The sequence below is a fragment of the Sander lucioperca genome, chromosome 11 (assembly GCF_008315115.2).
Source record: "Sander lucioperca isolate FBNREF2018 chromosome 11, SLUC_FBN_1.2, whole genome shotgun sequence".
Taxonomy (NCBI): Eukaryota; Metazoa; Chordata; class Actinopteri; order Perciformes; family Percidae; genus Sander; species Sander lucioperca.
In genome coordinates, this window is record NC_050183.1 from 13,177,238 (window position 1) to 13,321,416 (window position 144,179).

The 144,179-nt window shown below is 39.5% G+C and overlaps 5 protein-coding genes across 11 annotated transcripts in view; 3 read left to right on the forward strand and 2 right to left on the reverse strand.

Annotated features, from left to right (window-relative positions):
• Positions 1–204: 204 nt before the first annotated feature.
• Positions 205–67,882, reverse strand: LOC116053034 (E3 ubiquitin-protein ligase rnf213-alpha-like). The gene is made up of 68 exons (XM_036007228.1): positions 67,790–67,882; positions 67,113–67,219; positions 64,445–64,563; positions 60,392–61,092; positions 59,743–60,184; positions 58,277–58,473; positions 57,887–58,036; positions 57,342–57,538; positions 56,436–56,707; positions 56,084–56,337; positions 55,133–55,339; positions 53,193–53,373; positions 52,488–52,543; positions 52,205–52,364; positions 51,649–51,783; positions 51,347–51,445; positions 51,118–51,240; positions 50,112–50,301; positions 49,701–49,874; positions 48,672–48,824; positions 46,536–47,155; positions 45,915–46,074; positions 44,923–45,140; positions 43,242–43,379; positions 42,829–42,984; positions 41,433–42,699; positions 40,708–40,892; positions 40,396–40,551; positions 36,449–40,021; positions 36,123–36,253; positions 35,844–35,939; positions 35,611–35,732; positions 32,919–33,032; positions 32,782–32,831; positions 32,058–32,208; positions 31,797–31,932; positions 31,326–31,511; positions 29,682–29,806; positions 29,383–29,543; positions 27,046–27,249; positions 26,045–26,232; positions 21,650–21,770; positions 21,342–21,442; positions 21,052–21,231; positions 20,352–20,497; positions 19,982–20,084; positions 19,630–19,744; positions 18,451–18,658; positions 18,172–18,362; positions 17,741–17,863; positions 17,139–17,249; positions 16,558–16,800; positions 16,181–16,268; positions 15,900–15,934; positions 15,681–15,784; positions 14,985–15,138; positions 14,565–14,739; positions 13,956–14,044; positions 13,372–13,623; positions 10,480–10,609; positions 9,830–9,907; positions 9,060–9,240; positions 7,887–8,091; positions 7,372–7,449; positions 3,423–3,620; positions 2,777–2,866; positions 2,403–2,581; positions 205–414 (listed from the first exon to the last, which is right to left on the reverse strand). Exons 2-68 carry the CDS (start codon positions 67,210–67,212, stop codon positions 258–260), a joined length of 15,882 nt encoding a protein of 5,293 aa, XP_035863121.1. The 5' UTR covers positions 67,213–67,219; positions 67,790–67,882; the 3' UTR covers positions 205–257.
• A 13,624-nt stretch (positions 67,883–81,506) lies between these two features.
• Positions 81,507–83,670, forward strand: jund (JunD proto-oncogene, AP-1 transcription factor subunit). Its single transcript, XM_031303969.2, has one exon. It carries the CDS (start codon positions 81,790–81,792, stop codon positions 82,603–82,605), a length of 816 nt encoding a protein of 271 aa, XP_031159829.1. The 5' UTR covers positions 81,507–81,789; the 3' UTR covers positions 82,606–83,670.
• A 4,600-nt stretch (positions 83,671–88,270) lies between these two features.
• On the reverse strand, positions 88,271–109,569 carry rab3ab (RAB3A, member RAS oncogene family, b). Its single transcript, XM_031303936.2, has 5 exons — positions 109,472–109,569; positions 94,110–94,334; positions 90,309–90,427; positions 89,373–89,497; positions 88,271–88,709 (listed from the first exon to the last, which is right to left on the reverse strand). The coding sequence occupies exons 2-5, from the start codon at positions 94,332–94,334 to the stop codon at positions 88,519–88,521; spliced, it is 660 nt and encodes a 219-aa protein (XP_031159796.1). The 5' UTR covers positions 109,472–109,569; the 3' UTR covers positions 88,271–88,518.
• Positions 109,570–112,770: 3,201 nt separating this feature from the next.
• Positions 112,771–124,049, forward strand: mpv17l2 (MPV17 mitochondrial inner membrane protein like 2). 6 transcript variants are annotated; one of them, XM_036007330.1, is made up of 7 exons: positions 112,771–112,876; positions 113,535–113,570; positions 114,558–114,787; positions 114,934–115,095; positions 117,117–117,193; positions 117,433–117,561; positions 123,014–124,049. In XM_036007330.1, the coding sequence occupies exons 3-7, from the start codon at positions 114,598–114,600 to the stop codon at positions 123,110–123,112; spliced, it is 657 nt and encodes a 218-aa protein (XP_035863223.1). In that variant the 5' UTR covers positions 112,771–112,876; positions 113,535–113,570; positions 114,558–114,597; the 3' UTR covers positions 123,113–124,049. The 6 variants fall into 6 exon arrangements, with proteins under 6 accessions (XP_035863223.1, XP_031159783.1, XP_031159782.1 ...); XM_031303923.2 differs by having other exon boundaries at positions 112,774–112,876; positions 113,466–113,573; positions 114,554–114,787; XM_031303922.2 differs by having other exon boundaries at positions 112,775–112,876; positions 113,466–113,627; positions 114,525–114,787.
• A 10,919-nt stretch (positions 124,050–134,968) lies between these two features.
• Positions 134,969–144,179, forward strand: part of LOC116053055 (integumentary mucin A.1-like) — a 10,806-nt gene continuing 1,595 nt past the window's right edge. For both annotated transcript variants that reach the window (XR_004105731.2, XM_031303927.2), the window contains exons 1-3: positions 134,969–135,125; positions 139,104–139,469; positions 140,365–140,522. Coding sequence is in view for 1 of the 2 variants with exons in the window: in XM_031303927.2 (XP_031159787.1) it covers positions 135,065–135,125; positions 139,104–139,469; positions 140,365–140,522 (585 nt within the window). In the remaining variant the exon portion in view is untranslated. The remainder of the gene's footprint in view (positions 135,126–139,103; positions 139,470–140,364; positions 140,523–144,179) is intronic.

Consider the following 144,179-nt stretch of genomic DNA (forward strand, 5'->3'; position numbering starts at 1 on the left):
TCTAATATAATAACAAAAAGCATTAAATGAGCAGCTGGCTGAAGACAACACTAAAACTGTCAGGCAGCATTTACTCTAGTACAATCAGGTTTGGTATACTTTATCGTTTTTAAGGTCTTTCATACATAATTATCACAGAAAGATCGATACAAAAAAGAAACAAATAAAAGACAAAGTAAAATCAAACTTTTTTGGTTTCGAGAATGTATGATCAGCAATTAACCTGATAAACTCAAATCTCTCCAAAGTCATCCAGTTTATCCCTCCATCATCCAGTCGTGTTTGGCTGTGGTGGCGCATTTCCAAGTCTCCACAATCTGGGACAGCAGCAGAGTTTCAGGAAACTTTTCCTCCACGTAAAGAGGCACCTCCACTTCTTTACGGTCCATATAGGCACACACCGTCTCTTTCACACTGAGAAGGAGGAAAAGTTGTAGATAATAAGGACCATGTTTGCATACAGGAAAGCTAAAAACAGAAAATTATACCAACTACATAAACAACATGAAACTTCAATGCTGATGTCGTGGTAGTTTTTCCTACATTTACTGTCGACTGGCCAGGCTTGTGATTGACAGGAGCCAACCACAGAGAACATATTACAAACAATCCAATTGTTTTCTCTCTTGTCTATAGCAGTCATAATTTATAAATATTAATTGAACAAATTACATTTTGAATTGTTGAAAGAGTGCCATGCCCCCTCGAGTTTAAATGATTATTGGAAGTCCCTAATAACTTAAATCTTCAACTGACTTGACTGAGTAAATGATGACCACATTTTGAGGGGCTTATTTCTTTTATTTATTAATGTTTGGTTTTACAAGGTGTTACCCTGGTAACATATGGTAATATGTGTATCAAGCCTCATGACAAATGCCGGCTGGGACAGGCTCCTTTCACAATAAGTACTTTAGAAAATGGATGGGATGTTTCTCAAAGTGTACATACAATTTTATCAGCTTGTTGCAGAGGTGGGACAAAGTCATTGTTATGCAAGTCACAAGTAAGTCTCAAGTCTTTGCCCTCGAGTCCCGAGTCAAGTCGAGTCAAAGATGAGGCAAGTCCCGAGTCGAGTCACAAGTCAAAGCCAACAAGTCTCAAGTCGAGTCCAAAGTCCTACCATTTTAGTTTCGAGTCATTTCAAGTCCTCTTACCACAGAAATAAAATGTATACAAATCATGTATGTCTGTAAGATTTGTATTTATTTAAACCTCTTTTTATACAGTGACATTAATCAAATAAGGGCCCGCATGTTTTGCAAATTGCAACTCTTTTTTTGTCGACTACCTCGTAATTTTTATAGCCAAACGAAACTATCTTCGGTATCATTTTGCCAACTGGCGCGTTGTTGCTTGTGCTTCATTGGTTGTCTTGCAATGTGCCTGCTTAGATGCTGTCGAATCAAAACAACGTGGGACTACAGTGATTGGATGTCGTGCAGGCAGCGCGCGTGCTCTCTGCATGCATACAGGTGGTGCACATTTTTTTCACAGATGCAGATAAACTGAGAGAGGCGTGGCCGTGTGAACATTTTCTTCCCCAGTTTTCATGGGAAGTAGCAAGTCTTCTCGAGTCAAAAGGCGCAAGTCCAAGTGAAGTCACGAGTCATTGATGTTAAAGTCCAAGTCGAGTTGCAAGTCTTTGTACATTTTGTCGAGTCGAGTCTGAAGTCATCAAATTCATGACTCGAGTCTGACTCGAGTCCAAGTCACATGACTCGAGTCCACACCTCTGGTTTGTTGCAGTCTATAGTAAATAGTCAAAAGTCGCTGTCCTGATCAGTTCACACAGCCTGCTTCAAGTTAGAAACACATGTCTATATTTTTAAGGAGGTATGTCTGACATCACCACATCCACTGCAGATATCACACTGTGCGTTATATTATAAAACTGCTCAGATATTTGATAAAATGCAGACACAAGGTCATCACAAGCAACGGGACACAGTCCAAATTCTTGTCTTAAACAACGGAGAAACAAAACAACAGTCTCAGCACTTTATTGTTGCTGAAACACATTTTGTAAATATGATGTTTAGGATTCGAGCTATCCAAACAATGGCCTCTTTAAACTGTTGTGGTCAGGGAAGCGCTACCGCACTCATAGGGCCAGAAGGGTCATATAGTATGTGACAAATAAAAACTTAAACACATACATGTTTTTATGCTGCATCATTCCAAAAAATAAGGAGATATTTTAGATGTCTTCTGCACAAAATGTAGCCTGACAGAGGGCATTGGGAGCTCCAATAAGATAATAAGTGAGTTTGAACAAAGTTTAGCTACACAGTACGAGTTTGTATTGACAGTGAGGTTTAGGGGGTAATCCACATCTCTATTCAGGTCTACTGTGGGGAACAATTGCATTAACAAGGAAATATTTTGTTTAACAGGTTTACCTCCAGGATGGTTTGTAGTTGTCGGTGGCCCTCGGACGTCCCAGACTCAACAGGAGGAACTCGTGCATCTCAAGCAGCCATTGGTCCATGTTTCCCCTGGACATGAACCCTTTTAGCTCAGTCTTGTCTTCCTCTGTCAGCGGTATCAGGTACTCAGCTGGATACCCCGAAAAGGGCTCCTTTTTTATAGAAACATGGAGTGAGGTATTTTATGTGTGAAACATTGTATATTATGTGTAAAATGTTTTGTTGAAGTATACACTGAAATTAGCCAAAAAAATAAACAATCGGTCATAAAAGCATAAGTCATGATCCTAATGCCCAGTTTTTTTTTATTTTCTATTGTTGTGATTCTACTTGTTTAACCAGCTTACCCTCTTGAGACACAGCATGCTTTCAGATTTGAGGGAGGAGAGGAGTTGCCACAAAGAAACACAGTGTCTGAGCTTGCATCTGCCCAGAGCCTAAGGAAATAACACAGCAGAGTAAAGAGTCTGTTCCATACAGTCTAAAAGCACACAACAGGGATTTAAAAAAATATTACTTTATACCTACAGTTTATTTTCTTTAGTTTTGGGGTTTAGAGGATATAATTAAGATGGGATTTATTATTAGGAAGCTTTATTTTTGTAGATTAACTTATTTCACTTGTGTTTTTTTGATGCTGATCTGACATAATTTAATTAATGGTAATTAAAATATTCGTAATATATATTAGTTTTAAATGTCCCTATTTTGTGTAGATGGGGAACTACATAACATTTACTGTAAGACAGTGAAGTGATGTATTAAGCTTGTTTTCAGAGTTGTTTTGTCCAACTGTGGTGGTAATTAATTACTTTACTCACGACCTGAAAGTAGTTATGATGTATGAAATTATAGCTTCACAATTTTTCAAGTCTGTCTTAAAACAATAATTGGGTGCCCGCATGAACACTGAAGCAGGTTTTGCTGACATAGCTCTCCTTTAGCTTTAACCTTAAAATATACAACAAACAAAGAGGCTGCACACGCATTAACCTGCAATATGTGACGATCGATGTGGTCGGCCATCTTCAGGATGTCCTGGAGGTAATTGACCAGCGACATCATGGGATCACCCCCAGTCATTGAGAGGAAACCCAGGAGCAGCTCCGCGATCTTGAGCGCCTCACACACCTCGCTGTAGGAGTCCAGCTCTCTGGACAAGGCGTTCCGGGTCAAAGAGGGCAGAGTGTCCTGAAGGAACAACAAAGTATGAATAAAGCCTGAAGCCATAATGTCTGTTGTGCATTAATATGTGCACATTACAATTGTCAAATGTCATAGTTAAAATTGACTGACAGTCAAACTATCTATGTATGAATTACCTTCTGGATGAGATACCATTAACCGTTAAACAAAATGTTGACCCACAATGTAATAAAATAATTAACAGGTGAACTCAATGATTTGTACTGTTTTAAATACAACAAGAAGCCATTTAAAAGAATATAATAGTTTGATTAATGAGCATTAGGTAATACATCTGTCAAAAATAAAACCCTGCATGTTGGACTATAACCTTGTAGAATGCAATCCTGAATAAAATGAATCAGCAACAATTGTAACAGATTAATACTTTAAGGTCATTCATCAAGCAAACATACCAAATATTCTCTGGTTTCAGCAGGTCACATAGAGCATTTGCTGCCCTTCTGTTTTATATAATTGTAAATTGAATAACTGTGGGTTTTGGACTCAAAACAAGACATTTAAGGAACCCTGGGCTGTGGTAACTCGTGATAGACATTTTCACTATTTTCTGATGCTTTACAGACAAGAAAATTACCAAAACATTAATTGTTAATGAAAACCATCTTTTGTTGCAACCCTAGTAAATGTCTTTCCTTAAATGTCATCATCATCATCATCATCATCATCTTCTTCCGCTTATCCGGTAACGGGTCGCGGGGGTAGCAGCTCCAGCAGGGGACCCCAAACTTCCCTTTCCCGAGCCACATTAACCAGCTCCGACTGGGGGATCCCGAGGCGTTCCCAGGCCAGGTTGGAGATATAATCCCTCCACCTAGTCCTGGGTCTTCCCCGAGGCCTCCTCCCAGCTGGACGTGCCTGGAAAACCTCCCTAGGGAGGCGCCCAGGGGGCATCCTTACCAGATGCCCGAACCACCTCAACTGGCTCCTTTCGACGCGAAGGAGCAGCGGCTCTACTCCGAGCTCCTCACGGATGACTGAGCTTCTCACCCTATCTCTAAGGGAGACGCCAGCCACCCTCCTGAGGAAACCCATTTCGGCCGCTTGTACCCTGGATCTCGTTCTTTCGGTCATGACCCAGCCTTCATGACCATAGGTGAGGGTAGGAACGAAAACTGACCGGTAGATTGAGAGCTTTGCCTTCTGGCTCAGCTCTCTTTTCGTCACAACGGTGCGATAAATTGAGTGTAATACCGCACCCACTGCGCCGATTCTCCGACCAATCTCCCGCTCCATTGTTCCCTCACTCGCGAACAAGACTCCAAGGTACTTGAACTCCTTCACTTGGGGTAAAGACTCATTCCCTACCTGGAGAAGGCACTCCATCGGTTTCCTGCTGAGAACCATGGCCTCAGATTTAGAGGTGCTGATCCTCATCCCAGCCGCTTCACACTCGGCTGCGAACCGATCCAGTGAGTGCTGAAGGTCACAGGCCGACGATGCCATCAGGACCACATCATCTGCAAAAAGCAGCGATGAGATCCCCAGCTCACCAAACTGCAACCCCTCTCCACCCCGACTACGCCTCGATATCCTGTCCATAAATACTACAAACAGGATTGGTGACAAAGCGCAGCCCTGGTGGAGGCCAACTCTCACCTGAAACGAGTCCGACTTACTGCCGAGAACCCGGACACAGCTCTCACTTTGGTCGTACAGAGATTGGATGGCCCTGAGAAGGGACCCCCTCACCCCATACTCCCGCAGCACCTCCCACAGTGTCTCCCGGGGGACCCGGTCATACGCCTTCTCCAGATCCACAAAGCACATGTAGACCGGTTGGGCATACTCCCAGGCTCCCTCCAGGATCCTTGCGAGAGTAAAGATCTGGTCCGTTGTTCCACGACCAGGACGGAATCCGCATTGTTCCTTTTCAACCTGAGGTTCGACTATCGACCGAACCCTCCTTTCCAGCACCTTGGAGTAGACTTTACCGGGGAGGCTGAGAAGTGTGATACCCCTGTAATTGGCACACACCCTCTGGTCCCCCTTTTTGAAAAGGGGAACCACCACCCCGGTCTGCCACTCCTTAGGCACCGTCCCCGACTTCCACGCAATGTTGAAGAGGCGTGTCAACCAAGACAACCCCTCCACACCCAGAGCTTTAAGCATTTCTGGACGGATCTCATCAATCCCTGGGGCTTTGCCACTGTGGAGTTGTTTAACTACCTCAGCAACTTCCACCAGGGAAATTGACGACAATCCCCCATCATCCTCCAGCTCTGCCTCTACCATAGAGGGCGTATTAGTCGGATTTAGGAGTTCCTCAAAGTGCTCCTTCCACCGCCCTATTACCTCCTCAGTTGAGGTCAGCAGCGTCCCATCCTTACTGTACACAGCTTGGATGGTTCCCCGCTTCCCCCTCCTGAGGTGGCGAACGGTTTTCCAGAAGCACCTTGGTGCCGACCGAAAGTCCTTCTCCATGTCTTCTCCGAACTTCTCCCACACCCGCTGCTTTGCCTCTTTCACGGCAGAGGCTGCAGCCCTTCGGGCCCTTCGGTACCTTGCAACTGCCTCCGGAGTCCCCTGGGATAACATATCCCAGAAAGACTCCTTCTTCAGTCGGACGGCTTCCCTGACCACCGGTGTCCACCACGGTGTTCGTGGGTTGCCGCCCCTTGAGGCACCTAAGACCCTAAGACCACAGCTCCCCGCCGCAGCTTCAGCAATGGAAACTTTGAACATTGTCCACTCGGGTTCAATGCCCCCAGCCTCCACAGGGATGCACGAAAAGCTCCGCCGGAGGTGTGAGTTGAAAGTCTGTCGGACAGGGGCCTCCTCCAGACGTTCCCAGTTCACCCGCACTACCCGTTTGGGTTTACCAGGTCTGTCCAGAGTCTTCCCCCACCCTCTGACCCAACTCACCACCAGATGGTGATCAGTTGACAGCTCTGCCCCTCTCTTCACCCGAGTGTCCAAAACATACGGCCTCAGATCAGATGAAACGATTATAAAATCGATCATTGACCTTTGGCCTAGGGTGCTCTGGTACCAAGTACACTTATGAGCATCCCTATGTTCGAACATGGTGTTCGTTATAGACAATCCATGACTAGCACAGAAGTCCAACAACAAACAACCACTCTGGTTTAGATCAGGGAGTCCGTTCCTCCCAATCACGCCTCTCCATGTGTCTCCATCATTGCCCACGTGCGCGTTGAAGTCCCCCAGCAGAACTATGGAGTCCCCTACTGGAGCCCCATACAGGACTCCATTCAAGGTCTCCAAGAAGGCCGAATACTCCGAGCTCTTGTTTGGTGCATACGCACAAACAACAGTCAGAGTTTTCCCCCCCACAACCCGCAGGCGTAGGGAGGCGACCCTCTCGTCCACCGGGGTAAACTCCAACGTAGCGGCGCTCAGCCGGGGGCTTGTGAGTATCCCCACACCCGCCCGGCGCCTCACACCCTGGGCAACTCCGGAGAAGAAAAGAGTCCAACCCCTATCCAGGAGTATGGTTCCAGAACCAAGACTGTGCGTAGAGGTAAGCCCCACCAGATCCAACTGGTAGCGCTCCACCTCCCGCACAAGTTCCGGTTCCTTCCCCCACAGAGAGGTGACGTTCCACGTCCCCAGAGCCAGCGTCTGCTGCCCGGGTCTGGTCCGTCGAGGCCCCTGACCTTCACTGCCACCCATGTGGTACATATTAAATGTATGTAATATATATTTGTGTTTTGACTAGGTAGATGTAAGATGAAATCTAATTGTATAATGTAATATGTCATCATTAATTTACCTGATGTACTTTTCCTTTAACAGCTTTGAAAATGGTTTCATAGTCCCTCTCTTGTGTGTTGACCAGAGTAGGAATTCCCTACAATAAAGCATAAAAGAAAGTGAGTTTAGTAAAACACGGAAATATTACTGTTAAATAAGTAAGACATCAGAGCAGATAAAATACTGACAAATAAAAGTCAAACACAATGTTACAATTTGCTTGGTGAAAATGTCTTACTGTGTTGTTAACTAACACAATGAAAACCATCTGGTTTGCTAGTACAAAACGATATGACAGCCCAAAACAAACCAAGTCAAACAAAATGTGTCTGTTCCATATGGTTTTAGTTGGCTGTAGCCACTGTTTTAAGATGATCGGTATCGCTACATGTAGCGCAAGGCATAATGGAGGTTCCTTGCCAAGGGGGTGCACAATCCAGGCAACAATAGACTGTAAAGAGCTGGTTAAGCTTGTGTGAGTCCATTTAATGTCTTGTCATTTTTCTTTAACCAAACCAGGCTGTGTGGACTCACTGTGCGTGTGATGAGGGGTTTTCCCTGTAGGAAACGGATGAGGATCTGCTGCTGGATCCTGGGCAGGTCATATTGTGAGATCGTTTCATGGCCATGTTCCAAGCTGTACTGGCAGTTGGATAAAACTAGAGGAAGCAGGTCCTTCTCCAGCTCATAGTGGATCACATGCTGCTCCGTTAGCGCTGCCACACTCACCTTGTAAGTGCTGTAGACATCACAAAGCAAATATACACTTTTTAGTCCTGGAATGACATTTATTAATCCCAACCAAAAATGCATAAACTTTCATTATTCCACATTTTTTGTTTAAAAGTAAGATTTTTGGAATACAGCAAACATGTTTGGTTTTCAGCAGACGTGAATGTTCCATAATATATCTATCTTGGTGCTATTACAAAATTCATACATTTTTCACCCAACACACAGTGTGTGTTTGCATGTTTAGCTTGTTCACTACAGTCGTTGAAAAGTCTGCATGTGCATTATGCTTTTACCAAATTCACATTAGGCCTTTTTCAAGGATAGGCATAAGCCTAGTATCTGTCATACTACTTACACTAAACAAGGATTGCATTAGAAAGGGTTAGTGTAATGCCAAGTATGAACAGGAATAATCACAGCAAGAAAAAGCCCTTTCAATGTTCATTTTGGTTTTAGACAGACAAAATTGTGAACCTCACCTTTACGGTACAATGACAAAGCAGCATTGCTGAAAAAAGCATTTCGCATCATGGACCCTTAGACAACGGACCTCCCGCTGGAGGACGCGGGAGATTGTTGTTTACATGATCCTATGATCCTTATGAAGTGTTAAGAAATATTTGTTCATGTTTCTACATCTAGAAATCGTTTGGATCTATATGTTTTGTGTGTGTTTATTTAGTAAAATTCGTTGAAAACCGATGTCCGGTGTTTGTATTTGTTTACAATTTCAATACTTTTATTAATTATTTAGTTTTTATTGACACAATTTTTTTTATTTAGATTTTACTGATTTTAGGGATAAGAAGCATTTGAAGATACTCCAGGAAATGACATCACAATAAGCAAAAATGCCAATGTAAGCACTGACGGGCCAGTTCTATTGCAGAGTTCAAAGGGTTAAACTGAAACATTCTCCCCAGCTCGTTGTTGGTCAACAAATTTGTTTTTGTAGCTCCATGTATGTTTTACCTGCTGTCCTCTCCAGTGTGGCTATCCACAGCGTTCACCAGCTCATTGTGTAGCGCCACCAAGTAGCTGACCAGCCCTGTGGCACACAGGCCTGGACCCTGCCGCCGGGGCAGGAGGTACTGCAGATCACTGTTCAGGTCCAAATCCTCGCTGCAAAATTCATCTGGAATTTTCAACTCACCTGTAAGTTGGAAAGGACAAATACATAAAACATTATGTCCAACACAACAATATGTTAGCATGTACTCATTATGATATTTTATTCAATCACTGTTGCACCAAAGAAACAACTTTTTTTTTAACCACATGTAGCCATTACAGCTCTTTTTCCAAAGACATAATTTTGAAACCAGTGACGTTTGTAGAGTGTGGGCAGAATCACAACACTAAATGTTAACCAACAATTCTGTTAACTTGACTAGAGATAGTTAAATGATTGAGTATCTAAGCTCTAATAATGGAGTTACAGTAGCTGTACTCCGATTACAGTGTAAATGTAAACAACATAACTTGTGTTAAAGTGTTTACTGGATACGTGAAACAATTGCAGAATTGCTTTGCTCTAGTTACAAATCCATTATTAAGATACATTTAAACTAAACTCAACCTAATTTATACAGCATTTTAACATGACAAAGTTGACCCAAAGTGTTTTACAATACAGACAAAAACAGAACAAAATAAAGGAGAGGACTAGTAAAGTTGTCATTGCGACTGTCTCGATCAATGCATTTTTAAGAAGACAAAGGGAAGATGGGTGTTTTACTTACTGCTAGTTACAGACACTCTGAGCAGATTCCATGTTTGTAGGAAGATGACAATGTGTTTCTCATACCACTTCCTCATTTCTGAAAGAAGAAATGTTAAAATATTTACATAGTTCCTATGACAAAAAGTGGAACAATCAATTAAATGTTTGTCTCGCATTGCCAGACCTTCCTCCACAGCGCTGCGTAGGAGGTTCTGGCTAGACCACAAAGCATTCTGGGATGAGAGAAAAACGTGCTCTGGTGTATTGGCATTACTTTAAACCAATCACAATCGTCTCCGGCGGCACTAAGTGCTGGACACAATGACAGTGCCTCTGCAAAATAGCCTCAGGAAAGAACTTGTTTTGGTAGACCGTGTACGTTCAAAGATTGTTTTAGTCGTGCAACAGAAAACTCAGATTGGACAGATAGTCTAGCTAGCTGTCTGGATTTACCCTGCAGTGATCTGAGGAGCAGTTAACCCTAGTCATCAAAAATAGACCGCAGTTTAAAATGCCAACACAAAGAGAAAATGAGGGACATCCGGCCGAATTTCCAGAGGAACCAGAGCAATCACCTAAATGAATCGTCGTCGATATAATTACATGCTAACACTTTGAGAACAAACCAGGCTTAGGTCTAGTTATTGCTCAAAGATTTCACAGCTGTACCTGTTTGTTTCTCAATGAACTCTCCGATGGAGCCCACTATCTGGTCAGTTGCGTTCTGGAACTTTCTCACCAATCGTTTCTGCAGGATTAGGATGTCTGGAAGGAGCTTAATCTGCCGAAATTCTCTCTCCTGAAAAAGAAAAGACACAAATTCATCATATGCTCATAACCATATGCAACATATATTAAGTCATTAAGATAAATGACCATAATGTATCTCTGGCCCATTTATAATATTGCTGATCAAAACGAATAACTATTTGTCAAAATAAAAAAATAATTTTTCATTTTATTGAATATAGAGGTTTTTATTCTGATTTCTTTTTTGAAAGATTACTGGGACAATAAGGGAAAAAAAATTCACTCAAACATTTCAATTACACAGATAATAAAATAATTATAAATGTATTGTGCATGACTTCCTCAAATTGTTTTGGAAAATAAAAGTATTATGAGTAATGGGGCTAAAAAAAGAAAAAAAAAGTTATCCTGACGGTGGTGATTGGGGATCGGCTACACAGCTATCCCCAAGAAATTAGAAGGGTGTATCCCCTCAGAAGCAAGACTGTATTCATCACTCATGTAATGGCAAATTATTACTTTTAGAATATTAATGCAGTGCCCGTTTGGAGTGCGTGCCTGTTCAGAAGGATTGCTTGGTTCCCAGTTTTTTTTTTTCACAACTTTTTCTAACTATAAGCGCAGTTCAGTCGCGGCTCGGCTGCGGCTTATTTAGAGATTCGGCGTGTCACCTTATTTTCATCTAGCCGTCACACATCCAGGTACCGATACCGGTACCTTAATTTCGTTCCGGTACCCAACGGTACCTTTTTTGACACTTTCCCTCCGTAATGACAAAAAATTTATTTCAGTTGTAAAAATGATTTCAAACCTATTTATTCTATGTACTTTAGAATTTTTTTTTTTAGTTATTTATTTAGAACATTTAATACTCCACACAACATAAAACCCCTCTCTCTCCCCTCCCAACTCCGTACCTACAACCTATCAGATCAGATAATTATTGATTTCTTACACTGGAACTTTTATTCTTGTATTTGTATCGTATTCTATTTTAGCCTTTTTTTATTTCCTATCTCCTTTTAATTGCTCTTAGATGTTTTATGTAAACTACTTTGAATTGCATGTTGCTGAAATTTGCTATAGAAATAAAGTTGCCTTTCCCTACAACCTCCAGCCTGTCAGTCAGTCACCAGGGCATAGAGAGCACTGTTGTGCCTGCCTGTCACAAAGGAAGGGTAACCGTGCTGTGGCCGCTTTCAGCTCGCAATTATATTATATTGCAGCAAACGCTATCTGCGTGGAATTTTGAAAAGTGTAACCACACTTGCAACCACTTTACCGGCATTGCCGTGACTCACTTTGACTTAAAGTGGAACTATTATGCTTTTCCCTATTTTCTGTCATATCTATGTTATAATAGATTTTTTTATGTTAAACATGGCCAGAGCTTCAAATAATGAGGTAAACATATTTCAGAGAAATCACCATGAGCTAAAACGTTCAGATTTTCAACCTTTAACAGTTTTTTCTACTCTCGGCTAGGTGTTACGCAACTCCAAGCCGGCCATCTATGATTGGTCATCTGCTCCAGGCAGCAACTACTGGAGTGTTTTTTTAAGCTACTGTATCTATCATCTAAGACGTAATCTTGGATGCCTGCCGATGTTGTTAATTCTCCCTAATTCCAGGTCACATTACTCTTGAAACATTTCCGATTATGCAGTATTTGGTTTAAAAGCCTTTATTTAGATTTTTGATGGTAGAAAGTGTTGCTATATTGTGTTAGTGTCCATTGCTAACTACAGTAGCTGCATGGTAACGCTAGATAGCTGTAATCTTGGCGGCCAATGTTGGTAATTTCTCCCCAATTTTGGGTCACATTAATGCCGGAACATGTCCGGTTGTGTAGTATTTGGTTTAGAAGCCTTTATTGGTGATTTTTCAGGGTACAAAGTCCTGCTATATAGGCTACTCCATTGCAGTCAGTCTCAGTGTTTTTTGAACATTAAAGCATGTAAACATGTTCTAGTAGAATCACAAAATACAAGTATGAACCTGAAAATGCTATATAATAGGTCCGCTTTAAACAAACTGCCAAGGTGTTGCACTTCGCTCCATCTATGTTGGAGCGGAGCCCCGCTCTCTGTCAACATGCAGAGAGGACAGATATGCTCGCAGTTCTCTCAGGCACCGTTTGATTTAACATGAATCGGTCATTGTTAGTAGGCTACCAACATAATTTGGTTGTTACCTAACCCTATGGGCAAGGGAGCGTACAGTGATGTGCCCCGCCCCGGGCGAGAGAAGGAGGGAGCCGGGCTCAGCCTAAACAGCATGCAGAACGGCCGTTCTGCATGCACAAAACAACGTGCTAGAGAGCCCAAGAGCCCTGCCGTTCATCTAACGTGTCTGTGTAGGATTGTATTTGCATGTAAGGTAGACAACATTAGATTTTTGGCGGATAACCACTTTTTGGCATATGACACCCCCCCCCACCCTGCTGTACCACTCATGTGTGGTAGGGACACACAGAGATATCCAAATTTTATAGAGAGATGAGATATCTTGTGGACATGGTTGACATTTGGTCTAAAGCTGTCCAAAATGCAAATAGTTCATTCTCTGAATGTGCAATTACTAAAATGAATCCACCATTAGATTTTAATGTTGTGTAGAAGTGGAATCTTTGAATTGCTGGTGGCCCTAGATCAAAGGTCAGGAGGTCAAAGATATCATCCCTTGAAAATGAATATCTACAACAAATTTCATAACCATCTGGCTAGTAGTTGTCAAGACTTCTTGCTCTTGACCAAACTGATGAATTTAAAGTCATTTAGTCACAAAGGTTTACATCTCACAGACATTCACCTTCTGCAGAAACCTCCAGAGAAGAGGCAGCTCCTCCTTTTGGTCATACTGCTCCACAATGTGTGTGAGGCTGAGCAATGAGAACCTCTCCCTGCAGCTCCACACCGCTGAGCTGTGGACCGGAGAGCCCTGCGGCAGCGACGTCAGGAAGCTACAATCATCACCAAAGGTCGTCCTCATGATGAAGTTGGAGGATACACGGGAGTCATTCCTGATGCTGCCCTTTGCTTCTTGCAGGAGTTGATCAAGATCCTATAGGCACAAAATATTAGCAGTAGTAGGAGAGTTTAATGCAGCAATGGAAAAAAAAATATTGTGCAAAAGAAACCATAAAAATATCAGCATCCATCTGCAATACATATAAGAATATGAGGAGAAGCATTTATTAAAATTAAACATAATTCAATAATTATAATAAAATTAGCTTATAATAAAAGTATTCTGATATTGACATTGATAACTGAGTATATGGTCATACATTATAACTATCTGTCAAACTGGCCATTTTCAAATATCATAAAAGCTTCATCGTCACTAAAAAAAGGAAAAGAAAAATGTAAAATGGTAAAAAGGTAAAAGGTTACCCTCAACAGAGGTGCCATCATATCTGCAGCCACAGTAGTCTCCCACGTGTTTCTGGATGCTTTGGTTGTTAGGTAAGGATCAATATCAGCTAAAAAAAAGTCAAACGGAAGGTATTTTTGTAAAATGTACTGTTATGCATGTATGTATGTATGTAAAAATAAACAAACATTCAGAAATAGTAAGATCCTTTATACAAATACAGGTTTCTATGCCTATCCTACAGATTTAGAAAAATCCAATGCTAAAAAATCTTGTAATTTGTGTAGGTTGTGTGTCCGTCTTTTAGTTTAGGAGACAGAATCAATATTTTTTCACTGTGCATGACAAATATTTACATATTGACAGAGGACAATAATCCTGGAACTGAACAAGCAAAAATGCCTCAGATGGTGAATTGGCAAGAATGAATATTATATGACTGACATAACGTGCAAACACTTTAGTTTTATCGACAACAGTTTATAGCACACAGTACTAGGTGGAATTGCTATTGGAGGTATTGTTTGTTCTCTATAAATTAGAGTGTGGTCTAGACCTACTCTACCTCTGAAGTGTCCTGAATTATCGTGCAACTAACAAACAATTATTACAGTTGGTGACTGACTTACAGGGACTGGCCTGCAATAGCTCTTGAAAGGATTTGAGCACCAAGTGGACAGTTGTAACAGTGTCGTCCGCTCCTCTTCCCAGTGTCTGTGACAGCTGATTCAGATCCTTTATTATGTGTAGACTGAGAAACAAACAAACATCCTCCACAGGTGGCTGGATGATGTGCTGGACAAACTAAAGATATAGAGATTGGGGGACAATGTCATAGATTCAAAAGAACAGCCATAATTAATAGTTCTTTATATCTATTTTGCGGAGAGATTAGTATCTGGATAGAATCATTTGATACCCCTGCTACACACAATGTCAACTCTGAAATATTGTTGGCACTTACAATCCAAGAAAGTTACCTACGGCTCAGAAAGTGCAACACTTAGGGGTTGATATCTAATTTTAAGAGCAAGTCTTCATCTGCTCACCTGGGACTTCTCTGAGGCTCCCAACAACATGGCCAAATGTGTAACCAGCCTGACCAGAGTGAAGGGACTCAGAGATATGTTTTTGGTGTCCAAGGCATCTGGGTTGTTTCTCCGGTCAGGGTCTCCTAGGATGTGGCCAGGCCTTGTGTTATCCCTAAAACAGATTACAATATCATTAAGTAAGTAGTTTGGGGGAGTTGTATAAATGTAACGGTACCGGACATATATTACAACTACATTTAATATCAGTTTAAAAAAAGGAGTCACAAATTATCATCCTAGTCTTGCTAGTCTCACATTAATGATACTAATTTGATTTTGTTTAATATAAAACAGTTTTCTTAATATCTGAGTCAGTAGAATTGGAGTAATCATGTGACACTGGAAATGTCACATGATGTTCCCATTAATCGCCATAATATGGGAAGCTGGAAATATACTAGATGTTTTTGTATTTAAACACCATGAATATAAAAATACTGAACCTCTATTGCTGTGGGTGGTCATTTATCTTGTGTTCACCAAAACAATCTTTTTAAATTTAAAATCGTTGCTAATGCTTTAAAAACTATACAGCAAAACTGAAACTGTGTCTTTGTGGCCTTGCTTTTTTCCACCGACAAACTATACTTAATACTTTTGCATGATCCCTTGCTATATTATGTCCCATGCAAAATCCTGTTTAATGATACTCACTGCTGAAGCTGAATTTGTCTGAATCCCTCCAAGGCCCAATGATTTTCTCCTCCAACCTCCTGGCCACACTCCAGACATCGGCCTCGCTGCATGGGCAGGCCGCACTGCAGAGGAGCACAGCAGATCAGATCATTTTCTTATCTACTCTATGTATTTATAACTTCATGTCTGTAAACACTGTGCAAATAAATTAACTGGTACTGCAAAAAAATTGCTTACCTCATCAACAAAGCATGGATGATTATTTGGACAAACTGTGAAAAAACAATCAACCAATTAAAATAGGCTTAAATCACCTGAATTATTGAGACAGTTTATGTGACTCCTTTAGCATTTGATATGATGACGCAAATTCTAGAGCAATACAGATTATCAGAGGACTTTCAGACATCTGTTATAGAAAATTGTTTATTCAAGATAATTATTTGAGAAAACTAAGCTGCAAAAATGAATGAAATTAAATTAAAATGGTGGTTTATTTATGAATGAATGATACTTACCATACCAAGTGAGCTGCCCATAGTCTTGTTGTATAGCTGCTTGGGCAACAGCTAACATGTCATCAGGCATTGTGGGGATAAATGCCGCCTGTTAGGTAAAATAAAATGAAAATGTTCAAAAGTTCTCATAAAACTAACATGAAAATAATCATTAGTTTTTATTAAAGCTATGAGTATGTTAAAGAGCTTTTCCTTACAACTGTTCTGTTCTTCTTCAATCTGTCTTGGAATACAAATACCCATCCACTTAAGTTTAAAAACATCCCTAGCACTAGATTATGCAAGGCACCTTAAAGTTGTAAAATTGACAGCCTTCTGTCATGTAACACCAAGGAGAGTTGCAATGATCTAAAAAGTCCAATATGACACACGTGTACCTGCATATTTTCAGGAGACAGACCAAGTTGCTTGAGTGGCATCACCAGAGGATGAGTCCCAGTGAGCAGCACAGCTGCCAGATGCATGATCAGCTCGATGATAGTGTTGTCCACAATAGTATGACCAGGGTACATGGCCAGGGCTCCCAACCTGTTGTGAACCAAGGCTGAGGCAAAATCCCTTACTTCTCTTTGATGTAAATACCTTGAGCCCTGGATGAGCTCTCCAAAAGCCTGGCATCGCTACAGGGAAGATATAAGAAGACATACAGTGGCAATTTTTTTATATCAATATTAAACAATTTTCACTCAACATACGTTTTTGAAATTACTTTACAGGCTGCAAACAACAATGGTTGACATGCTTTAAGTAGCAAATGAGGCAGTATCTTTCATGAGGGATTAATTGATACCCTGATTGTTCTTTACTCATAGTCACTTTTTCAATTTGTAAATTAATAATCTAATCCAATTTTCTGAATGATATCACCAGATGTTTAACTCTCAGCGGAATACTATTGTTTAAGACGTTTAATATATTATTCAATTTCTACAATGGTGTATCTTATCCCTCTACGTACCTCAGGGGTTGGATGAATGCTTGTATTTGCAGATCTATACAGAGTAGTAACCTCTCGGAAAAGCGCCAGGAGGATGAACATTGTTCGATTTCTTGGTGGCGCGGTGCATTTCTAAATCAATGTAAAACAAACAATAATTAATGAGTGAGCAGCTACTATTCAGACTGAATGGATATTTGGTCCCAGTAACAACTATGGTAATGAAATCGATCTCAAGGAACAGTCAAAGTGTTTTCAAGTTTTAGCCCTTTAACTGCATAGTTTTAGACTTTTAAATCTATATTTTCTTCATTCCAGGTAATAAAGTAAATTTCCTAATATACAGCGGCAGTGTTTGATTGATAAAAATGATTACCTGGGATGTAAAGTAGATTTGATTTGTAGTAAAAAGGCTAAAAGATTCAAACTCATTGACATGTTATGTATTATATACATTGTATAACTGAAAAGAAACAGCTTTCTCATACACTACCCATATAGACTGCTGGTTGGAAAAAAAAAAGATATTCTGTCCCTTGTGTCAAAACAATGTACCATTTACAGGAATGGGTCAAAAGTATTACTTGTAGCAGCAAAGAGTTTGGTAAATTAAATTTAAATACCTCGCAGACGTCTTCTATCTGCTCAATATCACCGTCCACTACTGCCTTGGCAACTGCATCCCTTACTGCCTTGTATTCCTCTCCATAGGCAAGAAACTGGTCCATATGGCCTCCATCTTCATTCTGGTCACACCATAAAATGAGTTAGAGGAGCAAAAACAATAATAATGTAATATATCCAAATATATGGATATTAAATAGATATGAGATGTCCTGTTGGCTCCCTGGTCCCAAAATAATCTAATAACTGGGATACATTTGACTGATCTGGTTTGTTTCCATGTTTAAGTAAGTAACAACCTGCAAATAATAATATCAAATGATAGTGCCTTGCTGATGATTGGCCCTACTGGCTGCATCATGTAATAATTGTGAGATGTTTACATATACATTTTGTTTTATAGTAGATATGCTCATGAATGGTGGTGTACCTGCTGATGGATCTCTGTAGGGAAAAGCCAGCTGAACTGTGGTTGTTTCACCAGCGTCTGGACGGATTCAACACCCTCCCATTCGCTCAGTTTGCGAATCAAATAAACGCGGTACCAATCATTTCCACTGTCCTCACAGAACTTAATCACCATGTTCAGGAAATCTTCTGCTCCATCTGGGACATTGTTGTCTGCAACAGTAACACAGTCCAATAAACTCTTAATTTTTGTTATTGCTAACCAATGCAAACTGTCAGCAGTAGTGAAGTTATCTCTTACCAGACAGACTGTCACTGATAAGCTGGGCAGCCATGGTGAGTGACAGGCGCAATCGTGCGATGTGCTGCAGATGTTGAATAGACACTGTTGCTGAAACAGAAGTACCATCAGCCAAAAAGTTGTGCAGGAATTGTGTTTCATCATTGTAAAATGGCTTCAGCTCTTCAGCCGTGTCAGATTCTTGAGGCATTTTTTCCCACATGGAGTCCTGCAAAGAAAAGATATTAAACTGTCATTTCAACTGACTCGTGTCAGCAATGAGCAGAAACTGAAACAACAGTTTGTGATACAGCTGCCATCCAAACTCCTCCTGAACCCTTCCTTTCACATTCAGATACTGTAGGGGTAGACAAATAGCAGCCTGTGGGCCAAATCCAGCCCTCTAGCAAACGTATCTGCCCCCCTGACAAAACAGAACCTTTCACTTTCAAAGCTTACATCAAAACTTGTGCATGCTTTTGCACATATGCAAATCCCAAATATGACCTTTTAAAGGTCCAATATGTAATATATTTACTGTAATAAATCCAACAATGACCCCAATGCATCATCAGATATTAAGGATATTAAGGGCTGTAAATTGGGAAGAGAGGACCGTGAGTTTGCAGTGTGTTTAGTGATTGTTGCCGTAATTCTAAGCCAATAAAGTGTGTTCAGTCGGGTGGAGAGGACAGCAAGGTAGTGTTATTTTTAGCGTATCCTACCGTAATTCTAAGCCAAAAAGTGTGTCTGTCAGTTGGGTACAGAGCTCCGCGTGAGCACGGGCTTCTATGACTGTCAATATAACTGGGGGGCGGGGGGGGGACGTCTCTCTCCAGTATTTTGAATTTGTACTGCAGTAACTATTTAAACACTAGCTGTCAGTATTACATATTTCACCTTTAACATCTAATACTGCAACCCCATGATGAGAGCAATCAATATATCAATACATTTTATTCTTAAATGCATCAAAAGAAATAAAAAAAAACATTTACACCTACACTCAAACACTCTGTAAAAAGCAAATAGTAATAATTTGGATGTCTAATGTCCTGCTAGAAAAATAATTTGGTTTTGGGAGATCACACTTAGTATAGAGTGTGAACTCTTCTTTCTACTGTATCTATCTGATACATTTCTACACTATTCAACATAATAAAACAGTACTGTTATATATTTGTTTAAAAGATGTTTTACCTCCAAGCAGTTGATGTACAAAGCATAAAGCTCTGCTTTATCACCCTCATCCACAAATATGCTTTCTTCAACAGATGACAAATGCTGCTGCAAATATTCCTGGACTTCATCAAAGCTGAAACACAGTTAGGTTCATCATACACTTGATACAATGCAGAGGAGCCTTAAAATGTGCAGAAGAGTAGATTAAATCTATTCCAACATTTTCTCACAACCAAATCCTTCAATGTGATTAAAACAGCAATGCTGTCAAACTCTTTTGCACTGTTGCTGACAGAGCTGCCATTTATATCTAACAGACAGCATCATTTACATTCAGATGGGTAGTTTTGACAGCATTTAGTTTACCAACCTGAACTTCAGAAGCAGTTTGAGGATCACAGATCGCACGACTGGGTTTTTATCAGGTGACTCGTCAAAAGGCGACAGATCTTTGGTGTGAATCTGTTTATGTTCTAGTTTGAAATATGATTAAGAGTATATATTAGTAACATATTAAAATTGAGGGGATAAAAGAAATTAAGATAAAAGATAAAGAAAGATAAATAATTAGTGTAAAAAAAATAATTCCATAATAGGAATGTACTGTATGTACTGTACAAAATGGTCAAAGCTGTCACATAGTATCAGAAAAATCAAGGTTCATTAGAAAATAAGAAAATAAAGAGGACACATGCGGTATATATGATACATGATGTTTCTTTGAGCTCTACCTGTGGTACCTGTCTCAACCATCAGGTAGGACAACAGGTGGGTGATGACACGTGTTTCTGGTGGCGTGTTGTCCTTGAAGCACACAGTGGAGAGCAGATCAATGAAGAAACCATTGCAACGCCGCCTAAATTCTGCATTTTTCTTGATAGAAACACTGCAGAGTCACAAAAATCAAATGCAACATAAAAATTAAAAATCAAGGTGAGGAAGTTATATCTGTGTTTATAAGAAAATCTCCAAATGTGGCTAAGCTAAGTCTACTGATTCCCCAAATATCAAACTCTGTCAGGGGACTTTCTTGCTTGAATGTACATGCCACTGTATGTCTTCTTAGTGATACTGTCTTTCACGGTGACATCTACTGAATCACATATGTTCACACCCACTACATAATAAGCAAGTCTATTATATACTACGACTGCACACATATATACAGGATAGGTGAATGCACAATAGAAAATCACTGAGTGATATTTGTCTCACTGCTCAATGTCTGAGTGTACATATTTCTTACATGACGGGTGGCTCATTAAACAAAGCTGCTAAGCACTGTACAGTGCAAAAAAGGCTCCTGTGTACTTAATAACCACAGTGGTGCATTGAGTAAAAGTCAATAATTAAGTTCATACTAGCTTTCATCACCTTAATAGTCTAACTCTAAAAGCTCTCCAGTTGCTATTCTTTACATGAAATATAAAAAAACCTCACCTGATATCTTCAGAGACATGTGGTTGAAAGTCATCTGGTAACTGCTGCCTGCAATTGGGACAGGAAGTCTGTCCTGCATCAAGGCTCTCCCTGATGCATGTTGAGCAGTGGATGTGATGGCATGGCAGCTCTACAGGGTCCTGAGGCTCCCTCATGCACACCCCACACTGAAGTCCAAACCTTGGTGAAAATAAAAACCAAGGTCAACCAGATTCACTGAAGTGCAGCGAAAGAACATTCTTCACTATTTCATTTAAAATAACTTAACTGTCAAATTAACAAGCCCTTACCGAAACAACTGATCACTTGCCCCCTGCTTACAGGATTTCAGTACTTTAATCACAGCTTGAAAAGCCTTCATTGATTTTACATCAGAGTTTCCCTCCAGAACCTTTGAAATAGGTGAGAAACATTGGACATAAATAAAACAAAAGCCATAATGGTAATTGTTCACTTTTTTCAGTTGGCTGACATTATGTAAAATATAATAGTATGAAGACCATTATGAGAATTAGATGAAATTAGATGGGTTAAAAAATTAACCTGGGTCACATTGGATGAAGGCCACACTGATTATGTCTGTTAAAAATCGACTCACCTTGCTTAAGGTTTTAGTGTGATTCAGGACCAATGTTCTGAGCTGATTCTCGTCATTACGGAAACCCAGCAGCATGTGTTCCACAAACAATGAAAGGATGTAGATGCGCTTCCAGCCATTACTATAATATATAACAGATCATAATCACATTTAGTGTGTTGTAGAAATATATGCAGATTCACTATCCTCCAAGGCAGTATTTTATATCAGTGCTGGGTTTTTCCAGGAAATTGGTAAGCAGAAATACATGGCCTTTGCAATGAGAAAGAGCACCACTGCTTGATTTGCCTGAAGCTTAATAAGTTTAATATTGTATTATGCATAAAAATCTTTATTTTAGGTGTGGTGGGCCGCATCCACTACAAAAGCTGTCACAAAGTGTTTTTAAGTCCTGCTTTTCCATTCTGCCTGTTCCTCCCATCTGCCACATTCTCCATCCATCCACCAGATGCCTTCAGACTTTCCCACCTGTTAGTCTCTAGTAGCTACTATAGTAACGTAGCAAATTTAGTTTTTGTGCACTGCAAAAAACTGGGGGCTTGAAAAATACTTTCTCTGAGCTATTCACAGTGTACTTGATCAATTGTAAGGATTTTTGACTTTGGCATTTTTTCACTATGCGAAATATGCATCCATACAGTTTCAAAATAGCTCATGGTGTTAGTGATAGATCACCAGTCTATCAAAGGACTTATAGACACACATAAAGAGCAGTTTTGGGAGTAACACATTACAAAAGTAACACAATTACAGTAATGTAGTGCTTTTTGGTGTAATGTAGTAATATAATGCATTACTAATATAATTTCGGTAATTTTATACACGTTACAATCTTAGTAATGCGAGTTACAACGCATTGTACCCGAAATTAAGTGGTGTTTAATTTTTTAAGAATTCACCAACACCGCAAAACATTTCGGCACCAAAGGAAAAAGATCAGAGTAAAAGAGCCAAGTTATTTCCTGTTGCTGGAATTCGATATATATAAACATGTCAAGATTAATGTTTAGGCTTGTGTTAAGATGTCAGTTTAGTGTATCTTGAGTAGTGAGCTGATAGTGAAAATACTGACATGTGACATGAGGGGTGATGCATGTTTGTGTGATGCTGATATAACCCAAATCAGACTGATAAAGAGACATAAAACCAGAGGTGGGGGACTGGAGTCGCACGACTCGACTTGAGTCAGACTCAAGTCGCAAATTTGAGACTTGCTTGACTTACATTGATAAACAACTCGACTTGGTATTAAAGACTTAAGACTTGAGAAAGATGACTCGAAAGGACTTTATTACTTCTGTCAGTTGGTTACAGAGCTCCGTGTGAGCACAGGCTTCTATGATTGCCAATATAGCCAGCATCTAACGTTAGCTACTCCGCTGTGCTGTGAAGTAATGTCTGGCTATGTGAGACAAGCGTCTAGCAACATTGTTGTGGATGCTCTACTATACTTTTTATTAATGGAATCAGGGGCGGAGTGGGACCAAAAAATGTACCGGGAAATTTCGTAGACCACCGGCCCAATTTCTAGATGTTAGTTACGGTAGATGGCACCAACTAATCATAACTGGCCTGGCAACCCAAAGGCCAAGGTTTTGTTTTCAGATCTGTGTGGCGACTTATGATGCGGGGGTTCTGGGGGTCCTCCCCCAGAAAATTTTGAGCGTTAAACACTTAATTTCCTGCATTCAGGTGAATTTTTGTGGGACCTATTTCTAACTTTTTCTGAATAAATTTATGCTGGAAATATCTTTATGTAAAGGGAAACATAGGGGATAATTAAAAAAATAAAAACATAATGGAATATATTGCAGTAAGGCTCTTAGGTATTCTGTATTGCTTTCAACTATTTATTCTCCTGTAGATCGACTTTTCTAATTATATCTGAGTCAGCATACATGTAGCCTAGGCATAATTTACTCTTCCCTCCTCTTTTGCGTATTTTATTGGGGAAGTAACCTCCTTAAATGTGCATATGACAATTATTCACCTTAATGATACATTAATTAATTTGAATGAATTAATAAACACCTGGACTGTAATATTTCAGATGTATTTGAGCAAAATTTTTGCTCATGTCCAAAACTTTGTGCACATTCAAAAATATATCTGTGTTCTCTGTAATTTGGAGGATCCGTGATATTTTGAGAAATATAAAGTGATAATAGGCTATTACAAGAATACAGTCACTATATTTCAGAAAATAATCTACCTGCACCGTAGTCTGCTGTGTATTACGTGATCGTTTAGCTGGGGAAGTGGCTGTACGCTGCTCTACATCGAAGGTGGAAAACCGAAACTACTGCAGAAATACACAGAGCACAAACGTGTCACATCTGCTGCAGCATGTCAACAGCAGAGCGCGTACTTCTTAAACCTTAGACTCACAGACTGTGACTTCCAAACGTGACGAGGAAAAAAAGAGGTGTTATACGTTATAAACCGACCAGGGCTATGCCATTTGGGGAGGGTCCGCTCACTTATCCCCCTATATTTCTGAAAATCCTAGACATGGTTGTGACCTGCATTTCGTTAGTGCTTTCTGATTAGCCTGTGTTTGTATTGAAATAAGAGGCTGCTGTGGCCCGGCGTACGGGTTGAGCAGAGGCTGCACAGTTTGACCAGAGGGCAGCGGCCGCACACCAGGCCGCCGGATGGTGTTGTTAAGAACTTGCAATGTATAACTATTATCAGACCGGCCCTCACGGCCTCGAAACACTACCGGCCCACTGGGAAAAGTCCCAACTCTCCCGATTGCCACTCCGCCTCTGAATGTAATACAAAGTAAAATTTGCTTTTTTGAAGACATTGAGCAGTTGGCCCAATGTTGAATGATTAAGGAAAATTACCACTGAAGACCAGCCGATAGACTGATCGGTCATCTTAAATTTTTACAAAGAGAGTGGACACAAAGTGAAGCTGTGCTTCATTGGCTGAACACATTTTCTTAACTTTTGATTGGGTGGGCAAGACACACGTTTGAGTGGGCTGAGCCCTCCCCTGCCCCTAGCAACCTCCGGCCCTGGAGGCAACCGTCATGGAGAGGGCTATGCCAAAAATAATAAAATTTGGATTCAAGGATTATTTATATTATGTAGTCGATAACCGTAGTAAGAAGAGAACAGCAGTGAGCAAGGTCTGCAGCTCAAACATCCAGGACACTACCACCACATCTAACTTTATCCATCCCTACAAAACCCACAAAGAGAGGTACGTAAATGTGTCTTGTTAAAGCTAGCTAACCTGGCTTGTATAACAATGACACACAGCTACTAAAGGCTAGCCTAGAGCCTAGCCTACCTAAGAGGAGTTGTGCTGTGTTGAATGACTCACCCAGCTACCGTGTCATTTCAATTTGCGTTCTGGAGCCAGGCCTGCTGGCATCGGTCATCGGAAGTGTTGCTTAATTAGCAGTTTGTTGATGTTATGATATTAATTTTGTGTCTTTTGATTGGATAGCTGATGGGTTTTTCAGGAAGTAGGCAGGGTCAGTATGAAGTGCACATATGAGGGGGCGTGTTGGTTGATCTGATGTGGCCTAGTGCGGCAGGAGCATTGAGGTGATTAATTTGAGGAATTGTTTGAAGAAGCGAAGGGGGACACTGCAAGCTAGCCCGACACTGAAAGCCACACACGCTGGAGAAAAACATTTTGGAATAGTGACTCTATAAAGCGCTATAAATCGGACGCGCCGGCAGGATATGACATCATTTTGACGTCACGATGTCTTTTATAATTATACTGGATGCGTCCAGTATAATTCACCTATTAGTCCCACCTCTGCAAAAAAACTTTCACACATATGGGCAATTTAGAATTCCCAAATAACCTGCTGTGACCAGACTGTGGGAGGGAACAAATGGTCAAGCACCATCATATCTTTAAGAGCTCATAGTACCTTATTGTCCCACTAGAGCACTGTGCTCCCAGAATGCAGAGTTACTTGTGGTTCCTAGAGTCTCTAAAAGTAGAATGGGAGCCAGAGCCTTCAGCTATCAGGCTCCTCTCCTGTAGAACCAGCTCCCGGTCTGGGTTCGGGAGGCAGACACCGTCATCACATTTAAAAGTAAACTTAAAACTCTCCTCTTTGATAAAGCTTATAGGTAGGGAAAAGGAAGTTTTCCTCACCACCCGAGGTTTCTTTCTAAAAGGAGTTTTTCCTCGCCACTGTCGCACTAACTGCTTGCTCTTGGGGGAATTACTGGAATTGTTGGGTCTTTGTAAATTATAGTGTGGTCTAGACCTACTCTATCTGTAAAGTGTCCTGAGATAACTCTTGTTATGATTTGATACTATAAATAAAATTGAATTGAATTGAACAAGAGCATCCAGACAACATTCATGCCCACATGTAATTTAGTACTTTACTTCCATTTCAGTGCATCAGTATCTTACCTGACATCATTGAGTCTTTCTTTGCATCGCTCTCCATATTGTTTGGTGTTATGTTGAGAGCAAATCAACTCCAAAGAGGCTTGAAGCCTCTTCACCTGCTTCAGCCATTGCTGGCATAGGGCATCAGTATCTAAATTAGCAGACTCCAGGCATTCAACACACGCCTTAGCTGCATGGACATCCAAAACCTACAGGACAGCAAAAGTTTGGAATTGATTCAGTAATTTTGAAAAGCTCCTGTGAAAAAAGCCCAATAATGTAAAAAAAAAAACATCTTAATAAAAGCCTTTCAAAGATGACAGAATTAAAGGGTTGTCAATATTGGATTTTTGGGTACAAAAAGCATTTACTGTAGGTCCTCTCTGGTCTGGGATTTCTTTATTAATACATTTCTGTGGCATTCTTACAACTCTAGTGAATTTTGGAAGCAAATCTACTTTTTACCATATATGTTAGTATTCTGTACCCAGCAGACCACCATATCAGACAATCATTTTTAATCTCTGTGACAACATACTTTGCATGATTTACTTTTTTGGGTGTACAGTTGTAGTATAATGCATGAATGTTTCTTGAAATTACTCAATGATAAATGAAAGCATTAAATGCCTTAAAGTGGGATTTGGCAGGTGAGGGAACCCTAAGATTCCATTCTCAAATTTGAATTTAACACTACTACTTTAATAAAGTCTCTATCCACTACACAGCACTTGAAGCAAACTCACTTTTATGGCTGGTTCACCTGTTACTCTCGTTATTTACTTCTACCAAAACAGTCAGTTTGTAACCATTAGGCTACCGGCAACATGATCTTTACCTGTTCAACTGACTTTACCAGATAGTAGGCAACTGTCATGTTATTTTTACAGACATGTGAACTGACCACAGACTGGAATGGATGTTTGGTGTTATTTGTAAAAGAACAGGAAAAACTGATGGATGAAACTGCCAATTAGATTACATTTTAAATGCAAAAGAATTTTGAATTGAAATGCATTTACCATCTCTGGACTACGTCTAAGGTGGTTGTTTCTTCGCAAAGGAGAAACAACATCAGGCTGAAGAGATATCATCCGTGAGAGGTTCTGAAGACGACTTTGGTAGAAATGATAGGCAATGTGGACGTGAGGAAGAGAAAGCTCATCTTTATCTCTTTTTCGTGTCCGTACTTCATCAACACAGCTGGCCAGGGCCTGACACAAGAGCTGAGGAGTAAATGAATAAGTAGATTAATAATACAGTATTTGTTTTAATTACAGCAATGTGAACGAGGAAACACATTCACGTAAGATTGACTGAAGCATTAAAAAGGTTTGCCAAACTAATTTCTCCAATACACCCAAGTGTAGAAAAAGTAATGCTTGTTTATGCACAAATGTAGTTAAATTTCCTTAGTGTAGGATCAAACCACAAATGCAGTGACTGGATTAATCCCTTAATCTGTAGAACTGAATTATTAGTATATCTAATCTGTCACCAAGGGACATACAGAATTTACTAAGGCACAGATGTGAGACATTCTGGGGCACAAAAGTGCTATATTTTTTAAAAACAAGCACCAGGTTAGAATCGCAGATTGCGTGGCATTTGTGCGAGTGGTTGCAAGTGTCACCTCTCCTAATTGCATATGCATTTAGGGGAGGTCCACACCAATAATTGAAGACATGTTGACAGAGGTTTATTTGTATTTCACCATGCAATTTGCTTCGATCAGTTTTAAGGGGAAAAATGTCTCTGAAAAGCAGACGTCAAAGTACAATTCCGGCGCAAAATGAACCTAGGGGTTAATAACATATTTGTACCGAGTCGACCGTTCTCAGGGATATGTTTTCATGCTAATCGAATGTGTCTGTAGCTTGAAACAAGCTACCGCAAACCGGTGATTAGCTTGTAACGCTAGTTAGTCGGGGCAGAGGGTAAATCGCTATTTCTACACCACTAACAATGCTCAAAATAGCACCACACTTCAACGGTAGTTGTGTAATGAGGGTCCCTACATGTAAACTGAAGCATTGAGAACTTTGTAAGTGTACAGACAGTTTATTAAAAAGATAATAATGAAAATCTCTTCAAAAGGTATTGATATAGATGATAGCCTTAAAAAACTTGCAAATGAGAGGGGAATGGTATCAGGCGTTTACAAACTCCTTTCCTTCTCGAATAGCAAATTTACTCAGACACAGGAAAGATGGGACAAGACTTGGGTATATCACCACCCCACTTGAGTGGGACAGAAATTGGAAGCACTTGGCAGCAATATCCAAATGTGTAATACTTAGAGTAATACAACTGAAAATACTGAATAGAGCATGCATCACCCCCTCAAGACTAAAAAAATGGATCCAAGTTCAATCATTGGCATGGTTGCAGGGTGGTGGGTACCCTTGTGCACTCTTTATGGACCTGTCCAGAAGTTACTGCCCTTTGGGATGGAGTCAGAGACACACTTTCCAAAGTCCTAAACATAAATGTACCCCTAGATCCAGCCACATGCTTGTTGGGTATTGAGCCCCAAGGCATAAATTGTAAATCGGCACAAAACATTGTCACACTAGCATGCCTTGCAACAAAAAGCTTAATCCTTATGAACTGGAAAGTCAGTAAGGCAAATTGTTTCGACATGTATAATTGGCTTGATGAGTTCCTGAACCTTAGAAGTATGGAAGAAACAGCTTCCTTATTGGTATATCGAGATGGGGATGGCAATGGATTACGAGCCATAATAAGGTAATTCCTTGACTCACAACCCACCTTCCTCCCTTCGTAATTATAAAAATGTATTTGCTGGACCTAGTACCCCAGTCTTGGTCCCATCATATCCCTTTCCATTTAAGAATATTCTACTTAGAAAGAAGAATGTATCTGCATTGGAACAATGTATGCGTGTATGTGTTGATGTCAAACCACCTCCACGTATGTGTTCCTGTGGCCACATGGTTGTGTCATACGGAAACACGGGCATGAAATAATCTAAAAAATGTAATCCCACACCCCCTCCCACCCTTGTATTTCATATGTTTGTCCTGTCACTAATTTGTAGGTATGTTGTTATGTATTTGTACTGTGTGTTTGCCTGTGTGTTTGTTTGTCATGGAAAATCAGTAAAGTAAATCAGAAGCTGAATACACAAAGATTGCGACCACAAATTCGATAAAACCATAATTGCATTGGGATTTGGAGCAGTGGTATCTTAAATTTGATTGTTGTATTTGACCGCACTGGATTGAATTCTTGAATCAATATCAAATACAATATATACAGTAAAATGTTTTGAGGAAGTGACAGTAGTGGTATTGCAGCTAATGGATGCATTCATTAAGCACTTTATTCACCCTCACCTGCAATTCTTCATCTGATGTCCCTTTCATGGTCATGGAAACAAAATCCTGCAGGTACCTTTCGAAAAATTCTTTCTTCATTTTTTCATCCACATTTTTAGCCATGTAACTGCCAAGTGGAGTGTTCAAGAACAACTCTTGGAAATGACTAGGTGAATGTGCTGCAAAGAAAAGTTGAGAATGTCACTGATAAGTGAGTATTCAATCTTTCAGTTACAAAGCTTGTACTTTACTGTAAATATATAGCACAATTCAAGAACAGAAGGCATTTGGATATGTTACTTATACAGTATATTTACTTTCATGTCTGGATGTTTGCATCATGAGCCCATCCAGGAAGTCTTTGATCCACCAACTGAAGGGCATGCGACAGTGCATGGTGTTGCCACCTGTGCTATGGCTTTGTACCATTAAGACACTAGAGCTGGAGAGGCAGGAGGCAAATGGTATGAATGTCATTTTGCAAGATAGAGGAATCACATTATTTATGTTCTAGCCAAAGTAGCTTCTAGCTAGTGCTGTAATTCACTTGAATTTGGGTATTCAGTACTTCATCTCTGTAAGGTATCTACCGAAATAACCCAGTACCAAGTAGTGTCAAAACTTCTTCAATCAAGCAATACCTGCATTTGATCCCTTTTGTACGCAGATCTAGGAAAAAAAACTATTTGTATACTTTTGCTCGCAGCTAATCACAGCTAATATTCTTCGATTTAATGTGACGTCATTGGTTCATTTCATCAGCAGCTATAAGCCATACAGTCAGGGCCTGAAATTAACACCCGACCACGCGCCAAATGCGGGTGAATTTTGCCATTGGCGGGTAAAACTGTCAATCTACCTGCCACCTTGGCAGCCATTGAGAATTGAGTGATTCAGAGGTTTTTTTTTGCCATTGTTGTTCCTTCACATTTCAACCAAGTCTGCCATTTGCTTGGATTTGAGCTAAAAATGTGGTGGCGCATCACTGGGGTGAAGAGGCCAGCTGAAACAAGCAACCAACAAAAAGATGAGGATGATTCAAAGAAAAGTAAAAGAAGACGTTTTATTACCAAGTGGACAGTTGGCGACAACGGCAAGGTTCGCGAGGTGCTGATTTACGACAGCAGTAAAGAACAAATGTACTGCTGTGACGGTCGTGTGTATGGCTCAGAGAAAGAGGTGGAGGAAGAGGAGTGTGTCTGCTCCTTTTTTGTGGACTCAGAGGAGCACTCAGTATATGATAACTGTCTCTGACAGGGGAAATCATTGAATAAAACGATAAAAAATATGTTTGATAAGAGTCATTAATTATATTGCTTTCGTTAATAACTTGACAGCACTTAAATGTGTATTCTTAACAAGTTCAAGAACGATGCTTGTGCATTTCCTGTATTTCACCTTTATGAGGCAAAAAAAATTGGCTGGTAAAAAGCCTGTGTGGCTAGTGGAAATCCAACTGCCACAGTGGCTGGTGGCCAAAAAAGTTAACTTCAATCCCTGCATACAGTCTGTGGTGTGGTAAAGTCCAGCATGGGGTATTTGACGGAGCTGGCAGTTCAGCATGTAATGTATTTATGTAGCCTATCATTTATTATTGTATCATATGGATGAGGTGGTGGCATTTTACGCAATTGAAAGCTTCCATACACATGATGGGTAATGAACGAAGTAGAAAAAAATGTAATAAACACAGTACTCTCTTGGTATCGTCATCACTTTAAATGTACAGTATTGGTACTGGTATTGTAATTTGTTAAATGATACCCAGCCCTAGTTACAAGTTAAAATGCTTCTTTTTTTAAACTATAGTACATGTACAACAAACTAAACAGACTAAAGCAACATCATGGTAGTATGTTGTCAACATTACCTTGAGTGTTCAGACCAAAGATGTAAATCAATCTCAAATGGATGCACTGTGCTAAATAGATACCATGATAATACATCCAAAAGATACTTACTCGCTTTCCACCCTTACATAAGGTACATGGAGCATCTCTTTGCTCCCAAATATCTCAAGCCAAAGGTTTGTGATGTCATCACACTCATTCAGCAGGAGGTCCAAATTGCAATCTCGGTCAATGACTAAGACCAAGTTGGCTAGAAGTGGAGTGACAACTGCTTGGATTTTCCTCCATAGTGTGTGTCTGTGAAAAAAAAAAAAAAAATAAAATATATATATATATAAAAATATCTTAAAATCATGCTGACATTTGCATTTCTATTGAAAAATGATAGTTGAGAGAGTGATAAACTGGCAGTGATAAACAGCTGAATAGCGTGGTTAGCTGAAGTTTGCAGTAGTACATTTTACATCACAAGCAGTTTTGAAATAAGTGATGAATACATTACAGAGAAAGATTGTTTGCAAATATAGCAAAGAAAATGGTCACATAGACTGCTAAGGTAAGGGATGTCAAGGAGAGACCTACAGGAACGTTCCTCCCTCTTGAAGAGCGTTGAAATTAGACGCCTCTGTTAGAACCCAGCTTTTTGGATTAGGGATGTTGGCTTCATAGTCCTTTAACAGCGAGTGGAGACGCTTTCGCACAATGCTTGCAAACAGACCTTAAAAACAAAATTTATTTACATAAACTTTTTTTCAGTGAGATGCATTTTCACTGCACACAGAGTAGATGTGTATAACAATGGCCTGATATGAAAAGATGACCCAGAATGACTAATTTTCTAACCGTGTGTCTGACTTCCATCCAGTAGTGTGAGCAGGTTCACAACTCTCTTAGTGCTGAGTTCTCCATTGTCTGCTGCATCTCTGAGCATGCTCACTGCACTCTGCACACAGCTCCTTGTCAGATCTGTTATATCAAACAAATCTTCCGAAACCTGAAAAAAACAGAAGACAAAACAAATACAGCAGCCAAGCATCTGAAAAAGGAAAATGTCCTAAAAGGGAATCATCCAAAACAGTGCAGAGGTGAAATAGTGAAAATAGTAAAATCATGGTGAAGCCACAATTTCTATGCCAAATGATAAAAAATAATCTGTGAATACATGCTTCCCATTTCCAAGACTGAGTCAGTGTGCCTCCTCACAATGACTTCCAGAATTCAGAACATTTCAAAATGTAATTGAAAGCCATTCCTGGTTTGGTACCCGGTTACATTACTGTTCACATTCCTGAACTGTATATCTTCTATATCACTCATTGGCCCTTCCCTTACTGTAGCTGACTAGCTCTATTAAATTACTTGTTATGCTGGTTATGTCTTGCGTCACCAATTAAAAATAATACACAAGTAGATAACTAAAGTAAAAGAAAAAATGTAGTAGTAAACTTGTTTGTAGTCAACCATGTATCAGAGATTAGTAAATTGTATTTTGGTTATGTTGCCTGATTGGTAATCAGGATTGTCTTGTTCTTCCAGGTTTATAATTGTAAGTGGTAAATACACTTACATTGGAGTCATCATTCTGTGGCACACCAGTGCGGTCTTCTGTCTCCATGGCTTGAAAAGAAAGAATTATATTTGAATTTATATATTTACTTAAAATATATAACATTATTTAGAAAAACAAGATGTTTAATGAGTTACCCTCAGGTGGATCTTCAAAAAGTTCACTTATACATAGCTTTTTCAAGGAATGAACATCAGACACAAACTCTTTTGATCTTCTGAGATCATCAATGTGAACAGACCTCCATGGACCTGAAAAAGGAGTAAACAATCAGCAATAAAATGATTACTTCACCCTTAAAAGAACCATTGGTATATCAATTACTTACCAAGTGGAATTTGTGAAGAAAATTCATCAAGTATTTACTTTGTTTTGGGATTCTCTGTTTATCATTGAGGCACTTAACAACAACAAACTTTTCTTCACAAATTCATGGCAACATCTTTAGTAATTGATATACAAATGGTAATTTTAAGGGTGAAGTATTCCTATAATGAAGACACAATATAAGTTTTAACAGTTGTTAAAAGGGGCTGTATATCCATAATCAGCAAACTAATATAGCACCATGTAAGTATGGTGTCCTGAGCAGTGTGTCATAATCTGAGCTTCTTGGTTCTTTGTTTTGATAGCCGGTCTGGCCGCATGTGCATGTTAGTGCTGTGACTATGAAAAAACGTAGGTATTTCATGTATTAGGGATTGGTCTGTGAAAGCTGTGTGGAATCCCAGCCCGCTGTTTTTTCAGTATTTCCAGTACAGCCCCTTTAAATTGCCCCATTTTTATTACTCTTAATGTGTAATACTTTGCACTGCATTTATGTGTATGAAAGAGGCTATATAGTGAACGTCATGGATATAGACTAGGACTGCAGTAACCATTTTAAATGCTAGCTGTCAGTATTACATATTGCAGCTTTAATGTCCCAGACAACCTCTGTAATCTCATTTAGCCAATTGTTAGCAACCACATTTTTTAAGACACTTAAAAGCTTAAAACCTTAGAGTATTTACTGATGTATTTTATGTCCTAGAAAAAGCGTGAACATCTCTTAGGCTTGTGTTAACCACATACCTTATTTCAGGCTTCTAGACAACTCAAAAACCCACTCAAAAAACCCTTTGACTTCAAGACGAAGAAACTGAACAGAGATGGGAAGTAACGAAGTACAAATACTTCGTTACTGTACTCAAGTAGATTTTTCAGATATTTTTACTTTACTATATTTTTTTGTGGCGACTTTTAACTTTTACTCCTTACATTTTAACATGAATATCGGTACTTTCTACTCCTTACATTTTACAAAATTGGCTCGTTACTTTAGTTTTGTACAAGAGGTCGTCATGTCGGAGAATAGCACAGACACGCGCCTCACCGCGAGCGGGCGCGCGCGACACACGGAGCAAAAAGAAAAAGAGACTAGCTGTCCGGAGGATAATCAGTTGAGATCGTGTGTGTGCGTCCTTAAGAACTGTCGTATAACTTATGTTGTCAGTTCATTTAAGCCTGTTGTTGTATTGGTCTATAGTTCTTGCACATTTAAAGTAAGTTAGCTGGTGATTTTGTTGTTTGTGTTCTTCACCTGTTACCTAGGTTGCACGTTGCTTGATCTTAATAAAGCATCAAAAGAGAGAAGTTGTCTCCGTCCGTGTTTTAACAGACACACCTGGGGCGAAGTTGGAAACCAGAATCAGCTTTAAATACAGTCCAAATTAAGTCCTTACTAACAAGTTTCAAATAATTTCACTGGAGTTACCGTTATTTTCGCGTCATCAATACCGAATTCAATCTAATTGGATGGGAATATACTGTACGTTGCACTTGACACACCACTACAAGACGACAAATTCAGCGGCATTCTGCATTCATTCGCGGCAAATCATTGCGGCTTGATGGTGGTAACGTTAGCACATAGTAGGATGGATGGCGACATGATTGAAAATGAAGAAATCAGCAGACAAGCAGCAAGACATCCTTGGCCTTATCTGAGAGAGATGTTTGAGATAGTAGGCATCAAGAATGATTCCTGGCCAATGTGCTGCGCAACTCTTAAAGTATGGGGAACTTCTTAATTAATGTCTGTTTAGTAATTCATATTTTGTCCTTTATTTTCTTTCCAGAAGCCATATTTGAGCACACACACACACACACATACATGTAGATTCCTTTAAATGTTAAGGGGAAGATTAAAAAGAAAGAGAAACTGGATCTGTGAATTCTCACAGAATCACAACTGAATTCATAAATAGCTACTCAGTCAGAATCTTTTAACCTGGAGTCCCAGTCTCTGTCACAATAATCATATATGTGATGTTTTAGGCATATTGGCAGACATCCATTTAAAATGTAGGCAATGGCATATAAAGAGCCTTTTTTCCATGTCCACTGAAGTTTCTCAGCTTGCACTCTAGTAACATTTTTGTGGTCCAGGTAGCTTTGCATAAAAAATGCTTGTCATTCGCAAAGCTACTTTTACTTTTATACTTTAAGTACATTTCCAAACCTGTACTTTGTTACTTTTACTTGAGTAAATAAGTTAAATCAGTACTTCTACTTTTACCGGAGTATTTTTTAACACAAGTATCTGTACTTCTACTTGAGTACGGGAAGTGAGTACTTTTGCCATCTCTGAAACTGAAAGTGCAAAAATGCTAACTCATTTCCGGGTTGTAGAACTCATTCCTGCAGCACTCTAATACCATTACTATCGTTTTTGGTTTTGTTGTTGATGTTATGCTAATTAAACATATTATGACACAAATGAGTTGCTAACATGACACATCAATTTGCTACTCATTTTGCGTGTGCGTGTGTAACAGCAGGACTAACCGCCTTGAAAGCCAATATAGGAGGTCCCGCCCTCGATTCGAGGAAGTTTGGTGACAAAGTACACAAATGTCTTTGTGTTGTCAGTAGTGGCCCACTTGTTTATTTCGTTGATGCATGAATACCTGAGAAATCCATGGAATAAGCATAAGTAGAAGAAAAAAGTAAACAAATGTGAGCAAATATGTTAGACAAAGATGTACAGAAAAGTAATATGTGATGATCTTCAGACTCACTTGGCTGAGGAAAGAATATTCCTCCTGCGGGAATCTTCATCATAGTCTGTTTGGATAATGAGCACTTTGTCTGCAAGTGTTGAGTCAAGAAATTCCCTAATACCAGGACATAGGCATGAATTACATTTGAATAGACAGAGTGATCACTTGACAGTCATTTGCAGGCCCATATATCTACTCAACAAAATAAGCACAAGGGTGTGGGAAAAGCCTGTTCTTTAGTAAGACTAAAATGAGCACCTAAGCAGATGTGACCTGCTCTTTATTGTATTTACACACCTGATCTTCTTGAGGAAAGAGTACTCTGTGTCAAACTGTTGCAGTGATAGCAGCTTGATATCATCAAGCTTTATCACATTCTGCAGTTGTTGAGTGTCTGCTGCAGTCAGTAGCCTGGAAAATGTTGTGACCTTCAAAAAAGGAAAACAAAAAATTAGAAGATATAAAACAATACACTTCTCACATGCTATTGCTAACAGAAAAAGGCCAACCACATAGAGTATACAGTACTCAACATTGTTGTATGTCATTAGTCTGTGATTTACAATGCATACCACAAGTTTGTTTTCTGTAACATTTGAAAGAATAGTAAAAAAGAGATTTACCTCAGTGAAGATGAAATGGGACTGTTCCAACTGCTGTGTGTGATAGATAATGTAGTCTCCCAATGAGCTGTGCATCTCCTCTTGAACATATTTTTTCATTAAATGTTCTCTTTCCTCATCAGGCAGTCTGGATTTGTCCAAACGGACAACGGAGTCTGGAGTGGCACAGTTGAGGAGAATGTCTTTGGCTTTTTTCAGAATGGTCTGAGCATCTGTTTCAAGACTTTGATTATCTGTTACTTGCAGGAGCACAGAGGAGCATGTGTCTGAGTGGTAGCCAATGAAGATATCTCTTGGAACATATCGCTTTTTTGAGGGTTGACCACTCAAGGAGAGAAAATCATCGACCCACTTCTGTAGTTGTCTGGCAATGTCCTTCTGCTCATTTTTAAGAACAGTGTTGATGTCAAGGTAGTGTTTCTCCAATCTGTTGATCAGTGGGATTGGAAACTGCTCGTAGACCACCTCTTTCTCTTCAATGACAATGAGCCTGAAGTTTTTGTGAACCCTGCATTTTACACGATGTGTTCCTAATCCAAGATCAACGTACTTTTGACCCCCTAGGGTCACATAGTATTGGTTGAGAGCATCATACAGACTTTCGTACAGATTCTGAAGGTTCAGAAGCACAACTGTCTGTCCGGTCTCCATGCAAACCTTGACACGGTTGATGTTCCTACAAATCTGCGTGTACTCCTGATCTTTTGGGAAACTAGACCCAAAGATGATCTCTGGATGGACTTTGTGACAGAAGAATATCTGTTCGAGAATCTGAAGAGCTGCATAGTTTGTTGTGAGGATCAAAAGGTAACGACTTTCTTCCACTTGGCAAGGTGGAAAGATGCTTTTCTCGACCAAATCAATGGCGGTGACGCTGGCCTTGGCAAAGTCATCTTTGAGTTCTTCGCTGAATATGCTCATCACAGCCATGTTATCTTTTCCGCTGAAGTTTCTCAGGACTGCTTCAGTGATTTGATCTGCGTTGGGACTCTCATTACTGATTTTAGTAATTGAAAATATCATCTTGATCAGACTGTAGAAATCCCGCAGACCAAAAAAACCCCTGACTTTTTCGCATACTGTCATATATGCTTTTGCAAAAGGGTTAAAAAGGTGTTTGATCTTTTTAAGAACTCTTTCTTCAGACGAGCATATCCCTTGAGCGCTTTTGCGGAGCTCCTTCTGGTCTGGATCTCCACGGGACACAAATATTCCACGATTCATTTTGGCAGGGTCAAGTGCCCAGTTGGAAATTCCAATGAACCCAACCCTTTTATAAGGTTGTGGCTCATCATCGACACAGCCCTCTTCCAGTAATGGGTGCAGTGTTTTCAGTGGCATTTTAGGGGAATCTTCAGCCAATCCAATCTCGTCAAGAACAACTACTGAGATGTATTCATCCAAGTTTTTGCTTTCCTGAAAGCGGGCACACTGTTTGAATGTGTTGATGATTCCTTCAGGGGTTGAATGAGGGCTGCACTGGAAAGACACCAGATGTATCTGCTTCAGCCTCTTGTAGAGTTCAGAATGTGATGCAGGGCCCTGCATTGCATCTGCAATTAGGGTTTTGGACAGTGATTTGGAGCTCCCTGGTTTCCCAACAATAAACAAGGGAATTCTTAGCTCAACACAAATCACCATCATGAAGAAGTTTTCTTTCAAAGCCTCATTTCTGGCTATTGTCTCACCCATGGGTACACCATTGAGTAGGAGGTCCTGCATGAGTTGGATTTCTTTCTGTATGTTGTATTCACGACGAAGCAACTGGCTGATAGTTTTCTGATATTGCCTTTTGTCCTCCAAGCAGGACTGATAGCACACTCCAGTGGCCATCAACAGTGACCAGATTACTCTGTCACGAGCAGGTGAAAATGATAACATCTTTGTGTTTTTTTTCCTCAGATATGCCTCTTGAAGGAATGCGCTCAGTTCCAACGCAAAAGTGGGGTGATTTTTGTGGAACCACACAAACACGTGCATGCAACGTTCAACATCCCTCAAACTTACAAAGCTGCATTCATCTTTCCTCTCCCTCATGAACTTTTGTGATGACGACAACACCTGAGTTATAGTTGGAATATAATGCTTCTCAATCAAGTTGGCCTTAGCCTGTCTTTGCACTATTTGTTCAATGTACATTTCCTCTGTTGAGTCATTGAGTTGCCCAAAGTCCCAAACAAGAGGAATCATGCTGGGGGGTAACACATGAACACGATACACAAGCTGGCGAAGAGGGATGGAGCCAAGTCTGTCGTCAGTCTCCTCAGCTCTGACCCGGTAGCCCAATCCAGAAGCCTCTAGCCTTTCAATCATCTTGTCTGTATGCTTCCTGTAAGGATTGCATGCAGCAACAATCTGTAGTCCTGACTGAGAGCTAAGTTGTTGTCCCTGCACAGAGTTATCACAAATGATCTCCTTGATGCTGCTGATGGCTTCTGTGGTGTTTGCCTCATCAAAGAAGAGAACTGAGTCAAATTCATGATTCTCTTTATTGGTCTTTGCAATAGTTTCTGCTTCCCTCACTTTTTCATATATCATTTCTGATGTTGTTCCTCCATGAACCTTGACCAGTTTCATGTTTTCTGCCGCTGCTCCACACCTTCTCAATTCACACATAAACTTTATGAGCCTCGTCTTACCACATCCTGTTTCACCCATTATGATGACCGGGATGCCACACCTAAATCTCATATGAATTGCCATCATTTTGAGAATATTATCGGTGGTCAGTTCGTATGTCTCATCAGGATCTGTTGGCCACTTGATGCCAAGAACACTGCACAAATGCTCAATTTTGTCAGCTCGAGGCAGCTGATCAAAGTCCCTATTGAAAGGGACTCTCTGAAGTCTTAAGCCAGTGTACAGCTTACGAGTCATGATGTTTCTCTTTATCACTTCTCCTGTCAAGGGATTTATGGCATCAACCCCATTCTGGTCATTGAGCTCCAGGTGAAACCCAATAAAAGTCATGGATATGTGGTCATCATTAAAAAAGATGTATGGATGTGGCTCAGACTCCCACCTTTTTCTAATGAGGAATGGAGCTAAGTCTCTTTCATTCAGCCCACTGATGGTAATTTGTTGTCTCCCTGGGCTCTGGTCAGTGATGCATAGTGATGGGGTTGCAAAGTCTTTGGACATCAAGATCATGAACTCAACCACAAAGTTTTTAAACCCTTGAAGAGTGTCTCCAACAAACTCAAATTTGCAGAAGTCTGAATTCTCACAGTCTTTCAACTGAAGATTAAGAAACCAGACAAAGTTACGTAGCTCTGCCCATGATGGATCTATTATGCCACAGTAGATTAAGAGTATCTGAAGACATTTTGTGTGAGTCCCTTCAATGCCCATGTAAGTGAAGTTGTCAAGATTGTTATTGTTGTAAAAACGTGTGAGGTACTGGTATGGTCTTTGATAAGCTTCACTCCTGAAACATTCGTCATCCATAAGGGGGTCGTCACTCTCCATGTCAGTGTTTTCCTCTCTCCTCATTTCTAAAGCCATAACCTCCTTTGGTGGACGACAAAACACCTTCGGGAAAACGTCCAAGAATGCAAAGTTTTCCTTTCGACCCTAAAAAATATACAAATAAATATATTCAAGTTTATAATCAATCAATCAAGCCTATCCTCGCATTCAAAGATCCTCAGAAAATGTCACTAAAATGATATACCTAACTCTCCTAACTACTAATTTCAGTTACTGCAATTACCTTTGTACCCTATCTAGACAATCATCCTTGTTCTGCAGTCAACTGAAACAACGTGCTAGGATTCTGACAGGATGTGATTGTATGTATCTACATTGCGTAGCATACAGGTCAACTTTAGTTATTTGATAATCTGTTATCAAAACATTTCACTGAAAAATAATGAAAGGAAACCAAGAGAATAGTGTGGTTTGATTTCATAAGATGAACAATGCACAAACAGTAGATCTCAACTTACAGATCCAGGGGCATATCTGGCCTGATGATTTGTGGTTTCCAGTAACTCGATGATGTACAAGTGTTTGTTGCTGCAGCGCCACATCAGTCCATCTGAATCCATCAGGTACCGCAAGAAGAAAAGCTTGAATAGGAATTCATTCAAGCCTTTTTGTACCTGGATATAAAAATGTGCAAAATTAGAAAATGTCCTAATGTTATTGGATACATTACAATTTGACCATCTTAAGGATTCTCTGAGAACCACACTGTTAAAATGATCTGTTTTAACAGATAACTGTTTCATTATCATGGTAATATAAATATTGCTTACCGATGATGTGACATCAAAGTGAAACACCTTGATATCTTTTTGTTTTGGTGCGTTATACAAAGACTGGAGAACCTTGTGGTCATCAACCTCATGTTCAGTTAGTCGGATGCACTTCTTAAATGCAGTTTCTTGATCAACACTTCCCTCCAGCTTTTCATACAATCTTTGGACATACAATGACTTGCCTAAAATGGTGGAACAACCATACATCATTTGGCTGACTGAAATCATGGCATCAATAATAATTGAGTGGAATATGTTACAGATGTATCTCTAGGAAGCAAAAATATTATTCCCAGAAAACAAAACCTGATCAGTTTGATTCTGCACCTTGTTTTCTATAATAAACACCATATAGCTGGTTTCAGTCAAAGGATAAATGTATAATAATAATAATAATAATAGTTTAACAAATTGTGCTGAAATGTTCTAAATAATGCTGTAAACAAAAGGCAAGCATCATTTAGTACAATAATTGCTTTAACAATGTACAGTAAGTGCTCATACATAACCCATTTTTTTAAGGGACACACCAAAAAATATCCCCATGGGTGATCTCTCTCAGGTTCAGATTCTCAATATGTACTGTATAATGCACAAGATAAGGCATTATTTCTTTGGTTGGTTTTGTTGATGATCTATCTACATAATTCCCTTACATAACACTGGCACAGAGAGTAAATTAGTGATATGAGAAGAAAAACTACTGTACATGTAGGACTCACCTACTCCAGCACGTTGGGAAGCAACAATGCCAACAGAATGGCCACCTTTGAACACAGCGTTCTTGTGATTGGAGGGGACAGTGTAATGCCTAGATAAGTACTTCTGAATCCTTTCCAATGGCTCTTGTGGGACAAAGTCTCTTTTGAACTGACTGAATGCAGTAGGAATGTAAGTGTGCTCCCTGTCAGAGCTGCAAAAGATCACTAGAGTGTAATCATGTGGGGAATGCAGTTTTTGAAAACACTTCTCCATTGCACAGCTAACATCATAGGTTAGTTGGTCTGCCCAAAGCATTGTGTAAATCTTCTGGCCAATGTCACCTGGTGTGAGACATCTCCTCAGGAAAAGCTCTACTTGCTCATAAGATGTTGCAGGGGTACACAAGAGAACCTCATCATAACTTGGCAGTGGCTCATACTCACTGGTCATGTACAAGCAGATACTTGAAGTCAGGACCTCATCGTGTGGGCAAATTATGAGATTAGGTTGGTTTAAGAAGAGGCCTTTTGGGAGAATTCTTCTGAGTGAATTGTCTTTTGACTCTGATAGCACTGGTTCTTCCCATTCATTTTCACTTTGGTTTTCTGTGATAGTCATCATTTTCAACAGAGCCCCTAAACTCCTTATGTCCAAAAGGTCATGGAAAAATATTCCCTCATTCTTCATGTAGCCATTCCACAACTCTTCCAGTTCTTTCAAACCAACAGTCTGGTCTGCTGGATTATCGGCTGTAAAATGACTTACATCGGCTAAAGACATATTGCTGTCTTCCTGGTAAAGAAAGTGACTTTGAAAGTGAGTATCTTCATTCATCCTTTTTCCAGGCTCAAAATGGTTGTGAAACCTTCCCCATGTGCTCCAGACATCTGATGTTGTGCAGTTTGGTTTGATAAAAGAGAGCATCATCAAAGCTTTGTCCTCTATTTCTGCATTCACATTTGACGGAGTCACAACACTGCACAGGTAGAATATTTGTTCTGCTGTGAAGTAGTTTAAGTAGTAGTAATCAGATCTCTGTTTGTCCATGAAGTTTTGCCAGTCATCAAGCAACACCTCCATCTTCTTGGACAGTGCTGGTAGTTGTTCAACTAGACTTCCACATATTTGGATATGATGCAGGGTCTTGCAGAAGTTGATTTCCATAATGATACATGGGTCACTCTGAGTTTTGCAATTAATCTTAGCTTCCCAACACCTGAAGAGTGGGTTCCCTGCAGAATAAAGGTCTACAAAGGCTTTGGCAAGTCTTTGGACATTGTCAAACACCTAAATATGAAGAAGATAAAGTGAGATTACAGTGAACACAGTTACAATGTGAAAAACATACATCAATTATTTAAAACATTCCATTAATTTACAGGAAAGCAAATCTCTTATCACAAAAATATATAACACCTCAGCAAAGTATTCCACTTCACTCTGTTTTTGTTCCCCTCTTCCAGACATGAGCATAAGCTTATTCTGCAAGTCTTTCAGGTCCTCATAGGTGCATGCCATGTTTTTCTCATGTCCGTCCTGAATTTGCAGCATCAGGGAAGTCTCTAAAGTGAGCTATAAAGGGAAACACCAATATGATATGGACTAGATTAGTGTGTTTATTTTGCATCACATGCACAAGAGCTAATTGTCATGGTTCATATATACATCACAACTGTTAAAAATGTGTATGTCTGTAAAAAATTATACTCAAAAGGTAATTATCTGAGCAGTAAGTATTCATTACATAAAAATCATCAGTCATGTTGTTTATTTTTTCCAAATAGTCCTGCAAATTTAAGCATTAATGTCATGTAGTCCATTTAGCATACTTTTTTCTGGTTTTGGGCCTTGATGGTGTATACCCCTTTCTCATTGATGGATGTAGCCAGGGACAGGGATGAAAATTCAACAGATCCATGGCTTTCCTTTACAGTCTTTAACCATTCCAGATGACGTGCCGTATCCCGCTGAAATGAAACACAAAAAAAGAGAATATTTCTATATGTAATTCTAAATTAAATTAAAATGATTTAAAAAAAAAATGTTTTCTATAAATGGCTATTAAAATAGTAGCCATGTATTTATTTTATGGAATTGGATAAAATAGGACTTGCATGCAATTAGATAGATAGATATCTCCCCTCAGAGGATATACCTTTTCAAAAGGAATTGTGTAAAGTATTGTGGAGGTGCACTAATTAAAGATGTATTTATTTTTTAACAACAAGGGTGTTATTTCATATTTAATTTGACTATTGGTTAAAATAAAATTGTACTGGCCAACCTAATTGCTGAAGAGGACACATTGCTAGAAACTACTTAACAATGGGTTAGGGTTATAGCATGCACCACACTGATCCTACAGGTCCCGAGTGTAAAGGCCCAAACGCACTGAAAGCGTCTGATGCGTGTACACCCATTGTTTGAAATGGCCGTACACACACCAACAGCATTTTGACGTGCGTTAAACTGCTTTCTACGCCGACCTTGTTTTGATTTTGGAGCGTCAAAATGAGGGCCCAGTGCGACCAAAGCTGTTTTTTCTGCAGCCCACTACATGTTTGGAGTTACTGTAATGTATGAAATGATGTGATCCGAATCAAAATTTATATTAATTAATGTATATTCAGGCCCCTTACAGCCCAAAACTGCTGTGCACTCTCACTGCACATCCGTCTCTCTGTCTCTCCTCGCTGTCTCACTGACTGACTGAGATCAGTGTTCATTGTTAATAAGTGAAATTGTCCACACCAGGCGTGAGAGCAGCGCGATAGTGGTGGAAATTCGCTCTACAAACTGTCTTCTATTCATATATTTTTAACAGTGAAACACGAGAGCAGAGACTAATGATCGTGTGAATCACACTCATAATTCGTTGCGCCAACACCATTGCAAACTATCACGGCAACTGAGTGTGTGAAAGTTTCTTTAAAAAGCCCAATAGGCTAATAATTGTGATGGCATTAATAAATGAGTTAAAATAATGAGCGATTAATGTGGTGGAGGATGAAGAACAAGCACTATAACTACATATGTATAATGTTTTAGTGACCTGCGCTGTCACTGCAAAAATAAAAATAAATCAATTATCTGTTTCGTGATGAAAAGTGACTGCAGGGTTGACACAGGTTTACAACCCTGTACGTCAAGGGAGAAAGTCTAATGCACCACTGATAGGGGTATCTGTAACATACAAAACATTTGCCTAAATAGCGACCTTTTCTAAAATACTGCTGGTTCTGTGGTGTTGGCACTTCAAATCTGATGCCTGCAGTGCGCCATAGAAGCATCAAATGAGGTGCGTCAATTATCGCTTTCAATGCGTTTGGGCCTTTAACCTACCAAACTTTCCGTAGCTGTGCATGTACTGAGTCACATTGGATATAGCTAATTTATTAATCTTCATTTTCACTTTCAATTCAATTCAATTTGGTTTAGACAATATGAAAACTTAGTTATAATATTGAAATTATTTAGAGAATGGTGTTAACATAAAGGGTGGAATCTCACCAGCTTCGTTGGTATATTTCTGTCATTTTCAAGTGCCTTCCACAATTTTGACAATGACTCTTTGAAGGCCTCAAAATCAGAGTCCTGCTTCAGTCCATACAATATTGAAGAGTAACCGAGGACTGCATCATGAAAACAGGCCACTCGATCCACATCCAGGTCATTTTCTCCAGCAGAGATGGACGCCAGGTCAACGAAAACTTTCAGCTCATTGATATCTGCAATTATAAATTTCCTTAAGCAGATACAAAACTTGTTTAACACTTGGGGCCCTATTTTAACGATCTAAGCGCACGGCATGAAGCGCCTAGCACAGGTGCATTGAGGGTGTGTACGAATCCACTTTTGCTAGTTTAACAGTGGAAAAAAGGGTCCATGCGCCAGGCACATGGTTCAAAAGGGTTGTACTTAATGTCTTAATTAATCATAGGTCTGTTTTGGGCGTAACATGCAATAAACCAATCAGAGTGTCATCTTCCATTCCCTGTAAAAGCCAGGCATTGCTATTATTTGCTAAAAAGGAGGGAGAGATTTTCAGGAGAAGAAACTGATCTGCTCGTGCGTGAAATGAAAGCGCGCTAGCAGATCATATCATAATTCTATTTGTAATTTGTAATATTTTTTATTTTTAATCTTTTGCGTGTTTGTGTGCTGCTGCGCGCTTCTGTGTGTGTAACAAGCATAGTGTGCGCACGCTGTGCACGAGCCTAGGCGCATTTTACTAATGCGCTGTTAAAATAACAATGAAATGCTGCGTTATTGACTTTAGACCAGGTTTTGTTGGTCAATGGCGCGATCACTTTCCGCTGCCTCAAGATAGCTATACGCCAAGATGCACCTGAACACACCTCCCTGTAAGACCAGCACGCCCATGGGCGCACAGATGGGCGCAGGTGCATTTGCTATTTAAACGACGTGGGCACTGGACGGGAAATTGACAACTGCGTCAGTAAGATAGGGCCCTTAGTAACAAAAACTGGTATCTACTGTACCTTCGAGCACTTCTTTAACCCACAGGACAAACTCTTGGCTCTGACTGAGTTTCTGAAGACATTCCCTGCGATCATTTGTAATGTCCATCAGGATTTTTTTGGCCTTTATGAAAGTGTCATCTATGCAATTCAGGCTGTTTTTCTTGAAGTCAGCTTGACTCTGAAAAAATAAATTCACAGTATCAAATTGTTGAGTGTATGATTTCTGATTCCAGTTTAGAGTGTTATTTGACACACAAGTTTACAACTACAGGAAGTTCATTTTCTCAAACTAATCTAAATGATCTAGGACAGTGGGTGAATGTACAATTAAGTTAATTATTTAAATTTTCATTTCTACACACCACATAAATGTATACAATGGAAAAGCGAATTACTTACTGACAGCAATATACTCTAATATGTCTATAATCACGTGCATCTGGAAAATACATTTTCCACAGCTGAATACAACTACATATTCTTCTATATCCACCAAAAGTATCCCTCAAAGATTATCCCTTATGAATGAAGCCATATTAGTAGGTCTACTGTCTTACAGGTAAGGGCTGGTGTTTCTTTAAAAGACATTTTTTAAGGACAGAGCTTCTCTTCCTGACTTTAAATTGTTGAATAATGTACCATTTGCAGCAATTTCTCCAGTACTTTGAAGTCTCCTTCTGGACATATTGTGTTCCTGATATCCATGATGATTTTGGCAGATTCCATTGCAAGATGAAGATCATGGTACTGTCTAATTTGCTGAATCCTTCCTCGGATCCATTTTCCATCATCAGATGGATTTGTTCTGCACATGATGTCTAAATCTTTCTGCAGGTCTTCGTCATTTCCTTTATAGTCCTCAAAGATGCTGTCTATTTCCTCCAGTAACAGTTCCCCACTCTTCAGACCATCATAGAGCCCTTTGTACTTGCTGTAGCAGCTCTGGAATATTTTGCCGTAGACCAGGTCAAGAGTGTAGATTTCTTCATTTCCATCGAGATTTTCAGTGTCATCTGTATCAGGTTGGTCTCTTGACAGCTCTTCCACTTGGTTCATCCAGCACATTTTAAAGAGTGCGCTGTCTTTAATGGCATGCAGTTCTGTAGCCATTTGACGGGTGATATCACAAAGGTTGAAATACGTGACTTGCCCAATTATAGGAGAGGTCTGTCCATCAAGAGTATGAACCTTCATAAATGTATTCAGATTCATCATCTCAATGTTCTGATGAAGTTTTTTGTCCAACCCCTTGAAGTCAACTGTGAATTCAAAATATATTATTAAGAATGTATGATATACAGGTCTTTCAAATGTCCTTTCAGTCCTAAATCCTCAATATCATAATCCAAGATCTGAATCCTTTCAATGGAAAGGAGTAACAACTTGATAATAAAGCCCTGTCAGATCAACTGAATCACACAGAATAAGGGCCAGCAGACCCTGCAGAGAAACCACAGACTCGGAGTTGGGCACCTGTACAGTATGATTCTTTTTCACATGATAAAAAGTGCCATGTGGTTCTAAGAATCACCTTATTGTCAAGTGAGGTGAGTCTATTGGTAGCTTTGGTCAACGTTTCCACACCGCTGCTGAGAAACACCTCAGCAATTTTCTTCTAACCTCAAAGAGCAAAGCACTGACAAAACTGACTGATGATCACCTCATGACGCCTCACATTGCCTCACATGTTCACATCATAAAAATTCACCCCTAACATGCATGTAAATTGCCCACCTGCATGAGAGGCAATAACAAGTCAATTGTCTGCATCTGTATTCCTAATCCAAAAAAAAACATAATGAAAATCAAAACAAACAAACCAACCATTTGCATGGCTAATAAACAACAAAAACGATAGGAGGATGTGTCAGTAAATTATTCTGGAAAGAAAACACACCTTGTGCTTTAACACAAAGTTCAATATGGACAACTGGACCCGACATGAATTAGCTGGTATCTTTTGACATGTTCGTTATTACTTTGCCTAGTTAAGCTATGGGTTTCCCTCGATCCTTTGATTCTTGCTGCATCAGTAAAATACATCTCTCTAGTCCAAATCAGCAACAACAGAACATGGCTGTGGCATCAGCTTAGAACTGGCCTTGGTCTTTTTAGCACCATCCCTAAATAACGGTTAAAATCATTAATAGGTCTGGACCCGAATATTTGATTATTCGTTTGTTGGGTAGGTATTCGGTTTTTAATTTAGGGATTCGGATATATACATTTTTTGTAGGCCTACAATCTGTCCATGATAAGAAAAAAATGTCTCAAGCTGTTATGTCACAAAAAGTGCATACGTAGTGTTTCTCATACATTGATTAATTTGTGGTGACACGCCACATTGACTGGCACATATTGATTTTCTATTTTTTTACTATGTAAAATCTTATTCCATAGTAGAGCTGGGGGCAACCCATTGATTAGCTCAGCCCCTCCTTTTCCCACTCTCGCTTTCTCTGTTTATCAAACCACAAATGCAACAAGAGCTATATAGAGCAGAAGGCAACTCCAGAGACGGACCTTTAGTTAATGGCTATAGAAACTCAAATTCAACCAGCGCTGGGTCTAATCTGTGTAACGACAGCAACAAAAACTTTGCTGATCTGGCGGGAGGTATGAGCGTCCAAGAACAGACCCCTGGCAGTGGGGTTCGCACTCTTTGACCTTTTTCAACCAAACCCCTTTGGGATTACAAACATGCATAACATAACTTAACTTGACTTAACTTAAACCTTAAACAATATTTTTGCTCTGTGTGCCAGTGCTGCTTACCTTTGACATGTTGTGGAAGTTCCTGGCAGATTTGTAAAAGACCCCTGACCAGCTCCTTGTCACTATGGACAGCTTCTGCTTCCTCTTTTCTTTGTCTCAGTAATGTTCTCATTTTTCTGTCATCTTTACAACGACGATCATCGCAGAGGCCATCTAGAGGAACACAAACACAAAAGTAGACTTACAACTGTTCAAGCTCAATCCAATCAATACAGGGACTAACATGAGATCTGTTACAGTGTGTTAAAAGACAGGGAAATGAAACTAAATAAAACAACCTGAAGAAAACAAACCACAGCCAACATGTTCTAAAATAAGTTAAATTAATTAATTAATGACACTTTTCCCTTAATGCACTAGAATACCTGTAATTATTGCACTTTTATGAATGTAATTATGTGCTAAAACGTAATTTCGCTACTTATTACTGACAGGTATGCATATCTTTATTAACACTACACAGTAAAATAACTAGTTTCCCTGTGGGTGGGGAGAAGACACAAAATCAATGGTCAATCTATTGACTGTCAATCTAATGTTTGCGGTGCGGGCGGGACCCGACACACACAGGAACAGGCAAGAGCAGAACACGGTCAGAAATTCCCCAGGAGGGGGCAGGAGCAGGATTAAGAAGCAATAGTTCCCAATCTGGGGTTTGTGCAGACAGGCATGGTTTAAAGCAGTTAGTCTGTCGTTGTAGGGAGTTTTTAATCATTATTACCTTTGTTAGAAAATGAGTAATTCCTACTGAAAACTTTGCAGTTGTTAAAATTAAATTTTGCTTTCAAGAAGTACTTTATGGCCATGACTACTGCATAGTATACCTCCCAAAGCCCAGAAATTAATAAGCATATAAACATTTCAGGATAAATGTGTTGTGAAATTTGAATTTCCAATACAATCTCAGGCTCAGCCAAAGGGTGTACAAATGTACAACTTGAAGTAAAAAGTAGAAGTAAAAGCAAACAGGAGAACAAAGAGAAGCCAAAGGAAGAGGAATTTAAGCAGAAAAAGACAGATCCTACTCACCTATCTTCAGCAAGTCAACAAATTCACGTTCTTTCTGGAGGATTTGGTTTAAAGTATTCATTCGGATCTCTCCACTTAAGAACTTCTCTGACACAGATTTGAATGCTGAACTCGCCAATGTCATCATGATTTGCGCTTCATCTGACAAGTTGTTGATCAGTCTACCGCCTACACCTGTAAAACAAGCGTGCAAACATAACCTACAACAGTTGATTACAAAAACATTTTGCTATGAGACAATAATTAACAACACAATGCTAGCCAGCCTTTACCTTCTTTCTTTATAAATTAGGCATTACTATTTTCTTTCTCACACACAATTTATGCAAGAGAGTGACCATACGCTAGACATTAGTAAAGAGCAGATTCCTAAGTCATTATCTTAACATCATGTTACATTTAGGCATTTACCTGTCATTTGGAAAAGAGTTTTGGCCATGGGCCAATTTACAAGGTACTCAAATATCAAGTCCTCGCCCTCAGTGTAATCTCCACTCGCATCTGTGGGCCATGTCTTCAGCACAACAACAGACATCAGCTTCCCAAACTTTGTGATATCATGTTTCTTAAATAGAGCTGAAACAGCTCTGCCAGAGCGATCCTAAACAGAAATAAATTACAGGGAAAATTCAATCATGCAGTACTCCAAGTGGCATCACACGCTTGTAAATTTACACCAGTGAAATTGGTTGTCCTCGCATGTTTTGGTAAGAAGATTGAGAAAAAAGCATGCACATCCAGGATTTGTCATGCAGGTGCATTGGAGAAAAGCTCAAAATCTCAAAGAAAAAAGGGATGTACTAATTTAATTGTTTTTTTGTTTGTTTTAGGGCTATTTCCTTTATTTAGAACATCTGGAGTAATACAGGAAATAGAAGAGAAAGAGGGGGATGACATGCAGTAAAGGGCCTCGGGTTGGATGCGAGCCCAGGCCGCTGGCAAGGACTGAGACTACACTTTAACAAATTGTTGTAGTTTCTACAGTAAAATTTTACAGTTACTTCTTGTTCTGACATTTTACAAAGTTTAGCTGTATATCACAATGCATTGTGGGTCCAAAATAATTACACTAGCTGACATACACAGCATACATGGGGCATACACTCTCCCAGATGAGCTAGAGGTCGCCCCTTAATTGATGTTTTAACTGCAAGAGCAGTGCGTGAGACCATATTTTTTTTCTTCCTCTACAAGATTAAGTGTCTGTGGGAGTCATTTATTACAGGTATTCCTAATTACAGTGTTTAATAGTAGTTATAAGCTGTTAAAAGAATTATTATTATAACACCTTAAATGGTTTACACCATCCTTGCTGCTTCATACAAGTTACAAATGTTTATAAATAAATTATATTTACATTATATTATATCAAACAAAGTATTGATGAACTGCTTTTCACCACTTATCCAAATCATACCTGACAAATAGCCGCAACTGCCTCCAATGCACATTTCTCCATCGTGCTGCATAACGATGGACTTGTCTTGCTCAGTTCTTCCATCTTGTTAGAGTATATTCCAATTTGATCCACTGGGTGTTCCTAGCACACAAGCAGACATCTTGATCTTTGTTTCTCAATTGAACAAGTAAAGCATATAAATATCAGAATCCAAGATCTGTAAACACAAACACAAATCCAGTCTTACTTGTTTTAGTTTTCCTTCAAAATCCTTCATGAAGGTGGTTTTCCAGAATAAAGTATGTTCCTTATGACTGAAGGATAGTGAGAGTAACTTGTCCCATACCTAGAAAGAGAGAAATATGGATTATAATAGTTCAGTTACATCACAAGTACTATACAATATCAGATTTCTATCGCACTGAAAAAAATTTTTATATTACTATTCCCATCATATCTACACATATCTATACACGGCAGCCTTAATACTATTTAAATGTAAAACCATAACAGAGAACAAGATATACATTATCACATATTTCTGCTTACCTTAATTTCACGGGGTACAGAAAACTGCGTACCATTCCAGTCATTAAGCAGTTTGTTTCTGAAGGTATTTCTCCGCCATTCCCTCATTGTTTCTAATGTCTCACCGATTGACTCTTCATGAATTCTCTCTCTTGCCTGGAATAGCAGTTAGAAGTTACTATGGATATCTATATGTTTTCATTTTATTCTGCATAATACAAAAATTCTGCTTGCATTTAAGCATACAAACTTAGCTAGTCTGATTTTTTTTAGCTTTGCTGTGTACCTTGCTTTTACGAGAAACAACAAAATAAGACTTTTTTCAAACACATGGAACACGAATGTAGATGCATCTCACAAAACGGGTCAAATGTTTGATAGAGGAAAAACAACAATTAACTTATTCACAATATTTAATATTCCACATTGAGTTGAATTTTTTACTCTATACAAGATAGAAAAATAAAAGAATAAAGCTGTTGCTGTAAACTGCTCCAGGCATTTCAAGGCAAGACTATGGCTTGGTATGGAGACATAAAAGTGTGGCATGTCCAACAGATTGACTGTTGGGTCTCACCTGGGAATCTGTGTGGTCGTATGCCTTGGCAATCAGACAGACCAGATCAAGGAAGTAAATAGGAACATCACAGAGGCCTGGATCTGTTGTGTGGCGGCAGATAGAACAGAGAAGCCTTACTGCAGTTTTCAGGCAGCACTCTCCATATTTGTCATCAAAGCTGTGGGGACATTTTTTTAATTATTGTTGTGCATAAAGATTGCTAGCAATATAAATACTGAAATCCATAGTCATTACTACAGATATACTGTATTACAGTGATAGGTACATGTTTTTATTTTACCGTTTATTGCGATGGCTTTCTTTGTTGATGAGTTGAGAAGCCAAATTTTCCAAAGCCTGTAAATCAATTAACAGAACACAGAATTTGAAGACAGACAGTAGTTCAACAGTGATGAAGTAATTCAAGCAAGTGGTAGCTTTTATATAAATCTGCAATAACTGCTTTTTTATGGCCACTTGGGGGCAGCAGAAACAGGTTGTGAACACAACACTGATATATTATTACCTTTCTGGTTGATACGGCATATTTGCTTATTTACACATCAAGCAGTTACAGAACAACATTATCATTCATCTGGAATCATGTTTCTGACACCTGATGAATATTAGCCTTTGCATTTAGCTCTATTTTTGGGTCTCTACCAACTCCTCAAGGGGAAATATTTGTCTTTTTAAAAGTAGTGGAGCTAAATGCTCTATGTTCCACGTTTGTCTGAAGTTTGGTGCTGAGCAGGTACTGTAGTGTACAGTAGACTGCCCGCCAAAAACAAAGCAATGAGATTAAACCAAAGCAGTAAAAATGCAGCTAACTATGAGCTTAATTAATTGTAAAGATCAGTGAAGCCAATGGGAGTTGCGATTCAGGTGATAATTTTCAGTAGGTTCATCACTACGAGCAACTTTTTTCAAATATTTTACAATTTTCATTTGATGGGTTGTTTGATGGTTAAAAATATAGAAAATAGTAACTTTTGTGGATACATACCATGCAGTCTGAGTGAGTTATTCCAGATTTCACACTGAAGTGTATGCAATGAAGAATGTCTAGAAGCTCCACTTGCACACAGGATATGAAGCTTGTTAGATCCTCCACATGCAGCAGAGGCATCCAAGTGCGCACAAGAAGCCGATCAATGTTCACCAGGTACGCATGGTCTTTCATGATCCTAAAGTCAGAGTTGATAATGGTGACTATGTGGTGAGGGGAAAAAAATGTAGGACACCCCGGGGATAAGGGGTGGGAACCAACAAAGACATGATGTCATCAAAAAAAATGCCTATTATACAAACTACAAATGCCTATTTCTTGACCCAGAGCACTGATTTTGTTGGGTTCTCTGCTGGTTGCCTTGCAATATATATTATAGAGTTTGGTATTATGAAAAAAACGAGGATAAAACGCCCCTGGTTTGGAATTTCTGGGTATTAAAGAGGCGCTATGCAGTTTTGGCCATTTCTTCGCTGGTTTCTCTATAGAGCTCCCCCTACAGCTTCAGAATAGATATTTGGCAGCTCCTATGTTAACTTGTGTCTGACTCCTTGCTCAGTCAGTCTGCCGTTTCCTCTTTCTCTGTTCCTCCGACAATGCTTTCCTAGCTTTCTGCTTCTTTTTAGCTGGTTCAGCCATGGCGATAGTTTGAAAAACTCCATCGCTACCTTGTTAGCCGGTTCCTGAATGGGCGTATGTGTGCAGTGCCGTGAAGCAATTCGTTACATTGCAGGACCTGATATCACGCGATACTTCCTTGTGCTGAAGCCAGTGGCTCGCCGGCCCAAAGTTGCAAGGGTGGTTTTCTGCTCACAGGCGCTAGGGAGAAGTGAGACGACCACCATTCAACTCGAAAAAAGTCATATAACCATTCCAATGACTCCGAAGCTGTTCAGTTGAGGTGAATTAAGCTAAAAAAACTGCATAGTTCCCCTTTAAAGTGATATGCAATATTGTTTCTGTTAAATACTGTAAAAGTTTTGGTTGAACTTCATTTTAGGGTACACTAATAAGATGTAATATGCAATAATTTGTATGAAATTAGACCAAAACTAGATATAATGTGGTCTTTATTAGACAGTAAAGGGTTATACCCTAATTGAACACCATATTCCTAAATTATGCTGTAATTGGAAACCGCATGTCATGCCGTATTAGATCTAAAATATACTATACTTAGAGACTAATTATTAATTATGAAGAATTTACATTATGTTCTGAGACTGTTATTTAGCAATCGCTGATGGTAATACTACTGCTATAACGTTCATGCAGCACAATAACCAGATTCTCTGTATTTCATGACGTTGCAATGTTTAGCCGATGTTAAGCGTATTCATCTGTTCCTTGGTATTAATGGTAAAGACTTATTTCAGTAATTAGCCTGTTCGGAAACTAGCCTCGCTGGGTACTAAGCTAACGGTAACAGTACCTGGCTAGCCTAGGTAGCTTGCTCTGTATTTTATTTCTACTGTGAACATTTCATCCAGTGGGAATGCAGATGTCATTTAGTCATTAACCCTCTGCTTTTATTAATGCTGTAATGCTGTGACAACTCACAGATATTCATGTATTTGTATTATTTGTGATTTATTTCAGAAACTGTAACAATATTCACCACTATGCTGTCCCGTTTGTAACATTAACGTTACTGTTTGTAACGTTACTAATGTTACTTTGTGAGAAATACATATTTTAGATTGAAGATTGTAGTTATGTTAGTCTGAGGGATTTTAGCTGAGAGACAGAAGATCAAAACTGCCCTATCATTAAAGGGTCATGTTTTCCATAAAAATGGTCAGGAGACAGCATCAGTGGTGTATGGTGTTTACTGTAATTAGGGTGAATGAAATAAAGTGTGACCAAAGTTTCTCCAGATATTTCAAAAAGTTCTGTGCGTGTGATAAAGTATTTGCAGGAGAAAAACATTTACATACCTAGCATAATCGCCTCTGTTGAATTGTGTTCCTTTGCTCCCCCTCAAGACTGTCCAGGAGTCAAACTGGGGATTCAAGACAGGTGGAACCGGCTCAAAAGGATTGCTTTGTCCTCTTAGTAGGTGAATCAGAGGGATGACCAAGACCCACTTGTCAATATGTTGTTGTCTAGCATTGTTGCAAAGCATCTCAACAACATCTGCAACACTATAGCAGTGAAAAGTCAGTGTTTAGTTTCATTATATTTACAGTGGGAAAAAAGTTTTAAATATTTGAAAGCCGATGATGTTGTTGATTTTTTTCAAATTATATCATAATAAACATCCTTAGGTTTAATTTCTACTCTGTACTTGTTGGAAGATGAGGTCAAATATGTTCAGATCTGAATTTTAGAGTCCTATTGGATGCAACATTCAGCAAGAAGAAAAAATATGTATTGTTAGTGTGAACATGACAGGTGCAATATGTAGTGACTAGATGGCCCTGTCAGGTAGCTTTGTCCTGTTATTGTTTGTCTTTTCCTTGGCTTCTATTCCTGTCTCATTTGTTAGTTTCAATGTAAAGTATTGTTTGTGACCAAGTACTTCTTTATAACTGCTCTATATTAATGAATAGACTTGAAGCTGATGTCAAGTTGGATTTTGATTATGTATTAGTTCAATTGGCAGGGTACTCTGACTGATACTATTCCCAGGCCAAATAATAAAGCAGAATTAACTTTAGGATAATTTGCCTATAAAGTGCTCAGGCTGAGAACCACTATTGTCTTTAATTAAATTTAAATCTGATGGTGTTTGGGAACATTTAGCTTTTAATAGTTTGTTCTTGTCTCCTTTTCTATTATTTATTTCTGAATTATGTTTGTCATTATGAATATATATTTTATTGGTAATTATTGTTATTTTATGCCAATTTAATCACACTTAAACACTGTTTAAAAACATCAGTTACCTCTTTGTATCTGCTAAAGGGCTTACAAAGTCTTCCCAGAAAGAGGAGAAATGGTGTGGTGGCATCTTAGGCAGGCAAAGAATATCACAAAGACTAGATAGTTGATCTGTCATGTTGTTTTTCAGATACTTGTTGTAAATAAGCAAACTAACAACTCCTGCATGAAAAGGTGAGAGGCATTTTGTTGTTTCTTGCTGCATTCTGGGCTTGTGGTTGATGTTTTCCTCCAGAACAAGTTTGAGCAGGATTTCCACCTAGAAAAAGTAAAGGAAGAAGGTAACAACCAATGTCTAATACGTACATGTATTGTGTGGACCATGTGCTGTTCTAGAATAAAACCCTCAACATTTACCTGATTAATACCATATGGTAATCCCCAACGCCTTTCCATGCCATCATGAAGTACAGGATGGCTGTATGTGTGTACAAACTGTCCTAGCAGTAAAAAGAAGTTGTTCACATTTGGTTCATTCCAAGTTGTAAGAAGGTCAAATATGATACTCAGCATCACTCTGCCAGCTAGGTCTCTGCCTTTTATTACGATGTCTTTGGTTGAAGAACTCCAAGGCCAGATACCCTTCTTCAGCTCAGGATGGATCATATCATCATACTGGTGCCACTCCCCTTGAAAGTCCAACAGAATGAATTCCAACAAAATGAATTGTGAAACTTTGTGCGTCTTTGCATGTTTCTATTTTGCTTTCTCCTTAATTGAATTTGTTGGAACATTTACAACCATCACACATATACCATACTATAACCATATACCATATACTGTAAGGAGAAATGGAGCTTTGCATTTGTTCAGGAAGAGTACTGAAGTCACTTGCATCACCTAAGAGGCACCAGGTGCTTCATTCGTGCTTCACCATCAGTGACTCACAAGTGTGTCTTGGTTCCAAATTTTGTTACAAATGCTGGCGGGGACACCAAAAGCAACAGATAATATGTTTCTATCATTCTTTGGAGATCAGCAGCTGTCCTAGATCTAGGTATAAGTTGTCCTCCTTGGTTACCTAAAACAAACTTACCAGTGTTCTCTGGTGGACAATATATGAAAGACACTGTTTCTAACTGTTTGAGGCATGTGTATACTGCAAATTCTTGTTAATTATGAGTCAAAATCAATACCAATACCATTATGTGTACAAAAAGCTAATAATGGCCAATATCTTCCCAGCTGATTTATCGGTTAGGCTCTTGTCTGTAAACACAAATATAAGTTGCTATTGAACCTAGGGAAGTACATGCAGGTTACCTTCATATGTTAACAAATCTTCTTTGATTGTCAGGCACCTGTTGACATATTGATTTCCATCTTTCTGGTAGATGGCCTCAAAAATGGGCTTTTCACTGTGCTTCCAAATTTCGTATTTGTAGGGTATGCTCTCATGAATTATGTTCTTGGGAATCATAACTCGCCCTTCAACAAGATATCTCTTGTCCCCTAGAAGCCTGTGAAACAGAAATTATTATTAGTGATGGGACAGGCAAAGATGTGACAAACCCATAATTTCAAAACAAATATTCCACTATATAATAGTCACTATGTTGCTAAGTGGTGAAGAAAATTAAAAGCTGACGCAGCACAGTAAAGTATGGTCTGGCTGCACAAGTTAACATTCTGGTTAAGGGGGATGAAATCCCACGGGCGGTGCTAAGCCCCGGATGCAGCGACGATGCAAAATAGATAGCGAAGATAGCGAAAGGGGAGGAGAATTTAGCCAGACCAGTGGAGAATTGATAAAACAGCTGTTTTGGTATAATTTAATTTATAATATGTTGTTTTTAAAGAAGCCACACCTAGAGAAGGACATTTGCTGGCCACGTTTATCCCAACCTCCAAACAATTTTCCAGACCTCAAGAAAATCTTATCCTTTTCTGGATCCAAATGAAAGTCTTTTGAAGTGACAGCATGGAAGTACACATACATATATCCACTGCTTGGTAAACTAAAAAAAGAGAAACAAGTAGATACAAGTTACAGTAACTTCATATTTTCTTTATAAAATCAACAATACAATGTCACAATATTTTGTAGCAGATGGCATTACTGGTTTAAAAATAGTATGAAATACCAGACTAAACAACAGTGATTAGATTCATTTTCTATTTTAATATAAGATGCTTTGCTCAGAACATCACATGAATACCTATTAATACTTACCTACTTCCTATAACCCAAAACTTACGTTTGTGGTGCATGGTGTTCAGGGGATGTTCCTAAGATATTTGCTGCCACTAGAAGACCCGCCTTCTCATCACTCTGACCAAGAGGGCAGGAGGGCATTGCTGACCTGGAGACACTGACTGTTCCGTTTCTTGGCTGCTGTTCCTGTCTCTCTGCAAGGCGTGTGTTTGTTTTCTTATTTGATTTGGTGTCAACAGCCTGTGAAAAAAATAAAAGGTTGAAGAGTAAATAAATGATGAAGATATTACCAAATCTATTGTACAATATATAGCAAAAACATCAAGTTCCTGAAGTCCTATACTCTAGGAATCTGATTGACAGACATAAAGAATCACCTCTATAATGTAGACTTATCATACCTCAATTCTCGCATTTTACTTCTGTTATTTTAAATTGTGTTACTTGTGATTTACTTTGCCTTGGACAAAGAAATATTAGCCACTTTAAAGGTTTGTCATATTTGCTGAAACTGTCACTATATCCTGACAGTAAGAAAGATTATATATTGTGATATTGTATTGTTGATTTTATAAAGAAAATATGAAATTAACTTTTACCTCTTTTTTTGTTAGTAAGCAGCGGTTATATGCCTGTGTACTTCCATGCTGTCACTCACTTCCAAAGACTTAGCCATGTTCCCACCGCGCCCGAGATTAAACAACCAATAAGTCTCTAATACAGTGTTAATGACTGTTTGTGAACTGCAATTCAAACAGCAGGCAGGCAGCACTGGTGAAATATGAATCAAGATTATGTTATTGCCTATTTCTAGACTCAGAAATTCAGAAATTTCAGATATTAGTGTACTGTTCAAGCCAAGGGTCAAGCCAAAACCAAGCACCGCCCACTGGCCGACCTTTTCATTTCACAGATAAATAGTACACTAAAATATGTTTCTGAAAACATTTGATGCGAGAGATAGGCAATGCAGTAACAAAATATTGATTCATATTTGAACAGCGCTGCCTAATTTGATAGTTTGATCAGAGTTCACAAGCAGTCATTGACACTGCATTACAGACTCCTTGGCTCTGATTGGTTGTTTTCCTTATGCCATTAGGAGCACCAGAAAGAGGCAGAGGAACGTGATTTGTTTACAGATTATCGGATTCATGCAGTACTGTCAGGATATAGTGACAAAAAGTTATTTTTTATAAATGTTACCAACTGTAGCTTTAAAGCTGGACATGGTTGGTAAATAGACAGTTGATTAATAATGTACAGTTATAGTAACCTGTATCCATGATTGTTGCCAAAACACTATGGTTATGTCAGACTAATGAAAATCAGTGTCAATATGAAATTTAAAATGTTATTACTACCATTATTATCATTTAGTATTTTTGTAGAAAACGAAGAAAATAATGATTGATTGATTGATTGATTGATTGACTGATTGATTGAATGAATGTTATAAGCTAATGACTTAGGTTATAAGTCAGTTTGAGGGTTAAACTCTATAACTACCTCAATGTTTTGGCTGGTTTCTTCAGTAACTGGACATGGATCAAGAGAATACTCTGGTTTTCTTGTATTTGGGGCTTCTCTCTCATCTATGGCTGCTTGGTCTTCTTTCTTGTCATTTTGTTCAGCGAATGTATGCTGTTCAGTTTTGGTGTGCTTTTCATTATCATCTGGTTTCCCGGAGAGATTTTGTGTCTCAAGAGAGATTGTCTTATCCTTATCTTGTTCATAGAGAGGCTGCTTTGCCACTGAATCCCATGCTTGAGACGTTTGCTCAGATGATTCAGGTACAATGGAGCCTGTTTCTTTAGTTGATGTTGGAGATGATGCAGAGTTAGACAATAGCCCAGCATGAATGCCACTTTGCTTTTCAGCAGGAATTTGCACTGGTTCATGGCTGTCCTCTGTATTCATATCTGATGGGGCCTCTGTTTGTTGTTCTGTCAGTAAAGCCCTTTCTGATTCTGATTTATCACTGGCAGGTGTAGAGAAGGGTGGTGGAGTGGAAACAGACTGGTTTGATCCAGGAGCTGCCTCACTGCATGGTTGACAGTTACTTTCTTCTGCAGCAGAAGGCCTCTCTTCCTTCTTACAATTCTCTGTCACTTCTTCTGTCTTCTTGGTAGTGAGTGATTTGCCCATTGAGAGTGTCTGGTTGGGGAATGAGAGTATGGTTCCTTTTTCCAGTGGGGCTGGGCTGGCAGTGTAATCTGATGGGTCCTGTGTTGTCACGCTATTTCTGGCTGGCTCAGAGTCATCACTAGCCGGCTTCCCCTGAAAAGAGTCTAAATAGGTAGCTTTATCATCTGGCCTCCCAAAGAGATTTTGTGTTTCATTAGAGATTGTCTTGTCTTTACCTTTGTTAGAGGCAGACTGCTTTGCCACCGAATCACATTCTTGAGGTGTTTGCGCAGGCGATTCAGGTGCAGTGGAGCCAGTTTCTTTTGTTGATGTTAGAGATGATGCAGGGTTAGACAATAGCCCAGCAGCAGGCGGCACTGCTTCAGGGCTGTATTCTCTACTAATACCTAACAGGGCTTTTTTATCACTGGCAGGTGTAGGAGAGTGCAGTGGCGTGGAAACAGACAGGTTTGATCCAGGGGCATCAAATGCATTACTGAATGATTGAGAGTGACTTCCATGAGCTGCTGCAGAAAGCCTCTCTTTCCCCTTACAAGTCTCTGTGACATGTGTGTTCTTGGTAGTCAATGATTCATTAACTGAAACTGTCTGGTTGGGGCATGAGGGTGTGGCTCCTTTTTCCAGTGGGGCTGGGCTGGCTGTGTTATTTGATGGGTGCTGTGGTGTAGCCCCATCTCTGGCTGCCTCTAAGTCATCACTAGCCGATTGCCCCTGAAAAGAATCTCAATAGTTAGCTTAGCAGATATCAGTTTTAGATTCATAAACTTTTTCCTCTGGAGGCAGAAGTTACCTCATTAGTCAAGTGGTTAATGTGTGAAGCCACGAAACCACCAGAACACAAGTTAATAAAATGGTAGTGCTGGGCGGTATACCGGTTTATACCGTATACCAGTATTAATTTCCCGTATGATATGAATTTTTCATATAACGTAATACCAGCGCATTGCCGCAGAGCGCTACAGCCGAAGTAATCTGCGAGTGAATTGAGAACGGGAGCCCTGTTAACTGCATACCCTTCTCACTCATGGTAGTAACTTTATAACACAACAATTAATAACCCACAACTAACTCTCTTTAAAAGGATAAAACACCATAGCACACAACAATTTGTGACTTAAACAATTTCTAACACTAATAAATTTACATTTACAAATTTACACTGCCGGATGGCATGTTGGGTAACATTATAGCTGCTAGCTAGCCAGGTAGCATAACAGTCTGTTAAGCTGGGAGAGGCTCCGGTCACTACTGCACATTCAAGAACAGAGAAGAAAGTTAGAGGATGAAGGAAGACCAGAGATACACCAGAACAACGTATGCTCAAGAGAGGAGCCGTCTGGTGTTCCGAAGTTTTTTGGTTCTAAAAAATCGGACATCATTTAGCCACTGTTGTTGCCCGTCGCTCTAACGTTACTTGGTTGCGCTAACGTTACTCGGCCGTGCTAATGTTACTCAGCCGTGCTAATGTTACTCAGCTGTGCTAACGTTAAAGACATGTCACTTCAAGCATGCAGCGGAGCAACATTATGAATGCAATAACAATCCACCTACGGTCCCGCTACAGACCGTTGAGAAAGACGGGAGAAAGACCGGTTCAGAGCAATGATGAACAACCTACTAACATTATTCAAACACCGAAGGAGGCTGACAGCGGAGCTACGTTCAGTCGCCCACTTTTCTACAACAACCTAACTTACCTGTGGCCAAGGTAGTGTTTATACAACTATCTTACAACTATTTTGTTTTGAATAAGGTGACCAGATTCTGAGACAAAATCCGGGGACATTTTCAGCTCAGAAGCATAAATACCTCCAAAAAGGTAATGTTTTTATCTTTGTAAAACTTAAAACGGGGACACTGCCCCAGGGGGGGTCACATGGGCATGCTCCCCTGTAAGAAAATGTTGTCTATTTTAACATTTAAATGCATCAATCTGCACTTCGAAAAGAAATTCAGAGGTTAGACTTGATTATTCTTATCTATGAATGGAAATATTTGTGCTGTAGCCTGAACTATTTTGCACTTCAGAATTTTAACCATGCACACACAGGTTGAATAGATTTTTTCTTCATATTTTTGCATTAATGTTACTAGGAAGCATACCAGTAGAAATATATATTCATATTTGTAAGTGGGATTTAAATATATATATATATATATATATATATATATATATATATATATATATATATATATATATATATATATATAGAAGTAAGTGGGATTGTCTGGAATCTGGCAATATAATAAACATTATGGTGGGATATATTGGCTAACAGAAATGTCTGTGTTGACATAAATAGTTTACATGAGAATACATTATAATTATGGCCCTTTGGCTGAGTCTCTGTCTGTCAGAGGGAGAGCAGGAGTGCGGTTGTGAAGAAGTTGGTAATTTCATGTCGCAGATTAACACTTTTGCATGCATTATATCCGTGTCACATTCTCATTAGGGGCTGAGCCCCCCTAAAGGTCTGATCCTAGAATCGCCCCTGCTGCTACTTCATACTTGTACTCCACTACACCTCAGAGGGAAATGTTGTAATGTTTACTGCACTACATTTATCTGACAGCTTTTGCTTTATTGCTTCACGCTGGGCTTGTTTCTGCAACAGCTCATTGAGTATCAGATACAATTAAAACTATTGAGGAAATATTTTCATTTGACATTGGTCCAGTATTAAACGAGATCGCTGCAGTCAGCAAAGGCGAAACAAGCTATAATGTAAGTTAATAGGACGTCAATTGTGCCGCTTGTATTTACGTTAAAAAAAGTGCTCGTTTTGCCACTGACAGACTCAGATTAATATTCTAAGTGTCTGACAACATTATGGAAAGGATTTCTAAGGAGGTCGATCTTTTTGTTAAAGAGTTAGATCCTTTTTTAAATATAAAAAGTCGGCGAAATTGCGTTCGCCCATCAGACTCCATGTAAATAAACAGTAATTTTAGCATCGTAAAATGGGCGTTCTAGAACATCTCTGAGCTCTGAGGCTTGCTCTGGCTGTCTTGAGCCTGTGCGTGTAGGGTGCACGACTATTTCATTCCAATTTCGGGACTGTCAGTCACAGTGAAAACCGGGGACATTTCCGGGGACATCTCCAGCCGGGGACAGGTCACCGAAACCGGGGACTGTCCCCGGAAACCGGGGACGTCTGGTCACCCTAGTTTTGAAAGGAAATCAATGTTAAAGTTGTTTGTATGTGTATTAATTCGATTTAAGTTTATTTTACTACTTTGCAGTTTGCACAATAAAAATAGTTTAGATTCTGTAACTGTTTCATGGATTCTCCTTCATATTAACGTTATTGTATAATGTTGTGGAGCCAAGCAAACCCTTTAGTAATCAAAGCTTTTAGTAAACATGATGACATTAAAATGTTTTTGTGATATTCTATGTACTCCTGACAGTAGAATAAGCCATTATAAACCCATATAAAGCCCCAGTCAAGCAAAAGAAAGAAAATACAGTGAAACTGCCAGAACCTTAAAAAATACCACCCAGCAATATAAAATGGAAAACATCCATGTCAGGAAAAAACATGTTAAAAAATATTAATAAAAATACAAAAACAATGCCATATTTCCATAACTATGTGAAAATGTTAAAACACTGTCTAAAAAAATTGTTAAACTGTTAACTTCATACCAGTGGTTCACTTCACTGACCGGCCCTTTTGTGGTCCTGCTTAGTAGCAGGGCCACACACCTTTGCAAAATGTATGATGTTCAGTTTTTGTTTACTGTCAGAAAGGTGTGCTATATTTTTGTGACTGAGATTGTAGTTGATTTGTGGTGTTGTACTAGACTGCATCATATTGAAAGGTGTTTTCCATGTGATTACTGTATAAACACATTCCTGCCATAGCAGAAACCTGTGCCCCATTTTGATGAGCTTGTTTACCGCCCTAGATAATGTTGGTGTAAACTATCAGACACAACAATGTTGTAGCCTAAGCAAAATGAAGTAAAGGTTGCTTGTGTCAGTGAATTCATGGCTTAATACATTTTTGATGAGCAAGAAAGCTATGACAATACAATAACTGTTACTTAGCCTTTTCACCTTTATCGGTGTAGTGTTTTCTTGTTCTTCTTTAACACCTTTTGGAACCTGGTCTTGATCCTCCTTTTGGTTCCTCTCCTCAGCAGTGACTGAGGGTTGATATGCTGACGTGGCCACATCTGGGTAACAGAATGTCATGTGACATATTTTTAGATATATATAACCGTAGTAAATGTGTCAGTTTTAGTCTTTTATGGTACACCTCCATACAGATAACAGAATGATACATTACAAAGTTCAACTTTAAGGTAATCAAAACTGGACTTTTAGCTACCATATAGACAAATCATACTTCATTAAAGCCTGTGTAAAACACAAAAACAATGTTATTGGCTAGGCTACAAAGAAAAACAACCACAGTTTGTTACAGACGAAGTGTAGAGCACTATTATTTCTCATCCTTATTCTGGTTAAAGGCCCAGCATTGTTAATGCTTGGACATGGAAACACAGCATATCAAGTGTGCAACATGAGGGAATAACATACCGGACTGTGTATACTCTAACATTAAAAAGGGAGAGCCTCCCCCCTTGCACACCTGGGCCAGTCTGATCACCTGTCACTATCCCTGATTCCAGCGTATCGCCCCGTCATGAAAAAGCAGAAACCTACCATCAGAACTGTTAAGAGGTGGCCTGGGGATGCATCTATTGCATCTATATATTGTTTTTTTAATCAGGATGTGAATGAATATGCCTTTACTGTCCTCTGTTACATCAGGACCTGCGTTGAAAACATCACTATCAACACATGCATCAGGATTCCCCCTAACATGAAACCTTGGATGACTGCGGAGGTCCATGCCCTTCTGAGGGAGCGCAACACAGCCTTTAAATCCAGGGACAGAGCATTATATAGCACAGCCAGACACAACTTGGAAAAAGGGCATCAAGCAGGCAAAAGCTGCGTACAAGGAAAAGATTGAAGGCCACTTCACCAACAAAGATCCAACACGGGTGTGGCAGGAGCTCAACCATTTCTACACCCGCTTTGCAACATCTGGACTAGATAACGGAGCCGCTCCTCCCCTTGTTGACACAGACCTCACACTTAAGGTAACAGCAGAGGAAGTGAGACGCACCTTTAGGTCTGTGAACACTAGGAAGGCAGAGAGACCTGACGCGATTCCAGGGAGAGTGCTCAGAGAATGCGCCCACCAGCTCGCAGATGTCTTTGCGGACATCTTTAATATGTCTTTGGCCATAGCGACTGTACCGACCTGCTTCAAAACAGCAACCATCATTCCAGTGCCCAAGCAAAGCCACATCAGCACTCTGAACGACTACAGACCTGTGGCGCTCACCCCCATCGTTACCAAGTGCTTTGAGAGGCTGGTGATGAAGCATGCTAAATCTGCCCTCCCCCTCAACCTGGACCAGCATCAGTATGCCTACAGGGAAAACAGGTCCACAGAGGATGCTATCGTTACAGCCCTCCATAAAGCACTGACACACCTTGACAAGGGGAAGACATACGTGAGACTGCTCTTCATAGACTACAGCTCAGCATTTAATACCATCATTCCTAACCAGCTGGTCACCAAACTCCTTGACCTGGCCTCAGCAGCAGCATGTGTGGATCAAGGATTTCCTGACAGATCGGCCACAGACAGTGAGACTGGGCCCACACCAATCCTCGAGCCTGTCCCTCAGCACTGGAGCACCGCAAGGCTGCGTGTTGAGCCAGCTGCTCTATTCCATCTACACGTATGACTGCATCTCCACCCACCCCTCGAGTACAATGATAAAATTCGCAGATGACACAACTGTGGTGGGAGAAATCTCTAACAGCGGCTAGAACGCCTACAGAGATGTAGTCAAAGTTGACAGACTGACGGGATGGTGCAAAGACAACAATCTGACCCTGAATGTCAAAAAAACAAAGGAGATTATAGTTGACTTCAGAAGGTGTAAGGAGGTCCCCCGACCCCTCATCATGATTGGTGAGGAAGTGGAAAAGGTCTCTTGTTTTAAGTTCTTGGGGATCATGATCTCAGAGGACCTAAAATGGGAAATAAACAGAACCGCCATGGTCAAAAAGGCGCAACAGCGGCTCTACTTTTTACGAATACTCAAAAGGAGCAACCTGTCTGCTGAGCTGCTTAAGATCTTCTACCACTGTTCTATCGAGAGTGTCATAACATACTGTATGACTGCATGGTATGCCAACTGCACGGGGAAGGACAGGAAATCCCTTAATCGAATTATTTCGATTGAGATCTGCTGAAAAAATCATTGGACTTCCCTTGCCCCCACTGAACGACATCTTTAAGATCCGCTGCCTCCGCCGAGTGCACAATATTCTGCAGGATGAGACACGACACACCCCTCAAACCATCTCTTCTCCCTGCTTCCATCTGGCAGGCGGTAGGCTTTTAGAGCACGCACTTCCAGGCTGTAGAACAGTTTTATCCCCAGGGCCATCACAGAACTGAACAATCCCCACCCCCCAGTCAGCACAGTTGCACTTTCTAGATAGGGATTCTATGTAATGGAACTCAGTGCAATATTGGATGCCTTGATAATGTTTTTATATTTTTCTTATTTTATCTATTGTGTGAGTGTGTATATGAAAGTGAGTATTGTTTTAGAGGCTGCACAAGCAAATTGCGTTGTATGGTTCTACTGCACAATGACAATTAAAGTCTATTCTATTCTAGTAAGCTTACCTTGGGTCACATTTTGGATCAAGACACATAACCTGAAGCCACAGTGAGGACAGAATCGGAATGAACTTTCCACTTGATTTCCACAATCAGTGCAAAACATTATTTACCTGTTCAAAAAGACAACATTAAGATTAACCGAAAACATTTTGATTTAGTTGTTGGCATTAGAAGCTAGAAGAATTCATGCTTCTTTCAGTTCAGTTAAGTATTTTACCAATTGAATGTAATATTTCCAAAAATAAAAGCCAATATAGGTATGAATGGGGACCTATGTAACATGTTGCTATAACTTAATGGTAATGTAGCCCAATATAAAACTACTAAAGGATTTATGTCTTCCTGGGTTGTGTGTGTGGTAGCCATAACTCATTTTGTCTCTCTTCCTTTTTCCTCTCAGTCCGTCTCTCATTTTTAAACTAGAACTGCACAACATAATCTCATAAACACTCAATTCAAAATGGAAGCATACAGTCAAGCCTAATCCTATAACGAATTAGTAAAGACAATTTATAGCTAATTATATTGTAATACAAAGATAAATAAAATAAAAATAGCTGTCAGTATGACATAACCTTGGATTAACTATTTCAAACACAGTACTTGAATATTCTAGTCATCGTAATTTAATGGATTATTCTTGGGTCAGTACAATGGATTAATTTGTTCAGATAACCTACCTTGTATCCTCTTCTTCCTTACATGGTTGACTTTGAAAATCTGAGCTGAAAACTGACATTATATAGCTTACTGAGGGTCATGCATTTACTTTCGTTTTTGATTTACAGTAAGAGGTGTGGCTGCTTTGGCTTTTTCTGCCACACTTATTGAGCAATAAATCATCCGAATTTCCGAGAATCCAAAGTGAAACTCTTTTTTTTGAATTGCTTGTTTTGTCTGACATGTCCTTTCATATAATGGGAAATCTTTACAATGGAGAAGTTGGAACTAGGTATTAGTCTTAGGTCCTTATTCCTTAAATGATTAATCAATCATCAAAATAATTGCTGAATATTTTTCTTTTGATTGAATAATTGTTGCAGCCCTATACTGTAGGTCACTGGCACCTTTAATATAATTCATACAATCATTAGTTAATATTGTCCACCTTTACAAAGAAGACAAAGCATAAAGTGCAATCAATGTCACAAAAAACTAATACTAATACATCTAATGTATGATACAAGTGGTTATTATTATTATATCAGAAGTAGTATTTTTAGCAAGTATTAAAAAACTATATAACTATCTTCTACATACAACTTTCAAATACAGCACTAATACACACACATCTTTATTAGTAACCACTAGGTGGCAATATTGATTAATTTAAATCAATTACTTTATAGTTTAATAGTAATATAATATTAGTAAATAAATGGCATGTGAGGCTTCCTTTATTGACCAACTTTCCCAGCTCGGATCAAAGTTTCATCTCATGTTGTCAAACTGGAATTTATTTACTGTTGTTTTACAACACACTACCTTTGGCCTAGGTGAGGCTTCATTGTAAAATACCCACATAAAACTATTTTTTTTAAAAAGGACATATTTTTGTATGTTAAACTGTTTCTCCCTTATGACACGAGGCTACTGGCCCACTAATGTGTGACCAAACAGAATTGAACCTTTTGGGACACAAGTATGATTTTGTTATGGCTGCTGTTGATCCATAATCTGTTCTATCTGGGAGAGATAGAACAGAACTGGAAGAAAAACAGCAGTAAATAAGAAGACTATGGCGCAGAGCAAACTTTGAAATTTAATTTAATTCAAAACTAAGGCATGCATAATATCCAAGATGGAGGGAGGAAAATAAGACCATTTTCCACTGCCTCTGAAGTCAGTGCTCAAGGAGTGTGTGTGTGTGTGTGTGTGTGTGTGTGTGTGTGTGTGTGTGTGTGTGTGTTGGGGGATGTGGGAGCTAATCTCAGTGCTGGGATATTGAGTCCTCCTCCTCTTCTTTACCACCCACACATCTCTTCCACAGACACACTATAGCAGGCACCAGCCAATCACAACCTCTTTTTCTTTCTATTGCTTTTACCTGCGTCACTCTGCATGTGTTGCCATGGTAATTACTGATGCTCCCCCCACACTTTGTTTCTCTGCCTCTTTCAGTATGAGGATGAAGCCGACTTGTGGATGATGATGCAGGCAGGCTGCACTCGTCATCACTTCACTCAGGAAGAAGGCCTATTTTTACCACTGGGCACATAGTATACCAAGCTGCCCAACATATTTATGGAACCGCATCTATCCCAGCATGTCTGGAAAAACATCTCTGCCCCCACACTCTGCATCTCTCTCTCCCTCTCCATTCATCTAACAGAAATGCTGTTCCTTCAAATGCATATTTTTATTCCTTGAATTGAGATGACAGCAGTAATGAAGGTTTTACATAATCTTGTTTTAGTATCTGCACTGTTTTATCTTTGATACTGTATTTGTCACTAAAGGGAGATTCTATACACATACTCACCCTCCACAGGGAGGTCAGAGGTCACAGTCACTCAAGAAGTACTAGCCCCACAGCTTGTAGAGTTTCTGTGTTTTGCTAGTGCACTAAAGCTGAGGACTTGCCTGTTGTGCCAGGGACAGATAACAGTGAAGGAAGTCAGCATGACATCGCTCACAGGTTTCTTACGGGTCATTTTGAAACTAGGAAATTATGTTTACTGTTTGAGCTATTTTGTAATTTTTGGAGGCAGTACTATTATAGTGAGGCAAGGAAAAAAGAAAGCCAAGTGGACTAATAAGCATTTACAATGCTACCGCACACTACCACAAATCAGGAATGTGCTGGATGTAAAAAATATAGTGAATTGTAAGAGTCAACATATTGGACACTGGGTGCTTGCAATAGAATAAGTGTGCTAACATTTTGCCTTCTTTCCAAGGTGGACCAAAATTCACTGTTATCTAATACGGCCTAATGTGGCAACTGAAGGTGGTGCACATACTCCAAGTTTAAATTGGGCCAGAGCAAGCTAGAGCTCAGCTCCATCATATCACATTTCACTTTTAGTTTATTTTCCCAATAACATTATCATGGTGATGTTATTGATGTAATTTCCTGCAAACACATGGTAAAGGGAAATTCTACAACCAAAATAATGTTGACAAACGACTGTTTAATGTTATCAATTGTTGTTGCGTAGTTGTTTTGCTAAAAAGGCTGGTAGGCCATGCTAAAAAGGCAGATAGAGGTATTTACCACTAGGAAAGGCACACCCAGGCCACCTAATGAAATGGCTAGTCAAGATTTTGTGAACAGTACTTTCAAATAAATGGGTTGTGCTAGGGAATCATAAATGGAGAGGTTAAAATCCCCTGGATTTTTATAATATAATAGTAATAGCACCTGTAGTCTTGTGTGGAAGATGTCATAAGGACATTAGGATATAAGACGGTTGGTTGTTTTGCCTGGCTTGTTTTCTCTGTCCCTGTCTCCAGCCTCTGCTCACTTACCCCTGTTGTCTGTTACCTGAAACTTTGGATTCTGTAAAGTGTTACCTGCCTGAACCTCTACTTGGATGTTCCTTTCCTGCCCCTTGATGGATTTGTTTGCCTGTATTCACCCTGTGACAACAGGAAGCGCAGTCTGCAGTGTACAGTATAAATTACACTGAGAAAGATATTAATATCTACAGAATATTTTATTATGTAAATATTATAGGCACAGCTGCTGCTCTTCTTGACAGAAATACATAATACTTACACTACGTAAATGTTTGTGTGCTGCTGTTTGCCCATTGTGGGGTTTCTGTACCTACCTACTGTGCTGGACTTAGACCACCAAGTACCCACACCACTCTTAAAATAATCTTCAAATAATCGTCTGTCACAAGAGACTGTCTCCTTCTCTCTTCTCCTTTCTTTTCATCCATTTCTGTCCACAGTTGTATTTGCTGGTCAGTATTCTAACTGTTAGCGTTTCCTAGTTCAAACCTTTTATATATGTCAATGGTTCAAACAGACAAACATAAAGCATATTTATTATTACCCATTTCATGTTAGCCTGGAGCACGTAGCTATAGCTAGCTAGCTAACGTTAGGTACTTTAAGGGCTACAGTTAGGTAGTTAGCTAGCTAGTTAGAAACTATTACAAGTGCTGAGAAGAAACAATAAATACCTGTAAAATGGAATGGCCTTTTTCGGAAACCGCAACTAGCTAGCTAGTGCACTGCAGCAGCAGCCAAGCAGCAGCCAGCAGCCAGCAGCAGCAGTTCGTGTACACGTTCTCTCGCGCTGGGTGTGGCCTTCAGCCATAGCGGTCAGGTTCAAGTTGAACCATACACCCTCCGACTAATTCCTGTGAGACAACTGGCTAACGAATCCCTTACTCATTTGAACAGGACTAACGTTTACTGATTGAAAGTACTTAGCTACTAATATCATAAAAATATAACCGACTTTTGTTTGTAATATTTAACATACAGAAAAACATATGTTATGATAGGCCTACATTAAAATGTGGATAAATCATAAGGTAAATAGAAGTCACTGTGGAAATATTTAAAAATATTAGCCTACATTGATGTAGATATTATCAAAGCATATAGTAGCCTTTGTAAGTATGTTAGCTTATTGTAAAGTCACTAAACCCACAATCTAAGTAGACTACTTAAGGAATTATAAAGAGATTGATTAGTGCTTATTTCATTTTTAATAGGCGATTGTACTAATAGTTTCCCACCTGTAAACATTTTTAATATAGGCTATTGTACTGATAGTTTCCCACCTGTAAACATTTTTAATATAGGCTATTGTACTGATAGTTTCCCACCTGTAAACATTTTTAATATAGGCTATTGTACTGATAGTTTCCCACCTGTAAACATTTTTAATATAGGCTATTGTACTGATAGTTTCCCACCTGTAAACATTTTTAATATAGGCTATTGTACTGATAGTTTCCCACCTGTAAACATTTTTAATATAGGCTATTGTACTGATAGTTTCCCACCTGTAAACATGTTTAATACATCGTGTTAATTACACATCTACAACTGAAACAATGGTTCATTGACTAATCCACTGGTCAATGAAAGAAAAAATAGCAGTGACATTTTTGATAAGCCTCATTTATATATATTTTTTTTATTTATTCATTTATCAAGCAAAAATGCCAAATATTTTTTGGTTCCAACTTCTGAAATGTGCTGCTTTTCTGTTTTATATCATTATAAATTGAACATCTTGTTTTGAACAGATTTTTGAACTATGGTTTTGAACTAGTTGGACAAAACAAACAATTCAAAGTCTTTAGCATTATTGTTTATGAGTCGTCTACAGTAATGCAGGATTTAAAGTAATCAAACTCAAATTTAGTTTTAATATCACAAAATACCTTAGTGGGCTTTACAGGCCCACAGCATTAATCCCTAGAACATCTTTCTAAGAAAAAATAATCCAGGCGCATATAGAAAAAGGGTACGTTCAAAGGTCCATTCCAGCTTTTTTTTTTACAAATGGTAAAACAAGAAAACAATTGTAAAAAATATTTATAAAGAAACACATGATAACACATAAAACATATAATATAAAAACGCAATAACTTTGCCCATTTGCTCATAGCTTTTTTAAAGAATTGACCGACCGTAATAGTGGTCAGAGGTCGATCTCTGGGGCACATTGATATATTGCAGGAAATTGAAGCTTTGAGCTTGTACCAAATCAGGGGACTTGCATGTCTTTAGACTGTGAGAGGAAACATGGGCACCCAGCTGCAACCCACACCGGCATGGGGAAGAGCAGGAAAAATCACAAAGAATCAGGACCGATATTCTAACCCACTCTTTTGGTTGTAAGGTGGCAGTGTCCACTGAGCCACTGATCGGATGTGACAGATCAACCTGTTGTCCTCTCTCACTGCAGAGGTTTAATACATTCTGGACATACTATATATATATATATATATATATATATATATATATATATATATATATATATCTACAGGCTTAACCTGTACCTATCAATTCTTATAAAATTAAAAGTGTCTTGTAGCATTAAGCATTAAAAACCAAACAAGACAATCAGCATCAAGTGTGCAATGGCATGAGACAGTTACAAAATCTTTCCACAAAATGTAATTTACATTTTTCTGTTTCACAGACTAGATGGAAAATAGATAGAAACATCCATTTGAGGTTAATGAAGCATATTGCGCAACACTTCTATCACTCTTATTTTCTACTGGGACAATACGATTAAATACCATTGATTCTGTGGGACTAAGTTTGCTGCAGCTGCAAAATAATAAATACAAATAAATAATCATTTCATGTTACAAAAAATAACAGTTAAGCAAGATAAGCAGGCTGTAGCACTGTACACACTTTCAGTACCATGTTAAACCTTTTAAATAAGCAAGGAAACTGATAAACTTACACTGTAAAGAATATTCCTATAAACAAACAGTAAATAACTGGAAGCAGGGTTGCCATTATGTTACTGTAAAATTAACATTCTCTGTCACTAAAATTTACGGTTTTGTACTGTTAATGCAAAATACAGTGTGAACTGGTTTTTTGATTACTTTCACAGTATTCTACAGTTAACTAAAGTTAAAACTAGCTGCTTTTTTCCTTTTTTTTTTTTTACAGTATCTTACAGTTGACTGATCTCTTTATTTCTTTATTTGTTGGCCTAATAAACCTATTTTAACCTAAATTAATACTGATTTAGCAGATTATACACATCACAGAATTAGTCACACAACATACGATTAAAGAAACTTTTGTTAAGAAAAAGGCTAAAAGACTTGGTACTGGTTGTTACTCTGCCCAAATTCTCTGTCCAAAGCTGGCTACAAGCACATAATGCAAATTATGACAAAATGTTGTGAGTGAGGAACAGATAAGAGCTATTACTGATTTTTCAATCATATACAGTAATTACAATGTGAGAGCTTTTTTATTGCACTTGACTTTTTATTTTGATATAAAGTTGGAAACTTCACATGTAGAACAATTGCATGTTAAACAACTGCTAACAAAAACCTGAGACAGAGACTTCTCTCTCAAAATGCCCAAAAGTACAGAAGTCCATGTATTGGAAGATGGCAAGGGAGTGGGTTAGTGGATGACTGATGGCCCACTGGAAGATACCATGTTCTCTCAATCCAGCATCAGTAGCCCTCGGACTGTATGTGAGACAGACAGAGAAAGATATGAGTTCCAAAATAGATTGCAACTTCTCAAATACAAAATCAGCATTCCCCTTATTTCCTCTTACCACAATGAAGGTGGAGCATAAAAATACAAAAAAATATATATCCCAAGCCCTAAACTAACCCCTCAGACAGCCAAATTAGCCATAGTTAGCCTGGAACATCCAAACAGTTGTACAGTTTCCGAAACAGAACACAAATAACATAGATTTCCACAGACTGTAAAAAATTATGCTTCATGAATTCACTGGCAAAATACATGTGTCCACACATTAACTTAGAAATCTAAAACTAAAATAACCTCCTTGTGTTGTCTGATTAGGCAATCACCTCTGAAATTCTAGCTAGCTGCTGAATCTTTCTGTTATGACATGCACATATGTATTCAGTATGCAAACAAACTGGAAACATCACTGATAGACTTTGCATCGATTTATGAATTAAATAAAATTGCTACTCACCAAATAATTAGTAAGATGGGGATGGATGAAGAAAAGAACGAATCCAGCTTCACATGTGCAGTTCAAGTGAAGTTGTTCTTACCAAACTGCAAAAAATACTGCATGATACTGTTAACTTAAATACTTTGGACGGTTGACTAGCAGTAAAGTGCTGTATTTTATTTATACATTATAATTATGTTATGTATAAAAACTGTCAATAGAACATTATTTAACAGATTCTCTTTTGTCTTAACGGTAAAGCGCTGTTTAACAATTACAGGTTAATACTGTTGAAATCCTGCTGTAAATTAACAGCAATTATTTACAGTATATACATAAAATAAAAACGAGAACTAGATAATTCAATTAGGTATATCTCTGTGAACTTAGTGTAAACGTGTTATTAAGTCCTAATATGTAAGTATGGTTCTAATATGATGTTTCAGTTTGTTCCATGTGTATACAGTATAGTAACATGTTCTGAAAGAAATTATCAAATGTTGTATGCTTTTGACTAGTTTTTCTACAACTGTTTATGTTTAACCATGAAATGGTGTAGGCCTGGTGAGGTTTTGTGGTTAAGTGTGTGAAACTGTCAGTGTATGTGTGTGTGTGTGTGTGTGTGTGTGTGTGTGTGTGTGTGTGTGTGTGTGTGTGTGTGCGTGTGTGTGCGTGCGTGCGTGCATGCATGCGTGCGTGTGTGTGTGGGCACAGCTGGGTTTTGTTAAAACCAACAATACGCACGCACTGATACACTCACATGCTCACATTGTGCATGGGGTTCCTACGTCCTCCATGAATGTGGAACTTCCTACACTTTGAAACTACGTCATCAGCCCCAGTGGAGAACGTTAGTGGGACAAATACATGTATACCTACACTTGTGCTTTACTTTAATTACTACTGAACGTATGGTGCTGAACAAAAAACCCCAAATCTTAATCTCAAAGTATCCCTCAGATTATCGAATCCTAAAAATATCTTTAACCCAAATCCCATTCTCGTCCTTTTAAAGAAAGGAGGAGTAACAAAAAGTCCATACTGTGAGGACACAACACAGCCCTTCCTCCATATGTACACATTGAACCACATAACCCTTTTACATTTAACATTTTAGGTATTTCATGATCTGATCTTTATTTTTACATATTTATGGTAACTGAAGGTTACAAGTCTGCTTTGTGTATTAGCTGTTCCAAACAGCCACACACCAAGAAATTAGGGTTAAAAAGATGGCCGTCATAGAGGCAAGATATACACTCACCTAAAGGATTATTAGGAACACCTGTTAAATTTCACGTTAATGAAATTATCTCATCAACCAATCACATGGCAGCTGCTTCAATGCATTTAGGGGTGTGGTCCTGGTCAAGACAGTCTCCTGAAATCCAAACTGAATGTCAGAATGGGAAAGAAAGGTGATCTAAGCAACTTTGAGCGTGGCATGGTTGTTGGTGCAAGACGGGCTGGTCTAAGTATTTCACAATCTGCTCAGTTACTGGGATTTTCACGCACAACCATTTCTAGGGTTTACAAAGAATGGTCTGAAAAAGGAAAAACATCCAGTATCCAATCCAATCCACTTTATTTATATAGCACGATTTACAAACACAAGGTTTCCAAAGTGCTGCACAAAAAGATAAAACAGAACTAAGTAGAATAAATAAAAAACTAAAATGCACTGCCCGCACACAATAAAAATATGCAAGTATACACATAAGATCAACACTCTACCTGGTGTTAAAAGCCAAAGAAAAGAGGTGGGTTTTTCTTCTTCTGGCAATTTTTAAAATTAGACAGAGAGGATGCCTGTCTAATGTGCAGAGGCAGTCCATTCCAAAGTTTTGGAGCTGCAACGGCAAACACTCGGTCCCCTCTGAGCTTAAGCCTAGCTTTAGGCACCATCAGGAGCAGCTGGTCAGCTGACCTGAGAGATCGGCTGGGAGTGTAGAGGTGCAAGGCCATTCAAAGCTTTAAAAACAAATAAAAGAATTTAAAAATGAATCCTCAAATGGACAGGCAACCAGTGGAGTGAAGCTAAAATATGTGAAATGTGCTCATACTTGCTTGTGCCAGTTAAAAGACGTGCAGCAGAATTTTGTACCAGTTGAAGACGAGCAATGGAGGACCCACTAGCCCCTATATAAAGTGCATTACAGTAATCCAGCTGAGTGGCTACAAAGGCGTGGATTACTGTCTCAAAGTGTTGTCTCTGAAGGACTGGTTTGATTTTTGCCAGTTGACTTAACTGGAAAAAGCTAGACTTCACCACAGCTTTAATCTGGCTGTCAAATTTGAGGTCTGAGTCCACTTTTACCCCCAAATTTTTCTCAATTGGCTTGCGATACTGTGCCAGAGAACCCAGATCAACTAGGGGGGGTCACAGAGGTGCCACCAAAGACCATGACTTCTGTCTTTTCTTCATTCAAATTTAGAAAAGTATGTAAGTATGCTGCAGTCCTGGGGGGCAAAAACGCCTTGTTGATGCTAGAGGTCAGAGGAAAATGGGCCGACTGATTCAAGTTGATAGAAGATCAACTTTGACTCAAATAACCACTCGTTACAACCGAGGTATGCAGCAAAGCATTTGTGAAGCCACAACACGCACAACCTTGAGGTGGATGGGCTACACCAGCAGAAGACCCCACCAGGTACCACTCATCTCCACTAAAAATAGGAAAATGAGGCTACAATTTGCACGAGCGCACCAAAATTGGACAGTTGAAGACTGGAAAAATGTTGCCTGGTCTGATGAGTCTCGATTGCTGCTGAGACATTCAGATGGTAGAGTCAGAATTTGGCGTAAACAGAATGAAACATGGATCCATCATGCCTTGTTACCACTGGGCAGGCTGGTGGTGGTGGTGGTGTAATGGTGTGGGGGATCCCTTTCACCTTCAGAACTGCCTTAATACTTTGTGTCATTGATTCAACAAGGTGCTGGAAGCATGCTTTAGAAATGTTGGCCCATATTGATAGGATAGGGTCAAACACGGTATTAGTATGGTGTTCCTAATAATCCTTTAGGTGAGTGTAGGTTCTAATGGGGATAACAGTGCATTGCGTTTCACTGAGTTGTAAACATGAAAAGTAACACATAGTTGTGTAAAGAAAGAAAATGGAGAGCTTAAGTGCAATAAAACCTAAGTTTTTCCACCTCACACACCTGGCCAGTTGAGTGAGAAGTGAAGGTGAACGTCATATGACAGTTCCTAAAAGTTACAAGAAAAGTTCTGATTTTGATGTCGGTGTAGGGGGAGGGCACTGGCTGCAGCATGTTGATGCCTTTAAGGCTTAATCTTGTTCTACAAATACATATAATAACGTGTCATTCATCATCAACATTACCATCAAAGAGGTCCAAGATCACATCACCACATTTGCAGAAAGAGCAATATATTCCTATAAACCCACGATGATCAAATATGAAAGATAAGTGCTGCAAATGGAAATGAGATCTAAGATAAGGTTTTATTTGACATGTGTTTTATTTTTGAGGACACGTGCACACACAAAGTCACATATCTGCCATTCAAGCACTGTATCATTGTTGGCCTGGCATTTATCTTGTATCAACTACTTTGAAAGAATGCCTTGCAAGCTTATACAGTATCAGATTACATCCATGTTCAACGCATGTTCATAAATTCTAATAAGTTCTAAGTTCTAAATTTCAAAATGTTTCTCTGTCATTACTTGACTTTTCACAGAAGGTGTTGTCTTATGTTCACCTGCTATTTTACCGTGGTTAAAGTCAATTCAAATGTCCCTGATGTTGATACTCAAAATACTCCTGCAACAAAATCTTCTGCTCTGTGTTTCAACAATCATAAGGCTAAATTCACTGCTTTCGTGCCTTATTGTGATGTGTGTGTGTGTGTGTGTGTGTGTGTGTGTGTGCTACATCCTTTTCCAGCTACTGCCTGCCTTTTTTCTTGACTCCAGGCTCAGCACCCCCACTCTCTCACTCTCTCAACACTGATACACAGCTTTTAGACAAAAATATCTCCCCCACCCCACCTCCATTTCCGCCACAGTTTTGAGAGATCTGACATCACAGGGTCCATCATGTGATCCACCCACACAAAGCTTTGCAGTGATAAACGGGGCCTACCTGTGACGCACATACCTCCTCTACCTCCTCTGTGTAACCCTTTACAAGCCAGAGCACTGTTTGCTAATGAAAGAAACAATATCGCCCCATCTCTGTATTTATGGACAAACCAAAATCATTAAAAGCAGGGAAACCAAACTAAGACTTGTCACATTAAAGGCATCATTCAGTTAATATATTTTGCCTTGACGTGTGTTTGTAGTGCATAATGATTTTATACAAGTGTTTAAACTTATTAGGATAAAACTCCTTTAAATGTACCATCTTGTTGTGGAGGGGGTCCCAAACATAACAACAAATGAGTGACAGAATAAATAAAAATAGAAATACAAAAAAGACAAAGCACATACATTCATTAATGAAAACACTGAAAACATTACAACCAAAGTAGCCAATAGATAAACAGTTGAGTGTAAGTGGTTAATACAATCAGGTATGAACATCAGATATAAACATAAGGTATACACATATAAGGTATAGACAGGTAGTGTATATAAGTATTGCTAACTTATAGGAGTTAGCAAACATAATAAGATTACAAGGTGAAACAAAATTTGCCTTTTGAATATGGCGGGGCATAGTCTGAATAATCCTGACAAAATGTACTAACCTTGCACAAACAGAGCTTCCACTAGTGCTCACCAAACTTGCACTTAAGATTTCCACCTCATTTTCATTTTTAAAGAAATCCACTGAAAATAAACAGTGGTAATATTCTTTAAACTCTTCTTGATATTCGGGACATTAAATGTTAAAAAGGAAAATTCAATGACTAAATGTAATGCCAATTTGATATACACTCAAAAAGTGGAAAGTGAAATTGGAAAATCTGTGATGGAAAATGGAAACTCTTAACTGAAATTATCATGTGACTAGGATGCGGGCTGCACACAGATCCAACTCAAAAACAACTTGAAACCGTAAACTGACCAGAACAAGTGTTGAAATCAGATCAGTTTCAGATTCAACTTCTCCAAATTGTGTTGTGCAGGAATACGAGTGTCTTGGCAGATGCCCTAAAACAGAAGTGAGAAGCCTTTTTTGAGGAGAGATCAACAACTGTCCATGTCCAGAATTATGCAAGCTGATATTTTCATTTTATCCTGCAGTTAAGCAATTATCATCCCTACATTAAGTATAAAAAATAAATGTGATAAAGTAATGAAAACATGGTTTCCAGCGCTTTACATTACAGACTTTATTTTATTATACTGTAAATATTTTTCTCTCCTCTCCATGGCAATAGAACTGGTACCAACAATCATCTATTGAGAATATGAATAACTCAGTCGTTAAAAAATCTTAACAGGTCCATTTAGCCTACATCTCCCCCAGCACTTTTAAGCACATCTCACAGTCTTCCTCAGAAGATGCTCAGTTGTTATGGAGAAATATAACTAGCCTACACCATAACTGAGCATGATTGAATCCTGTATTCTCTGTAAAACACCAGTGTGTCGTCTGACAGTAACTTTAACACATTAAGAGTCATAACAAACATTCATATTAGTTGATTTTCAAGGTAAATATTTGACTTAAAAAATTACACATTAAGTGACTCTTTTATGAGCTAAGGTCTGCTAATCACCAGCATATATGCTCAGCCCCACTTCAACCTGAACAGAGATCTATAGCTGGAATGGATGAAAACACCTGTGTGGGTTTGCGCCTTATAAGCCTATATATTTTTTCCTGATAGTGTTTTGTGTTTCTAAAGTTGCAGGTACAAAAGCAGAATAAAGCTAAATTGGTAAATGACCACATTCGTCAAATTGACCTGCTCTCGAGATAAACTTTATTCCCAGGAATGACCATAATAACAAGATACCATAGGCATAGCCTAAATTATATGCAAACATAATGTTTTCAGAAAGATTGTTCAAACAACCACTGTTCCAGCTTATTTAAGAAGCATAGACTGTAACCTATAAAAATATAGAAGTAGGTCTAATACAGTAGCCTGCAGTTGAAACGTCTGTATCCAGAATACAGCAAAGGCAAGGCAAGTTTATTTATATAGCACATTTCATACCCGTGGCAATACAATGTGCTCCACACAAAACAAAAGCAAGGGTCAGTATGATCATAAAAACATAGAAAAATAAAAGCATGAGAACATTAAGGCATAAAAACAGTAAAAGATAAAAGCATAAAATAAAATAAAGAAAAGAATAGTAAAAATCATTGGTCTACTAGAATAAGTAGTAATGCTTAGCAGAAGGCATCTGAAAAGAGTTTAGTCTTAAGTCTGGATTTAAAACTGTGAATAGTTGGGGCGTTTTTGATGCCTTCTGGAAGTTGGTTCCAGGGGTGAACCGCATAATGGCTGAGTGCTGCTCGGTGGGTTTCTGCTCTGATCTGAGAGACCTGAGTGGTACATACTGCAGAAATATGTCCGATAGATACTTTGGCCCTATTCCATTAAGCGACTTGAAAACAAGCAGCAGTGCTTTAAAGTCAACCCTGTAACTTACTGGGAGCCAGTGCAGGGATTTCACAATAGGGGTTATGTGCTCAGTACTTCTTTTTTTGTAAGAACTCTGGCTGCTGCGTTTTGTATCATTTAAAGAAGAGTGAGACTTCCCTCGTGTCTCCTCCTCTCTGCTTGGTTCCTCCAATTATTTAAATAAAATACTGGAAAACGTACTTTTTGGCCAATGCGCGCGCGCCGATGTGACATAATGGAACGTGCCAGCCTAGAAAAGCTCGAGGCTGTGCGCGCGGGCGTGCAGTAGCCTACTAAGATCCTGCTCGAGAACATAGGCTACATCTGGCAACGGTTTCAGTAAAGTAGGCTATTAGTAGGCTATTAGACATATCAATTAAAGAGATATTTTACACTAGCCTACTGCTGTTTATTTCTGTTAGGTTATGGGTAAGGCACCACTGTGAGGGAGTGTCGAGCAGTAACGTTAGGACTTGTCGTTTTATGATTATCCACGGAAATAATGATGAAGAAGGATATTAACTCGAGCCTGGCGGACGAGGCAGACCTCAAACCGCATCTCCGCGACGCCGAGAGCATCCTCAGCTCTCCGGACCTGGGGCTGCTCAAACTGGCCTCCCCGGAGCTGGAGAGGCTTATCATCCAGTCCAACGGTATGGTTACTACGACACCGACAAGCCCCCAGTTCCTCTACCCGAAGACGATAACGGACGAGCAGGAGTTCGCTGAGGGCTTTGTGAAGGCGTTGGAAGACTTGCACAAGCAGAACCAGCTGAACGGAGCCGGGCAGACGAACAGCAGCCTGGATCTGGGCGCTAACATCGCCCCGGTCACCATCCAGCCGGATCTACCGGTGTATACGAACTTGAACAGTTACGGTATCGGGCCAATGGAAACCACTGTCAACTACTCCACGGACACAGTCCCTTTCCCGCCTCCTCCTTCGCATCTTTTGGGGGCAGCCCCGCCGGAGCTGTCTCGGGTCCAGCCGCCGAAGGAGGAGCCTCAGACGGTCCCCGACGTTCAGAGCTTCGGGGAGAGCCCTCCGCTGTCTCCCATCGAAAATGACTCACAGGAGCACATGAAAGCCGAGAGGAAAAGGCTCAGGAACCGGATTGCAGCCTCCAAGTGTCGGATGCGCAAACTGGAGCGGATCTCGAGGCTGGAGGACAAGGTCAAATCGCTGAAAAGCCACAACACCGATCTGGCCTCAACGGCTAGCCTGCTAAGGGACCAAGTGGCCCAGCTGAAACAGAGAGTCCTCAACCATGTTAACAGCGGCTGCCAGCTGCTGCCACACGAAGTGCAGGTGCACTAGTCGGAAGTACAGACCTGCAGTTGGGCTACTGACCAGCATATAAGCTTCATGGACTTTCTTAATGTTGGTTTTTCTGTATGTAGCGTAGCCCAGATGTGTGCTGTTCCCAGTGGAAATAATGCAGGCCACGTAGGCCAACTGTATTAATAATTGATTGATGGTTTTGAGCATCGGCAAGATGTAAAAAATAGGGTAGAACACAATTCAAGATAAAGGGTGATAACGAGACTCTTCAGCTGTAATCGGTCAACAGATTAGACATTTTAATTCGTAATTTTCCAGGATCCACATTCCTCCACATTCGCCTCCACCCAATGGAGAGCATAAATCAGTAGCCTATTATAAAAAAAATCGCTAATTGTTTTTTGGATTTATGCCGAAATGAAGAGTGTTTGCCTTTTAATATGGTCGATGTTTGAAATCCTGTTCTACATCGTATATTTTACTGATGAACAAGGCTGCATTAAACTGCAGTTTCTTTTAATGGACTTTGGCTTTGGGCTTTCCTGATGTGAGAAAGAGGCACTTATTGGGTCTATGTGCTCAACTTTAATGACAGAAAGCACAAAATTAGTTTTTTTTTCCTCTAAAAATGTTTATAGACTTGCTGTGTGTACAAGATTTACAATTTTTCTACAAACTTAGCCTAATATTAATATAATATTTATGACACAGATACCCTTAATATATTAGGAAGTGGCTGTAAGAAAAAATGCACATACACCCACATTTGATATGTAAAAGATGACCTAGCCTAGACCATTTACCATTTATTTATGTAGGGAACAATTTGCATGATGTTTACATACTCGAATGTTGCCCACAGCTGGTTGTCAAAGGGTGTAATTAATCAGTGTTTATAATCTTTACTCTTTACAAACACATGTTTTTATCTATTTTTTACTCTATTGTGTCCCTATTTCATTGTGTTCTTGTTTTAATGTGAAGAGGCGTAACCTTTTTGTTGCACTGACTGTTTCTGCCAACTCAAGCCTACAGTTGTTTGGCTGTATGCCGCTTTGTTCTGAATTAAATGCTGCTCGGCCATAAACACTGTTTCCTCCATTTTGAGAAAACTCATATTTACATGCATGTTGTGAAAAAGTCATAGGTTTAAGTCAGTGTGTGCAACAGTGAAGGAGCTGTTAGTGGATGTTGGGTGTGACCCTTATGTGTTTCTCCAAAGTAGTTGGTCAAAATCAAGACATAGCCTACTATAACCATTCATTTTAAAACTATGTTCAGTTTCATAAAGGTATTCAACTAACTGGGTTGACTGAAGAAACAGTTTTGTCATTGACATGGACAAGTATATTAAACAATATAAAGGCAGTAAGAAATTATGTTGTGGGTTATGTGGCTGTACCAACAGAAAATTAAAACTATAACTGGCAACAACTAAAAGTCAACACAATATCATTATAAATAATAGTGATAATTTTTCCTGGATCACTTAATGTAAATTATTTTGATAAGGAGTACATTTATAGTTGCTCCTCTAATGGAGACTGAATTAGTAAAGTCACTGTTGTGTAATGGGAAGGATTCTGGAAGTGTGTGTGTGTGTGTGTGTGTGTGTGTGTGTGTGTGTGTGTGTGTGTGTGTGTGTGTGTGTGTGGGGGGACATCTGCATCACATCATCACCTTGGTGTCTTTCTCCCTCTGCTGGTTAATTGAGGAATTGGTTGAAATGACATTTTAGTGAATATGTTGGGACAGTTCTGACATATTGAAGGATCTTGAAGAGGATAAGTTTGATTTCACATGTCGTTGAACAGATGTCAGCCCATAATAATGTGAATATGAGTACTGTATGGCTGATTTATTTGTGTTTTATTGACTGCTCAGCAAGGCAGAATACATCTTATTAGATGGGGTTCCTTACAACATAATGTTATTAAATAATGTTATCTATTATCCACAGTAGGGGTCCTTAAAATCAGAGTTAGACCAAAATACTAATTATATCAGCCTTTTCAGTAAACACTGTGTAGCCTTTTGATGTTAGCCAGTCAGTGTCGTCCACCTACAGTATGATGAGCAAGAGGCTCTTGTCTGACCACAGTTCAAGAAAATTAGAACTGCAAAACCTGCAAAATGTAATTTTCATAAAGCTATTTTCGATTATTGTAAGGTATGGTTTTTGTGAATTGAATAATACATATAATATTTCTACATCATCTGACAGCAAAAAGTGGAACATTGACATCTTGAGGCAGTTGGGACGATCAACATGACAATTATACTGCTAGAAGACTTTGAGCTTTCATGACACCAAAAAATGTGATTAGTCAAAAGAAAATCTGAATCTCAACTTTACTTTCTGGGGTTAAAACAAAATTTATGATGCAGCACAAGTTTTTTTTTCAGTTAGTATGCATATATGATATCAGTTCATTTTGGGATCTTAACTTCATTAGAAGTAGCAGGTAACAGTAGCCATCTCACCAACAAAAGGTACAAAATCTTGTAAATCTTCAAAAACAAGAATCAACTAATTGTTAGTAACTTTTTTATTGTTTTACCACAAAGTACAGATAAAAACATCCACAGCATATTCTCTCACCTTCATGGCCCAAACTGAGGAGGATGTGAAGAGGCAGTACAAGACCATTTAAAGTATGTTTCTTCGTGCTAGTAGAAGATCTAAAGTCGGCAACTTCTACCAAGCTTGATGGCATTTTTTTTATGTAGATACTGTAATGTGTATTGCTTATGTAACAGAGTAGCACATTCATTCACAAGCAAGCCTAGTAATGAATGCAGATACAGTACAACATGGCTGTTTTTTTGTTTGTTTTTTAGGTTTTTACTGTCTTTTTTTCTTTGTTGCAAGCCTTAGTCGATACAACACAATCCACACATATGACTCAAAGATACCGTATTTACAGATCTGGTTTATATAGAGAGGAAGACGCATTAGAAAGGAGAACTGTTGAAAAGTTTGGATTTTACCGGAAAAGAAACAGTCACAACCAGTAAGAAGTAAAATGTATGCAGGATCAAAATCGTCTCCCAGGTTTGTTGTGATCATCACTCCCTTATAATAATCAATACTTTGGTGGAGCACTTTGACTGGGGCCTCATTTTCTCAAACTTTGAAAGTTAGTGGCACATCTGTGATTTCAGGTTGGTATGCTACACTTGACATAATTAACGCAACAATTACTCTCAAAATAAATGCTTTTCTGAATTATATTTGCTTCAATCACATCAGAGTCACTTTCTTTATGAAGTTGATGATGTTGACCACCACAATGATTTGTGTAGTGCTTTGCCCTCTCAATCCATCCTCTTTTTCTCTGTTTTTTACTGGAAACAACATCATTCAAAATGTATGCATTGCCCACCAGCAAGCCTGGCATATCAATGACATAACAATAAGAATGATTTCTAAATTACCAGAGTTCACTTCAGTCCGCCAAGCAGCATTTGTTTTATTACAGTTTTAAATTTGATCACACTGCTCATTATGGCATCGTACAGCAAAAACAGTGAGCTGCTTCTACAGCAATCTTTGGTGAAGTGAGAAGAGCGAATACCTGGCAAACCAGTTTTAACTGTGGAAACTGTATTAAAACAAGGGTACAAACACTGAGTGTTTGGTGTAGTAATGCACACCCAGAATGAGTGATGCCATGTGGACTTACTGTAAAAACAGCTGTTAGCAGAGATGTGGAGTAGTTGGAGCCAAGAAAACCTCAGAACAAAATATTTAATTCCTGCATTGGTTCAAAACTAGTGGTAGAAACTCAGCAGCTAACTGGTCTGTGAACATATCAGCCTCCAGCTGTTTGATGCTTGTTAAACTGCATGTACTTCTCCTGAAGACTGAGCACTGGAGATAGCATTGCACAAAACAGACTGTAATACTGATTCCGAAGAAGTTGCTTACTGTTGGGCTGTTTGTCACAAAGCAAGGAAACATTAAATCTCTAAGTGTTGGCTGTATGTCACACATGTCATCCTAATCCTCTCCTGATGTTTCCTTTCACTCCTTCTAGGGGTCAAACTATTAGATAAAGGCAAAATACCATACAAATATCTAACAAAACAACACTGTTTGCATCCTCCAAACCCATTCCATCATATTTTAAAGAATGATGAAATGTTTGAATGATTATTGTTACAGGAAATTTTGATATTTGATAAAGTAGCTGTGACTATCCAAACAGCTATCAGGAAGATGAAAACTAAGTTTGCTGAATTTGAGTCTGAGTCATAAATGATGCTGCTGTAATAATCACATAATTTCAACCTCAATGCTTTGCATCCCCAGCAGGATTTTCTCTGCCTGATATAAAATACTGGAATATCAACGCGTAGCATTGTTAGCAAGCACAACTGCACAACTGTGTTACACAAAATGCTATTTCAGTTATTCTTACATCTTTATATTTTCTGTTAGTGACAGCAGGAACAATAACATGTTGGGACAAAAAGCATCAATGTTATTGCTCATCAGGAGTAAAATAAAATAAAGATTTGAGCCTTCTGAAAGCTCACATCTTTATTTTATTTATTACTTGATGTCAGCTGTATTGCAGTTGCTGTCTGGCTTAAAGGATTTATGATGCAGCACAAAGTTTCTCCAGCAAGCGCCTTCTTCTTATATAAGAGACATTTTAAAATGCTTCCCTTTATTAGCAGCAGTCCTGGAAATCACACTGAGTGGTTTGGAGAATGACCAACATATTAGTAATTTTTTTGTAATTTAGTAATTTTTTTTCAAATTTTAGTAAATTCTGATTGGTAATTCAGACTCAAAGTCATTCAGGGTCATTCCACTGTATTTTTCTAAGCAGGAAATTTGAATTTCTGACGTCCCTGGAAGGCAGCATGAGACAAAACCGACAGGGAAATAAAACGACTCACGGAGGAGCTGCCGAGGGTGCAAACAATTCCACACATCATCCAAACAAACCCAACAACATAGACCTCTTATATTTGATACTATCCTCATAGAACTTTATACCTTTTTAAATTAATTTCAAGAAATGCATACCTGTAGATATTATATATATTGCACAACATTTATATGTACATTAAAAGAAATTAAATAATTAAATAAAACGTGTCTCTAAATTTGTTGCTATTTTTTACGTAGCTCTATCTTGTTCATATTTTTCCCACCCAGTGCTGAAAGAATAAATGGGGCTCCAGAATACAAAAACATAAAAAAAAGGCCAAATGAAAAGGCTCAGCTGAATAATGAAAACAAAACACTTGCTTATACCTGCAGTATCCATGTGTAGATACCAGGTGAGCCAACAAATGAAACACAGATACCGGTACATGTATGTTTGATTCTGTGTGCATCCAGAATCATAAACGAAATGAACACATCAGTATTGAGCAGATTTCAGCTGCATCATCCCTCCCACATCAACTCCACCGTGGCTTTCTCGGTCACCGCATCCATGGCTGAAATCTTTTCAAGACATCTGACTGACATGAATCAAAGTACCGTAAACATTGGAAGGATTTAAATGGCACTCTGAGGATGGACGCCGTCAAATCCTTCTTGGAACAGCGAGACAACGAAAGATGGGTCGGGAACCTTCAAGAACCTGGTTTGCAAAGAGTCTGAAATACTGTATTTTGATTGAACTTGCTTTGGCATCAGATAAACACCCGCACTGATCAAAAAAAATCACCTTTTAGGTCTTTTATGAGGAGCAACCATGCCTCTAGCACTGGTCCACTTGCATCTCAGAGCATTTCAGACACTTTTTAACCTGGTTCTTGTGCCCCTCAGCCAATGATCCTTACAGAAAGGTTACAGGTTACAGAAAGAAGCAGGAAAGTGAGTGAAAAGGGTGTTGGGAGTATTTGACCCGAGGCCCCAGGGTCCAGCTGAAGAAGGACAAGGAGGAAAGGAGGAGGAAAAGGGTTTAGGGGAAGTAGTCAGCTTTAACATGCACAGTCCTGGTGAGGAGGAGCAGGCTGCTCTGTCAGCTGGGGTCCCTGTTTGGCCCCTGTGACGGCGGGATCTCCGGCGTCCAGGCTCTCGGACATCTTTTCACAGATGATGTCGACCAGGCGCTCAAAGGTCTGCTTCACATTGATGTTGTCCTTGGCGCTGGCCTCGAAGAACTCAAAACCTGGAGAGGAAACAGGGTGTGGAAGATGGTCAGAGAGGTTTAATGGGGATGTATTCTTGCTTTGCCAAACCCTCCTCCACAGCACTCTGAAGGAGGGTCTGGCTAGTCCACACAGCATTTTGAGATGGAAAAAAAACGTGCTCTGGTTTATTGGCATTTCTTTTAACCAATCACAATCGTCATGAGCAGCGCTAAGCACCAGACAGTGCCACCGTGCCGCTGCAAAATAGCCTCGGGAAGGAACTTGTTATGTGTACGATAGTCTAGCTAGCTGTCTGGATATACCCTGCAGAGATCTGAGGAGCAGTTAACCCTAGCCTTCATAAATTGACCGGAGTTTAAAACTCCAACACAAAGAAAGCGGAAGGTAATGGACATTCGGCTGAAAATCCGACGGCAACGTAGCAATCCCGGAAGTGGAATGTCATAGATATAGACTAATATGGACGTGGTCATCTGTGCAACTGCATAGTTTAACACTACCAGGCTAAACCTTCTGCCTGTCCATCTATTCACTTCAGATCAGTGTACATACAGTAACAAAGAGTTGTATAAAGTGTGTATTTGTTCTTGTGTGTGTGTGTGTGTGTGTGTGTGTGTGTGTGTGTGTGTGTGTGTGTGTGTGTGTGTGCATGCGTGCGTGCGTGTACACCATGAACTCACCAAGGTGATCAGACAGCTGTCGGCCTCTATCTCCGCCCACCACTCGCTCGTCCTCCATGTCACACTTGTTCCCTACCAGCAGCACCTGGGCGTTGTCCCACGAGTACGTTTTAATCTGAGTCGACCTGGAAGCCAACACACCCAGCAATCAGAGAGGAAACTCGAAGACTGTGATCACACTGCAGGCTGAATGTAACCTGAAGTCTGAATTATTCCTGTCACACGTTTTCTAAATCAGTGTATCCAGTGAAAAAGCTGAACAGAGTCTTTAAACCAAGTGAGTGAGCACAGTTACAAAATCCCATCCTGAAAAATGAAACCTAGATGTGACTATTATTTCACATTTAAAATCAGAATTGGACAGCAAGCTAATTTGACCTCACTGCCTGACTATTTTGTCACAATTTCTGGATATGGTCTCAAAAAAAGTGTTTTTGTTAAAATATTGCACAAAGAACCCCATCTGTAACATCTTCGTCCTCTCCTCCTGTGTGTTCCTGCTCAGCCATAGTACCAGATCTCATTGGTGAAAATGCAGTTTCACTTTCCTTTTAAACTTGAAGTAGATGGAGATGGATGTAGATGGAAAGGAAGAGCTGTGTCCAGTATGATGAAAAGGATGAGGTAGCAGTGAAAATAAACGCTAGACTTTGACCTACTGTAGTAGAGTATGTCTAAATGTAATCAGGATCAACTTTAAAAACTCTGGACTTTTTCTTTAAGGACAAATGAAATAACACACAGAGCCAAAGCCCAGACAGGAGACAAAACTAATACATACAGAAACTTGAACCGAATGCTGTGTTCATCAATCATCAGTATCTTTACAGTGCATCTATTTCCAGACTGGTTATCTACCACTTGATCCATCCTCCACACAGCGCTCCCTCTCACAGGTAAAGCTCCATGGTGTCAGTTTACACTCTCATCACGTACCAGTCCTGGACGGCGTTAAAGGACTCCTCGTTAGTGATGTCATACATGAGGATGAAGCCCATGGCTCCTCGGTAGTAGGCAGTGGTGATGGTGCGGTAACGCTCCTGACCCGCCGTGTCCTGGACAAAAACAACAACAGCTGCAGTTAGTTTTTGACTATCTCTTAAAATTTCACATAATCTATTTCACAGTGACTTCTGACAGATTAGGTTGAGGATAAACCTTTATGTCTTCAAACAGTCTATTTGGTACCTTTTCCTTATTTCTCGCATGACAGAGATTTGGCACAAGCCCTGCAAACACTGCCAACACTAACAATATTACAACTTATTATATTAGTCAAAACCTCAGGTTTTGTTTCTAAATTTATAATAATAATAATAAATAATAAATAAACAAAACAAACACCAAGAAAAAACTAAAAAATTACAAAAATCATATTTCTCACTGAGGGTATAACCACAGCCACAACAGGTAATTCAGACGATATTGACTTATTCTTTAAATTAATGAATTTGGCTGGTAAAATGATAAAGCACGTAGAATTTGCAGGGTGCAGAAATTCAAGACAAATTCAAGAGTTGTCTAATCCTTTTTCATACTACCCGATCTTGTTTTTAAAGACACAATCCTTGATTGGTTCACGGCACACTACTCCTTAGTAGGTAGAGTCATGTACACCGATATTGTATCCTGCATTAAAGATGTATTATCCTGACACAAAAACAAAACAAAAGAATCCCATGACAACAGGAAATTACAAATAAAAAAGCGTGATGTCAAAGTGTTGTTATCAGAGCAGATATTTTGCAGATACGAGAGTGGATTCAGTAACTTATTTTAGAATGATTCAAATGTTTAAGACCTGCAGATGCCCCCACACAACGACTTGGGTGCTCTGCTGTGGTTTCACAATACTTGAGCCTAAAGAAAGCCTAAACATTTAACATGTCAGACTGACACATTGTTTCCATGTGCAGCAGTACAGCCAGCGTATTAAAAGGCCTTTTGTGGTTTTTATAATCTTCATCATCTCCTCCTATTGTCTTTATTTTTGCTTGCGAGCTTTGCCAAACAGTGATCCTGTCTCCACCTCCCTTGCTCTCTTTCTCTGCTTGGCCACAAACCCAGGTGAGATTAATTGTCAGTGCTAATTCCTAATGAATGCTCAGGGAATTAAAGCCTGGTGTGTTTCTGATACCCAACCGAGCAGCATCTGGTACAACGGCATCACTCTGCTGTCAATGTGGAGATAAACAGAGCAAAAAAAGAAACCAATCACTGGCTCTACTGGAAGTAGGCAGCTTTTTGGTGTACCTCGAACATTACTGAGTATTTACACACTGCTTACAACTACATTATAGTGTGTTATAAATGATTAATTGAATTAATTTACAATTACTATCATAGACACATTAAACCACATATACAGCGAATACCCAGGTTCTACGTCCTGTTATCAAACTTTCTAGGGAATTAGATTATTTACGTTGAAGCATCTAAACAATGCACACATACAGTAACATGGACTGCAACGTGCAGTCTCCGGCAAACCATCCAGTCCTTAGATATGTGCACAGAAAAACACACAAAAATAACATACTGTACACAGATACACTTTTTAGCTTTTCTTTTCTTGTACTCATTGATGAGTAATCACACACGATCATTCTCAGGGCACAAGAACATTATATGACATTTATTGTTAGAGAGCTGCAGCTCTGACATTTCCATATTGTTGGTTATTATGTTCTGCAGTTTATGTCCTGCTCATCCACTCAATGTGCTGCAGGCTGCTCAGGATGAGAGCATCAAGCTCTATACCTAAAATGTCAGTGTAGGTAGCACTGAGTGGTGTTACATAATGAACACGTTGGAGTACTCATCTTTGTGTTCACCACGAGCCCTGATACAAAGATAAAGCTGTGAACACTTTATATGAGCGAACATTAAGTCAATAATGACTTGTCGGCCTGAGACTTTGGATAAGGATCACCTGCCGTGATGTTGTGTGATCTTAACTCTTCAGATAAACCCAAATTCAATCTTTCCCCTGTTTTCCCTGCCTCCTGGACTCGTGGGTACATTCATTTAATTTAATGGAACACGAGTCAAGACAAAGATACATTGCAGACTACAAGGAAAACATGGTAAATAGGCCACTACGTGGACCCAACGCCCAAAAAACGTTTTCTAAAACAAGACAATCTAAATATACAGTATATCTATATATACTGTACGTAGACATCTGAGCTCATGACTCAAACTGTTTAAATATTTACTAGAGTGGATTCTCAGCTGAGATAATTGCTGAGAGATGGGGGGTTTAATGTGTGTGTGTGTGTGTGTGTGTGTGTGTGTGTGTGTGTGTGTGTGTGTGTGTATGTAGGAAAGGGAGGGGGGAAATCTACTAGAGTGAGATGTGTGTTGTAGTGGGGGAGGGGAGAGCAGCACCCAGTCATCTATTTCTCGTGCTCTGATTGGCCGATTCTGTCTCCCTTACCAGAGGCAAGACCTGGCAAAGGCTGACAACAGAGACAGCTCTACACACATAACACACACACACACACACACACACACACACACACACACACACACACACACACACACACACACACACACACACACACACACACACTGCTTTGCTCACCATCACAGCTCTGTCATAAATTATGTTATGATGGATACCAGTTCCTCAGAGAGCCTGTCTTTACGCTGCTCTTTGATTGCGTTTACTGCTTAACCCTTAAGAGACAAAACATTTCTGATGCAAAAAACACTGCCCTGTTTGTTCCTGAACGCACATCAATGTTAAAAGCTGTGTCATTACTTCTATTGTATTCTATTGTATTCTACTCCTCCAAGGGTCAGCTGGATGAGCAGGCTGCAGAGAGTACGGGCGGCGTGCAGATTTGTGTTTTTACTGCGATCTGAGGATAGTTTGCATAATAAAAACTGCACTATAGGGCAGTGTTTCACAGATCCTGCTGCTCTGTTGAACATGTTATGAAATATCTTATGAAACGTTATTTGCTGTATTATTAGACATCATTAAAAAACGTAACTAAAATTTAGGTTATTAGAAAAAAGCAACATCTTTCTCACAAGTGTCGAGCTCACCTTCTAATCCTGCTTTTTGAAACAACCTTCAGATGTGGAGTTTGTGCTGGTATGCTCGAATCAGACTCATTTTTACCGCACGTCGCCCGACTACCAAATGCAAATGTTTTTATATTTGCTCTACTGCCATACAATCCTTCCTGGAAGTCATTCATAGTGTTGCACTTGGTTGTTCACATGAAAAGAGACAGTTGTGTAAATGTGTGAGGTAGAGGGAGTTTCAGACATTCAACCATCCAACATGCACTTCAGTTGAAGCATACTGATGCCTGGGGACTAAATAAGTCACTTTGTGTCTGTATAGGCTCTGACTGTGCAGCAATAACACTGCAGAAAACCTCTGACAACTTCAGCAAATCTATCCTCAAACTGATTCATCTTAGAAACGCAGACAAATGCACCGTGAACATGGTGGAAGCACAGGAAAAATGTTGGAAACGTGGCTCAAAGGTGTAAAAATGCAGCTAGTCATGGGACACTGTTGACCAGCTGCAGGTGATGGTTTGATAAGCGGGTTTGGTGAGTGAAGAAAGTTTGGCCAACAAGCTTGTGACATTGAAGAAAATCAATTAATGGCACTCACTCATTCAACTTCAATTCACCGGATACATACAACAAATTATAGATCTTAGTTTGATTTACTTCCCTCCCGGAAACTCAATACATGTCCAGATGTCTTACCCAGATCTGTAATTTGATCCTCTTGTCATTCCTGTAGATGGTCTTCACCTTGAAGTCGATGCCCACCGTACTGACAAAGGCCGGTGTGAAGGAGTCGTCGGCGTAGCGGAACAAGAAGGAGGTTTTGCCCACACTGCTGTTGCCAATGATGAGGATCTTGAACATATAGTCAAAGTTTTGGTCCGAAGACTCCTTCTGCCCATAGGTCGCTGTTGCTGAGGCCATCTGTGGACAGAGACAAAGGTGACACACAAAACTTTAATCAAATGGCCGCTGTGACCTCTAAATGTAGCACAGAGACTCTGATGGGCCTCACAATGCAGTTTTTTTCTTTTAACCCAACATAGTTCGAAGCTAATTTCCATCCAGTAAAAAAACAAAAACATCTGTTTTATTCCTTCCTAGGTAGAGGTCCCAGGTATAACAGACTAACAGACTAACATGAACAGGATGTTCCATCCAAGATGAATTACACAGCTCTTACTACTGAGTTTGCTGCCAAGAAAGCAAAAAAATTGACTTTCATGTAATTCATCCCATTTAGTGGGTTGAATTTAATGCAGTTAAAGCAACACTAGGTAACTTTTCCCGCTTCGGTCCCCCTACAGGTTGGAAGCAGAATTGTCCATTACATTACATTGTCCAGTTCATTCGAACTACAGTATGTAATGGACAATTCCGCTTCCAAACTGTAGGGGGACCGAAGCGGGAAAAGTTACCTAGTGTTGCTTTAAAGTTGTGCATAATGCCGTTCAGTGTGTTTAATCCTGTTTAAGGTGAGCATAACAATGTTTTAGCTGTGCGTAATGTGCACCTTGCCAACAAAAATACAAAAAACATTTGCTTATACATGATTATTGTAATGTTTAATCTCCAAGTAAATCACTTATATAAAACACGACTGCGGCGTCGCCTCACGTCGGCCCACGCCGCCCTTGTCTTTGCCAAAAATGAGCACTGGAACACACCGCAGAGACTACAGCCGACAGCAAAGTACCACGTACGTTCTGTGCATGCGTGCAAGGAAATAACTCTCCATACCAGCAGGTGGCGGTAATCTATTCGTCATTCAAAAAGGGAAACTGGATACAAACGTTGCTATGATACCCGCAACAAACAGCATTTGATTGAATCAGCAGCGGCAGAACTGAACGGAGCCTATGGTCCCTCTGCTTCACTCAGCGCTGGGAAAACAGCGGACACCGGGAGATGGCTAACCAGACTGTTCATCTCCCGGGCTGTCATCCGTTCTCTGAAAAGAATTCTCCTATGGTGGGAGCGGAGGGACCAAATCCGAACAGCCCGCTGTTGGCTAGTTAGCTAGCTAATTCGACCCACCCAACATGCCTTCATCATACACTGGTTACAGAAAATAAGCCGAACAAAATTGTCATCTGGCAATGTGCTTTCCTATGATGTGACAAGATTGTGTGACGCCGAATCAGCCAAAATAAAGGAAGACGAAGGCCGACGCGTGGCGACGGGGCAGGACACATCAATTACCGTCACAAGAAGATTATTTTCACGTCTGACAAACGTTGATGACTCCCTCGTGGCAGGAGTCTCATTTACAGCTGAAGTTACAGTCTAGGAAAGAAGTAGCTTGACATCTACACCAACATTGACACCATAAGAAGTGATTATATGACAGTGGTAACTTTAGATTTTGTGGCCTACACACTCACAATCTACTATGGCAGGTATTTACGTCAGCTGGAGAGCTAGGCTAGCCAAGACGTGTATCTGCTGTTCAATGCAGTTGCCATATAACAGCTACATACAATTTCCTAGGAACTACTTTCTGTGTCTCATTGGACTCAAATACTTAGTGTTTGAGATTTTAAAGATTTTAAAGTTCCTAAAATCTCTACAACAACTGCGGTGAGTATGGCCACAAAAAAAGAGAATAACACTCAGGTTGACAAAATGTACTTTTGTCTGGATGTGATGCAGACACATTAGCGTCTCAACCCTGAACTGGCTCAAGGCGTAAAACATGCTTCTACAAGAGAGAAAAAAAAACAGCAAGTGAGAAAAGTTCCTGACTTAATAGCTAATCACATTTCAGAAAGTAACAGTAATGGTCGGACACGGTCGACTGAGACTATTCAACCATCTGACAAGAAGCATAGCTTATTTACTTAATAACCATCCGCTACATGACTGAGACTTGCAACATTTGCTGGTATGCCACCGCGCTAGCTACCAGCGAGCTACAAGAATACAAGGCTACAAAGACGAAGAAAAGGATTCTGGAAACCTTTTTGACTCTTGAGAACACATTGACTTGAGCCCACAGGCCTCAGAGTCGCTGCAACCTGCTCTATATTTAGACTGTTATCTCCACTCAGCTGCAGTGGAACACGAGAACTCTCAGGGAATAAAGCGGAAACAAAACAACTGCACCCTCCTCAGAGCGCCGGCCTATCGGTTTACAAGAAGGAACACAGAGATACTTAAATAATGAAAAAGCACCGACCCTTCCTCAACACATTGATGTTTTTTTGTGCAAAGAGGCAGAGAACATCTGAGAAGCGCAGCATCACGGTTGTTGAATTGTATTTGGTTGATGATAAGTTGTGCTCCGCCTGTGACGTCAATAACTCTTTCACAAATCTGCAGCCTTGAGCTCCTGCGTATACTTCAAAACACTACTGGATTTACAATAAATATAACAAGTTTTAATCCAGAATACAAAAAGACGACATTTGTAATAAGAACTTGTCAAATTGAGCATGGGCATAAAATCACATCATAAAAAAAATAAATCAAGTTAAATAACATTAGGACTTTAAATATTTTGCTTAGTTTTAAAATATAGTTTATAGTATATTACACCCAAAAGTTCGAAACCTACACAGGTCTTGGGACAGTTTGAACTAAAGGGAAGTTGCCAGATGTGTTTGTGCTTGAATTTAATAAATAAATGTAGTAATTCATCAGTTAAAAAAAAGAAAAAAACATTACACAAGTTAAGCTTTTCTGTTGTCTGCAAACTAATCAATACTTTTTTTTAAAACAACCCATAGACTGCCAAGTGACTGGAGGAGAGTGGCTGTGAGAAGAGAAACACCCAAAAGAAATGTTTTATTCTAAAGTTGCATACTGTACTGTATGTTTACCTCAGTGTCATTAGAAAAAACACTCTGCTGTGATGCATGCCATATACTGTAGAATTAAGTCCAACATTGCTTGAGATGATGTGCACTGTGTTTCAGCATAACTGTGCAATCAGTATTGGCACTGTTGGATGATGTTTTCATTGTTTTTTTCAGCACGTTGCATTCATATTTTTAGGCAACCTTTATTTATATTCCTGTTAATCTGTCTCTATCTCAGAAATGTACAGCAAGCCACAGTTCCTACACTGTTCATCACAGGTGGATGTAAACAAGTTCAAATTAGCTTGACTCAGCATTTTAATCACACTGAACTTCATTGGCAACCCATCAAGTCTAGTTAGATGACTGAAAATGTGCTCTGCAGTGACGTGAACTGCAGTGTGACCCACTGAGGGCGAGTCCGTAATTCACACCAACTACAGGAAATGAGAACAAACACAGAGGTTGAAGGAGACGTACAGTATATTGATAACCGAAGATCCTCACTGAATCAACTGACCCGCAGGAGATTCTGCCATCTCACAATTCACTGATCCAATGACACACCATCCATCCATCCATCCATCTTCGTCCGCTTATCCGGTCTCGGGTCGCGGGGGTAGCAGCTCCAGCAGGGGACCCCAAACTTCCCTTTCCCGAGCCACATTAACCAGCTCCGACTGGGGGATCCCAAGGCGTTCCCAGGCCAGGTTGGAGATATAATCCCTCCACCTAGTCCTGGGTCTTCCCTGAGGCCTCCTCCCAGCTGGACGTGCCTGGAACACCTCCCTAGGGAGGCGCCCAGGGGGCATCCTTACCAGATGCCCGAACCACCTCAACTGGCTCCTTTCGACTGAGCTTCTCACCCTATCTCTAAGGGAGACACCAGCCACCCTCCTGAGGAAACCCATTTCGGCCGCTTGTACCCTGGATGTCGTTCTTTCGGTCATGACCCAACCTTCATGACCATAGGTGAGGGTAGGAACGAAAACTGACCGGTAGATCGAGAGCTTTGCCTTCTGGCTCAGCTCTCTTTTCGTCACAACGGTGCGATAAATTGAATGTAATACCGCACCCGCTGCGCCGATTCTCCGACCAATCTCCCGCTCCATTGTTCCCTCACTCGCGAACAAGACTCCAAGGTACTTGAACTCCTTCACTTGGGGTAAGGACTCATTCCCTACCTGGAGAAGGCACTCCATCGGTTTCCTGCTGAGAACCATGGCCTCCGATTTAGAGGTGCTGATCCTCATCCCAGCCGCTTCACACTCGGCTGCGAACCGATCCAGTGAGTGCTGAAGGTCACAGGCCAATGATGCCATCAGGACCACATCATCTGCAAAAAGCAGCGATGAGATCCCCAGCCCACCGAACTGCAACCCCTCTCCACCCCGACTACGCCTCGATATCCTGTCCATAAATACTACAAACAGGATTGGTGACAAAGCGCAGCCCTGGCGGAGGCCAACTCTCACCTGAAACGAGTCCGACTTACTGCCGAGAACCCGGACACAGCTCTCGCTTTGGTTGTACAGAGATTGGATGGCCCCGAGAAGGGACCCTCTCATCCCATACTCCCGCAGCACCTCCCACAGTATCTCCCGGGGGACCCGGTCATAGGCCTTCTCCAGATCCACAAAGCACATGTAGACCGGTTGGGCATACTCCCAGGCTCCCTCCAGGATCCTTGCGAGAGTAAAGATCTGGTCCGTTGTTCCACGACCAGGACGGAATCCGCATTGTTCCTCTTCAACCTGAGGTTCGACTATCGACCGAACCCTCCTTTCCAGCACCTTGGAGAAGACTTTACCAGGGAGGCTGAGAAGTGTGATACCCCTATAATTGGCACACACCCTCTGGTCCCCCTTTTTGAAAAGGGGAACCACCACCCCAGTCTGCCACTCCTTAGGCACCGTCCCAGACTTCCACGCAATGTTGAAGAGGCGTGTCAACCAAGACAACCCCTCCACACCCAGAGCTTTAAGCATTTCTGGACGGATCTCATCAATCCCTGGGGCTTTGCCACTGTGGAGTTGTTTAACTACCTCAGCAACTTCCACCAGGGAAATTGACGACAATCCCCCATCATCCTCCAGCTCTGCCTCTACCATAGAGGGCGTATTAGTCGGATTTAGGAGTTCCTCAAAGTGCTCCTTCCACCGCCCTATTACCTCCTCAGTTGAGGTCAACAGCGTCCCATCCTTACTGTACACAGCTTGGATGGTTCCCCGCTTCCCCCTCCTGAGGTGGCGAACGGTTTTCCAGAAGCACCTTGGTGCCGACCGAAAGTCCTTCTCCATGTCTTCTCCGAACTTCTCCCACACCAGCTGCTTTGCCTCTTTCACGGCAGAGGCTGCAGCCCTTTGGGCCCTTCGGTACCTTGCCACTGCCTCCGGAGTGCTCTGGGATAACATATCCCGGAAAGACTCCTTCTTCAGTCGGACGGCTTCCCTGACCACCGGTGTCCACCACGGTGTTCGTGGGTTACCGCCCCTTGAGGCACCTAAGACCCTAAGACCACAGCTCCTCGCCGCAGCTTCAGCAATGGAAACTTTGAACATTGTCCACTCGGGTTCAATGCCCCCAGCCTCCACAGGGATGCACGAAAAGCTCCACTGGAGGTGTGAGTTGAAAGTCTGTCGGACAGGGGCCTCCTCCAGACGTTCCCAATTTACCCGCACTACCCGTTTGGGCTTACCAGGTCTGTCCAGAGTCTTCCCCCACCCCCTGACCCAACTCACCACCAGATGGTGATCGGTTGACAGCTCTGCCCCTCTCTTCACCCGAGTGTCCAAAACATACGGCCTCAGATCAGATGAAACGATTATAAAATCGATCATTGACCTTTGGCCTAGGGTGCTCTGGTACCAAGTACACTTATGAGCATCCCTATGTTCCTCTCCTGGAACCATCACCTTATCGTGGTGGAGAGGTTTGTGTGTCCCTATGAACCTGAGGGCTGTGTTGTCTGGAGCTTTGTGCTCCTGGTAGGGTCTCCCAAGGCAAAGTGGTCTCAGGTGAGGGGCCAGACAAAGAATGGTTCAAAAACCCTATGAGTGACCGATGAAGAGATGGAGTGACCCTGCCCGGAGGAAGCCCGGGGCCCCCGTCTGGAGCCAGGCCCAGATAGAGGGCTCGTCAGCGAGCGTCTGGTGGCCGGGTTTGCCACGGAGCCCGGCCGGGCACAGCCCGAAAAAGCTACGTGGCATCCATCTCTCCATCCCATGGGCCCACCACCTGTGGGAGGAACCGCTGGGGTCGGGTGCGCTGCCACATGGGTGGCAGTGAAGGTCAGGGGCCTCGACGGACCAGACCCGGGCAGCAGACGCTGGCTCTGGGGACGTGGAATGTCACCTCTCTGTGGGGGAAGGAGCCGGAACTGGTGCGGGAGGTGGAGCGCTACCGGTTAGATCTGGTGGGGCTTACCTCTACGCACAGTCTCGGTTCTGGAACCATACTCCTGGATAGGGGTTGGACTCTTTTCTTCTCCGGAGTTGCCCAGGGTGTGAGGCGCCGGGCGGGTGTGGGGATACTCACAAGCCCCCGGCTGAGCGCCGCTACGTTGGAGTTTACCCCGGTGGACGAGAGGGTCGCCTCCCTACGCCTGCGGGTTGTGGGGGGGAAAACTCTGACTGTTGTTTGTGCATATGCACCAAACAAGAGTTCGGAGTATTCGGCCTTCTTGGAGACCTTGAGTGGAGTCCTATATGGGGCTCCAGTGGGGGACTCCATAGTTCTGCTGGGGGACTTGGGCAATGATGGAGACACATGGAGAGGCGTGATTGGGAGGAACTCCCTAATCTAAACCAGAGTGGTTGTTTGTTGTTGGACTTCTGTGCTAGTCATGGATTGTCTATAACGAACACCATGTTCCAATGACACACCTACGAACTAATGTCACATCACTATGCATTGTAGCGTGATTTTTTGGATTCTCTTATCAGGAAAAGACATATTTTTAAGACATATGATTTAATGCTCATATCCAGCTATTTATTTGTGTAACTTGTCTGAACATTAAAAAGGAAAAAACAGAGAAAAGAACTGGAGCTGATGTCTATAATTTCCTACGTGTCAGTCATGTGCAGGTATTTAGAATTGCGTGTATATGTGCATGTGTGTGCATTTGCTATATAGTATTTCTGAAAACGTTTTTACTTTGATTTGTATATAGATGATCAGAAGACTGGTCTTGAACTAAAAGAGATCCTGAAGTATTAGACCCAGAATGTGTTGATACCATAAATTATCATTCACTTAAGAGATGATTTACCTTATTTATCAAAGACCTGATGGAAATATTCAATTGCAGAAATTTCAGTTTAGTTGACAGAAATACAAATGGTGACATATTAAAAGGAAAAGAACAACATAAAGTGTCTTGGTGTAGTATCGTCCCACAACGAGCTGCCAGAACAAATTCAAGTCTGTGAACACCATTAAATACTCCATCATTTTGTTGATGATGGTGCCGACTGCTGCCTAACACGATGCTCCCATAGGTGTTCAATTGGGCTGAGATCCGGTGCTGGTTGAACTAACTAAAGTTCAAACTTAGCCTAGCTAGAACTTTATATATATATATATATATATATATATATATAAAGTTCTAGCTAGGCTAAGTTTATATATAAAGTTCTAGCTAGGCTAAGTTTGAACTTTAGTTAACTTTATATACTTTATATATATAAAGTTAACTTTATATATATATAATTTATATATAAAGTATTGTTGCTGTAACTTGTAAAAAGTTGTAAACTGTAACTGTTGAGTAGCTAACTAAACAAAACAAATGTTAGCCTGCTAATATATGACGCATTAATGGGATATTATTAGTTAAGTTACTATCCAAGTGAATTTCCTGAAAATCAGCAAAAGAAAATACAAATTAATGTGTGTTTCCATCTACTAAAGTTACAGAAATACAGTATAAGGAGTTTAGTGCATTGAGATAATTGCTGAAGAAGAGGGGACAATGATATAGTTAAAAAAGCGAACCTCAAGAGAAGAAAAAACTATGTGGAAAACGTGATGGAAATATGGCATTTATGTTTGTTTCATGCGTTCATTTGAGGAAGGCGAGAGCTGCCGTGAGCGTGACATCGTCTTCAATGACTTCAAAACACTCGCTGAATCCTTTCATTACCAAACAGAGGAATGTCTTTGTCATCTGTATGGCGTAATGTATGGTGTAGTTTTGCGGGCTGCCATTTTTTATAACCTGGGTCGAGTGAATACAAAAATTGCACTAGCTATTGGCGGTATCTTGGCTATTTAGAAATAACCCCAGTGTTTTAACTCCACCTTCTAGTATCAGCCCAGCTCGCTTAGAACCAAAAAGAGCAAGTCATGCAGTGAAAAAACAGCATAAGTCTGTTTCCATTGCACTTTATTGCATTTTGTTTCTATCGATACATCAACTTTTCGTCATTAGCAAAGCACAATTTGGACTTTTTACATTTCAACTCAGGTTTTATAATGTACAAATTGAAAATGCATATCAAAAAGTGGACAGAAACACACTTATTGACACATCTGATCAAAATGCTACATAATAATGATGTCAAGTGGGAAGATTTTACATACACGCAAACATTTCACACAAAAAACACAATATACCAAAAATTAGAGAATGTTAATGTTAACTAAAATATCTACGACGTCTATTTGTCACAGTGAACCAAAACAAATCTAAAAATGTTTCTCTGGCTCCTACCAAAGCAAACCTACTGGACGAGAGATCACACTTGATCACAGTCAGGGTTTGGTGTTAGATTTCGTCTTTGGCCAGCCTTATTAAAAATGTATCTGCTCCTGTTACTGTTGCACCAAAGTGTCTACTCAGCTCAGCAGATATTTCAGCCCATTTGCTTTTTATCGAGTTTCTTTAAGCTGAGTCAGCGGTGTTGCAGGTATAGCACATTAGGAAATAAGGTAACTTAGAAATAGACATTCAAGCCAAGGTCTTAGTCTACTCTTCTTCTAAACTTCTTGATTATCTTTGCTTGCTGTTTCCCAAAAGCTTTCCAACTCTGCACTTTAAACCATTCTCTTTTCTTCCCTCATGTTTCTCTACAAAATATATTTCTCTCTGAATATTATTTACCACTTCAGGAATATTTGCTGCCACTGTCAAGGTGCTACAGTGTGATCTAACCCTTTGCCTCTTTCCTATTGTTTTCTTAAAATGTAGGGTATCTAAAATGTGGATTTATCGAGTTTGTTCTGGACCAAAGTGCTGGTTTAAATACCTTAAAGTTAAACGTAAGCATGTGACAGTTATTAATAGCTGCGATTAGAGGAGGTTAAAAATTAGCAGCCACAGCTGAAAGTCTGGAACTTGTCAAACACTATCACAGACTTCTGCTGGCTGCTGAGTGTCTGTATGTGACGGTGTGGTGAGATTACTGCAGCCTTTCCTCTGCGTCTCAGAGATTAGCTGTGGAGAAGAGAGTTTGCTTAACCTTCACTAAACACTAATTTGATACAGAAGCTTACAGACTGCAGGCCTATGTGCTTAATCGCAAAGTAATTAAATTCTCATTATGCAAATGCATTTCAGCCTGCTGCTTTCATTTGGCCTCGATAGTAAACCGCCTTTGAACAAAGTTATCAGTCAGGTGTGCTGAACTGAGAGAGCTGCCGTAACACATGGGTTCGTTACGACTTATGATTTAAAGAAATTGCGACGGTGCTAGCCCTCCACCATTGTGCTGCCTGTTTTTATACAATATAAAGCATTAAAGATTGTAAAAACTATTTACATACAAAGATCTGAAATTATTAAAAAAAAAACAGTATGCAGTAAACTTGCAGCTACACATACATCCATCTCCACTGAAGCAGCTCGACGTTTTCTGCTTTGCTCAAGAGCACATTATCAGTAGTTACACCTTAGTGCCACCCTCTCTCACCAAGTGTTGAGTGTTTTTCTATAAAGGACAAATCCGGCGCAAAATGAACCTAGGGGTTAATAATACATGTGTAGGAGTCGACTGTTCTCTGGGATTTGTTTTCGTGCTAATCGAATGTGACCAGTTTACCATTAGCTTATAAGGCTAGTCGTCGGGGCACGGGTAAAGTAAAAAGAAATTGCTATTTCTATACCACTACCAATGCTCAAAATAGCACCACACTTCCACAGTAGCATACACTGAAAAAAAAAAAAAACTTGGATCAACTTAAAAAAATTGAAGTAATCAATCACACGAAATAGTTGACATTGACTCAAAGTAAATAATTTTATTTAGTTTAACCTGAAAAGTTTAACTCCAAGCAACCACCTTTTAAAGGTTGGGTCAAACTAATTATTTATACATCCGAGTAAATTAATTATTTTAGGTTGCCTCAAATAAAAAACTAACAGTTGTCATTATTTCAAACGTATAGTAAATAAAATTTGAAAAAAATGATTTTAATACATTTTGATCAATGACTACTCAGAACACTTTCCTTTATAACACATTTCTATTTATTGTTTAGTAAATTGACAACATTGAACATCTGTTTCAAATGTATGAAGAGAAACAGTCTGCTTCAGCTGAACACCCGAAACAAGACTATTGATGTCATCAGAAGACAAATCATGGAGCTGTGAATAGTAGCACAACTCCTAAGACATGCAGTACCCATGGTGAATTTAGCGGGACATACATTTTATAATTCAGGTGTGAGCCTTATGGTAAAGATCCATTTGTCCGACACGACTGAAGCGTGGTGTCGCGACGTCATACATCCATGGTTGATGCTCCACGCCCCTGACCGGCAGCTGATTGGACAAACGCGTGTCGTGGGTTTGGCTTCTCGAAAATTTCAACAGATCTAATAAAATTGCTCTGATCAAATGAATAAATTCAGTTTAATGTCCCGCTGCCAATTTATATTGTATCCATATAAAAAAAATGGATTCAACCATAAACATAAACTAGAACGTTTACTTTAAATGAAAAAACTAATAATTTTCAGCTATTTCAACGAGAAAATACACATTAAACGAACAACAGCAATGTTAGACTTTTTTCAGTGTAATGAGGGTCCTTACATTTAAAGCGAAGCATTGAGAACTTGTGTACAGACAGTTTATTAAAAAGATAGTTTGTAAAGACAGTACCGTTTACGTATACATGCGGACGCCATCTTGGGAAAACAGTCAAGACCAGTCGAACGATGAACGCCGTGTAAACTGTCTGTCTGGAAGTGTGGTGCTATTTTGAGCCTTGTTAGTGGTATAGAAATAGCAATTTCATTATTCTTTACCCGTGCCCCGACAATTAGCGTTATAAGCTAATTAGTGGTTTGCGCTAAAACTGGTCACATTTGATTAGCATGAAAACAAATCCAAGAGAACGGTCGACTCAGTACACATGTGTTATTAACCCCTAGGTTCATTTTGCGCCGGATTTGTCCTTTAATCCTAATTCAATCATGACTAAGAGTTGTGAGCTTCTTTGCTGGACAATGACATCATCAAGCTCTCCTCTAAACCTGTCACCTAAAGGAGATTGACGTCCTCCAGGAGCTGGATTGATCCACAGCTAAGTGCTGCTGAGGCCAGCTAGTCAGGCTCATTTCATCAGTAGCGGCTGGCTTCCTGCAGACTGATCCCAGATCACCCAAACACCTTCCTGCTAAATGACAGTTACTGAGGAACCTGCTGAGACGACTGACGGAGGCGTTTTCAGCTCCACTCAGAGAGCAAAGTCATACTGGAGTTTCACTTTAAACGCATTTTTCTGAGGTGGGGATAATCTCTTTTCTTTAACAACATTTACTCAAGTACTGTAGTAGTACTTAAGTGCAGTAAGTACTGCACTTAAGTACATAAACAAACAGAAAAGTTCATGGTTCTTTCCACCATCCAAACCCATAAAACTGACACTATAGGAGCATTCGAATGCATCATGTCAAAAAAATGGTCTGACTGAAACTGGACAGGTAAAAATTCTCACACGTGGAAATAACATCTGCATTCAACAAACTGAAAATGATGAATCTCCAAATGTAACACTTGTCTATCCTTGCACTGCTAGTCATGAAGCATCCCTCTTGTTCTAATGGCTGCAGTCTGCAACAGTTATACTAAAAGGTACCTTGCAAAGGCATCATCAATACTTCCTAATCAAGAAAACCCACCCTATTTGAAAAAATAGGGTGGACATTAGTGTTCCTATTTCAGAGATCAAAGGTCAACCAGATGGGACTTTTTACAAATGAGGTGAGATCTAGGTATTTGAAACAGTTGGTGAATGTATCACATTCGGCCCTTTATAACATACATATTACATTTTGTTGCCAATACTTTTTACAAAAATTTTGAACGAAGGAATTTACTTTATTTTTTATACCTTGGTATTTACGACTTTTACTTTGGTACTTTTACATAAAAACATGAATACTACTTAAAATACTCCCACGGCTGCAAACTCTTGTGTAAATTCACCGTTAGGAAGAAAAACTTCAACTGTGAACAGACTGAGAGGGTAAAAAAGGTTTTCACAAATATAAAATGTTCTACCAAACATTGTTTTCTCATCAGGGAGAAAAAGTGGGACACTAGAACTGGACAGCTGAAACAACAACTGGTCAAAATAATTGACATTAAAATAAATCTGATGTCTTGTCGAGGTTTCGAAGTTTAACATACCAACAGTTCACCTGACTTATCATTTATCACCACATCCCTATATTTCACACATAGATAGATAGATAGATAGATAGATAGATACTTTATTCATCCCAAGGGAAATTTTAGGCATGAATAAAGTATCTATCTATCTATCTATCTATCTATCTATCTGTCTATCTATCACACATCATAGATAGATAGATAGATAGATAGATAGATAGATAGATAGATAGATAGATAGATAGATAGATAGATATTGGTGTGTGAAACAATAACTTATAATGTACTAAAACAGAGAAGATGCAGGGGTTTTATGCAGCTGCTGTCCTGCTCCTGGTTGCCTGGGACGGCATTTTCCCCCTTTTCCTCCAATCACATGCATCCTTTTCTAGGAAGCTGGGGGATGCAGATGAGAGGAGGGGAAGCTAAAAATAGCATCTCTTCCTCTTCTTTCTTTTTTTTCTCTCCACAGCAAACAGAAAGCAGAGATGGGGGGAGCAGTCAGCATGCGTGAGATGTTGTTTTGGTGCTAGAGTCTGCAGGTGAATCCAGGACATTTTGAATTAAAACCATGTATCTCTTTGTAAACCGGTTTATAGTTCTTAAATATTACCTTTTTATTTGAATTGTCTTCCCTGTTTTTACACGTATCTATTTTTTTCAGTTTTAAAAAACATATTAATCAAAAATGTAAAGCTTGTTGTTGAAGTTGAAACCTTCTTCTTGCACTTTGTCAATGTATTAAGGCTTTGTTTAGTTAATATCCACTTATTAATATAATACAGTATGCTTTGATATAGCGGACAATTCGAATTAAAAATACAGTTTTGGGCTGCAAACTGGTGATAGCTATTTTGTGCTGATATTTTGGTATATTTCCCTTCAGGAATACCATGCTTGCCTTTCAGAGATTTTTTTTTTTTTTTCTTATGATTGTGTAAAAGCCTCTGAAGTGACTTTAGACCATCATCGGACAATTATTTCATGTATGAAATTTCTTAATTTAGAAACAACTCTGAGCTTTGAGTCTGTTTTTCTGCAGCTGTGGTCAGATGAGACTCATAATTCTGACAGACTGATATTTATCTGAAATGTAATAAAAAATATCGACCAACGTATGAATCTGATCCTGGGTTGGAACTGTAGGAGTGTTTGTCACAGGCAACATGGATGTGTATGTTTTCTTTCAGACTGACAGACAGACCTTCAGACTGTTGGTCTCACATTTAGACTCTTCAAACACATGAAACTTTTTAATCACTGCAGGCAAAATGAAAAAAATCACTGCCAGAAGAATTTCAATCTTATAGTTTATACATAGCTCTTTAAATTTTCCCATTATAATGATTAATTTCAATGGCCAAACTGCTGACTGAGGCTGAATCAACAATTACACTATTATACCGTTTTCGATACTGTAATTGAAAAGGTAGATGAAAGCCAATACATCCTCTGTCTGTCTCTGACACACACACACACACACACACACACACACACTCTCTCTCTCTCTCTCTCTCTCTCTCTCCTCGTTCTTCTATATTAGTGGCAACGTTAATAAATTTAGCCTTCATCAGGGCAAAACTATAAAAACAAATGTGGTGTAATATGGTCATATAACAAGCAAAAAAACTACGTTGGGCCTAATGTACTCAAAGATTTTATCTTAACTTATGCTTACACATTTTTTTGTGGCATTCATCAATACTCTCATACTCTCACTTGTTCTTAGGTAAGATCAACATTCACACATTGGAGAATTTATTATATATTATTTTCCTCCTGTGTGTATGTGAAGTACAGTATATTACTCCCAATACCATTTTAGTTTGAATATGCATGTATATTTTAAGTTTTATATGATGTAGGCCTATTCATCTTTTTTTATTCTTACATATTTCATTCCTTCTGTACTGAAATGTGCTGTTGAGGTATGGGAGGCACACACATTCATGCCAATTCATTTGAAGGCACTAACCGAGATCCGATTGGTTTAGGAATACATGTTTCACCCTATCACAGGAACACAGCAGTCCTGCATAAGGCTCAACCTTTCATGTATTAAATTCCAATAATATTTCTACCATCATCCCCATATTCGCACCAATAGTCTATATATGGTAGCCTACTCAGTGGTGACCTTAGGTTATTTCATGATAATAATTGTTAAAATGATAGATTGTGTATGCGTATCCAAAGTATCTCTGATTACTCTCGCCTCGTTTGCTCTTTGAATGGATTTGAAGTGTTGTGAATTGTATTCTATTGTTGTTGCTCAGACACATTTAGACCCATTTTCCTGATTTAAACCGTCGGACGGAGTGAAACGCCTTTTTCTGCAGGACAGGCCCCGAGTCAAAGCAGAGATCCACTAAACCACATCACATCCATCCCCACAGATTACACGAATAAATATGCATTTCATGCATCTACGACGGTTTTATGGCTTTCACAATGAAAACAGCTGTTCTAAGCAAGCATCGTATTGCCCATGTCAAAGGGTCCTAAATTTGACATAGGCTACCTATTATTTATGTAATATTCAAACAGAAGCGGTCATTAACAATACACACGGTATACAGTGCTACATTTAAATATAACATGTATATCCATGCAATAGATTAATAAAGAAATCCCACCTTTATAGATTTCTATCCGGCTGCTATCCACCGCACCAGCAACCGCAGAAACACCACCACTGTCAAGTTAGAAAGGCTGTGCAACACTACATCCGGCTACGATTTTCCGGAATAAAAGCCGTTAAAAAGGAGCTGTGCCTATTTTAAATCGCTCAAAATATTTGCGACAATACTAAAGGTGAAAAGAAAAGGTGGTGTAAAGAAAAAAGGAAAATCCCAATGCACGTTTTCAAAAGTATTATTTCAATTGGCAGTGTTGCTTTGTGGTATGTTGCAAGTCAAATTCCTGGTCAACTTACTTGACCAATAATGATAATTGATTCTGTAAAAACAAAGCAGACTGCTTTGATTCCATTCACTAAAAGCAAAACATGCAAAAGATAATTGCATTTTAATTTGATGTCAATTTAAATAAATGATGTGAAAAAAATTTACAAAAAATCAGCATTAGGATTTAAAACAACAACCAGAATAACCTATTTCATTATTTATATACATTTGATAGATAGGCTCAAGGGCATAACTTTGGGTTCAACAATTGGATGGAATTTTTAACACTTCATATTCTGCATTCTGGTGAATTTTTCTGCAACACTTTATGCCTTTTCTGCCTCAATTTATGGTGCAAATGTTTTTATGTATGTAAAGGAAATTATAATATTTTTCCGGGGGGAGGGGGGGGGGTTGCACTGGCCAGTTTTGATTATTGGGGATGTTGTAGGCACTCCCACCCTCCTGTAAATTACGCCTATGTCTATGGATAGGCTTATCTATGGGAGGGAAGGGTGTGTTGTGCTGGTAGCGGCTAATGTAGCTTCGAGCCGCTACAGCCTTGGGTTAGCAGAGATGAGGAGCGGGCTACAGATGTCTGGTAAACTTACTTCTTTCTAACGCACACCACCAGTTATTACCATTTTCAAATTTGTAGTCTTCAGGCTCAACCCATACATCCATGGGCCCAACCGACGCTGACTCAAGTGACATCACTTGTAGGCTAGTGCCGGGAGATCTTCAACAAGGGGTCCGTGACCCCTAGGGGGTCCTCATAGTTAGCCTACTGCAGGGGGGCCGCCAAATTCTTTAAAAAATATTTTTCTTGAAAGTTTCTTTTTTCAAAAATGAAATATGTCTGAAAATATACATCGATGTGAATCTAACATATTACGTAATAGCAAAGATAAATTGGCCTATTTGTGCAAAAAAAAAACAAAAAAAACATTGAAGATAAGCTTACTAGCTGTTGGTAAGGTAGCCACTATGGTAGCCATACAGTTAGGCTTAAAGATCCACTGTGCTGTCCACATGTATGTTTAACGTTAAAACATGATGTAGAAATACTATCCATTTTGTTTCATCTATTCGGCCCAGTTTAATATGCAACTCAATTGTTTACAATATATGCAGTAGGCTAGGGGGTCCCTACTCGTCTCTCTTTGAGCTAAGGGGTCCCTGGCCTAAAAAACGTTGAAGATTACACTGGCTAGTGTAATGAGCTTGTGTTCTCTAATTATATATATATATATATATATATATATATATATATATATATATATATATTATGTCCTCTCTTATAGGCACATCCATGACCTGAACGCAAGCAATTTTACTTTGAAAGAAAAATAAATGTCTTGTCTTTCTGTAAATCCGCCATCTTTACGCAGCCAGAAACGTTGACGTTAAATCAAATGAATGACAGGTGGGTAGGATTTTGAAGGCAGTGGGGAAGATTGACAGCGCGTCTAACGAATCCGAAGCCACGATGTAACAACTGTCCTGAAACATTCCGCCTCAAATACGCAACCTTTACTCAACCTGTCATTTGTTATTGATAAGCTCTGCCGGAGAGACTAAATTATTCATCAGGAGGTCACACCTGCTGCTGTTTCCACCCATTGTCAGACACTGGTCTTATATAAAAATATTAGCCTAGTCTACTGCAAAAACAGTGGTGTAGTCCAGGGTATACGCTGGTATACGGCGTATACCTACTTATTTTTCAGTCAGCATTGCGTATACCCACTTCTAAATCCCCCCTGATGCGCACCATTCAGTAATATCTGTGAGCCAGATTGCCCATTTTTTCCTCAAGGATAGTGAAGCCATGACCCACCCTCCTCTGCCTCTAATTGGCTGGTACTCGCTGCTTTCACTGATTAGATTGGTTAACTTTAGGCATGAGGACTGATGAGCCAATCAGAGGCAGAGAAGGGCGGGTCATGCCGAGGAAAATATCGCTAATACCTCAGGTGCCAGTGAAAAAAAACAAAAAAAAACCTCAGGTGCCGGTGCCACTTGACTACGATAACGGCAGCAGACCAAACAACAGCTGAAGAAATAACACAAGCGGCGGTGTGCCACCCCAGTTGATGGAAGACATAATTCTGAGGTAAGTTTTAAGGTGGTTTCCAAATGAATAATTATTTTAAACTACTGGCAAATTGCCAGTGGCAATATGACTGCACATTTAGAGGAGAAGAGATAACACCATGTTTGCCTCATGATAAATACATTTTACATTCATCCAGGCTGCTTGTGTGACCAGTAGTAACTACAAACTGCTCCTAATCAAGTCATGATCATTTTATAATAGTGAGCAAGTAGAAATGACAGATTTTTGGGTAAACTAAATCATAGTCTTACATGTCACTGTTTCTAAAACAGGGCTTTTTTCTGGACTACTTTAAAAAAAAAAAAAAAAAAAAAGGTGAAAACTGAGAGTATACCCACTTCTCCAGGGACCACTACACCACTGTGCAAAAACATATTAATATATTAGGAATAGCCTACTATAGTAGGCCTAATACAATACATGGTTAAAAATAAATCAAATGTAGCCTACCACATCATTGTTTGCAATCCGCTAAAAAAAAACAACCTCAAAGAAGTATGGCTTCACCAATGGTTCTGTGAAGTTGGTATTTACTCGGTTGAGGTTAGGGCACACAGGGTTAAAACGTAGGCCTATATAGTTGAAAAAGGCAGAATCAGAAAAGTGTGAAGTATGTGAAAGTAGGGGAACAGTAGAACATGTGTTAATTAGGTGTAAAAAGTTTGATGTAGGAAGGGAAAGATTAAAAGACAAAGTAGCAGGGAGGGAATGGAGTATCAAGGGAACATTAGAAATAGGAGAAAATCAAACTGAGATGAAAAGGTCGTTATTTAAATTTTTACACAAAACAAGATTAATAAATAAGTATGAGTAGATTTTTATTTTCTCTACATTAGAATGTGAACTTAACGTGGTGATATTGTTGCATACTCCGATACAGTAGGCGGCGGCATACACCCAAAAGTTGGTTTGTAGCCCGCCATCAAATAAAGAGGAAGAAAAAGCTGTTATTGTATTTCCACGTGATCTTTGATCTTCCGTAATGTTTCTATTCTGCCGTTGGTGCAGCGGTTCAGGTAAGGTAGTGTTTAATAAGGTGAAGTACATAGGTGGTTGGAGTCATGTTAAGTCGGGTAAGGGAAAACGCATAGTACGGGGAAATGAAATGTACGACACAACACCGGCTCAAAGTCGACTCTGATCGGTATACTTGCATGTGGCGTTCAAGGGTAGATCAATCATTGTAAAATGAATTGTATAATTGTGTACACAATTTGGGTCACTGTCAGCGCAGGTGTTGTAACGTTACCAGATACAAAATGGTACAGTGAATGAACGGTTGTTTCTGGCTAGTAACGTTATAATCAGGGCATCCGAGAGGTTAGCCTCACAGCTAGCACCTGGACTTTGAACCTTAATACTGTTTCAACAGTTTCTCTGTCTGTGTCATCTGCAGATTTACCAGAAACACAAAATGGCTTTATCCATCCAGTTACAGGCAAGACTAGATGATTTATCTGTAAAACAAAGGCAGTAATTTACACGATAAGCAGTCCATGTTTTAAATAACCCAGGTTGCAAATTGTATTATTTTTGTGATGATATTTTATGACTGTAAGAAGTTTAATTTTGTTGTGTACTTTTGTTTCAAACCCTCTGTTGAAGGTGCAGCATCATTTGGTAGATGATCCTGATGAAGGCCCTGAGCTAAAACTTGGTGTTGACATAAACCAGGTTCTTCCAGTCGGTTACCCTTTACACAGAGAGAAACTGAAAGCAGTTCTTCTCCCGCTGATGACAGCACTTTTCGATACTGTAATTGAAAAGGTAGATGAAAGCCAATACATAATTTGTCTGTCTCTGACACACACACACACACACACACACACACACACACATTCTCTTAGTGGCAACGTTAATAAATTTAGCCCTCATTAGGGCAAAACTATGAAAACAAATGTGGTGTAATATTAGTCATATAACAAGCAATAAAAACTACATTGGGCCTAATGCATTAAACATCTGTACTCAAAGATTTGATTTTAACTTATGCTTACACATTTTTTTTGTGCATTCATCAATACTCTCATACTCTCACTTGTTCTTAGGTAAGATCAACATTTAGACATTGGAGCATGTATATATTATACACTACTGGTCAAAAGTTTGGGGTCACTTAGAAATTTCCATTCCACTCCATTACAGACAGAATACCAGCTGAGATCAGTTGCATTGTTTTTTTAACCAGGGCAGCAGTTTTCAGATTACATTATGTGTTTACATAATTGCAAAAGGGTTCTCCAATGTTTTCTCAGTTAGCCTTTTAAAATGATATCAGATTAGTAAACAGAATGTGCCTTTGGAACATTGGATGAATGGTTGCTGATAATGGGCAATGTAGATATTGCATTAAAGATCAGCCACCTCTGTCTACAACAGTCGACAACCTTTTGCAATTACATAAGTACATAATGTAATCTGAAAACTGCTGCCCTGATTAAAAAAAACAATGCAACTGATCTCAGCTTAGACCCCAAACTTTTGACCGGTAGTGTATATTATTTTCCTCCTGTGTGTATGTGCAGTACAGTATATACATTGGGCACTCCCAATACAATTTTATTTTGAATATGCAAGTCAATTTTAAGTTTTATATGATGTAGGCCTATTCATCTGTTTTTATTCTTACATATTTCATTCCTTCTGTACTGAAATTTCTTCCAGTTGGTTACCCGTTACACAGAGAGAAACTTAGAGCAGTTCTTCTCCTGCTGATGACAGCACTATCTCTGCGATCATGCTTCCCCGGGTGGGTAAAGAGTTTATGCTCCGAATAAGTTTCAACTGGCGGCCGCTTTTCCAGGGACGGGCCCTGCTGCTCACAAACACCCTGAGTGGAGGAGTATTATTGGCGGTGGGAGATATCGTGCAGCAGACCCGGGAGAACATGAGGAAACCAGACAGAGTTCGGGACTGGAGGAGGACAGGTGAGAAAGAGAGAAAAGCAGAGCCCTTTCAACCAGTATACTCAAATCTCCATCTCTTAATAAGAAAATGACATGGTTTTTAGGAGAATATTTTTGCATTGCCATTAATCCATTATTTTTCTTCTTGACTCTCTCCCCCCCTAAAGGGCAAATGTTTACGGTGGGCTGCTCCATGGCTCCAATGCTGCAATACTGGTACATCTGGCTGGACAAAGTGTTCGTGGGCAAAGCTCTGAAAACAGTTGGCAAGAAGGTTCTGGTGGACCAGCTGGTCGCCTCACCGTTTTTGGGGATGTGGTATTTTTTAGGTGAAAATGATTTCAGAGTTTATTGGTACTAAGCACCCTATCTTAAAGACATGGATGACGTAAGACCAAAGGCAATGTGTGTCAAAAGGTGGATAGATTTCGAAGGTTGTCTGTGTTAAACAGTTAGAATTTGACTTAGAGCTGGGCGATATGGAAAAAATCTAATATCACGATATTGTTGACCAAATACCTCAATATTGATATTGCGGCGATATTGTAGGGTTGACAATTGGTGCTTACAAAAACATATTTACACAATGAGAGTTTTGATAAATAATCATCATTAATGTGTATATAATAACTAAGTTGGTAAAGGCAAATGATAGAAAAGCTAGAACAGTCTGGTAAGTTCAAAAAATGACATCACTTTACTGTAATCCAGCCATTAAATCCAGGGACAGATAACACTTCATATCACAATATTATGATATCCAAAATCTAAGACGATATCTAGTCTCATATCACAATATCGATATATTGCCCAGCCCTAATTTGACTAAGGTTTTGTTTGTGAATGTCAGTCATGTTTTATAAGAGTTCCTTCAGCGTCTGATAGAGTTGGGAAGATTTCCGGATTGTTCTGGTCCGATGTTCGAGGCTAAACTGGTTTAGTTGTATGCCAGACGGTTAAACCAGCATTTGTCACTATGTCACCTTCTGACAAATTAAAAGTAGTTGACTTTTACAACCTGTGCCGACGGCGTCACAGCACTAAATCCAACTTGTATTGCAAGCAGTGTTGGGCAGGAGCGTTACTAGCTTAACTACTTCTAAATAGCGGTGCTGTTTTCTGAATAAGTCAGTAGCTAAAGTTAGCTCTTTTATTGATCAAGTAGTTCAGTAGCGTCCACGCAAGCTAACATACGTTTCCCCTAGCATTCTGAAGCTCAAGCACGGAGCTTTCTGCTGCAGTTTGAAATAAATGTGCTGAGAATCTCTCGTGCCACCCCCAAACACAGACGTGTATCGTTACATGGATGTATAAAAAATAGTTTTGATGTAGTAAACTACTATTGCCATGTTGATGTAAAGTCAGCTAATAGCTTGCTTCATTAATTTGGGGGCTAACGTCGGCTTTGGTGTAGTGAAGCTTTATTTACTGTTTAATAACTGGTAACCTTAGCTCACTAAACTTTCCAATAGCTTGCCCAACACTGGTAATAAGCAATATGACAACGTGATCAACATGATGTTTGTATATAAACAAACTAACAGAGTCGCTAGTGTCTGACGGCAATTTACTGCCGAGCGGCGCTGTGAAGGAAATTACAATTTCAGTATCGGTGGGAGTATGGGAGGGGTAACGGCCGAACAAGACCGTTCAAGTTACCCCCACTGCTTCCAGTTATGCCCCTTTCAAGCTGTGATTGGCTACTTGTTGCCGTGACGCATCCTTATGAATGGTGCTTTGCGTTGCCATGACGTATCATTTCAGCGAAATTAGCTAACTATCATAGCTGGCTAATTCCACCATGCTTTCATGCAACAGTGGTTACAGAAAATTAGCTATATTCTAACACTGTGACAAGAGAGTGTTTTATAGCATTGAGTTGTTTAATTTTACTCATTGAATGCAGTGCCTGGCAACTGCGGCAGCCTTGATCTCTTAAGGTTATCGTTGACCACTTGTGCATGATGTCAGAGGAAGTCGGACACAAATCTAACCAGCATGCACTGGGCAGTGATTGCTGGTGATCGATTCTGCGCGACTAGGCTCAGAACGAGCCTAATATAACCAAAGGTAAAAAGTCATGGCTTAGAGACACATTACCGCCACCATGTGGTCTGTAGTCGCTACATTCATTATGGGCTTTTTCATCAGTCTCACTCGGGAGTGGCTGGGACAAGTGTGGTAAAATTGTGATACAATTCAGCATAACCGTGGGTCCGGTACTTGGCTTGATATCAAACTGCTTTGAAAATATTTACACCAGCCCAAGCTAGTGTCTGACCGTAGCTGAAGTTGGTTTTGATGAAGCGTGGCGCTGACGCACACCTGACAAAACAACTGTTTATTGCAGGTATGGGTCTCATGGAGGGACACACTTTATCTGAAGGATGGAAGGAGTTCAAAGACAAGTTCTTGGAGTTTTATAAGGCAAGTACACATATCAGGGTCTCACCTGTAGATCTGGGGCAGCAGATTGGTGCTAATGTACTCACATTGTTATTCAATCATTCGTCACACCACAAGTTTGTCTTTGTTCTTAGCCAGAGATAAGAAGTTAATAAGGCAGCTTGTTTTGCATCTGCAACTTTACCTTAAACTAAACATGGCTGTCTTGTCTGTGCTTCTTTGTCAGTCTAGTTTTGTTTATGTGCATCTTTGTTCTGCAGGCGGACTGCTGTGTTTGGCCTCCCGCTCAGATGATCAACTTCTACTTCATCTCGCCCAAATTCCGCGTTTTGTACATCAACTTTGTCACCATAGGATGGGACACCTACCTGTCCTACCTCAAACACAGAGTAAGTCAGCCACACACAAGATTGAACAGACATTCTGCTTCCTGGATAATTTCCACTTTGTTCTATCGGCAGCTGACTCTACTCTGCTTTGTTTACGGTTTTGAGAATATTCAATTCAATTTTATTTATAGTATCAAATCATAACAGGAGTTATCTCGAGACATTTTACAGTTGGAGTAGGTCTAGACCACACTCTATAGTTTACAAAGCCCCAACAATTTTAGTATTTCCCCCAAGAGCAAACATTTAGTGCGACATTTTAATCATTTTACATAACATTTCCTGACAGATATATAAATGTAATAAAAAAATGACAGGCCATATAGGTTACAATAAGAATAAACAAAAAAAAAAAAGAGGAAAGAGAGAAGATTAAATAAGTAAATATGAAGCAAAATAGAAATAAGTGCATATATAAAAAAAAGATAAGATAAATTAAATAAAAATAGAAGAGTTATAATATTAATAATAGTAGCAATAACAATAACAATAACAACAACAGGCAGAGGTAAATATCTGTAAATAGTAGCTAAGCAAAATTGTCCAAAGAGGAATTTAGATCTATCGATCTATCTCTCTATCGCACCATCCCATCCATCAGACCCCCAGGTACCTTGAAATACAAGTCCATCTTTGCACAAAAGTGTCCATAGTCAGCTGCAGACTTGCTGTCATTCACTTTTTTCAGTCTCTGGACCCATTGACCCATTGTTGGCGGTTTTACCTCCCTCCAGTTCACTGTAATCATTTTCTTTGCTACTAATAAAAGAATCCTCCGTATATATCGCTGATCTGCATTATATAGGTCTTTGGGTATGGCTCCCAACAAAAACAACATTGGTTCCGGAGTGACATCTACCTCCAAAATAGTATCAATTTCCTTTTTAACATTATCCCAAAATCCTTGTAATGCTGGACAATCCCAAAAAATGTGTGTGGTGTCTCCAATATTTCCACATTTTTGCCAACATAATGCCACATTGGGGTTTTTCACGTATGAAGAGATGATAAAGGGAGTATTAAAAAATCTGATCTTTACCTTCCAGTCAAATTCTTTCCACAGTTGGCTACTAATTCCCTTATGACAGCTTGTCCATATGTCCATCCATGTAGAATCTTCAATTATAACATTCAATTCTAATTCCCATTTTTCCTTAATGTAGTCCGTGTTTTGTGAAGTGTCAGTCGTTCCCCTTTTATGTATATTAGATATGTGTTTTTTTCGTTGGGAAATGCCTCTCTAGAACACTAATAAAGTACTCTTCTATTTCATTTGGGTTTTTGCTGACCAGTTCCCTTTCCTTATGGCTTGTGATATAGTGTCTTATCTGGAGGTACCTATACAAATCCTTTGATGGGAGATCAAATTGTTCTTGAAGTTGAGAAAATTATTTGAATTATGTTTCTTTAAAAAGTTGATTCATTGTACAGAGACCTTATCGGCCCACCTTCTAAACCCGCTGTCCCACACTGAAGGTGGGAATTTTATATTTCCTACTATCAACATGGCCCTTGAGATCGACTCTGGTCCCCTGAGCATTTTTTTCACTGTTGTCCAGACTTTCAAAGTGTGTTTTATCCATTCATTCTTTATCTTGATCAATAAATAGTAGTACTGATAAGGAAATGCCCCTAACTGAGTCCTGCTCTATCTGAGTCCATATTACTTCCCGGTCATTTCTGATCCATGCCACTATTGCATTTATTTGTGCAGCCCAATAATAACTTTTAAGGTTTGGCAAACCTAGACCTCCCTTGTCTTTGGGTAAATGAAGGGATTTTAATCTTACCCTCGGCCTCTTCTTTTGCCAAATAAATGTTGAGATTAATTTGTCCAACATGTTTAAAGTGGAAGCAGGTACTCTTACAGGAAGGGATTGAAACAAAAAAAAGAAGTCTTGATAATGGGTTCATTTTTACTGTTTCTACTATGCCAATTAAAGAAAGGGGAAGGACCTCCCAACGTGTCACATCATTTTCTATTTGTTTAAGTAATTTGTTGTAATTTGCCTTGAACAATTGAACAGGGTTGGGTGTTATAATTCCCAAATACCTAAATCCTTGTTTGGACCAGCGAAAAGAGACCTTGTTATTTAATTGTGTAGGCCAGGTACCTGAGATCATCATGGCCTCTGATTTATTTTCATTAATTTTGTATCCAGACACTGACCCATATTCATGCAGGCATTTCATAAGTGCAGGGATGGAAAGAAGTGGATTTTTTACAAAAAATAAAATATCGTCCGCTAACAGAGCTATCTTATGGATTGACCCCCCTACATCCTCTATCCCTTGAATCTGTATATTTTGACGTATCGCCTCTGCCTAAGGCTCAACACTAAGAGCAAATAAGATGGCTTTGTTACGTGGTATCGGATCGGTGCATAAACTCCAGTACTTCCCAATACCGATACCAGCGTTTTAGGCAGTATCAGAGCCGATACCAATACTGGTATTGGTATCAGAACATCTCTAATCCAGAGTGCAGTTAAGATCGCCCCCCACTAGTAAAATACCCTCACTTTTATCTGCTAGTAGAGTTGCAACTTTTTGATAAAAGTGTGGGCAATCTTCATTTGGGGCATACACATTAAGTATGGTTATCTTTATTCCCCCAATTGTGCCTATTACCATAACATACCGGCCTTCATCGTCTTGAAAGATTTTCTCATTGTTGTAGTACACCGATTTATTAAATAGTATAGCAACCCCTCTCTTCTTTTTCCTCCCATATGATACACTATAAACCTGATCCACCCACTCTCTCTTCAGTTTTAATTGCTCAGTCTCAGAGGTGTGTTTCCTGAATTAAAGCAGAGCAGTGTAACCTCTTTAATTGTCTCAAAATCTTTTTCCTTTTGATCGGATTATTAATTCCTTTTATATTATAAGTTATGAAATTCAGCTCAGCCATGGACCTTGTATAATCTTACGGTATTGCTCCCTACCTGTTTACGCTTTCACGATATCAAAGTGAATCTTATCATTAACAAAACAATGCCTGTAACGTGTCAGGAAAAACAAAAAACAAAGAACTCTGTATATAACACAGAACTGAACTTCCACCTCATCAACCTGACGCAGCGGGTGAACTGTGGCTGCACCAGGTCCTCTGTGGTATTGGGCCAGAGAGGTGTGACCTACCCTCTCTGTGGGAAAAAGCACACACAGTGCAAGTGTGACCAGTATTACACTAACATGTAAAAAATGTCCGGGTGAGTGTATACCACTCGTGTACTCCAGCATATCCTCCTTCTGGACGCTCTAACACATTACCTTGCGACTTGACAACAATATACGTTATTTATATCTATACGTTAGTGATGCTTATAGTATTTCTATAGGTCCGTTATTTAAATAACCTTACCACCGATTTAGTTGAAACAAACTTTTTATCCATCTTAATGGTAGATTCCCTTTAGTCCTCCTCCTGCAGGAGGGCTCTGAGATCAGCTGGTGACAGAAACGCTCCCTTCTTTCTCCTCACCTGGCTCCTCCATCCATCCTTCAGCTCCTCCTCGATGCGCTCCCTCTCCCCACAGCGCACGTCGACCCCCAGCTCCTTCAGCAGCACCGCTGCACTCGTTAGTGATGCGAAGGTCTTCTCCCCGGTGTTCAGCTTCACTCTCAGTTGTGCTGGGTACCTGTATGTCCATCTTTTTAAGCCGTTTGATGACTTCTCGGACCCTCGTCCGTTTCTGCTGTAGATCGGGGGAGTAGTCCTGATCAAAGTAGATCCGCTTGCCCTGAAAGAGGACTGGCCCCTGGTTCTATGCCTGCCTTATGACCGTGTCCTTCACCGCTGCATCCAGAAATCTCATTCTATAATCGATCTTGGTGGAGCTGTTGCATCTTTAGGTTTGGCCACCAGTGACCGATGTGGCCTTTCAATCTTAATGTCCAGGTCTGATGGTAGTTTAATTTCCTTCTGGAGTATCTCACCGCCCTGCGGTGTCGCATCTCTGCACCCTCGGCCGCACAGACTCTCTCCTCCAGTCCTCCCATTCTCTCTTCGTCTTCCACCAGCTGGTCCTTTATGTCCGAAATAGTTTGTTCCACACGGCTAAGGGCCAATTTAGTGTGGTTGTGCCCATCTTGATTTTCTTTTCTGAGTTTTTTTAACTCCTCCAGTATCGTTGAATCTGACTGAAACGTGTTGCTGTTAGCCTTGGTTTTGCTAGTTGGGCTCAGTGGATTCTACTTATTATCATCTTTATTTATCCCAGTTTATCCTGTCTCCTTTGACCAGCGGAGGAACTCATGTTTCATGAATCTATCTTTTATGTTTCAGCGTCAAAATACTGTAGTTGTCACTCTTATCTTTTAATTTTGTCCAGCAGAGCTAACTTACGATGCTGCAAGCACACCCATGGCGTCACCGGAAGCCCTCTGTCTGCATTAATGATGTATTTCTGTCATCCACCCACAACCATCTAACCCTTATAACATATAATATGTACAGTAGATTCATAGGCCTATAACAAGTTATGGTTATCTTGCATACATTTAACAATTATTTTCATACAATCCTACTAATTGGGATTCATGTGGATAAATATGAGGGGACAGGAGAGTGAGCATGCATGAGCAACCAATAATGACAAGTATTTAAAATCATCATTTGAAACGGCCTACAGCTCAGTGCTTTACAATAATGACATTTCATGCACCGAGTGCTTCACATGAAAAGACATAATTAATGCAGAATAAGATGGAAAATAAAATGGTGATGAAGTAATATTTTCCATCAGGTTGTCAAAGTTTCTAGAGCTTGCATGAAACAATGTGGTTAGAATGCACAGGGCGAGGTATCCAGATGTACTTTCTGTAGTCCTCCTACGGAACAGTGTAGTTTCACCTGCAGACCCACGCCAGTAACTTTCAACATCTGTCACATAATTAAGTATCCGAGTGTCAGGGCAGTCATATTCTCCTGGCACCGCGGTTGACATTTCCTAATTCCTTTTGAATTCTCCTTCACATCTTACCTTGACCTCCATGAGGTTTACCATCAGATTTAAGGAAAAGTGGTTAGAAAAGGGCATAGGAGGTAATTCTTTTTACTATTTACTATTTACTGTTTTTGACTCTCAAGACACATTTTGTTTCAAAAGAAACTGGAGGCAGTAAAAAAAACACAGCTGGCTAACCTATTAAAAAATGACCGTTTTGTTCAGGACTCCCCCCTGTCTGTCGCTAGCAATGATGACGCAGTGATTAGTGACGATTCTCTCCGACCAATCAGTAGTCTGCAGGTTTTTACGTCACCTTTTGGTATCGGCTCAGCTCGCTTGGAACCTCGACGGAGGTGATACTAAAAAAAAGTGTGTGTGTGTGTCTGATCATGTTCATTGTCTGTCAGTTTTCTACTGGCTCCGTAATTATAAAGTCAAGTCATATTGATTGTATTCATTTATATAATAATGTGTATTGGTTTCTGCTGTGTTGACAGGATGACAGCCACCCCACTGAGCAGGAATCAGACAGCAGTGCTGTGGATGTACAGCAGGAAGCGCTCCCACCGTCCAAACCTCTGGAGGCCAAAGCTTAGAGATGGAGTTCATGCACAACTGTGAAGACATTCTTCGGAGGCTAAATTACTTTTTGCCTTTTTTTTATCTGTTCAAACGTTGTACCTTGTTGCGAGACTGTTATAACAGAATTATCTTTCCTCCGACAAACCGTTCCTCTCTAAGTTTAGAATGACCACATGTTTCTGTCTGAACTCAGAGGACTTGAAGTGGAGTTTAAGTGGAAGTGCTGGAACTTTTCCCTTCATGTTTGTAGTTTTAATGTGTCGATGTCCAGTTTGTTTATTTATCTAAATGATGTGCACTCCTGTAGGAACATTCAGGGATACAAAGCTGTTTCACTGCCTGTCAGGCTAATACCTCTAATGGTTGTGTTTTTTCTATCACATCCTAGGAAAGAGTTCAACTGCTGTCATTAACACAACCTGCAGCAAGGCACCTACATGCAACTTCCAGTTGTTGGGAAGGTTTGAAGTGTGAAACTTACATTGACCACGTTTACATGCACATAATATTCCGGTTTTCCGAAATATTCCTAAAAAGACGATATTCCGACCAAGCTGTTTACATGTAGCCGTGCAAAATACGATTTAAAAAAAAAAAAAAAAAACAACGAAGTTTTCCTGCTAGTGGCGGACTTTTGGACCGTGCCAACGAAGCCTCCCTCTTTTATTACTTCAACAGCTTCTCCTTTTTTTAAGTACCTTACATTTTAGATTAGGTGTTGGTCATTCTCAACACCTTTCTATCCCCTGCTTTGACTCATCAATTCCGGACTCTGTGCTGCTGCCAGCCTGTGTAATGTATGTTACTCACCGTCGATCGACTGTTAACGTTAGCTGTCAACCCATAAGCGGAGTTTGACATTCGAGCCAGGGGGGGCAAAACAAAATAAAACTCGTTGTAGCAGCTGGGACCTGGCCTACCACTTGGGGAACACAGCACGAGCATATATGGACAAAACAAACATGCTAAATAAACATATGTTTATTTTTAAAGCAGATTTTAAATTGCATTGTAACAATTTAACAATTCGCCCTTATGAAATCCAATCGCGGCACGGCTGTCTTGGAACGCAATAGACAGTACAGTGGCGGAATGCCCCGACACTTAAATTCAACTAAAATGTAACAGTGAACAATCAGTGTTTGACCTACAGTCTGAAAGAGATGCCTCTCCAAACGCAGAAACGAAGCGCAATCACACCATGAAACGTTAAGATGTATTTTGCCATAATCCAATGACACGGGGAAAAAAAGTAACCAAAGCGATCAGTAGATCCACTTCGCCGTTTCAACAATGTGGAATAAAAAAAGTCCAAATCTACACAAAACGCGCAATCAATTAGTGAGCTGACAGCAAATTTATAGCCTATAGGCTACATGGCATTTAGGCAACCTTTATTGCAACGGTAAGATGTCCATAGTGCAACAGTAATTTTCGTTTTTTGCGTCCTGCATATGCGTTGACAGTCTCAGGGGAGAGCCAGAGTCCTGAAAAAATTTTTTTTTTACTAAAGCAGTAGGCCTATATGAAATCAGATGTATTTTATGTTTTTGGCTCTATTATATTGACCTGTATAAACTTTGCCTTAATATGTGCTACGCTGTTTTCATGCCAAATAACTTAGTCTTCCGTTTATGCCTTTAAAGGAATCAATGAAAAAATAATTGCATGATTGTGATTATATGCTGAAAGAAAATCTATAACGGAATTATTATTAAATATAAGATCTTATATATTTATCATATCAAACTGAATCCCAAACTGTGTGTGTAAACCTGATTCAGGATAAACCAGTGACTGTTAATGTGACTTGATATACTGTATATCTCCAGCTGCTACTTTATGAATGTAGTCATTTTAGTTTTTGCAGGTCAGGTGATCAGTTTGTTATGATAAAAAGAAAAATCTGCATAAATGGAGTCAATGTGGAAGTGAAAATCTGTAAATCTCTCTCTCTCTCTCTCTCTATCTATATATCTATATATATATATCTATATATATGTATATGTATATGTATATATATATGTATATATATATATATATATGTATATGTATATATATATATGTGTGTCATCTTTGGTGTTGCTACTGTGTTTAACATATTTACTATCAATTTGATCTCCCAATTCTCTCCACGTAAAATGTATAATTAGCATACTAGTGTGTGTTAAGAACTTTAAAAACAAGCATACATCATTTAGGCCTGTAAAGAATTCTGAATGCTGCTAAATCACATCTGTTTTATTTTTGAGTGACATTAAGTACCTTGTATCCTAATCATACACTACTGGATGAAAAACTGTTATTTTCAATTTTACCCAGAATAATAAAGTTTGGTCAAGCAGATAATTAATACATCATCGTGTACTTCTATTATGTACATTTAAACAGGTGCTGATAGAAACTATGAAGCAATAAAGAATTTATCAGGAAAGACAGAAACCTTCCAGGGAGGTTTTTTTTTCTTTAACTGATATGCTTTTTTTGTACAATGCTGATTGTTTTTTCTCCTATTCACACACGACACATCGAGGAGGTTGATTTATAAAAATAAAAACATACAAAGCAATACAAACGATGAAATAACCGAATCATTACATAGAAAAAAATAAAAAGAGAATTTTATAATTAGTCAGATTTCAGGGGAAAAAAGCTCTACAGTTTCCACAATTGTAATACTTTTTTTGTTATCCAACGATCTAAGTGACTTCAGTAGAGATTTAAATTCTATGTGACCTCAAATTTGTACTTAAGTACAGTACTTGAGTAAATCACCACTGACTGGTATTCCCAATGATATTCAACCTGTCACTGACTCAGTCTATCAAACCCACATGGTTCAAGAAGTTCATCATTCCTGTGCTAAAAAAACAAGACCAGCCTGCCTGAACGACTACCGACCAGTGGCACTCACTTCTGTAGTGATGAAATGCTTTGAACAGCTGGTCAAGGATCGCATCTCCTCCTCACTACGCAGCACAGTGGAATCATTACAGTTTTCCTACCATCCCAACCGATCAACGGAAGACGCCATAGCACACATCCTCCACAGCACCCTATCTCACCTGGAAAAGAAAGGACATTTGTGAGATTGCTTTTCATTGACTACAGTTCAGCATTTAACACCATAGTTCTCTCCAGGCTCGTAATAAAGCTCAAGGACCTGGGGTTAAACACCTCATTGTGCATGTGGATCATTGACTTCCTGACCGGTAGATCCCAGGTGGTGAGGGTGGGCGGACACACCTCTTCCATCCGTATCCTTAACATCGGAGCTCCCCAAGGCTGTATTTTGAGCCCCCTGCTGTACTCGCACAACTCCAACACCATCATCAAGTTTGCTTGTGACACAGCTGTGTGGTCCTGATCGCAGATAACAATAAAAAGGCCTACCTGAAAGAAGTAGAGGACCTGCCCCACTGGTATCAGGCCAACAACCTCCTCATGAATGTCAGCGAGACTAAGAAGATGACAGTGGAAATTGGGAAGAAGCAGAGAAGGAACTTCGCCCCCCTAGAATATCAACAGGTCCTCGTAGAGAGGTGGACAGCTTTGAGTACTTTGGTTTCTACATCTCTGAGGGTCTGACTTGGGCGCTGCATACCGACTCGTTGGAGAGAAAGGCAAGGCAGAGACTGTTTACCTCAGATCCCTGAGGAAAATCCGGGCATTCCCTCAAATAGTGCCGAATTTCTACTCCTGCATCATCAAGGAACATCACTGCCTGGTTAGAAAACGTCACTGAACAAGACCGCAAGGTTCTGCAAACATGATCCGGCTGATCCTGTCATACTTTTATGAATTTACAGTTTAAGTTTCATGCCATTTTCAAACCTCAGATGTTTTCGTTATGTGCCTGGGAAGGGCATGTTCAGAGTGTGTGACATCACACTCTAGATTGGAGAGCAGCTGTAAACTTCTCATAACAGCTTTAACTCTGCATACTGAATTTTACATAAAATCAGGAAAATGTGTGCTATTTCACACAATCTAGCAATGGAAACAAACAGACTTACAGACCCTTTCCAAAAAATTAGAATATCATGGAAAAGTTTATTTATTTCCATAATTCCATTCAAAACGTTAAACTTCCATAGATTATAGATTCAGGGCCTACAACTTAAACGATTTCAAGTATTTAGTTGTTTATTTGTACATAATTTGGGCTTCCAGCTCATAAAACCCACGAAAACAGGATTTCAAAAAATTAGAATACTGTGAAGAAATCACCATTTACTTCTCAGTTTTTGCAGAAAAAAATGAAATTAGGATCACATCAAATCAATCAAAATATGGTACTTTCAAAACGATACCTCAATCTTCAATACTTGGTAGGGAATCCCTTTGCCTTAATCACTGCCTCGATGCGCCGTGGCATTGAGGCAATCAGCCTGTGGCATTGCCTGGGAGTTATGGAAGCCCAGATTTCCTTGATGCTTGCTGTCAGCTCTTCTTTGTTTTTGGGTCTGGTGCCCCTCATTTTCCTCTTGATAATACCCCATAGATTCTCAATGGGGTTTAGGTCCGGCGAGTTGGCTGGCCAGTCAAGCACTGTGATGGCATGGGCATCAAACTAGGTTTTGGTGCTTCTGGCGGTAGGCCAGGTCCCGCTGGAAGATGAAATCTGCATCTCCATACAGATCCTCAGCAGAAGGAATCATGAAGTCCTCTAAAACATTCTGGTAGACTGATGCGGTGACCTTGGATTTAAGAAAGCAGAGTTTACCAACACCTGCACTGGACATTGCAACCCAAATCATGACTGACTGTGGATATTTCACACTGGTCCTCAAGCAGCTTGGGTTCTGTTCCTCACCCATGTTCCTCCAAACACTTGGCCCTTGATTCCCGAATGAAAGGCACACTTTACTTTCATCGGAAAAGAGGACCTTGGACCACTGGCCAACAGTCCAGTCCTTCTTCTGCTTGGCCCAGTTGAGACGCTTCCTACGTTGGCTCAGGCTCAGAAGCGGTTTGACCCGAGGAACCCGACAGTTGTAGCCCATCTCCCGGATGCGTCTGAATGTGCTGGTTTTTGAAGCTGTGACTCCCGCCTCATTCCACTCTTTCTGGATCTCTGCCAGATTCATGAATCTTCTGTTTGATAATCCGCTGAAGCCCACGGTCAGCTCTTCTGCTGGTGCATCTTCTCCTTCCCCTTCCACTAGACTTTCCATTGATATGCTTGGACACAGCACTCTGTGAACAGCCAGCCTCCTTAGCTATGAACTTTTGTGGCTTACCCATCCTATGGAGGGTATCAATGATGGTCTTCTGGCCAGTTGTCAAGTTTGCAGTCTTCCCCATATTGATCCTAACTGAGACAATTGAACCAAAGTGAAGCAATTTAATGACCCCTGGGAAAACTTGTGCAGGTGCTTTGAGTTTAGTAGATGAGTAGTGTGTGACACTCAGTTTAAAACATTCATGCCCTGTAAAAATTTGGGCTGATTTCTTCACAGTATTCAAATTTTTTGAAATCCTGTTTTCGTGGGTTTTATGAGCTGGAAGCCCAAATTATGTACAAATATACAACTAAATACTTGAAATCGTTTAAGTTGTGGGCCCCGAATCTATAATCTATGGAAGTTTAACATTTTGAATGGAATTATGGAAATAAATAAACTTTTCCATGATATTCTAATTTTTTGGAAAGGGTCTGTACACATTTGGCGCTATGAGCCTCCAAGTGACAAAAGTGCCAACCAACTGCTGCATAGAATTCAATGTCGACTGAAAACAGAATTCTTAGGAGGTCAGCAAAAACAGGGGCTTTTCAAACATGCTCATTATTTTGTTTGTCACTTTAAATACAGCGAAATACAGAACATTATTTAAACACTGACTAACCAGCCTAAAGGATTTGATATGCACCAACCCAGCATTTTAGAGCACACCTCCTCAGGTACAGGGCACATACTGCTGTCAAGAATATAGATGTGTTTGAATGTCACCTTTTCCTCTCTCAACCTGCCTGCAGGGATGCACCCCACTATGCTGGTGTCCCTGTTTGCAGTGACTCATCACCTAAGTACACAAATAGAGGCTTTCTGGTTTTACAGTCTTTAGAGGCTTACAACCAAAGGGAATGAATGAAGATTTTTTGCATCAGAGAGTTTTTAAAGTTGTTTTTACAGTTATTTGATAATGGGTTTGTAATTTTTTTTTACTATATTAGCAGTTTAAGATACTCACCCAGGCTTTATATTCTATTCTTGTTTTTGTGATGATATTTTATGACTGTGAGATGCATGAAGGTGCGGCATCTTCTGAAGGCGGGCCATCTATGTCTCTAGCTCTCATTGGATAACTGAAAACTGAGAGACAGAGAGCACATTTTTCATCCACAGATGACAACACTCTCTGCAATCATGCTTCCCAGGATGGGTAAACAGTTTCTGGTCCGGATACGTTTCAACTGGCGACCACTTTTCCAAGGCCGGGCCCTCCTGTTCACAAACACCATGAGCGGAGGAGTATTACTGGCGCTGGCAGATATCTTAGAGCAGAGCCGGCAGAACTTCAGAAAGTCACACAGAGTCCAAGACTGGAGAAGGACAGGTGAGAAAGAGAGCAAAGCAGAGCCAGGGGGATTATTGCAATGTGGGAATAGCACCGTCAACCCTGGAGGTGCCGGTGCCTTGCTCTTACCGTGACTGAATGACTAGCCTCACACTCCACCCATCAGGGTTTATTTTGTGTTAAGGTGTCTTTTTTTCCTCCATCTTTGTTTATTGGGTTACCAAGCATGTACCAATAACACATTTTTTGGTAGGAGTATAGAACAACACATTAAACAGAGTAATCAAAAAGATGGAGAAAAACAAACAAAAGACAAAAACAAATGTAAGACAGAAATAAATAAGTCTATATGCGATAAAAAGGAACAGTATATATATATAAATTGATACAGAAGTCAATTAGATCAGCCAATACAATATTTTTATTTATTTTCTTACAAAATAGAAATATTTGTGCAATGTGTTACATTTCAAATGACTAAATCATTTACATTAATGCTTTCTTTTTCCCTTGACTCTCTCATTAAGGCAACATGTTTATGGTGGGCTGCTCCCTGGGTCCACTGATGCACTGCTGGTACACCTGGCTGGACAAAGTGTTGGTGGGCAAAGCTCTGAAAACAGTTGGCAAGAAGGTTCTGGTGGACCAGCTGGTCAGCACACCGATTTTGAGTTTGTGGTATTTTTCAGGTGAGAATAAATTCAGACTTATATATCATAATTATATATATCATTATATCATACTAATAATAACAATAATAACAACTTTATTTGTATAGCACATTTCATACAAGATATGCTGCACAATGTGCTTTAAAATAATGAAACTACATGACCTAGAATTAGCATAAAACAGGCATAGCATGCCATAATTAATGGGAAATAAAACACACTTGATCAGGGACGTGCACAGACATTTGGAGGGGCTATTGCTCTAATCTGGAAAAAAGGCAATTTATTCAAAGCTCAAGTGGATTTTTTTGGTTACTATTCACAGGGCATTTGTCATAATCTCCATAACTTTAAAAACTTGCGTGAAGGCAGAAGGGCTTAGCGTTCCCTCTTTCATATGCGGTGCTCCGTGTGTGAGAAAACAAAGTCACGTGACTGGGGGCAGAGGGCATCACTGAAGGCAAGATTGGGTGATATAGCGATTTAATTTGATTTAAATTTGGAAATGATGGTCGTATTATCGTATTGATGCAGCCACAACAGCAAAAAAAAAAATAAAGAAAGAAAAGTGTATTTAGGCTCTTTCACCAGAGGGGCACCTTAGCCAATCAGGGCAAACAGGCAGTTGCCCGGGCAACAATAGCCCGTACCTGTGCAGGTCTCTGCACTTGATAGTAAAAAGTAAGATTAAATAAGATGAAAATAGAAGACACAGAATGCATTAAAATCAATGCCCCTATTTACGGCATCAGTGGTGGAGATTAGAATTTCTTAAGATGGAAAACTCAAAGTATTTCGCTTTGAGTGCACTCTATACCATCTGGCACTCTACTGCTGTTGCACTAAGCAGCCTGTCTTCTTCTTCCCTTAGTGCACACATACACACCTCAGCATTTGTCATGGTGTTGGCACATAAGCAGTTTCTCTATGACACGCACGCCCGCCCGCACACACACACACACACACACACACACACACACACACACACACACACACACACACACAAACGTAACAGTAAAGTAAAGTAAACAGTAAAGAATCAAAGGTTGCACTTAAAGATGTGGATGAGGTAAGTCAAAAGACGATGAGTGTCAATATCAGAGGTGGATAGAGTTCAAAGGTTGAACAGTTTGGATTTGACTGAGGTTTTGTTTGTGACTATCAGTCATGTTTTATAAGAGTTCCTTCAGCATCTGACCTTACCTGAAGTTGGTTTTGATGAGGCGTGGCGCTGACACATATCTGACAGACAACTTTTTATTGCAGGTATGACTGTCATGGAGGAACGCACTTTAACCGAAGGATTGAAGGAGTTTAAAGACAAATTCTGGGAAATGTACAGGGCAAGTACACTTGTTAGGCTCCTATTTGTAGGTCTGGAGCAGAAGGGGGGGGGGGGGGGAATCTCTGTTGGTCTGAAAATAGTAACCACAATTTCCCAAAGCCTTCATATTAGAAATGTTGGTGTCCTATTTTATTTTATCAGAATCTCTCCTTTTAAGAACATATCAACAATGTGACAGACTGCATATTTCCACTTAAATAATAATAACAACATTTTCCAAGATTTGTCCCATTCTTTCCATGGCTGATGAAGAAACACTTGTCTCATCTGATTTTGACTACTGTAACATCTTTCTCTGGCTGACTTAATCAGTTACTAGCCAACTATTAACTACTGACTTCTACAAAGTACTGCTATTATATTTTTAACCAAAACTAGAACATTTTATCATATTACCCTGTTCTTATTTCTTTACATTGGCTCCCTGTACATGCTAGATCTGACTTCAAGATTGTACTTTTAACTTGTAGTTTATGCCACTATCCATTTTTGTGTATTTTGCTAATGTTGCCATTCACGGTCCAGCCATATTCTAGGTTTCAAGTTAGTCTAGTTCTTTTTGTTACTACTGACCCTTTGAAATGTGATCAGTCATTTGTGATCACCCAACCCAACACATCACCACATGCTAAATGAATTTATGAAATAATTCTGAGAATGTTTTTATGTTTTTTTTATAATGTCAAAGAAATTATTCTTTGAAAAAGCTCACTGGCGGTTTCCTCTCAAATGATTTGTAAAAACAGATATCTTAGTTGCCCGGCCAGCTGAAAGTGACAGTTTGAACAATGTTTGTGCCGTGTAATCGGTCCACTTTTGTTTTTGCTAATCTTTGTTGTTCTTACCTGCAGGCCGACTGGTGTGTTTGGCCTCCAGCTCAGATGATCAACTTCTACTTCATCTCGCCCAAATTCCGCATAATTTTCATGAACTTTGTCGACTTAGTATGGTGCACCTATATCTCCAACCTCAAACACAGAGTGAGTTAGCCAGATTCAATGAACATTCTGCTGCTTCTGCTGGAGAGTTTTTATTTTTCTTTTACAAAAGGGATCTGTTTTTCTTTACTTATATGACAATTGACCAGCGTTTAGCTTTTATGTGCTTTAAAGTGTTTAACTCAATGGGTCTTATGTGTGTTATGGATGCTTCATAAAAAAAAATTCATCCAACAGAAAGTTAAGAGTAGATTTTAAAATTGAACTGTATTAATTATTGTGCTTCTGTAAATCAAGGGGTTTTACGATAAGATTACCTGGTTTCATATGATCTCTTTTACATTGTGTGTACATTTTTGTATCAATCCTATCACCTATTTGTTGTCTCAGTGTCTCCATCTCAAGAAATGTGTTTTTGTTTTTGTAAGAATTAGGAGAGAACGATATACTGTATATGTAATATATACACTATATATATTCACAGTGTATGCAGTATATTTTAAAACTTGTTCAGTGATTAAATAAAGTAAAGTCATATTGATTGTATTAATATGTGTATTGGTTTCTGCTGTGTTGACAGGATGACAGCCACCCCACTGAGCAGGAATCAGACAGCAGTGCTGTGGATGTACAGCAGGAAGCGCTCCCACCGTCCAAACCTCTGGAGGCCAAAGCTTAGAGACGAAGTTCCTGCTCAACTGTGAAGTCGTTCATTTTTATCGGTTCAAACTTTCTGCCTTGTTTTGCGAGACTGTTATAACAGAATTATCTTTCCTCCGACAAACCGTTCCTCTCTAAGTTTAGAATGACCACATGTTTCTGTCTGAACTCAGAGGACTTTAGTTAGTTAGTTTAGTTAGTTTAATTTTATTTCTGTGTCATGCCAAACATTTTGGCCAATCCCACATGGAATTACAAAACACCACAAACTTATTTAGCAAACATCTTCTGGTCACATATACAAATCATTCGGAGAAATACATGAATACAAATATATACATACACACATATATACATACACACACACATATATATATATATATATATATATATATATACATACATACACACACACACACACACACACACAGTATATACAGCGACTTGAAGTGGAGTTTAAGTGGAAGTGCTGGAACACTTTTCCCTTCATGTTTGTAGCTTTATTGTCTCTCTGTCCAATTTGTCTGTTTATTTATATTTAAATGATGTGCACTCCTGTAAGAGCATTCAGGGATGAAAAGCTTTTTCACTGCCTGTCACACTAATACCTCTGATGGTTGTAGCGTTTTCTTTTTTTTTTATCACATCCTAGGCAAGAGTGTACAACTGCTGCCATTAACACAACATGCAACTTCCAGTTGTTGGAAGGGTTTATAGTGTGAAATTCAAATCATTGTTGCACTCAAAGATTTAAACTGTACACCATCCAACAGAGGGGCATTCCTTTTATTTATCTTTCTGGTATAGTGTGACAAAAATAATCATTATTGATGTGAAACAGTTTTCATGTTTTTGACACTTATAATGACCTGTATAAACTTTGCCTTGAGACAGGCTGAACCTGTGAAATTAATTCATTTTCAAACTGTGCAGTAGTTTTATACTGGTTAGTGTAAATGGAACTTGATACTGTACTAGACTACGGTTTTAGTGTTGTGCAATTTTCAGACCTTTTCAGATTTTTACATGAGTGTCTGTGGAACTGAATGTTCGGAGCCAGAGTGTGTGACATCATACTGGAGTGGAGAGCAGCTGTACACTGCTCTTAACACTGACATGTTTCATTTGTTTGAGAATTTGAACTGAACGGCATGTTAAAATCTTATAAAGATGCAAAGTCATTAATTAATAATTGCATTTCAATGTTAAGTAAGTTTAAAGAAACAAATATAAAACCGTTCCCAGCGTTCACAATTTAAATAATCAAAATATATCTAGTTTTTCATATAATTAGGCCCATATATTTTAACTATTGTGATGTTTTTAATATTTTACCATATGATTATATTTGTAATGTCTTTTTCGTGGCTTGTCAGTCACTTGTACAGCAAAAAGAAGCTGTAAATCACCTGTTATATGTACCTGAAGGTATCTTCTATGTCCTGGGTGGGACACAGATAAAGTTGAAGTTAAAGTTGAAGTAGACATTTTCATACCTTAACATGTTGAACATCTTTCATACATTATGGGTATTATTCAACTTTTAAAACCAGCAATCCAATTAATTGCCACTTTTTAACATCCAGCATTCACACAACAATGTATTCAAAATATTAGAGCCCTCAGCAGTAGAAAGCAAGAACATAAATAGAACTTTACAGAGCAAATACGGAGCATTGTTCAAACATTGACTATCCAGCCTGAAGGAGTTGATATGTACCAGTCCAGCGTTTAGAGCACACCTCCTCAGGCACTCATACATCCTGCTGTCAAGGATGTAGATGTATTTGAATGTTGTCGATATGACCGCCAGCCTTTTCCTCTTTCAACATGCCTGCAGCGATGCACCTCACTGTGCTTGTGTCCCTGTTTGCAGCGACTCTCTGTGAAAGTAAGTCAACATTTCACATAGTTACATGTTTAGTTGATGTATTTAACCTGTGTGAGATATAGAATATGGAAATCAAAAGATGCAAAGTTACGCAAACGGGGAACTTCCTGCAGCGAGAGGCAGGTTTGTTGGAGGTAGTTTTTTTCTCAACATACAGGAACACAATGTGGATTTAGTGCATTTTGTATGCCTTGAACAGCAATATCTGAGGTCAGGATTGCATCAAAAGTTGGACAACAATCAGCCTATAGTAACACAGAAATCTCCATATTTGGCGGTATGTTAATGTGTGTTGCTGTGAAATGCAAGTCAAAGTTTGCCTTTCTGCATTTTGTATGATACAAATAATTAAAGTGAAGTATGAACCGCTATTAAATCATAAGAGGGAGTTAAAGTAAATGGCAAGGTCACGCCTGGGAGGAAACTGAAGCAAATATTTAATCGGTGAAAGGGATCCTGAGCTAAACCTACAGTAATGTGGTGTCTGCTACTTCTGCAAACACTTGTACGCACACAGACACGTTTACACAATGCCAGCTGATCGCCAGCTGTTTGTCTGCATCATCAGTAAACACACGTCATGACAGTTATTTAGTTCTGCGTTATTAAACACGGCAACAGCCTAATCTGAATCTCAAACTGAAATGTGCCTAAAATACACGAAAAACAGCTTCATTAGTTGGCGAAATAATCTCACCTCAAGGTCTATTTAGAACCTATTATGGAGCATTTGATCGTGTCACACAATCTTCATCAGTAGATGGAGCAGTTGGATGACGTTTTCAGATCCTTTCCTTACAGTTAGTAAAATTACTAATACCACACAGTAAAATAATTAATTACAAGTAAAAGTTATGCATTGGAAATATTACTCAAGTAAAAAAAGGTATAATTAGGAAAATGTATTTAAAGTATCAAAAGTACTCAATGCAGAAACAAATGTCCCCTGTGAGTGTATGTACTATTATATAGCATTGGATTATTATTAGCCTACTCATGCATTCATGTTTAAGCAGCATTTTATTCTTGTAGTTGGTTGACGTTAAGCTAATCTTTAATCATTTTATAAATGGCTGCAACAAATAATTATTTCCATTGATCTGCTAAGTATTGTCTTGATCAATTCATTTATTGTTTAGTTTGTATAATGTGAGAAAGCAGTGAGAAATGTCGTTGCAATTATTGACACCTTCAAATGTCTTTTGTTCGACCAACAGTCCAAACCTCAAAATGAATTACAATTAAACATTTATTGTCATTTAAGACCAAAAAAAGCAACTTTTCGTATTTGCGAAACGTAAACCATGAAATGTTTGGCATTTTTACATGAATGAATGATCATGAACTGGAAATACTCAAGTAAAGTACAGATACCTCAAATATGTCACCTAGGCTTTAGCTACTGAATGGACTTTTTTTTTCAACTGCTGTTTTCCAAGTCAAGACTGAACTTTAAATATCAACACTACTGTTAGCAACATGGCCCCTGAAGTATCTAGACTTACAGGTCGGTCCGCCGAGCTGGTTTATATTTTGATTTCATACTGCTCTAATTTTACAACATGCTTTGGATAAAATCTACAAAAGCTTTAAAACACCTGAATCAAAAAGTACAGCACAAAACTACAGTGGCACTCATAAGTTTATGAACCTGTGCTAAAGTTGACTAAAAAGAGCAATAAAAAAAATGATCTTTTGGAAATTGATCTTAATGCCTTAATTAAAAATATGAGGAAAATCCATCCTTTAAGGACACCAAATTTTCTTTGTGAATGAATAATGTATTGTAAATAAATAAATGTTCTTCCTTAAAATACAGGCATAAGTAAGTACACCCCTATGTTAAATTCCCATAGAAGAAGGCAGATTTTTATTTTAAAGGCCAGTTATTTAATGGATCCAGGATACTATGCATCCTGATAAAGTTCCCTTGGCCTTTGGAATTAAAATAGCCCCACATCATCACATACCCTTCACCATACCTAGAGATTGGCATGGTTTTATTTCAGTTAACCTAGCTGGTTTGATTTGCATTGAGAGATGATTTTATGGAAAGTACCCCATGCCAGTCTCTAGGTATGGTGAAGGGGATGTGATGTTGTGAGGCTATTTTTTTATTCCTCTTTTTAGTCAACTTTAGCCTGGGTTCATAAACTTATGAGTGCCACTGTATTCTGTAGTCTTAGACCAACAAGATCAAACAAAAGTACATACATTTTCCCGCCTCGGGGGTATGGATTTGTGGCTTTCTTTAAGCTCATATTTGTTGAATGTGTATGAAACAAGTATTTTCATACAAAATAATTGCTTGTGTTTTACAACTAAGCTAAGCAAGGACACACCTCGATTAGGAAATACAGTTGTAACTTTAGAAACAGGTTAAAAACCCTTTTTATTGTGAAGTAGACAAATGTTTTTTTTCCTGCAGATGGTTAGAAGAGTCTTTGAGGATTCTGTAAATACCTTCACAGTAGCAGTAAGTGTTGTTAAATAACCCTCTGGCCAATGATTATTTACCTTCATTGGGGCTATAGACACTGAGGGCCTTCTGCTAACATACTAATAATGTTGCTGTTTGGCTTGGTGCAATAAACTCAGACTCCAACTATACTGTAGGCAATTTTATTTACTCTAGTGCATCAGAAATTGCAATAGTGCATATAAAATGTGGCAAAAGTCTACAGTTTATTACTCCATACCATCTTGCTATTGACCACTTTTTTGTTGTTGCGTCATCCAAGTCTGCTGGACTGAACCAGTGGAGCTGGGAATGGCTAACATTGTGGTAATGGATTAGTGTGTCCTACGAGGCTGCCGTTACTATGGCTAGGTGTTAACAGGAAGAAGTTGAATAAAGTCAGAGCACAAAGTAGCACAGTGTGTTCAGTGTGTCCCCTCACAGTGATAACACAAATATTGGACCTGATACTCTACTTCTTAAAAGAGTGGAATAGACCTTTTTCACGGCAGACATGTTGACATGTCATAGTAGGAATAGCACCGGTGTATTTAAAACCATTAATGATGGCTGCATTCCACTTAGGAGAGGCCCTGGTGTTGTGCATGCTGACTCACTGAAATAGTTTACTGGGACACTTGATGGAATTGAGCCATCGTTAAGGTTATCAACTTCAGCTGTGCTTTTCCTACTATGACAAGTCAAAATGTCTGCTGTGAAAAAGGTCCGTAGAGTGGCTAAACGTATCTGATTCTCCAACAAGTCTCCCTTGTGTGAACTCATGAATCATTGTTTTACTGCTTTTACACCCACTTACTTTTTTAGATGAGATGGGATAAGGAGGACACTTGTGTTAAATTAGTGTGTATTGCATGGCTGGGCGTCCAATAGGGAAGACAATACAAAATAGACTAATTTGCACGGTTCATTTTTATACAGTATTTCTTTATTTGAAGTAATATTGAATTGCTTACATTAAAATGTAAGAACAAATTAATTTGATCATGATAGCTTTGTGACTCGAATGTGATACAGAGGGAAAAACCTGGGCGAGTCCAAGTGCAGTACTGTGTTTGTGCATGCTGTGTCATAAAATGAAGCTAATCTAAAGTGGAGGTGGGCCCTTAAGCTTAGTCACCTCCTGTGCATAGGACACATTATTCAGCTACGCCTCTGCTTTTGGTTAAAAATATTAGTTTTGTGGGTGCCCAGATAGCCTAGTTGGTAGAGTGGGCGCCCAAATGTAGAGGTTTACTCCTCGATGCAGCGGGCCCGGGTCTGACTCCGACCTGCGGCCCTTTGCTGCATCGTGTCATTCCCCCCCCCCTCTCTCCCCTTTCATGTCTTCAGCTGTCCTGTCAAATAAAGGCCTAAAATGCCCCAAAAAACTATCTTAAAAAAAAAAAATATCAGTTTTGTTATCAACTTTGAAAAAGCCAACCCTCCATTAGCCTTATCTTGATCAGGTGCAAATGCTGTTCATCCTCCCAACGTTTTTTATGCTGTTTGTTTCTTTGCAGACATCACCACTTCCTCCACAACCAAACTTGCAAATGAGATAACAAGTGCTGCACACCACACCAGTTTGGCTGCAACAAAAACTAGTTTATTCAATGTGACAACCAACAACACACAACAGCCTCCAACAACAACACACCAGATTACCACTGCCGTCACTTCAGAAAACATTTCATCATTACCACCGCCCTTGACTTCCCCACAAACACCCAACAGGACAGAGGAAACACATCCCAGTGTCACTCCTCCTCAGACTACAACGACCAACCAGACATCCAACGAGACCGGTTTCCATGGATCAACACTCCCTCCTGCACCAGAATCACCAAACATCACCGCAATCACCACTGTAAACATAACCAGCCCAGGTCAGACTACTGTCAGAGCTGAGGGTTTAAAGGTTCATTCTTTATTCTGAATCGGAGAACAGTGAATCTACACCTCAAAATATTTGAAAAACATGACAAAATAGTGACAAAAATCCTGCAACATTTTCACTCATTTAGATATGGTCCCTTCGTAATTGCAAGAGATCAGTCTAAGAGCGGAGTGGAGCATTAAAATAACTGCAAGGCTGCAACTAACTTGTATTCACTCTAAAGCTGCATTGTTACATGTTTGGCCAATGGGGGATCTTAGAAGAAGACTCCAAACCAGCTGTCTTTTATTTTATATACAATCTTACGTAAGAGAAAAGCATGTGCTTAAATGTTCTGTCCTCTTAACACACTTCCAGTAAAGATTGAAGACCGCAGTTGACTTTGAGGTTTTTACTAGAGGCAATTGTGATACTGCAAAAAAAAAACATTACTGTACAATATATAAAATTACAGCGATTACAAATCCGTAAAATGTAAAAAATAATTAGTACAGAAACAGCTGTCATAAAAGAGTACATACAAATAATTCCCCAACAAGGGTATTAGAGAAGCATATAAAAGTTGCTTGTCGATATTTTTTATTCACAGATCTGACAAAAGGCTAAATGTAACAATACATTTTTTCACACTGCACATAGCCCCAGGCTAACAGAGCTGTTAGCCTTGGGCTAAGAAGGCGTTCACACTGACACATTCCTAGTGGGCTAACCTCGCCTTTAGCCCAGGGTTTGCTGGCCCTGCTCTAGACCAGCTTTCTGCTGGCAAATTTTAGAATTGCAATTATTTCTTTTTTAACAATCTTTCTTTTTGGACTGAAGCAGAAATGTAATATATTTTTGTTGAGTAGTTAAGAAGGTGACTTCTTGGTTTGTATCACCCTCAGATCTTTCACACGAGTGGGGTGACTTAGCAGCAAATCCCGGCCTCGTGGCTATCCTTTGCATCTTCTGTATCATCTTAGTCCTCGTGCTGGTGGTTGTCAGCTTGAAATGCATCCGATCACCGAGGTCCAACTTCGAGAGGCTTGAAGACGTGCCGATGGTGAGTTAGAAAACAGGAACCTGATGTTCAGATTTTCAATTTTTTTGTAAAACTACATTTTAACTACTTAAACATAATCCAATCTGTATGTAATTGGGTAGGCTACATTACACATTTGGATGAGTGTGAAAAAGTTATTCATAGTTCTAAGCAATGTTAATAGCGTACCTGTGAAACCAGTTGGTCATCTTTCATGAAATGTTGTACCAACATTCATTGTTTATCTAAAATTTAGTACAGTAATAATACCTGCAAAACTAATGACGCTAAATACACTTTGTATTTAGTGCTAATTAGTGTTAAAGCTTTAGTGCGTAACTTTTTGATATTAATGAACGTCCGTTACATTCTAGCCATTGCCAAATGAGTTGATACAAAGCTAATTAAGACTATCAGCTCCACACAACTGTCTCTGTATTTCTCAGCATGGCTATGTTCAGAAGATTGTGTCGTCCGTTGAATTTCCCGCGCAGAAGCTCGAGTGACTATAATGACCTCTTCTGAAGAGTCCATCATGTTTTTTTAATTCTCTGTGTCCTCCTTGCATACTAGCAACTGCGTGGAGGAGGGGTGCGGGCGCGTGCGCAATCACGGAAGGCTGTTGCCCCGTTTACACGAAGGGAAGACGCAGATATTTTCCTGCGGTTTGGCCTCTCATTTACACGAAAACCCTGTTTTTATCACAGAAAACGATTATTTCTAAAAACTCCGGCCAAAGTGGAGATTTTGGAAAACTTCGTTTGCACGTTTGCATGTAAACTGAGACAAACGGAGGTTTAGGCAGCCAAGAGAGAGAAAGAGGAAGTGATTCGTTGATGTTGTTGCTATTTTCGGGATTCTGATTGGCTAACGTGGGCTTGAGCTTCTTGTTACACTGCCACCTAAAGGTGTGGCATGCTCTTGACGGCATTGACGGCATATATACACGGGTACATGTAAACGAACACTTTTCTAAAAACGTAGATGTTCTAAATGTCCGTTTATGAAAATAGCCGGCCACGTGTAAACGTAGTCTGTATCATGTGGACGCGCCGACAGTGTTGTTGTCATGACTTAGAATTCCTCATGGGGACGACAGAAACTATACACTATAGCTTTAATGTTAGCAAGCTAACAAACTACTATAGAAAGGGAACATGGTAAACATTATACCTGCTAAACATCAGCATGTTAGCATTGTAATTGTGAATGATAGCATGCTGACGTTAGCATTTAGGTCAAAGTACCGCTGTGTCTAAGAACAGCTTCACAGAGCGGCTAACATGGCTGCAGAATCTAGGTCGTATTTTATATTTTTATGCATTTTCCTAAAATTGATTGCCAAATTCTTGAAGACATGACATTTTGACATTACATAAGCATCATAACATAAGCTTCTGTAACACTTGAACATTTTGTGCAAGTGTTACCACACTTAAATGAGACAATTCAACTCCAAGCAAAGATGGAAGATGACAAATACATGGTTTGAGACAAAGAACCAAGAAGAATACACAGTAAACAATGATATGACATGAATACACTGTGTGCACAATTATTAGGCAAGTGAGTATTTTGACATTATCGTCATTTTCATGCATATTTTCCAATTCCAAGCTATATAAACTTGAATGCTAATTTGATTTAAGCATTATCAGGTGATATGTATTTGTGTAATGAGGGATGGTGTGGCCTAAGTGATCAACACCCTATATCAAGGTGTGCATAATTATTAGGCAGCTTCTTTACCTCAGACAAAATGGGCAAAAAAAGTGATTTAACAGACTCTGAAAAGTCAAAATTTTTAAAATGCCTTTCAGAGGGATGCAGCACTCTTGAAGTAGCAAAGATATTGAGGCGTGATCACTGAAAAATCAAAGTTTTGTTGCAAATAGTCAACAGGGTCACAAGAAACGTGTGGAGAAAAAAAGACGCAGATTAACTGCTAGAGACTTGGGAAGAATTAAACGTGAAGTTACCAGGAACCCATTAACCTCCAGTGCCGCCATTTTCTAGAAATGCAACCTACCTAGAGTGTCCAGAAGTAAAAGGTGTTCAGTGCTCAGAGACATGGCCCAGGTAAGAAAGGCTGAAACACGACCACCACTTAACAAGACTCATAAGTTGAAACGTCAAGACTGGGCCAAGAAATATCTGAAGACAGATTTTTCAAAGGTTTTATGGACCGATGAAATGAGAGTGACTCTTGACGGACCAGATGGATGGGCCCATGGCTGGATCACTAATGATCAGAGCTCCACTTTGAGTCAGACGCCAGCAAGGTGGAGGTGGGGTACTGGTATGGGCTGCTATTATTAAGGATGAGCTAGTTGGACCTTTTCAGGTTGAAGATGGACTTAAAATCAACTCCCAAAACCACTGCCAGTTTTTAGAAGATAATTTCTTCAAGCAGTGGTACAGGAAAAAGTATATATCCTTCAAGAAGTCCATGATTTTTATGCAGGACAATTCTCTATCACATGCATCCAAGTACTCCACTGCATGGCTAGCCAGCAAAGGCCTTAAAGATGACAGAATAATGACATGGCCCCCTTCCTCACCTGACCTAAACCCCATTGAGAACTTGTGGGCCCTTCTTAAATATGAGATTTACAATGAGGGAAGACAATGCACCTCTTTGAACAGCATTTCGGAGGCTGTGGTTGCTGCTGCACAAAAAGTTGATCATCAACAGATCAAGAAACTAACAGATGGAAGGCTCATGACAGTTACTGAAAAGAAGGGTGGCTATATTGGTCACTGAATATTTCTTGAAATCAGAAGTGTTTATTTGAGCATTTTGAGTTTTATTCTTACTCTAAGAAATTGAAATAAACAAGTGAGATGGGAAAATTTTAGTTTTTCATTTAGTTGCATAATAATTCTGCACACATAGATATTCTCCTGAGAAAGACAAAAGTCACTTTTCCTTTGTTAAATATTCAGATTTGAGGTTTATTAAGATTTCTGATTGACAGAGCAATGTATTTGTTACAATACAATAAGTCCTCAGGAATACAACTTGCCTAACAGTTTTGCACACAGTGTATAGTGGGGTTCTGCCTTGTGTGTATTTCCACCAGCAGGGGGCAACATTCGTTAGGTAGAATATGGCAGCAGTAGGCTACAGTCTACAGTCTTGCTCTACAGGAAATTGAACCGTCAACCCTGGCTGTGTATAAGAGCTGACATTTAAAATGGATTAACTGGCATGTGTCATCTTCTTCCTTTCCCCCTCAGCAGTCATAGTTTGCTGCTTACTCTTTTACACAAACAGGAAGCCTGACTCCATTTCTCAGTTTGTGAAAAAAAGTATCAGAAATCGGACAGTGTGTGGTGAGCATGTAATGACAAAGCACTTTCTTCGGAAATTGAAGCTTATCATCAGCACTGTATCAGTGCGTCAGCATGTATTCAGACACTGTAAACCTGTAGGCTCAGATGTCACTTCAGATGAAAGTGTGACCAAGCATCAGATCTCCACTGTGTGAAAAACAGAGACACAAGCAAAACAATCTATAGAATATAACTACTGTTGCCAGCTATCTCTAAATCTTTATTGCCACACAAGTGCAGCCGCTGTAAATAGCTTTCAGGACGTTGTGTCTGATTAGAACAAAGTGTACTGCGTACACGGCAGCGCATACAGTACATGGCCAACAACATATGTGTCCACAC

What these genes read in the sequence shown, in the direction of transcription:
- LOC116053034 (XM_036007228.1), bottom strand. Translation starts at nt 67,212, where the DNA reads ATGTTTTGCACTGATTGTGGAAATCAAGTGGAAAGTTCATTCCGATTC. An exon ending in GATCCAAAATGTGACCCAAG is followed by an intron (nt 64,564 to 67,112) that starts GTAAGCTTACTA and finishes TCTGTTACCCAG; the next exon opens with ATGTGGCCACGTCAGCATAT. An exon ending in AAAACACTACACCGATAAAG is followed by an intron (nt 61,093 to 64,444) that starts GTGAAAAGGCTA and finishes GATTCTTTTCAG; the next exon opens with GGGCAATCGGCTAGTGATGA.
- jund (XM_031303969.2), top strand. Translation starts at nt 81,790, where the DNA reads ATGATGAAGAAGGATATTAACTCGAGCCTGGCGGACGAGGCAGACCTC.
- rab3ab (XM_031303936.2), bottom strand. Translation starts at nt 94,334, where the DNA reads ATGGCCTCAGCAACAGCGACCTATGGGCAGAAGGAGTCTTCGGACCAA. An exon ending in TTTAACGCCGTCCAGGACTG is followed by an intron (nt 89,498 to 90,308) that starts GTACGTGATGAG and finishes GTTGGCTTCCAG; the next exon opens with GTCGACTCAGATTAAAACGT. An exon ending in ACAGCTGTCTGATCACCTTG is followed by an intron (nt 88,710 to 89,372) that starts GTGAGTTCATGG and finishes TTTCCTCTCCAG; the next exon opens with GTTTTGAGTTCTTCGAGGCC.
- mpv17l2 (XM_036007330.1), top strand. Translation starts at nt 114,598, where the DNA reads ATGCTTCCCCGGGTGGGTAAAGAGTTTATGCTCCGAATAAGTTTCAAC. An exon ending in TCGGGACTGGAGGAGGACAG is followed by an intron (nt 114,788 to 114,933) that starts GTGAGAAAGAGA and finishes CCCCCCCTAAAG; the next exon opens with GGCAAATGTTTACGGTGGGC. An exon ending in TGTCCTACCTCAAACACAGA is followed by an intron (nt 117,562 to 123,013) that starts GTAAGTCAGCCA and finishes CTGTGTTGACAG; the next exon opens with GATGACAGCCACCCCACTGA.